The sequence below is a fragment of the Anabrus simplex genome, chromosome 4 (assembly GCF_040414725.1).
Source record: "Anabrus simplex isolate iqAnaSimp1 chromosome 4, ASM4041472v1, whole genome shotgun sequence".
Lineage (NCBI taxonomy): Eukaryota > Metazoa > Arthropoda > Insecta > Orthoptera > Tettigoniidae > Anabrus > Anabrus simplex.
The window spans coordinates 56773730-56917908 of record NC_090268.1 but is presented as its reverse complement, the minus strand read 5'-3'; the positions used below and the strand labels follow the sequence as shown (position 1 = coordinate 56917908).

General features: G+C 37.8%; 1 protein-coding gene across 1 annotated transcript; it reads right to left on the bottom strand.

Moving 5' to 3' along the window:
* Window positions 1–42600: 42600 nt before the first annotated feature.
* Spf45 (splicing factor 45) lies at window positions 42601–142534 on the bottom strand. The gene is made up of 8 exons (XM_067146197.2): window positions 142055–142534; window positions 121813–121932; window positions 100105–100207; window positions 89476–89569; window positions 62854–63124; window positions 58102–58335; window positions 50683–50857; window positions 42601–42774 (listed from the first exon to the last, which is right to left on the bottom strand). Exons 1-8 carry the CDS (start codon window positions 142169–142171, stop codon window positions 42677–42679), a joined length of 1212 nt encoding a protein of 403 aa, XP_067002298.1. The 5' UTR covers window positions 142172–142534; the 3' UTR covers window positions 42601–42676.
* Between the last annotated feature and the right edge of the window lie 1645 nt (window positions 142535–144179).

Genomic DNA, 144179 nt, shown 5'->3' with positions numbered 1-144179 from the left:
GAAAGAAACGTGAGAACATTAACCCTTTGACTAATTTATTTAACATATAGAATTGAATCAAGGTATGAAGTGCACAAGGTTGGATACATTATTAATTAAAAAAATCAAATCGAACCACGAGATTCCTATCAATGTTTCTCTCAGGAAAGTGAATATTTACATAAAGTTACAATGACATTTAAATAAGTGAGCATAATTTCGATGTTGAAATTTACAATGAAAATTTAAAGGGAACAATGACCTAATTACAAACATCATATAAGGTAAGTTGAAAAATGTTACAAGAGAAGGGAACAACAGAAATTAAATTTAGCGCAGAGGCCTATAGAGAAGCAGTCCTCTCCTAATACACATCAGTGAGGGACGCAAAGCTCAACAGGTGTGCACTAAATTGATACGTAATTACTGCAGGCAACTCGAAAAAAACAAATTAAAGTTTACATATTCACAAAAGATTAATAAAATGAATTGCCTCCAAAATAAAGGGTATGCCTAGTTGACGAACTACGGCATTACAAATCAAAAGCGGTGAAAACCAGGGTCGAAGGCAAACTCCGAACGAATGAATTTACATTTTAAGTTAACACTTGAGGACAGAAAATATGCTTACCCCGGGATGGCTGGTGCGTCAGATCGTTACGACGTACGAAAACCGAAGACGCTGAACAGAGCCTTGCTCTTGCTAAGGAGCCAAAAAGCCGGAAATTTCGATCCGAAGTTTGACCAATACCAATTAGTGTTATTTTCACCAATAGAATTATAGCACCAAATATGGTAATGTGGGAAATTCATTCTAGAGATTTCGATTGCGAAACTCAGCGATTTCGTGATCGAAGCCTCCACGTGGCACTACAGGTTGATACAAAAAATGGGTTACAAAAAAAAAAAAAACATTACTGGAGATCTCCAATATCAATATCAATGATTAAGTAAATAATTGTCTCTTCAGTGAGTCCTGAAAATACTTTAAAATACAACTTCATCAAAAATAAAACACACAAATTTTTACATAATTTTTACAACAACAAAAATTTAGTCGAATTCTTCAAAAAATGTTAGTTCCTTTTAGTTTCTTTTGTCAAGTCAAAAATGATTCCGCCAAACTATCAACTTACCACCGGTGACATCCTCCACCGCCGAAACTCGAGCTCAGCTCGATAATAAATTTTTTTTTTAAATGTGACATTAACTGGTGATTTTAATTGGAGGTCTGAATTTTGTGAACACACACTGATACCAACGCGTATCAACCACATCTTGATGCAACTTTTACAAGTATCTTGTAAGCAGAATTTCCTAAGCTAAACCACAGGTATTGCTGTCCATAGGATCGCTGACATCGCGCGCCTGCCAACATGGTTTCCCTTTTCAGTCCAACCAGGGTCTCCAATGACGCTTCATATAGTTCACTCGCATAGCGAACTCACAGTGAACATGTAGTAAGGCATGGCACAGTACTGGATAACTGCCACCACCAGGAATTCTGCGACAATGCACTCCCAGGTTGAATGCAAACAGGTCAGGAGTTTATAATGCCCCTTTCAACAGGCACGACAGGTTCCCTGTCTGGATAAGGTCATAGTGATCACTGGAACAGAGATCAACCACAGCAGAAAAGGAAGAAATACGGGAAAAGGCATAACCTCGGCTATGCAGAAGAGAAATGTAGACTTAAGGGTGGTTTATTTTAATTTTTTATATTAACAACTATTACTATAATAATAGGAACTGAATATTCATGCGAGGAAGATACCCTCGCCCCAAATCTTTGGGAATTCCAAACCCTCCCAGGGCAAGCATGTATTAAAAATTTATCAAACATAAGAGACCAAATAAAATTAGGAAGGTTTATCGGAGTTTACCTTAATACCAGAAATTTTTACAAGGGATCACTAGTTATGACAATGAATGAAGACCTTAACCTAAAGAACACACTAAAATCTACCTAATATGATCTCAAATGACCATACTTATTACAACTAAAATCTTAAATAACCTCTAGACTTGCCAAAGTATCCGGCCGGATATACACCCCAAAATTTGCTTACAACTAACTTTCCTTAAGTTACTGATAGATACTAGAGCATCATCTCATAACTAGGGGATCTTGACTTGCGACAAATGGACTCGACTGATCCTTTCCTTTTCAGGATTGCTGACTAGCAATGACACAGGTGTTAAAAATTTCAATATCGTGCAGGGACCTCCGCAGCACTACTCACAGTATGAGTCTTTACATAAACCTGGTCACCCACAGACAGATTGTGTGGTCTTCGCCCGTGATTATAGTTACGTTGAACTTTAGCGTAATATACTTTCAAATTCTTACGCGCACGGTGCCAAGCAGCACGAATCGTTTCTGGATTTGCGACATCAGGTAGAAGATTGTTAATAGACCACAGATTAGAGAGTGGAGAATTGGGGGTGAACGCTAGCATCAATGAAGCAGGAGTCTGCTTGTGACTTTCATGAACGGCAGTGTTGAAAGCAAATGATAACCAATTAAGTGATGAATCCCACTTAGAATGGTCAGAAGAATGATAGGCAATAAGAGCAGATCTTAGATTTCGATTGACTCTCTCAGCATAATTAGGCCTGGGATAATAAGGGGTGGTAGTCACATGAGAAATAGATAGGTCAAAACAGAAATTACGGAATTGCACAGATGTAAACGCTCTAGCATTGTCACTCATCAGAAATTGACAGGGTCCAAATGAAGCAAAGATCTGTTTCAAGCAAGAAATAGTAGTATTAGCATTAGCCATGCGAGTAGGAAACAGCCACGTAAAACGCGAGAACGCATCAACACACACAAGTATGAAACGATGGCCGGTCCGTGATCGCGGGAACGGTCCAATGTAGTCAGTAAATAGTCTCTCCATTGGGCGAGAAGCTTGCTCAGATGACAACAGACCAAGGCGGGTATTGGGGCGGGTTTACTAATGTTACAGGTTTTACAAGATTTAACCATGGTGCGGATTTCACCATCCATAGATTTCCAAATGAAGTGTTTACGGATTTTCTCTCTAGTCTTGAATACACCGAGGTGTCCACCAACAGGGGATTCATGAAAATATTTGAAAAGAGCAGGAACTAAATTAGCTGGAACAACAATTTTGGGGTCTCTGCGACCACGAGCAGGACAACACAGAACACCATTCTTAATGACATAGGGTTTGACATGCTCACCGGACTTAATTCTGTCAATAATAACTTTCAATTCAGGGTCGTCTTCCTGATGTTTAGAAATATCTTTGAAAAGGAAAGGGGAATTGGTCAACACTGCATTAACAAAGGCCGAAACTTGTTCAGGAGAGGGATCTGCAGGCTCTGATTGAGGATCAGAACTGCCCGGGTAGAACATCCTACTAAGACTGTCAGTACCGAGCTCGATAGCTGCAGTCGCTTAAGTGCGGCCAGTATCCAGTATTCGGGAGATAGTAGGTTCGAACCCCACTGTCGGCAGCCCTGAAAATGGTTTTCCGTGGTTTCCCATTTTCACACCAGGCAAATGCTGGGGCTGTACCTTAATTAAGGCCACGGCCGCTTCCTTCCCACTCCTAGCCCTTTCCTGTCCCATCGTCGCCGTAAGACCTGTCTGTGTCGGTGCGACGTAAAACAACTAGCAAAAAAAAAAAAAAAAAAAAAAAGACTGTCAGCAACAACATTTTGAGTTCCACGAATGTGACGAGCTTCAAATTGAAAAGCTGAGATGCGTGCTGCCCAACGCGCAAGGTGACCAGTCCTCCTTGGCCTGGCCAGTACCCAACTCAGCGCCTGATTATCAGTTTCAAGATCAAATGGGAGGTGTTCGAGGTACATTCTGAACCTTTCCAAGGAGAAGACAACAGCTAAGGCTTCTAATTCATAGATCGAATAATTGCGTTCAGCAGGATTGAGACTACGGGAAGCATAAGAAATTGGACGGCGTCCATCTTCAAATTCCTGAAGGAGCACACCAGAGATACCAGTAGATGAGGCATCAGTCTGGAGAATGAAACGTTTAGAAAAATATCGCCAGCACAGGAGCGTTACATAAAGCAGATTTCAAATCATAGAAAGCTTCAAGTTGAGCATCACCCCATTCAAATTTAGCATCCTTCCTTCTTAAGGCATTCAATGAAGCTGCTCTTTCAGCAAAATTAGGGATGAATTTACGGAAGAAATTGACCATGCCAACAAACCTAGCTACAGCTTTAACATTTTGAATCGCTGCAGTACGAGATTGATCAACCGAGACACCTTTTTCAGACACAATATGTCCTAAGAAGGACATCTGGGGCTGTGCAAAAGTAACCTTGCTAGCCTTAAGGGTCAGTCCTGCTTTACGGAGTCTTTCAAGGACTTCATTGAGATGAACGAGATGTTCTTCAAAAGTTTCGCTAAAAATTACTAAATCATCGAGATAATTATAAACGAATTTGAATTTAATGTCTGACAACACGTTATCCAACAGCCGAGTCAAAACAGCAGCTCCCGTTGCCAGTCCGAACGGTACGTGCTCAAATTCATAGAGGTTCCAGTCAGTGGCAAAAGCCGTGAGATGCTTGGATTCCTCAGCAAGAGGTATCTGATAATACGCCTGATTCAAATCAAAGGTGGTAAAAATTTTGGCATTAGCAAATCAAGAGAAGCAAGAGTGTAAGTCAGGAAGAGGAGCAGATTGAAGCACAACTTGCTTATTCAACATTCTATAATCCACTACAGGCCGAAAACCACCCTGTGGTTTAGGGACAAGAAATATGGGAGAAGAGTACGCAGATTTAGAAGGACGTATTACACCATCAGCAAGCATTTGGTCGATGATAGCCTTAAGGGCTTTCATCTTGGGAGGCGACAATCGATATGGAGGAGAACGAACAGGTACATTATCAGTAACTTCAATTTTATATTCCAAAACATTGGTCACCCCTAACTTGTCGGTGAACACATCATTTATCACAAAGATTCCTAAGTTGGTTGGTCTGGTCATCAGGCAAATGATGAAAGTCAAAAGCTTTTGTTTCACTTGTGTCCTCAGAGACAGCACTAACATGATAAGGAAGGGTAGGAGAACGGTTACACAATTTAAAGATCCTAACGGAAAATTTAAACTGGAATTCATTATATTGAAGATCCTAAACCATACCAGTTTTGGCAATAAAATTTGCACCGAGAATGAAAGGACAAGATAAATCTTTCGCCACTAGCACAGGCATTTTCCATGTGAAATTGGATATTCTAATTTTGACATCCAGACTTCCAATCACATTCAATGAATTAGAGTTAGCCGTATGGCAGGTTAAAGACACCGGTTTTAAAGAAGGGAACTTACAAACAGATTTTACAGAATTATACAAATCTTCGCTCATCAAGGTGAGGCTACTTCCAGAATCAACTAAAGCACAAACAGGTTCATTATTCACTTCTAGGCATATGTAAGGTAATTTACACGGAGGAATAGCAGAAATACCACAAGATTGTGGAAAATTGAGAGTAGGGTCAGACTGATTACAGGATGGGGTACATCGTCATCTAACTGACAGCCATAACAGACGAAACAAGAAGGTACACTATAAGGTTTGGCACAAGAATTGGCGGCTAGTCATCTGGCATTGCCATTACCAGAACGCCCAGAACCGGAAGAATTGCAAGGACATTGTCTAGAAAAGTGTCTATTTGACCCACAGTAACTACAAGAATTAGAGGAGGAAGAAACTCTACTCACATTAGGATTTGCATTGTCTAAGGGCTCAATCTTAGGACAATTCCTTTGGAAATTTTGAAGCTGACCACTCATGGGAGGTTTTGAATTACCTAAGGCCCCAATCTTAGGACAATTCCGCTGAAAATGATCAGTGGAACCGCAACTATAGCAAGCACGTGAATGACGTGGTTTGGAAGAAGTAGAAATGGTACTAGTGACTTGAGAAGACATGCTCATAGGAGGAGGGGCTAACGCCACGCGTAACTGGTCGGCATACCTAATGCCTTCAGCAGAAACGGTGATAGCTTCCAACTGAGCGAACGTAGCGGGTCGTGGTGACAGAGCAAGATACGATCGATAATTTGGTGCAAGACCTTCGACAATGTTAGCAACCATCTGAGACTCAGAATAGTTGAGCATAAAAATCCTGGCATTGAATTTAATGTCCTGAATGTATTCAGACAATGTTTCATTCAAATGCTGTACACAAAAATAGTGCTTTTGCACCAAGGAAGACAATGCACGGGAAGGAATAAAAAACTCAAGCACATGCGCGTGAAATTGGTCAACTGTCCACTTTTCAGAAATAGCTCTTATGATATGGTCAGAAAGAGCTCCAGATACATGACGATATAACACTTGGAAGAAATTATCACTACTTAAAGCATATACAACACACTGATCTTTAAATTCAACCAAGAAACGCAGAAATGTAAGAATCTCTTCGATTGAATTAGCGGTGAACTTAGATAAGCCCTTAAATAGAGCGGTTAACGGATGAGGAAAATTAGCAAACATTTGAGAAACAGCAGGCATAGTAGGTACCTGAACAGGACTGGATTGATTAATAGAAGACATCACAGTTGTATAGAAATCCTGACTTGAACGTCCCTGGGAAAGGGTGGGTGTACTAAGAGTGAGGTTAGGACTACAGCTAGATTGCATCGAAACTGGCACAGATATTCGCATCTGCGAAACATTTTCGCACATTTGTGACACTACCGAAGTATTTGCTACAGGTGACACTTGGACATGAGGATATCTTTGCACAACAGGAAGAGAAACAACTTGGGTCGCAACCGAAGGCTGAGGTAAGGACACAGAATTAACATTTCTCGTAGGAACGGTAGACGTACCAACTTGTGTAAAGGAACCATCACAGGCATTATTCACAGGCAGAGAAGCATTTGTAAATATAACAGAAGATTGCAGGGGAACATTATTACAAGTTACCACATTACTAAACTGTGAAGCAGTAGATACCGAGATATTTTCACTGTTACAAGTTTCAGGTGGAGCAGACACATTAACTACAGAACTGGAGCTAGACAACTCATTGCCTTCTATCAAATCTACAATTTTATCGAAAATGCCAGAAAATTTTAATAACAACAACTCACATTCCTGTCGCTCATTTATAGATAAATTAAGAGTTAACAGGTCGCGAATCCTATCCACGTAATGCTGGACTTGGGCTTTCACAAGTGTTAACTGAGCATCAGACTGTTTAGAGGAACAAAAGGACAAAAGAATAGCTTCGAATTGAGTAAATTTACCTTTAACAAGGGTCAAAGATGCACACACTTCGTCTGTTGATAGGTTGGGTACTGCTATAGTTTCGTTAAGAGATTGCTTTAACAAGCTCGCGTCATCCCTAACCTTTCCTGTCGAATCCAATTTACGAATACGAAGTTCGTAAACTAATTCCTCCTTCCTCAAATGGGACGGAACAGGGACAACACGAGACATGTTAACAAGAAATTACGTTAGGAGATGATACCAGGTTATTTTAGGTTAGACAAGGGTTACTGCTCTCGCATCTCCTTCTTCTACAACCACGCTATGCTACCAGATGTAACCCCTCCTTTTAAACAGAAGGAAGCACATAATACAAGATACATATAAAACACGTAATTATTTGATAATGCAAAATAACAAACCTTACAGAACGACATCAGCCGATGATCAAACAGGAAAACATTTTACCTTTTACAAACACGTGGCTTCACAGGATAACCAACATGCCAACAAGAGAAAGGAAGTATGGGAAGCAGGCCGGGAAACCCTAGAGGACGAGACCTTACGCGACGTTGTAGGGAAAGAAACGTGAGAACATTAACCCTTTGACTAATTTATTTAACATATAGAATTGAATCAAGGTATGAAGTGCATAAGGTTAGATACATTATTAATTTAAAAAATCAAATCGAACCACGAGATTCCTATCAATGTTTCTCTCAGGAAAGTGAATATTTACATAAAGTTACAATGACATTTAAATAAGTGAGCATAATTTCGATGTTGAAATTTACAATGAAAATTTAAAGGGAACAATGACCTAATTACAAACATCATATAAGGCAAGTTGAAAAATGTTACAAGATAAGGGAACAACAGAAATTAAATTTAGCGCAGAGGCCTATAGAGAAGCAGTCCTCTCCTAATACACATCAGTGAGGGACGCAAAGCTCAACAGGTGTGCACTAAATTGATACGTAATTACTGCAGGCAACTCGAAAAAAACAAATTAAAGTTTACATATTCACAAAAGATTAATAAAATGAATTGCCTCCAAAATAAAGGGTATGCCTAGTTGACGAACTACGGCATTACAAATCAAAAGCGGTGAAAACCAGGGTCGAAGGCAAACTCCGAACGAATGAATTTACATTTTAAGTTAACACTTGAGGACAGAAAACATGCTTACCCCGGGATGGCTGGTGCGTCCGATCGTTACGACGTACGAAAACCGAAGACGCTGAACAGAGCCTTGCTCTTGCTAAGGAGCCAAAAAGCCGGAAATTTCGATCCGAAGTTTGACCAATACCAATTAGTGTTATTTTCACCAATAGAATTATAGCACCAAATATGGTAATGTGGGAAATTCATTCTAGAGATTTCGATTGCGAAACTCAGCGATTTCGTGATCGAAGCCTCCACGTGGCACTACAGGTTGATACAAAAAATGGGTTACAAAAAAAAAACACATTACTGGAGATCTCCAATATCAATATCAATGATTAAGTAAATAATTGTCTCTTCAGTGAGTCCTGAAAATACTTTAAAATACAACTTCATCAAAAATAAAACACACAAATTTTTACATAATTTTTACAACAACAAAAATTTAGTCGAATTCTTCAAAAAATGTTAGTTCCTTAGTTTCCTTTGTCAAGTCAAAAATGATTCCGCCAACTATCAACTCACCATCGGTGACATAATGTATTCTGTAAAAAATATAAAAGATCTAAAACTATGTACCTAATAGATCTTATTTGTGACAAGATAATTTAAACTGTTTATAAATCATGATCATTCAACTTTTCAAGACAGTTTATATATTATATAAAAAGGTAAGGTAAGGGTGTATTCTGCCCGAAAGCAGGTTCGAACCTCCGCAGAGGTGTGTCTGAGCCGGAGTTTACATACAGTAGGATGGCCAGTTCTTTTCTGCTATATATTATGTATGTGTACTATTATTTTCTTTTATAATATGTTCTCAGATATGGATAAACAGGCTTTTGTATATTAGACACCTATTACTGTAGGCGTGCGACGAGAAGTCGTATTGATGCGGAGTAAAGGCTGCGAGGGGTAAGAATAGTTGCTGTGCATGTGCCTATCTCAAGTCTCAAGCCATGACAATGAACATGTTCCATCTGTGATGACTCCTGCAAATTGAGGTGCTGTTATGAAACTTGAAAGTGGTAGTGCAATTGTGCATTAGCTGCACATTCACTATAAGTACTGCATAATGAACATTTTAATTATGAGCATGCATCTATTTCAGACAGCTTGCACAGTCTTCACGTTTAATTTTTGTAGCTTACAGTGTAGTTTCTGTTACTCGTGCTCCACCTATAAGCTGCCGCGACTTCTCGTCAGATGCAGATAGTAAATTGTGTTAATGTTTTTAAGCCAGAGGCTGAGAAGTAGTGAAGGTTTTAAGAAATCTTTCAATGCTTTCATAAGAAGGAAGTTAGGCTAGAAGTACTAAGCTATGTATTCTTGGTGTATGAATTATTTTAGTATAAAGTACACCTTACTCCCTTGCAAGATTCGACTATAATATTGTAGGCATTTCCTTAAACCTAAGAGCTCATAATTACTAAACATTCCATTGAAGTAACATGCTTCAGGAAATTCCCAAAATCAGTGGCAAGAAATCAGATGCAAGGTATGTGCTATTCTAGGCTAAGCATCATTAACATTAAAGGAGGAGATTTATTAAAATTTCATTTGTACTTCATAGCAGCAATGTTTTTATTGTTGTACTGTTGATCATATCAAAGTGGTTTCTATTTAAAGCTGAAATATGCTCTTCCTTACTTTTAATATATTTTAAATACACATCAACTTATGTTTTCTTTTTATCTAACAATATCCATAAATATTTTCCTCATGTGATTGGAACATTGTGTTAAGCATTAAAAACTTGTACAATATTAAACCTTTTTTTAGAGTAATTGTAACTTCATGTACTAAAAAATCTGTTAAAGTAACATCACAGTTATTAAATAGCCCAACAAAACATTCTGGCTTGTTTATTTTCTCACAGATCTGTTATTATCAGTTTACTGTAATCATTTATACGGTATCAACAAGATCAGAGATTCTGTCTGAACTGGAACACAGTGATTTTTGAAGATGAGTTCACTTATTTTTGTATATAAGTAATGCTTGAATAAAAGGACTGAGAAACCGCATGGGTTTAAGGTCCATTAATGTGATTTTTACATAACTATCTTAATTTATTTATTTATTATTATTTACATATTTTACGCCCACATTGGAGCACTGAAATCAATACATTTGAGTTAATTTCTTCTTCTTCTTCTCCCAGAACTTTTTCATCCTCTCCGACCTGGAAGCCCTTTGTGTGTCCGATATAGTATATTGTTTCCGTTCAACTGCTTTTAGTTTGAGACTTATGCTTTTGTTCTTCAAAATCCTCTTCTCTTTTCTGTCTTTGATTTGTTGCCGAGTTATACCCAATTCTTCCAAATCGTCCTGAACTTCTTTGAACCAATTATTATTGATTTTATTTTTCAAAAAGTAATCGAATAGTTGTTTCAATATCCTGGTGTCTGCTAATCTTGATATGTGAAACTATCTTAATTATTACAGCTATTATAAACCAATCGTCCGGAAAGGCATGGGTTTGAATCCCCGTCAGGAAGTCGTAAAATTTAAGAAACGAGATTTCCACTTCCGGAGGTGCATATGGCCCTGAGGTTCACTCAGCCTACACCAAAAATGAGTACCAGGTTAATTCCTGAGGGCAAAGGCGGCCGCGCATAGAGCTAACCACTCTACCCCATCACGTGCCGTGGTTAACAGTGGTGGAAGCCTTTAACTTCCACTCCTCCAAGGGCCTTCATGGCCTGTATGGAGGTGTCTTTGTCTTTTTATTATAAACCAATGGAAATTACAGTATTACATCATTGCACTTTCAGTCTGCTTTGCATAGTTTGTGCATCAACTCTTCTCCATACTAGAGTTCAACAGTTTTATTCAGTTCATGAGTGATATGCATAAAGACAGTTGTATTCAGTAATGAGTGATATGCATAAAGACGAGTAAGTACTTTCCACTCATGTATTTGGAGTTTAACTCGTAATCGCATGAGTGAGAAGTCCACTGCTGTGCATGGCACCACTCAGTGGAGCGGGGACAAGCAGACACTTTTCCAGAAATGCTTGCTTCAGATTGGTACGCACAAAGATTGAGTGGCAATAGTTTATACTCAGATATCCGCAAGTTACATCTGCAATTGACTCACAAGGAATTACAAGTTTTACACGCGCAATAATTGAGTATTATATGGATGTTCCAGAAAGAAGGAAGACCTATAAACCTCGCCGAGACTCTGATATTCTTAATTATAAAGAACTTTCTAGGTTTAAAAGGAAAATGTGCGTTGGATGGTGCAGTATTTTCTGAACAAAAATGATGAAACAAGAAGCGGTATTCTTGGCAATGAAGAAAGTATGACGTTTCCTATACCAATTTCTGAAGTTTTGATTGCGATTGAAGCTAAAGTTAATTACTGGATAAAGTTTCGAATGACAATCCAAGCACTACAGAGTGTCAAATTTCAATGGCAGTAAAGGTATAATTTCCCTCATCCTATAGGAGCTGTTGACTGTACACATGATCTTATTTTTTAAAAAAAGGTCACATCAGCGTGGTGATGAATATGTTAATAGAAAAGGGGTACCCATAATAAATGTGCAAGCCACTTGCAACACAAGTGAAGAGTTTACTAGTGTAGACGTCACTTGGCCTGGTTCAGTAGACAATTCTCACATCTGGTGAAACTGATGCTTGCAGAGTAATGAAAGACAATCATGCAAATGCCCTTCTTAGGAATGCAGATTATGGTATTGCACCATCAAAATCCTTAAATCGCATAACAAACACCCTACAAAAGGTATATAACAAAAGAGAGGGTGATAACAGATGTTTTGGGCATGTAAAACAACACTTTCCAATACTTCAAAATAAAGTACGATAGCCACAGAGAAAATACTGTCAGTTATTTTAGACCGTTTCAATCTGCACAATGTAGCAAAATATCTCAGGGACGAAGATCACAAAATTCTTGAAATTGTGAATGCAAATGAAGAGGTCGTACAAGCTGATGAGGGGTGGATACACGAGAGGGAACAACAAAGAAGGGATGAAATAGCAAGGCTACTACAAGGATTATAGTCTTACTTAAGTACTTGCCAAATGTGTTCCTTTTAATAATAATTTTTTAATTACAATACACTGATCAATAATCTCATTTTTAACCCTGTATAAGTCTTGTGCTTTGTGGTGAGGTATTTTGCTCTATATATATAATTATGGTCTTCAGACTGTGCTCTTAACAAGTGACTGAAACTATTCTTTTGTGACACGACTTAAGAATATGTGATTCTATTGGGTCCTGATACTACGAAGCATTCCTTTTTATTTTTTGAAGTGAGCAGAAGAAAACCATTACTGAAAAATCTATTTCCTTAAATATGTTGCCTTTTTCAGTAATTTCAAATTCTTTACAATTAATGCTGTCACATTTAAAACTACGAACCCCTGTCCAGAAAACTAGCTATTTTTTACTTGTACTCTTTTTTAAATCCTGAAATGGAAGAAAATCCCTGGTAATTTCACAGTGTATGCAACAATAGAAATGTAAAAGGTAGTTACACAAGGAGGATAATAGCTCCAATCACAAACCAAGAAAATACACAGCAAAACACTGGAGTACTGAACAGAATTCCACCCGTTTAATCTACTGCTAAAAACAATATCTGACAAGTAGATCTACTTTAAGACCTTCAAACGGAAAGCAAAACATAAAATAAATTAACTTAAAAACTAACATACATACAGATTTGAACGTTGTTTGAACAAATTTAATATTTTGTCACTACATTTCTCCCTGCTCACTTTTCTCCATTTCTGACAATAATTTCTCTTCTTTCAATTCAAAACTCACAACTGTTTTATTAGCACTCATTTACTCTGCAAATGACATTTCTGCACCAGCTTTTTTTTTTCTCTCCTTTCTGTTTAACTTTCTTTCCTGAAGGAGTTGTAAATGCGTTGCTGAACCCCAGCAATGCTACAGATTCCAGGGATGGTTGCGATGGAAAAGTTAAACATGTACCTGAGTCATGAGTTGATGAAGAAGCCACCACTGCTGACTTTCCTCCTATTCAATAATGCAATTATAATTCATGTTGTACAGTAAATATAAATATGTTAATTTTAGTAGAATTATTTATTGTTCATGACATTTTTCTTAACTTGCAGTCTGTTTATTGATGGATTTGAGTCACACTCCATTATATCCAGTAATTCCTTTTCCCAAAATTTCAGGTGGACTTGTTCATCTCCTGTTCTTTTCAAGTCTATTTTTCCTTTAATTCTGTAGTTCATATTTTGAATTCTTTTAGCCACTGCCTTCAGATAATTTGATCCCAAATTAACTTCTTGTTTCCTGGATGATCACCTGCAATGCTGCTGCTTTTTTCTAATCGAACATCTGGTAGCTGAGATTTTGAAAATAAGATGAGTTATACCTTCAGTACATAGGCTATACGAATCACTTTTATGCCTTCTGTGGCGCATCGACAATCAAACAAAAGGACGATGAAACATATGATGGCACAACACCACAAACACACAGTGCTACCACAAAAAAAAACTAGAGGCCATCCCAGCGCGAAATCATGCTAACAACTTAGGTAGGCCTCGACCAAAACACAAGGAACATAATGGAAGCGATGGAATTTGGGCAAACCAAGGTCAAAAGAACCTCAACAGAGTATGTATCTTGGACAAAAGGACAGAACAATTCATGAGGAATACCATAAATCAACATAAATAGTTTAAACCACATAAAAAATTTCATGCAGGAAGAATTTAAATTTTAGATAGTAACACAAATTAATAGAATGGAATAATTTTATTAAATGAAGAAAACAAACCAAAATTAATGTTAAATAAATCAATAAGGTTAAAAAGAAATTAATTCATACACTGAATCAATTAAAATGAAGGGGTTTTTAAAAAAACTTGTATCATAATCTGGATAGTTTTAAAATAATATAAGTTTCCAGATTGAAAACTATTTTACAAATTCATGGTTAATACCTTCAGAAATTTAAAAAAAAGGGTAGCATTACAATTAAATTACTAATATTTAAAATAATTAGTAAAAACGTGCATCTTGAGCATGAATTACAAGAAAATTTAAATTATGGTACTTAATGAACTTAATCACAACTACATTTTACACTGTTAAAAATTGTACACATGAACTGCAGTTCATTTGGACCAACCTTTTTAGACAAACCTTAATATACGACCATACCTGTTGAGAGCTCTAGATAACTACAGTGAAATAGAATGGGGTACCCCTTCTAGTATACCAATTTTTCTAACAGAAGATTGAAAAGCATAATAAATTACAACTCCCATTAAAGTAGGTCACTCCAAATGAAATCAAGAAAATTAAGAACAGAAGAGGAAACATGAAAATTTACAAGTCCGCAACATGGCTAAACACAGCATATTCACTCAAGAAAAATAATAAATGATTGCAAAATCACCACCATCACAAATAAAAGCTGAAGAAATATTGTAGAGGTCACATTTCTTAAATCTCACCGTAAAGGTTATTTAATATGAGTTAGGCTACTAGTAAACACAGTCGCCATCAATCAAAGACTTTATGTATATGTTAACGTGTTTTTGTGGAAGAGAGAGGTGAAAGAAGATGCCGGCATGAATGGAAGGATATAGAAAATAAATAGTAATTTAAAACTTTAAAATTCTGAATATATTTCTTTCCTAGGTTTTCTCTTTTCTTTTCAGTTTTTACACTTTGCTAAGCAATAACAAATAATCAGGTACAAAAGTGAGTTTGAGAAACAAAGTTAGAAACTCCTAGAACAATTAGACAACATGATTCAACAATGTGAGCTTGAAACTCCCCAGTTACAGATTTAACCAGAGCACCAGTGCTTCCTTCAATAACTCCTCAAGGAGACTGAGCTCCAAAATTTACAACAATAGAAGAGCATCTTTGCTCCACACAATACTCTCTAGGAGACTATTCTCCAAATTTTACAAGTTCAGGCCTCTTAAAGGCACAATCTATATTTTACCAAAACCAAACAGTATTCACTGTCTTATCTGCTCAACAGTTACGTTTAAAAGGAAATAAATAATGGAAGTTAACTTTAACAGGGGTAACAAGTACCCATTCTATGTGGCCTGGCTGAAAATCAAAATGTTAGGAGGCGAACACTTGCACTCCTCTGAAAATACACTTGACAAATACCTAAAACCCTATTTGGGCTGATGGCCCTAAGTTACAGAAGCTAAGCGGAGGTGACTAGATAGAGAGAAAGTTTAAATTACAAGGAAAAGATAAATTTGAAGTTTCTTCTTCTTCTTTTATGACCACATAGGATCACTTTAGTCAGTCCGTCGTTCAGGTCTCTTTGAAGGGATTGTTCGGGCTTTGCGGTCCTCCCAGTACTTCTTCAGACGCTCCGATCTTCGTGCCCTTTCCTCAGTTGAAAATGTGCGTGTTGTTGGTTTGTTTTGTGTAAGGGTAAAGCGGAGGTTTGTATTCTTGAGTTTTGTATTCAATTTTATCTTATTTGTGGTGTCTTCTGTTGTAAGGCCTATTTCCTTCAGATCCTCTCTTACTTCTCTGATCCATTTACATCCTGTTGTGGTATTTTTTGAGACGAGATTGTGTTGTACTAGTTGTTTCAGAAGTCTTGAGTCCTGCATCCTCATGATACGTCCAAAGAATCCCAGTCTCCTCTTACGCATAGTATCTGTAATGGGTTCTAGCTCTTTGTACACGACTTTGTTAGGTATTAACCGCCACTGTCCATCTTTCTGGTATTTTTTGTTGATGCAGGTTCTTCTAATCCTCCTTTCAATTTTCTGAAGTCTGTCAGTCTTTGATTGTTTATTCGGGTAAAAGTGTGTTTCTGCTGCATATGTAGCTTCCGGTTTTATAACTGTGTTGTAGTGTTTTATTTTTGTATTTATTGAAAGACATTTCCTTTTGTAGATATCCCATATTAATTTTTGTGCTTTAGCTAATCTATTTGTTCTTACTTGGATTGAGATTTTTTCATTTAAGTTATGTGTTATTACTTCTCCAAGTTTATTAAAACATAGTCATCTCACGGCCAAGTTGAAGGGGAATATAAGAGGGTTCCCACTCTTTATTCCCTAATTTAAATTAAGATATTAAACCAGATGTAGAATTTACATGGCTGGATTACATTAAGAAAGAATTTTGAAACCTTCCCCTTGAGTTAACTTTCTGAGACTATTCATCATCATCATCATTTCCCAACTCCAGTTTCCCGGGTGTGGTGTACAAGCGCTTGCCATCTCCTGTTTTCATACATCTTCTGTTCCAGTACATTCTCCCATTTGTGTCCTCTCTCCTCCACATCTGATCTTACAGTCTCTATCCAACGTTTTCTTGGTCTTCCCTGTGGTCTTCTTCCTACGAGATTAAGGTCAAAATATTTTTTGGTAGGTCTTTTCCTGTTCATTCTCATTACGTGCCCATACCACTGAAGTCTGCTTTTTTTTTTTTATGACATGGTAATAGGAACCTCAGTACCAGCTACTTTCCTATTCACTTCATTTCTGATCTTGTCCTTTCTGAGAGTATTACATGATTAAAATACGCCTGCCATTACCTGAGCTGGTGGACCTTCAGGAAATGGATGTGGTAAGCTCTCCCCTGCCTCCTCTAATAACACACTACTGCTGGGCTGGAGCGATCGAAAGACAATATGGTCCAAAAGGTCCCAGCTTTTATAGCGGAGAGGAAGATTTCAGATTTCTCTGCGCCGAAGCCCTGATACACCCACAATTTCCATTGGAATATCAAATAAATATCAAAAACCCTGATTGTTTACTTAAATACATGTACAAAATTTCCTACTGGCTACAATTTTAAGCTGGCGGGAAGATATAGAAGTGCTGATAACCTTAGAACATCAAAAACAATCTACAAACAACACGGTTTAGGAAACCAATGTTTACATAATTTCTCTTGAAAATTAATTGTCCATCCTCTTGTCAGAGGGAACGCATAAGTTGATAGTAGAGCCATCTGCCGATGAATGTTCAAACTTCTTCTGAAATGAGTTTCAGAGTTCATGCTATAGATGGCCTGCTAAAAGGCGCTTACTTTAAATGCACGGAGCGGGTGCACCTCCGGTACAGTATACATCACTCAAGCGTCTAATCAACAATGCTCTTCGGAAAACAATAACAAACTCATAAGGGTGACACAACACTTAGCTTATCAATACTCATCATCTTGTCCCAACAATGGTATTACCATTATAAAATGATGCAACAACAATAACAAGGATAGAAGTTACGAGAAAAAGAACAAATCCATTATGTTAAAGAGAATGAGGCCCCAAAAGGATAAATAGTACCTTCAATATTCTGTAGAAAATGAATGAGTTTGACTACTAAAGGAACCCAAGAAATTAGGTTAAGTAGTACACAATTATGTCCTACAGTTACCTAACTTCGTAGCATATCACTTGAGCATTTCAAAGGAAACACTTTTAAATTTCTTCAAATATTATTTCAACCAATGAAGCTCAAATTTCAGGTAATTCCATTTAGTACCAAAGGTACTAACGACATGTTATGTTTGCACGGCATAGTTAATAATGCAATCCAACATGTTTGAATTTGTTTGTACACCGTGCACCAAGACGTTATAGTAGATGAGATACCTTCTCCAAACTATAAGTTTTTCAAAACTTACCCATGAAGTGGTCCATAAATAATCCTTATAGGCACCCTTTTTAAATAACACAACTCACAGTAGGTCAAAAACAATAAAATTCAAATTACACAGTGATAGAATAAATTAAAAAATAAAATAACTTTTAACACCAATAAAACTGAGTATTTAAAAGAAAAACATAACAGGCTCCAAAGCCTGTTCAGCCTCATAACTAAGGCGGTAAGAAGTCATTTCGTCTAGCCAAAATGGCTAGACAGAGCATCGCTCCAAACACAGCCATTCTTGATGCTGGCTGGATCGCAACTCTTAGCCCACAGAGTAGTGCACCAGCAAACGCACTTAGACAGTTGACAATCACAAAGCGGAGTCACGGAATAATAAGCAGTAGAAATTACACCTCGTCATCCAGTCAAGATCTTAGAGATACATCACTTAACCAATTACAGCCAATAGCTGTCTTGCAGTTCATGGCACATTGTTAAATGATACATTTGAAATTGCAAAAATAATTCCTCACGTACTAAAATGTCACAGTAGGTATTAATTATAATAATGTCCCTTAAATTATAATGCTACACCTGTCACCCAATGATCTCATTACCTTGATATTTCATGTTCATTTTTAAGTTTGCATTCAGAAGATGATGGGTTCAAACTCCACCGTCTGCAGCACTGAAGATGGTTTTCTGTGGTTTCTCATTTTCATACCAGGTAAATGAGAATTCACAGTATTACATCAATGCACTGTAATGCTCTGTCATTCTACTTTTCACACTTTATGTATCAGCTGTTCTCCACACCAGCTGCTTTCTTCCCAGTCCTATCCTATAATCATCATAATACCTCTCTGAGTCGAGGTGACATAAAGCAGAAAAAATCCATCACACATTAAAAAAAATCTTTTCCTTAAATTTGCAACCAATTCTGCAGAATTTCTGATGAGCAGAAGCAATAATGTGATGAACAAAGTTTTGGCTTTACTGTGGAAAGTTCTATTTCTCTGTTAATGGATCCTCTGTTTGCACTTACTTTTCCCAGTGGGCCAAAATAAGATTTTGATGTTGAAACAAAAATTGTTTCTTTTGGCCTCCTGAATCATTAAACCACACCCTTAACTTCCAAAAATTACTCATGGTAACATACTTTAAAGCGGTAACCAAGCTTTATTATCGAATGTATCTACTAAAAACAAAATTTTGAAGGATATTTATAAAATGATAAACATACGGCTGAAACTTAAATACATTACAATACAACATATCTCTTCACTTATTGGAATTATTGAAAATGATGCTGCAAATGTACTAGGAAAGAAAGACATCAAACTCCCTCAAATCACACACATTAAAGCATATGCATATGCAGAAAACAAATTAGGAAGAACCCCAAAAAAAATCTTTGTTTTCTCTCGATATTGGTCATGACTAAGTTACTGCTTACCAAAAAAAAAGAATTACAGTAACATCTACAGTCCAGGGGTGTATTAAATTTGACCTCAACCCAATTCAGAAATGGAATAGAAACAGACTTTACACCAAAACCTTCATTCTAACCTCAGTTTCAAATAAAGTTGGTCAATTAGATTCAAGTGTCAAAGAACCTTATCCATGGTAGCCAAAAGCAGCACCTGAACATGCACAAGAATAATTACATTGACTAGAAGTTCACCATTTTGTTCATTCACTTGTTTTCTTCAAGAAGCTTTGAAATTACCAAATGCATCAGGACTGCTTATAGGTGGATAAACTGTAGTTGTGTACACAATACTGGTGAATTCAGGTTACCTTTAAATTTGTATATTTTTCACAAATTGAGAAATTCTCTCTGTTGAAGTTAGTAGTCGTCAAAAGGAGAATCTGCAAAAATGATTTCAAATGTACCAGTTGTATGCAAAAGTCTTTTCCGGCTTCACCAAGAGATGGCACCAGCAAACAGTGTGCAGTGTATGAATTGAACACTTACGCCGGTTTGTTCGTCTCACATTAACCTACCAGCACACACAAGTTGAATGCACCAAACACTAGCATCTGTGTTGTATCATTCAGTGATCATGTTGACGTTTGTGTCTAAAAAGGAGATTTGCAACACGCATTGCTTTTTTTATTTAATCAAAAGAAAAAGGCTGTGGAAAGTCATCGTTTGCTGGCAGAAACATATGGTGAACACGCTCCATTGATTAGAACATGTGAGACATGTTTCGACAATTTAAACGTGGTGATTTCAATATGAAAGTCAGTGCGCGCTCTGGTAGACCAGAAAAATGCGAAGACTAGCAATTGCAGGCGTTAATGAATGATGACCCAACTCAAACTCAAAACAGCAATTGGCACAAGCATTAAATGTGTCACAAGAAACAATCAGCAGATGTTTACGAGCAACGGGGAAGAACTCAGAAAATGGGTCCCACATGATTTGAATGAACGGCAAATGGAAAATCGCAAAGTCACTTGTGAAATGCTGCTTCAACACCACGAAAGAAAATCATTTCTGTACCGAATAGTGATGGGTGATGAAAGATGGATTTATTTTGAAAACCTGAAGCAGAGAAAATCGCAGCTGTCACCTGGCGAAGCCGGTCTTTCAACACCGAGGCCAAATCGCTTCGGCAAGAAGACCATGCTTTGTGTCTGGTGGGACCAGAGCGATATTCTGTATTTTGAACTCTTGAAGTCCGGCAAAACCGTTAATGCACAACGCTATTGCCAACAAATGATTAATTTAAATCACGCATTGATCGAAAGAAGAACGGAATGGGCCAGAAGACATGGCAAAGTGACTTTGTTACATGACAATGTGCTGTCTCACACAGCAAAACCAGTGAAAGACACCTTGAAATCGCTTGGATGGGACATCCTTCCGCACCCACCGTACTGCCCCGACCTGGTGCCATCTATCACCTCTTCGCATCAATGAGGCATGCGCTCGCAAAGCAGCACTTCAGCAATTTAGAGGAAGTTGGAAAATAGGTCGATGAATGGTCTGCCGCAAAAGACAAGCAGTTTTTCTGGCATGGTATACAGTCATATATCCTCCTGGAGATAATCCACCTAGTGCTTTTTTTCATCATTCTCTTTGGGGCTGCCATCTGTCAGGGCTAAGCTCAAGGGCCCATTTTTTCTCCATCACCTCTGACTACATGTCCATGTCAGATCAGTCTTTTCTCCCTCATCTTGGTTGGTATAGAAGTGATCTTGAGGGTATTCCTGACATTTTCACTCAGTAGGTGGTCCAGTCGTCTAACACCTAATATCCGTCTTAGCGCCCTCATCTCCAAAACATGAAGGATCAGCTCATGCTTCTGTCACAGGTCAACATTATACCTCATAGAGTGCTACTACTGGGCAAATGACCCATTCCCGTGCAATGACGGAAATTTCCGTCATGGATCTTCAGTCTGCATTTGTACAATTACAGAAATCTCCGTCATGCTGCAGAAGTTCTTCTTCATGGTTGCCGTGGATATGTATAGTCTTTCAATAAAGTTCACAATGTACCTTAGAGATGCCGATAGTTGTGTGCTTCCATTGCTGCTACTTGATACATATTTCATTATCAAATAAGTTACAAAATTTGGTCATGTCACTTGGCATGAGAACGTAAACAAAACATCACGGCTAATTCATGATGAAATACAGGTAGTACGTTTTTTAGAGGACAGTGACTACAGAGACACTTTCTCTGAGCTAAGTGATGGTGAATTACCTTCAGCGAATGTTAGTGAAATTTCTTCAAGTGAATTAGAGAGTGATATTTGAAAATTTACATCAGTTGGTAAAGTGGAACTGGTCAGTGATGGACAATTTAACAAAAAATATATCCTGCACTAAAAATGATGAACTGAATGCTTGCATAAGATGAAGAGTGGGGGAGAATCCAGGGAAGGTTGATGTTATGGGTGAGTTTCTACCCCAAGAATTCTGGGAACTTTTTAAAAACGAAACGAATGTTTATGTTTCTAATAAAACCAAAACTTATGATGAAGAAAAGGTGGTTTCCTGTTACCGGTAGTCTCTGTGTATTTTGATGTCCCAGACTAAAAAAGCCTTCAGTTCAAGAAAACTGGACGAAGAGGTGGGTTCAACAAACGATACTTCTTTCTGAAATGATGCCTCATAAACAGTTCAAGAGCATATTTTCATTTTTACATTTTGCTCCAGATCCCCCAAAGAACACCAGTGATAAACTCAGGAAAGTCAGGCCTGTATTACGGCTATTGTTTGACAAATTTCAAAGGGTGTATGTACCTGAAAAATAAATCAGTATTGATGAAAGTCTACGGAAGTTTCGAGGGCGGTTGCCCTTTGTTCAATTCATCCTTCAAAACAGGCATGTTTTGGCATCAAATTCTATGAAGTTTATTGTTCTGAAACTAGATACTGCTGAAATTTCAAGATATATGTTGGGAAGGAAGGTGAAAATGTTGCTGGGACAAGGCGATACCATGTAGCGAGAAAGTTGTGCTTGAACTTTGTAACAAGCTGCTTGGATCAGGACGTACCATTTGCATGGACAATTGGTACAGTTCTGAATACTTTTCAGTGAACTACTTGTGCACAATACCAATGCTGCTGGAACTATCCGTAAAAACAGAAAATTCATGCCACAACTCTTAGCAACAAGACAGGAGAAATGACTTTCGCTTCAGCAAATGGAATTCTGGCCACAAAATAGGCTCATAAAAGGGATGCCCATTTCCTTTCAATAGTGCATGTAAAACCAGATTTACCGGGCGAGTTGGCCGTGCGCGTAGAGGCGCGCGGCTGTGAGCTTGCATCCGGAAGATAGTAGGTTCGAATCCCACTATCGGCAGCCCTGAAGATGGTTTTCCGTGGTTTCCCATTTTCACACCAGGCAAATGCTGGGGCTGTACCTTAATTAAGGCCACGGCCGCTTTCTTCCAATTCCTAGGCCTTTCCTATCCCATCGTCGCCATAAGACCTATCTGTGTCGGTGCGACGTAAAGCCCCTAGCAAAAAAAAAAAAAATAAAACCAGATTTTGTTGAGACCATAAACAGAAGAGGGAAACTTGTCCTAAAACCAAATGTGGCCGTGGATTACAATTTTGGAATGGGTAGTGTTGATGCTCATGATCAATGCCTTGCTTCATACCCACTCATGAGATGGTATGCCAAAGGGTATAAAAAGATATATTTCTATGTGCTTGATATGGTAATGTTGAATGCTAATATTATTTATCTCATGCTGAATCCCAGCAATAGGAGAAGTTTTTCAAGCTTCAGGACTGACATTGCAGAGCAACTTTTGGAACAGATTGTTCTGCCTGATAACCAAGTGCTGCAAGCACATCTCTAAGATTGTAAGCTAAACATTGGGGCACTTTCCTGTGGAAATAGAACCCACTGCAAACAAGAGACCATCCAAAAGGTGCACGGTTTGCTATGCCAGTCACCAAAAAAATCCTGAGGGAAGGAATAGGGGTGAATCCTGCTATGAAACCGATAAGTGCAAGGTGGCAATACAGAGTGATGACTGCTTTAAGTTCTACCACATTGTACTGAACTATTGTCATCTGTAGTTCTGTACATTGTTGAGATAATTTGTTACAAGTGTAGAGATAGTTTTCAATGTAAATTAAATTGCAATTCATGGCCAGTTTGCTTTCTGAAAATTTGCATCTGAATGAGTTAAGATCAAAATTAATACTCTACAGAAGCTCCTTTGTACCAGCCATCATCATCATCATCATCATCATCGTAGACCAACTCCAGTTTCTCAGGTGTGGTACACGAGCCCCTTCCATTTTGTTCGGTCCATGACCCATTCAATATAAAAATAATATAGAAGCCTCCACCTTATCAATACAATGTTTATTTACAAGATGCAGTAAATTCAGTACCGGTTTTGACCCCTATGGGGTCATCCTCAGCTGTTATACATTAAATTGGTTTCAAAAACATCACATAAGGACTAATGCTTTCATATCACTGACCCAATTTGACAGATCATGAAACAGTGAATATAACAGTAGTATAATGGATCTTTCCTCATTGACTAGAAAGTTGCTTATTATGTAAAGCGTCATCTCATTGTAGCCTGAGTCTAGTAAACATCAAATAAGGTTTACCACGGTATATGTGGAATTATTACATATTTACATATACATTATTGGAACATACATTGTCTATTAAAAACTAATATATACACATAAAATTTGACCCGCTATAACAGGCCGTTTAAAAGTGGATGAAATGATAAAAACAAGATAAAATGGGTCCACATTTAACTCTAGTTTGTACTGGTTTGTTGTTGCTGCATTATTCTTGTAATATGGTAAGTACACAGTGTTTGTATTCTAATGTTTAAACTTGTGATAGTTTTTGTTCATTCCGATGTTTTCTTGATTAATGCTAGTATGATATATTACAGTTGTCTTGATGTACTAAATCATTATGAGAAATTGCATGCACCATTGCTAAGTTAAGATAATGCCTATTGTAAACTGGAGTATTAAGTAATGCCGTGCATCTTGGGATTAAAACTATGTCGATGTCAACCAATATACATAAGTTCAATAATAAACATAGGAACACCAACCAAACCTGAAATATACAGAAAAAGACGAACTGAATTTGGCTTAAAGAAGAAATTAAATTCATGTACAAGAAAAAACACCTTAATACACAACTATATGAAACACACCTGAAAGCCTCACGTGACTTACCAGACACTTATTGGAACAATTTTCAACAAATAACCAATGAAAAAATAGCAAACATAGCCATACATAAACAGAATACATTGAATAACAAACTAAATGTATTAAAACAATCACATAATCAGCACATACGAAACCACACACCCAACAGACAACACTTGGCTAGATCTACTGACAATGATCAGCATGTATTCCATCCCCCAATGAAAAACTTAACTAATACAGTATTCAATGAAACTGAATCCACTATACTGAGCAAGGGACCCAAACACAATTGGGGAAATGACTCAATATTCCATAATATTACTACTATCATTACTGAAACTGAAAATGCCATAAACAAAATACCACATGAACAACAGGATGAAATCAGATATGAAATCAAGAAAAAATTACCACAATATATTAATAGAATCAGTAAAGAAAACAATAAACAAGATATCATGAACCACATTCAACTCAAAAAGCTCAAAAACAAAATTAATCAAAACAACTTACTAATAATCAAAGCAGACAAAGGTAACACAACGGTTATCATGGATAAAGATGAATACATAACTAAAACCAAAATTTGCTTCCAAAACGAAACTTTCCAAATCAAAAATAAGGATCCCACTAACAGTATTCAAAGAAACTTAAAAACTTTACTAAAAAACACTCACTTTGTTTCAAACGAACAGGAAATTACAAAACTCATCACAATGAACCCAGGACTACCCACTGCTAAAGCATACCCAAAAATCCATAAAGACAATATACCTATGAGGCCTATAATAAATTATAAACCAAGTCCCACCTACAAATTATCACAATTCATTCAAAGATATCTCAAAAAACATTATGAATTCCAAGCCAAAAAAGCCATTAAAAACTCAATAGAATTCTGCAACATCATCAAAAATATAAAAATAGAAAAGAACCATAGATTAGCATCATATGATATAATAAATATGTACCCCAACATACCTACACAGAAAACTATAGAAATCATAGAATCCAATCTCAAAAATCATAACAAACTTAGTAAGCTAGAAATAGAGGAATTCATAAAATTATTACACTTTGCCATCAACAATAATTACTTTAAATGTCACAATACCATATATCACCAAAAAGGACTACCCATGGGATCTCCAACATCAGGTATACTGGCAGAAATATATATAGACTACTTGGAACACCAAGAAATCCAAAAACTAGATAATATCCCCCTTTGGTGCAGATTTGTTGACGATGTATTTGTTATAATAGACAATAGGCATACCAATGAAGACAAAATCCTAGAACAATTAAATGGAATAGATCCTCACATAAAATTCACTATGGAAACGGAAAACAACAATACCATAAATTACCTAGACATATCCATAATTAGACATAATGACCACTTAACATACAAAATATACAGAAAACCTACCCATACATCCAATACAATAAAAATAGACTCTACACACCCACCCACCCACCCACACACACACACACACACACACACACACACACACACACACACACACACACACACACACACACACACACACACACACACACAAGAAAGCCGCATATTACAGTATGATTTACCGAGCATACAACATACCACTTACAAAAGATGATCTAAAAAAAGAATTAAATTTAATCCATGATATAGCCAGACAGAATGGATACAAAAGAGAAATGTTTAACAAGATCATTAATAAAATAAAAAAACAACCAAAAACCAAGTTAACCAGAACCGAGAAAGATAAAAAAGACTACGTACTATTCACCTATAACAATAAACATATACATCCCATAACAAACGTTTTTAAAAAACAAGGCCTAAAAATAGCCTACAAAACTACACATAGCAATGCCAACATCTTACACAATTCTAAATCCGTCAACAATAAAAATCAATACAACAACTCAGGTGTCTACCGCTTGAAATGTAATGACTGCGAGGCCAGCTACATAGGGCATACCGGAAGGAACTTTCAGATACGATATAACGTACACATAAATGCAGTTAAGCACAGACATTTTTCAGCTATGGGACAACACATCGATGACCAAAAACATAGATTTACAAATATTAACCATGACATGCAAATTCTGAATACAAACCCCAAAAGCACCTTGCTCAGCATCTTGGAAGAATTTTACATTAATTTAGATCAATACGTCAACCCAAATTTCAACCTAAATGAAATCACAGAAAAAACTAACATTCTTTTCGATACAGTCATTCCCTTTCTAAAAAATTATTATCTGAAAAGAATTAAAAAACAACACCCTATACATACAAATGAACCGCCTAAAGACCCTCCCCACCCTAGTTCCGCTCTCTCCACAGATGCCCCTCCCATCTCTCCAAACTTCCCCTCCGTATCCGTGAACTATAGCCCCAGAATAACACGCAACAGATCTCGACATGCAGCCGTGCAGCATACACAGTGCAAACACTCAACGTAAGTTATCATACATATATTACACTTTTCTTAGCCCATTAGATGCCGTTTCTTACACAATCTATCTCTAATTTCAGATATTACAGTCTACAATATAAAGGAAGCCCTCACGTTGTCACCTAGAACTTATGTATATTGGTTGACATCGACATAGTTTTAATCCCAAGATGCACGGCATTACTTAATACTCCAGTTTACAATAGGCATTATTTTAACTTAGCAATGGTGCATGCAATTTCTCATAATGATTTAGTACATCAAGACAACTGTAATATATCATACTAGCATTAATCAAGAAAACATCGGAATGAACAAAAACTATCACAAGTTTAAACATTAGAATACAAACACTGTGTACTTACCATATTACAAGAATAATGCAGCAACAACAAACCAGTACAAACTAGAGTTAAATGTGGACCCATTTTATCTTGTTTTTATCATTTCATCCACTTTTAAATGGCCTGTTATAGCGGGTCAAATTTTATGTGTATATATTAGTTTTTAATAGACAATGCATGTTCCAATAATATATATGTAAATATGTAATAATTCCACATATACCGTGGTAAACTTTATTGATGTTTACTAGACTCAGGCTACAATGAGATGACGCTTTACATAATAAGCAACTTTCTAGTCAATGAGGAAAGATCCATTATACTACTGTTATATTCACTGTTTCACGATCTTATGTGATGTTTTTGAAACCGATTTAATGTATAACAGCTGAGGATGACCCCATAGGGGTCGAAACCAGTACTGAATTTACTGCATCTTGTAAATAAACATTGTATTGATAAGGTGGAGGCTTCTATATTATTTTTATATTGTAGTAGCAATCAATGCGGAAATGAAGCTCATAGACCATGAACCATTCTTCGTTCACAATCTGCTCCCAATCCTGTCCTCTCTCCTCTACATCCTTCTTCACTAAGTCTGTCCATTTTTCTCTAGGTCTGCCCACTGTCTCTTTCCCCTTATTTCTCTTTCATACTTCTTTCTTGCAGACCTATTGGCACTCATTCTTTTGACATGACCAAACCACTTCAGTCTTGCCTTTTGGATCTTCTGGAGTAAGGAGTCTTCTAGTCTTCTCTGACTTTTTCATTCCTGATTTTATTCTTCCTGGTCTTCTGGATCATTGTGCATAGGAACTTCATTTCTGCTCCTTGGAGTTTCGAGTTGTCCTTTCTCGTTAATGTAGCGGTTTCCAGGCTGTATGCGAGGATAGGGGTGTAGTATGATTTATACAGTGTCATCTTGCTTTTGAGTTGTACCAGTTATTACATACAGTAAAGAAATCTGCATACAAACCAACAAAAACATCAGCAAACTACAAGAAGTGGAGATGAAGTTCTTAAGAATTTTGATTCAGAAAATAAGGAGGAACAAAGTAAGAAACGACAAGATATGGCATCTTGTCCATTGTAAGTTCACCAATCCACAAAGAACAGCTAGAGTGTGGCTTGAGAAGGAACTTGAAGGCAAAAGATCAACAGATCAGCCAAGGAACACATGGATCGAATGGATTAAAAACGATCTAGGTGGGCAAGCTCTGGATTTGCAACAGGTTATGGAAGAAGACACCTACAAGGTCATAAATAAGTGGAGAGTGCTCATTCACCGCACCTGGGAAACTGGAGCAAGTTCCAGATGATGATGATGATTTCAACAAAATGTTCTGAACTAAAGTAAAGTCGTGTTCTTTTTTATTCAACATCCCTGGATCTAATGGATTCATGGAAATATTTTTTCTTTAAAGAAAAATAACTGGAGTGAAACCAGAAACAGGTGTTCTGTCAACTTAATTTAACGCTCAACTTCAAGTGACAGTGAATTGTGATAACATGAATAGAGAAGAATTTTGTAAAATTATCTCACTATGTTAACAAAGTACACTAGTTGACAGTAATAAACTAAATGACCAGCAATTAGTGGTTAATTTTTTCTTTACTGAAAAGTTTGGCAGTGAAAACATAGAATAGTCCTTTTTTGTTTTGAAAGATCTAGTAACCCAAGCTGGTGTTCACCAAATCTGAAATATGGCACGAAATTTTTCTTGCAATGCCGTAACATCATATTTTGACTCTCCATAATACAGCACTAAAGCCGGCCCCACAGTGTAGGAGTAGCCTGCCTGCCTCTTACCTGGAGGCCCCGATTTAGATACCCGGCCAGGTCAGGATTTTTACCTGATTCTGAGGGCTGGTTTGAGGTCCACTAGCCTATGTGATTCCTCCTTGATGAAGGCAAAATACATTTTGCCGGGGGTTTGGAGGCTTGCATGTTCAAATGATCCTTAGAGCTATGCCGGCGGGAGCACATGCTCCTGGTAGGGCCACCCAAGCTGGACAGGTCTAAGGTGATGATCCAGACTAAGAGTGTTATCCTGGTCCAGGTTGGAAGTTGGGCGTAGGGTTAACTCCCCTACCTCATAAAAAGACAAATGTTACGGATACCTTAAGACATACTACAGGAAAAGTGGATAAATTCGTGACAACCCAGTGAGAAAAACAGCATGAATTTATTTACACCCACAACTTTGATGTGAAAATATTATTAGAGGGAGATTAGATATGTAACATCACATTGACAACATATTTTTGATGTATTTGATCATACTGGTGGGCAAAAAGGGAAAAATTCAGGAATGTGCAAAAACGCTACATCGTGCATTGAAGGCTACTAATCTACAAATGTTACCCAGTATAGTATATGAGCAGAATTATTGTTTATTACTTATAATAACATAGAAAACCAATAAAATTATTTTTAAACAATTAAAAGAGATTTATTACATTGAAGGAATTGGAAAATAATAGCTTGCTCAAATGGGTAGGTCATATCTGCAGTTCAACTGATGTGATAGCCTTTGAAACAATCTGCATTCTTTTTCAAATGCAGTGCTGCTCGGTCATGGCCATCCATCAATGGCTGCTAATTTCAGATGACCACCAGCCATAAAACATAGATTGCATGGTTGCTGGGTAACACTGCTTGGCCATCCATCCATACTTCACATCACAGCCTGCACGGTTCCTAGGTAACAATGTCTGGCCATCCATCCATAATTTACATCACAGCCTGCACAGTTCCTAGGTAACAATGTCTGGCCATCCATCCACACCTTACATCACAGCCTGCACGGTTACTAGGTGACATTGTCTGGCCATCCATCCATACCTTACATCACAGCCTGCAGAGTTGCTAGGGTTACACTTTTGTCAAGGTAACTTCCATAACACATATTTTCAGATGATCCCCTGATATAAGACATTTATGTCAAAAGGAATTACGAATATATTTGATAAAGGTAAACAAATCCTGTTGAGAAAACGAAATATAAATTACATTATTATTATTATTATTATTATTATTATTATTAGGACTTAAATCTTGCAGCATTAATGAAATAATCATTAAATAGAACACTATTAATAAGAACTTCAAGTCATTGCTGCCTGCAACCTTCAAACATGCATCTGAAAATAAATGCCTCAGCTGCATGATGTAGCAAAATTGCTACACTCATATTTCACGACTTTTTAGTAACAAATATTGTAAATTAAACATTATTAGACATTTATGCTAAAATATAAGTATATTGTGGATAGTGCAGTATTTTTGTTAAACTTCAATCTTCAGCGAATCACCTAGAATTATATTTCAATGCTACTAATGCATGTACAGCCGCCATGACACATGTCCAACTGCCTCAGGCTAAGATAACATAGCATATAGATGGAAAAAATCATTGCCCTTAGCCCCCTGTAGCATAATTTCTGGAAGTACAGATTTCATGGATATTTGCCATCTTTTAGCATATTACTGGACTACAAGAAGAAGAATATTATGTAGCGAAAATGCTACACTATGCAGTGTAGGGTTAAGAGTAGAAAAAATTATATCATAGTAGCAACGTGGAATATAAGGACATTAAAGAAACCTGGCAAGTTGAAGGAATTAAAGAATGAACTGGATAAGTATGGAGTGAAAATAGCAGCATTGCAGGATCTAAGATGGAAGGGGCAAGGGATGATAATGTCCGGTCAACATATCCTGATGTACAGTGGAGGGGAAGTAGGCAGTAATGGCACTGGATTCCTCATATAAAAGTCTGTAAAGCAAAGTGTGATCAACTTTACTTCAATCAACATTAGGATGTGCTCTTTGAGATTTCGAGCAAAGTTCTTCAATGTTACAATGTTTTGTGTGTATGCCCCTACAGAAGAGGCAGAAGAGGAGGAAAAAGGTACATTTTACACCAAATTGGAGGATGAAATTAACAAAGTTCAAAGACATGGCGTGAAAATGATCCTTGGAGATCTAAACGCAAAGACTGGAAGAGAAGAGGTGTATAAACACATAGTAGGGAAAGAAAGCTTGCACAAAGTCAGTAATGATAATGGTTTGAGACTTATTGACTTTGCGAGTGGGAAGCAGATGATAATCAAAAGTACTTGGCACCCATGGAAAAACATAAAGAAGGAGACATGGATATCACCAGATGGTGTAACAAGAAATCAAATAGACTATGTTATCATAGACAGGCGGCATGGATCACACATCATGGATGTTATAAGTTGTAGAGGTGCTGATGCTGATTCAGACCATTATCTTGTAAGAATAAAATACAGACAAAAAATAGACTTGGCAAGGACGGAAAACGTAAGAAGAAAGACAAAGCATAATGTAGAGGGTCTGAAAAACGAGGAAGTGCAAGAGAAATACAAGAAGAAAATAGCAGATTCTTTGGAAATAAGAAAGGAGTTATGGGAGAAAGAAGTGGAAAGTAAATGGGAGATACTGAGAACAGTTATCAGTGAAGTTGCAAGGAACGTGTAAAGAGAGCAGAATGGTTTGATGAAGAATCCTTAACACTAATTCAAGAGAGGAATGAAGCTAGGAAAAGAATGCTTCAAAGGAGGTCAAGGCAAGCAGTGGAAGAGTACATAGAGAAGCGGAGAAGAGCCGATAAGATACGTAGATCCAAAACGAGAGCTTTTGAGAGAAAGAGAATTGAAGAACTGGATGAAATGAAGGATAGAAATGAGGTACGAAAGTTTTATGACAGAACAAGAGATATTACGAGAGGATTCCAACCAAGAGCTGTTTTCTTTAAAGACGAGGATGGAAACCTCATCGGTGACAAAAGCAAAGTGCTCGAAAGATGGCAGGAGTATTTTTACAAGATACTCAATGGAAATAATGAGGATGATAAAGAAGAGGAAAACATCAGTGATGATGGGGAAGAAGGAGAATTGAATGAAGAGTCAATAGAGCAGCCAGATTTAGAAGAGGTCAGGATAGCAATTAAAGCATTAAAGAATAACAAAGCCTCAGGTGAAGATGAGATGGAGACAGAACTGTTGAGATATGGGGGAGAAGGAGTAAAGAAGGCTGTTCATGAGTTGATAAAGGAGGTTTGGGTGAAAGAGAAAATGCCCAAGGATTGGACATTGGGCAAAATATGTCCAATACATAAGAAAGGAGATAAGGCAGTTTGCGGAAATTACCGAGGGATTACTTTGCTGGATGGAACTTACAAGGTTTTCAAGATATTAGCCTCAAGACTGGAACCATGGATGGAAAGGATACTAGGGGATTACCAAGCAGGTTTTAGAAAAAATCGCTCTACACTGGATCAGATTTTTATATTGTGACAATTACTGGAAAAGTTTTATGAGTATGACAAGCAGCTTCACCAGCTGTATGTTGATTTTAAACAGGCATACAACAGTCTAGAAAGAGGCAACGTTTATAAAATTATGAGAGAGTTTGGAATCCCAAGGAAATTGGTTAGGTTGACAGAAATGACCTTGAAAACAACAGTATGCAAGGTGAGAGTGGAACAGGATCTGTCAGAGGCATTTTTAGTTGAAAAGGGGCTGAGACAGGAGGATGTTCTCTCCACACTCCTATTCAATTTAGCACTAGAAAAAGTAATATGCCAGCTACCCATCAACCCAAGGGGAACCATCCTGAACAGATTAGCACAAGTGATAGCATATGCTGATGATGTGGCAAATACTGCACGAAACCAAAAGAGCTCTTGAAGAGAACTATGCTGTGTTAGACGAGAAAGCACGGGACTCAGGGCTAGAAGCGAATATAAATAAAACAAAATATATAAAGACGGGAGAGACAGAGGGAGCAAGAGAAAGGACCACAGTGAGAATACATGAGAAGGAATATCAGAGAGTTACAACTTTCAAATATCTATGCTCAATAATAACAATAAAACCTCTGTGGAAATACAGGAAAGGATAACAAGTGGCAACCGATGCTTTTACGCTTTGCAAAATATGTTTAAATCTAAGAATGTCAGTAGGAATACCAAAATAAAAATATATACAACAGTACTAAGACCTATAGTGATGTATGGCTCAGAATGCTGGGTGATGACTACTAGAGAAGAACAGTGGCTGTAACGGCGGGAAAGGAAGATATTGAGAAAGGTATTTGGAGCAGTTATAGATCAGGATGGATGGAGAATGAGGACAAATGCAGAGCAGCAAGGATTGTTTGGCCAGCCAGATACTGTTGTTAAAATTAAGCAGGGAAAAATTTGGTGGGCTGGTCAAGTTCAGAGAATGGCAGAAACCAGTACTGTCAAAAATGTCTTTATAGGAAAACTGGAAGGAAGAAGGAGGATAGGAAGGCCCAGGAAAAGATGGATTGATGATGTTGAGGATGACCTTAGAAAGATGAGAGTTAAATGCTGGAGAAGGAAAGCCAAGGAGTGGGACAAATGGAGACAGGTGATTAAGGAGGCCAAGGACCTACATGGACTGTAGAGCTGACCAGTAAGTAAGCAAGCAAGCCTACGTGTTTACAATTGAGGAGCTATCTGATGATGAGATAGCGGTCCCAGTCTAGAAAGCCAAGAATAATGGCTGAGAGGACCTTTCGTGCTGACCACACGACACCTCACAACCTGCAGGGCTTTGGGCTGATCAGTGGTCGCTTGGTAGACCAAGGCCCTTCGGGACTGTTGCGCCACGAGGTTTGGTGTTTTACAAAACAGTCCTTTCTCAGGACATTGTTCTGGAGAGAGACTGCTGTATTCTCCCATTACACAATATAAACAAAAGGGGGAGAGCTAATAATTGCTTCTTTTACAGTAATCTCAATTGGTATTTCCAGGAAACACAGTCATGCACAAAATTTGAACGGTATATGTCTCTACGTAAAAATGCATTTACTTTTTTTTTTTTAACATGTTAACTACTTGGACAATTTCCTGAAGAGGGGTGAACTGTAAGTTCATCTATACTCTGCATTCTTTATTACTTCTAATGTTTTGGCAGAATTTGGCTCCGTCTGGTGGTTATGCGCTGAAACATAGACATCCAACCAATCCCAAGATGCCATTCATATCGATTTATATTGGTACAGCGCAGTCTCAAAACCTAGTAGCCAACTCTAATTTTTTTTTTTTTTGCTAGGGGCTTTACGTTGCACCGACACAGATAGGTCTTATGGCAACGATGGGATAGGAAAGGCCTAGGAGTTGGAAGGAAGCGGCCGTGGCCTTAATTAACGTACAGCCCCAGCATTTGCCTGGTGTGAAAATGGGAAACCATGGAAAACCATTTTCAGGGTTGCTGATAGTGGGATTCGAACCTACTATCTCCCGGATGCAAGCTCACAGACGCGCGCCTCTACGCGCACGGCCAACTCGCCCGGTAATATTTAAATTCACCACGTGGTTAACCTATCCTACTCAGCGTGTATGGTATTCGGTACGGTTCACGATCTTTTGCATTTTTCTTCAGCAATTAGTATGTTTTTCACATTAGTCTTTATCCCTCTAGTATCGTACAGTGTCGTATTGTGCCGTTTTCATGTGTGACATATGCTACAGCGCGAACAAAACCAACTAGCACGAGGTCCAGAAACATGGCGCCGGAGCAGTTTAGGCGAAGACTGGTTTATAGATGTCGAATACACAATGAAGTGATTGTGAAGAAAGGACTTTACTTTCATCTTTAAGCGGAGAAAACGTGTATATATGTGTAAATATTGTTAGAATTAAGTCAAATGTAAAATGTAGAATGTATGAAAACAATACGAAACCAAAGATTGAACACATTGGGTAATGTTACGGAATATAAAATATCGATATTTGTTAATAAGAACGGTAGCGACATCTAGATGTCAGTAGATGTAAGTAAACACCTAAGATAGAGTTCCACATCTAGTATCTAATTTTGTTATTCTATGACTTGTGTAAAACGTTAAAAGTATTCTTGTTCATTGTTAATGTCAATGTGATGGTAGTATGGAAATGATACGTAAAAATTAGAAATTGTATGCAAAGGAAGTTAATAGGGAATATATATGCAGTTAAGCAAATGCACCTGGCCTAAAATTACGGTGATACGCTTATGATTGTATAAAGGCCAAGCCATTACAGAAGAAGCAATATGATATATAATAGAGATTGTCTGTATCGTAAATAACTTCGTATAATTAGAAGAGTATGCGTAATTGATCTACTAGTGGCTCTGTGTGTTGTCAAAGAACTAATATTAACCTTTTTCAGGTGTAATTTGCATGAGTCTAAAAGGAAGTACTAATTCAAAGGAGAATATGGAGTGCTAAATTATGTACAAGTAGGTCCAGCTGAGACGATGGAGTGGTTACCGGGATGGATAACCTAAGCCAGTGATTCATATAACCCTGGCCATTCAAGTCAGTAACTGCTTTCCATTATAATGATGTCTTTTTACTGTGTGCACTTTATATGATGCAACATTCATCTGTATTTTATTTTAGTTACTAGTTTATTTAATGTAGGTAGTAGTGTATATGTAGTACATGTCCTGAAGTAGTTCGCCCAAAACGTAATAGTAATTACACCTCGAGCGGCGTGATATTATGTTATTTGGTATATCGGAATTCTCATATGCATTTGGCGACTCGGCATTCGAAATAATACGATACCATGCGGGAGAATGAATGGTTATGTTAGTAGATAACTCCGACATCGCTTATATTATGTTGTAGTGCCGTAATTACTGGAAAACATGAGCCTATGTATACATATCTAACAACATTAACACAGAATCAGCATATTTATCGCGAAGCTAACCTTGGTATTGCAGGTGACACAAATGTAGTAATGTTGTGAGTAATGACACTACTGTGAATCAACGTGAGATAATAATAATAATAATGATAATGATGATGGTGTGAGTGTCAGATATATTAAGTACCTGCGATGATGGTGGTCATTGTGTTGATGAATAATTCAAGTGTATTAAGTGCATGTGGTGGTAATAGTTATTATGATGATGAATAATAAAATGTGGGGATGATATCGTGATGTGCCACCGATGTGTGGGTTAGCTCACATAAAATTTAGTGGTTGAATAATGAAAAGTGCTGTGCTGTGTGGATTATTTAATAAGATGGGAGGTGACAATGAAGATTTATCTTGATATCGCCACATAGAACGTATTATTTAATTGCGTTATGCCAGTGTGAAGTTAGATATTAATATGTAAGTGTAGGCTAAGATGGTAAGGCGGATAATTATTAATTGCAATCAGATGTCGGTCACAATTGTCCTATCGATTATCGTTACGTTTCGGATGTCATATTCAAAATCTATGTCAATCATTAGGGTTTTTAGTCGGTATGACGGCGACGTGTTCGAGGCATGCATAAAGCTTACCACGCGTACAGCTTCGAGGATATATGACGTGATATTAATAAGTTAGATGTTTACTTCATGGACATGGTAGTTTAGTAGATGTAGTAGAGATGTCGTATGTGGTTTTATTAACATTTAAGTGTATATATTCTTGTCCTTATGTATATTATCTTTGATTATTTATTTTATGCATTAGCATTAAGGTAACATGATCCTCGAAGGTATGCACGAGGGTGGACGTGTAATTATTGTCGCGTTGAGGCGAACCTCATCAGGACGTACGCGTTAGTTAAGGTGGTGATGATTATTTATTTTAATTAGGTTAGGCATCACATATAAAAAGACATTATTATCAGCTGAATTTGACAAGAACGAGATTCTCCTATTGAAAATCTGACATCAAATCAAAACTGAAGGAATAAGAATACCTAAAACTTGTGGAATAAAAGAAAGAACACAGTCATTATGGTAATTTTTCAGGTTTAGGCACGTTAATGAATAAATATAGATTTAGGTTCGGAATTTCAAATAGCTATTATAAATGAGGAATGATCAATTTGAAATCACTGCATTATGTTGAATCGGCTATGAATTAATTCAATTACGACAGCCGTTTTATGTCATTACCAATTTGTTTTTCGGTAATATTTAAAATCAGGGATATACTTTGGTTTCGTCTTAACTAATAGGATCATTTAAATTAATAAATATAATCCGATCCAGAATATCTCCATCTTTCATTATAAAATGGATATTTATGGCCTTACTTATGAAACTAATTCAAATTCCAAGATTATATTTGGTATAATCAATTTTAATTCAAGACAAGGTCTCGACTATGATAAGCACATCATAAATTATGAAAATAGGTGATGCAAACACAACAGCGATTGGCTTAAAAACATTAATATAGAAATTTGATAATAAGCCGCCCGATATGATTCCGAATCCAATTTTCCACCGTTGATGCGATTTTTATTCACCGGAACATATTAGCGAGCTGAGGCACATACAATGTCCTGTGATCCTGTGAAATAGCCCCACAACAATAAAAGAACCCGTCAAGACCCTGGGTGTAGAGTGCTTCCAGTGCTAACCTATGGGGCAATGCCACGTGGAAGGTGCATATTTGTCACCCAACAGTGGGGCTCGATGCGGAATAAGGCCAGGAGGGTGCAGTATCCTCCCAGGGACATGAACTCAGGACAGCTATTCCCTCCGAGGATGGAACCGGAAGGAACTTAGGATTAGCCAGCAATAAAGACTGGAATTCAGTAACTGAGTACAGGTATGGTTAACATATAGTAGTAAGGAAATTGTAATCTACTTTTCACATTCACGTAATTGAGTATTTGTAGCGTAATTCATATAATTAAGAAAGAGTAATATTTCAAAATCTTGAGCAAGAGAAGTCGTCACAATGCCCAGAATCATAAACACGAGGATGTGAGTCATGTTGACTCAGTACATACGTCAGGCCGCGGAAAATGCTAAGGCGCAGGGGATTCAGGCCTCCGATTGGTCAGAACTACGGGAAGTTCTATGATAATGTGGATAGAATATTCTACAAGCTTCGAGAACAATTGGGTGGGGTCTATAAGGCTATATAAACCTCAGCAAACCGCCACTCGAACCCTTCTGTAGAAATCAGGGGAGCAGTGTAGCCAGAACCCTTTTCACTTGACAGGGCAGTTACGCAATTAGTAATAATAATAATAATAATAATAATAATAATAATAATAATAATAAGAGTTAGGCACTTAGTAGTCAAGTGCCATGGTTTGCTGGATAACTTCTAGCTCAAGACTCGGTCACGTAAGAGTCGTGTAACTTCTGTAAATACTGTACATATATCAGTTAAGGAATAAGTAAATTCATCGTGGGACTCTACATCTCTGAAATCCTTCTTTTCTGCACCTTAGCTGAGACTTCCTGACCCTAACGTTCCAACTGCTTGGGAACGATCCAACCAACCTTCCATCCATTCTGAATTTCTCCTTAATCTCTATTCCTGTCTGTCACAACAGTATAGCATAGTTTACAGTTTGGCATAGCATAAGTTAGTACAATATAGGTTTAATTGTTGAGAGTATAAAAATAGCTGTAGTTTTATTTACGTCCATATATTGGTTAGTGTACTTAGTACGTTGTGTTTTCTATGTCTCAATATAGTTCAGGGACAAGTGGCAAGAAATCAAGAGGTATGGGACAAGGCATGCCCTTGAGAAGCCAGGCTCGTGAAATTGTGTCCAACGTGCGCGAATACTTTGAGAAAGAAAAGGTACCACATTGCTTCCTTTAGCACAAGCTGTACAGAGAACTGCCGACGCTACCAAAGTAAGTAAATGCACGGTAGTGGCACTTGGAAAGGAGAAATACCATGTTGAGGAACAATCTCCCGAATCCTCTAAGTTTGAAACGGCTAGTAAGAAAAGGAATTGGGCCAAAACAGTGGCAAACTTGAACTCTTTCCAGAAAGATGCCATTCGTCGGCATATTTATGACTACTACCACAGAAAAGACCACCCTACTCTTGCAAAACTATGTGAGTCTCTGAGGGAAAGCATTTAAGGGAAGCAAGACTTCACTGAATGTTGTAGTAAAGGAACTGGGATTCCAACACAAGAAATCTAAAGGCCGACGAGTATTAATGGAGAGAAGTAATATTGTGATGTGGCGCTGCCGATTTTTAAGGGACGTTATGAACGAATATTTTGATTTGATTGTGTGGCTGGATGAAACTTGGATCAACACAAACCATACCGTAGGAAAAGGCTGGACAGATGATTCTGAGGAAGGTACAGTGGCAGTGCCCATTGAGAAGGGGGGAAGAATTATTGTGTTACATGCCAGTACTGCAAATGGATTTGTACCTAACTGTTTATATGTACTGAGGTCTAAGAAGACTGGCAATTACCATGAGGAGATGAACAGTGTTAATTTTCAGAACTGGTTTGAATACACGTTACTATATAACCTGCCCGAAAATTTTACAATAATAATGGACAATGCCCCCCTACCATTCCGTAATTCAGGACAAGGCTTTAACAGTGGTAGCAAAGAAGTCAATTCTTGCTGAGTGGTTGAGGCGGCACAACATTCCTGTGCGGGACGACATGAAGAAAGGTGAACTGTTGCGGCTTGTGAAAGAAAACAAGCCACAATTTCCAGTGTATGTTGTGGACGAAATTGCAAGGTGTCATGGATATTAAGTTACTCGACTTCTACTTTATCAATGCCATTTCAATGCAATAGAGAAAATTTGAGTTCATATTAAAGGTTATGTTGCAACCTAAAATAAGCAATTTACTGTACCCGAGGTGGAAAACCTGTTAACCAAAGCTGTGGCGAATGACAGTGCCGATGACTGGAAGAAAGTTGTGCTCAGTACACAAAGGGTTCAGCTAAAAAAATTAATGCAAATCCACCACCTCTATATTCAACATTAAATCCCAAAACCAACTCCGACTCCCCTTCTGCAAAATCAAAAGGAGTTCGGTTAGTTTCCGCTAAACATGATGAAAATCATGCTAACATAAGGGGAAAGGTTAGAACTATAAATCATACATAAATTGTACTAATAATTGATCACGATAGAATATTTGTTCAATTTAAATATGTAAGGCTAAGGAAAATGAAGATGTAGTGGAGAGCAGCGTCGAAAGTCTAATTATATCTTTGGGAGCTGGTGATAGTGACAGCAATTCATTGTTGGAGGGTTCCAGTGACTCTGAGATCAGTGGAGTGTTCCCTTTGTACGGCAAAATCGCCTTCCTGTGACAGCCTTTAGCGGTGAGTTGTATGTTTATTTCCTCATTATTCTTTTATTCTTAATTACTGTAGAACCTCGATTATACGTTCCCGGAAACTACGTTTTCCCTATTATTTGTTCAAATTACGTGGTCCCGCGAGCATCCTAATTAAACCACATCGTAAAAATCCCGCATTTCCGTTTCTTGAAGAAACGATTTCCCGGATCAACCGTCCATAAATTTCAGTCCCATCAAAGCTAAATCCTCGATAGCGCGTTTTTCCAAGAAACTGTATCTCACGAAAGGACGGCTACAGCATGCTTACGGATCTTGGTGTTAACGTCCCGTCATTGCGGTAATTTGAGGAAGTACTGTACCGTACTGGAAAAGCGATCGGCGGTGAACTTGCATTAGGGACTATCTTAGCGTCACATTCGGGTGGTATTGTTTAGAGAATCCTCAAAATCATAAAGCAGACAGTGTCCACAACAATTGGAAGGAGACAGAGCGCATTTTGACAGCTCTACTTGAAGACGGAACAAGTTTCGTCAAATGTTCATACTTGCAAAACGTCTACATTATTGTCCAGGGTTACATGTTTACTTTGTTACTTTTTTCGAGTGTATCGCCGAACAGGTTTTCGGCACTTCCCTCAGGGCACTGTATAGTCACTGGGCTTTCAGGCAAGAATCGAAACTGCTCGTTCTTAAGTAACACAAATTTAGTACCGTATGTTAATATTATCGTCCTAATATAAGACTGGGAATTTCACGTTTTTGTACTAAAATGTTATAAAACCGCAGTCGTTTTATTTGCGCATGTTACATTTAAAAACCTTGTATCATTTCACACTCGTACCGACTTGTACAGCGAGCAAGCTTTCCAGCTGAGCTCAAGGTCGCGAATAACCGTAATTTCGGAAGTGTTAATGATATTTTTCTCTTTCCAATTTGATTGTACATTAGTGACGGGCAGAAGTGAATATAATGCATTCGAAAACTTGAGGATCGATACTGCCATTCGAAACGATATTCTCGAGTTCAACATAACCTTTAAAAGTCGACGTAGGCCTAATTTACGTGGTAAAAGATTTCCATAAACTGACTACGAACAGTATACCGGTGACCAAATTACAATGATTTTTAAAAAAATTTTGCCATCGTGTTGGGTGCTTTTATATCTAATGTGCTTTATTATATTAGAAAATTAAAAACTACTTGTGGTCGATTGGTGGCTTGGCGTTACAGGTATTAGATTTTTTGAAGAGTTTGGCTGATCAGAGTTGCTGAACTTAAAATAAGTTTTCAGAGGAAACTGACAAAGTTTCCCCGGTAAGATTTTTAAGTCGCGTACCGGTAATTAATGTTTGAATCCGGGCCAGGTCAGGCATTTTCACCTGGATATGAGGGCTGGTTCCAGTTTCACTCATTCCACGATTACCTTTAATTGAAGAGCTATTAAATGGTGAGATGGCGATCCCAGTCTAGAGAGCCAGGAATAACGGCCGAGAGGATTCATCACACTGACCATGTGTCACCTCGTAATCTGCTGGCTTTCAGACCGAATAGTGGTCGCTCGGTAGGCGGAAGGGCCATTGGGGCTATAGTTTGGTTTGGTTTAGGGGTGTCTGTAAGATTATACATATACATATTTCACTTTTTTGATGTTTAGCCAAACTGTTGATGGTTCATTCATTCCCGGATTTTCCGTTTTCCCCTGTTGTACGTTTTTTATTCAGGGTCCCTCCAAAAACGGAGAATCGAGGTTCCACTGTATATATTCTCTTTTTAGTACCGGATGTTGTTAGTAAGCGTAGTTTTTGTGAATTTGTTTTCAATACATACTCATTAATTTTTCCGAGTATGGTATTACATTTTACAAAGGCTGTTTACCGTGGTCGTAATGCATCAGGTGTTCTGGCAGCAGTAACGCGCTGGCAACAGAGGAAAGATGATGCTCATATGTTTTGCAAAATGTCAATTTTGTTCTAAACTCTGCTGCTCTGGCATAGGATATTTCAGAGGATAAAGTAACATGCTGAGGAATAAAGAGACAAGCAATCTTAAGAAAAGAGAAAGTATTATCTGTTATATGTACATCATCAGTCACACACATTAATGTAAGTAATTACAGGCAATTATTTTCAATCCAATAACTGGAAATTGTTCAACTTCTCCCAGCTATAGAATCCAGCTTTAACCTGACGACCACCAAAGAACCTTCCATTAAGATCCACGACAGCTGAAACATGGAAGAAGAGTATTACTATACTGAATATTTACGCTTTTATGCATCTATATATATATATATATATAAATAAAATTATTTGAATGGTAAAGAATGTTTACAGGCTATGAGAACAATCTTTCTCATAAAAATTACAAAAACTAATTTATGATATATTTACATTATCTTAGGATACAATGCACTATCCATCTGAATTTTTGCAAGTTTCAGTACATAGTTTACAACAGTATTACCATAACAATTGTGCACTTAGCCCTGTTAAATTGTTTTCATTATTTTTTTCAAATTTTCCAATAATTGTATGTACAATTTATGGACGGCAGATGGAGAAAGGGCAAGCCCATCGGTCAAATATATACTGTACATATCAAAATCTGCATATGTCACATCTACAGGGGCGAATGAAATAGTAAGTTACACTAGCGTGCCGCGAGAGCACGCTGTGTGTCATAACCGTGGCCAGTGAGGAGCAAGCTTCAGTAAATGCTGACACATCCGATAGGAAGGTTGTTGTGGTATCCCATCATGTTATGTGTGCAGAGCGGGCTAGCCTTAATGGCACGTCAACTGGATGTTCACTGCAAACTGGAGGTGCGTGCAACAATCAGATTTCAATGAGCTAAACGGCTCAATTGCACGGACAGTCATCGTTAAATCACTGCTGTATATGGTGAGCGTGCAATTACTCGCCCAGGTATTGTATAGTGATATAAACAATTTGACACCGTACACATGGATCTCACAAACTAATATTGCGAAGGCAGGCCCGCAACGTCCAGTACCATTGCAAATGTTGACTGTGTGGATGGGATCATTAGAGAGAAATAGTGCATAACATTGCAGGAAATTGCCAGCATGCTGAACATTTGATGATGATGATGCATGTTGTTTAAAGGTGCTTAACATCTAAGGTCATCGGCCCTGCAGAACATTTAGTATGGCAATGTGTTCTCTATTGTTCACCAGCACCTTGGATTTCGTAAACTGTATCAAAGATAGGTCCCACGTCTGCTAACTGATGTTCACAAGAGACGACGTTTCCAACTGTCACTGGCATTTTTTGCAACGGTATTCTGTGGGGCAGCAAATTTCTGTGGCGAATCATCACAGGGGATGAAAGGTGGGTCCACCACTTTACCCGCAAACACAGAGAACATCGACGGAATTGGTGCACACCATGTCGCCACCACGAAAGAAGGACAAGGTCCAACCTTCAACAGTAAAGGTAATGGCGAGAGTGTTCTTTGACATGGAGGGTGTGGTGCACGTGGAATTTATGCTGAAAGGCACGACAATCAACTCTGCTTCGTATTGTCAAAAGTTGAAACGGTTGCGTAAAGCAATTAAAGAAAAGTGGCGGGGAAAATTGAACGCCGGTGCGATTTTGTTGCATGATAACGCAACACCTCACACAGCCCGTCAAACGTCCAAACTGCTGCAGCGATTCAAGTGGGAGGTATGGCAACATCCCCCATACAGTCCAGACTTAACACCACGTGATTATCACGTGTTCGGTAAACGGAAAAACAATCTTGATGGACGACAATTCCGAAAGGTTGAGGAGGTGAAAGCAGCTGTCTCCAGGTGGTTACATAGTGCTGGATGTGATTTATACGCATATGGAATCGAAAAGTTGGTTGATGTTCCAAGAAATGTTTACAGTCCTTGGGGACTATGTGGAAGAGTGAACTTACATTGTATGTTACCATAGCCTTGTTGCCTATGTGTGGGTGGTTTCAGAAATGGCCATAACTTGGAAGTGTAACTTACTTTTTGATTCGCCCTCGTGTAGATATAAAAGCCAAATACCACTCACTGATTATGAAATCTCCACATCCAAAAGACCTAAGAAACTGAAATTAGGAACATAGGTTCATATTTTGCCCTTGAAGGGCACTACGAAGGGATTTTTCAAAATTAAGCTTCTGTCCTAGAATTAGGCCATTTGTCACAATAGCATAGCAGAAAATCAAATTTGTCATCCAAGGACGAGAAAAGACTCATTTTAAGTCATATGACGCGAGGAACAAATCTTGTTAAGTCCCTTTTCAAATCCGTTTTCAAGATGTTGACACCACACTGCCACCACTCTACAATCAAAGTGCTGGAGAGCAGATTTTGGCAGACTCCAAGAATGAGGCAACTGGAAGAATGACAACTCCCACTTGGGGAAATTGTGTACGACATGCAGTAAAATGACAGAGACAAGATATTATTCTGTGAGAAAATTTCACAGGGCTCACTGTCAGTTGTCTCATTTACAGTATTATGACCAAACACTTCTCCCGTGCCGCTATCTCATTTACAGCAATACAATCAGATGTCCTGCATTCTATCAGACAGCTTTATACTGTTCACTAATAATAATAATAATAATAATAATAATAATAATAATAATAATAATAATAATAATAATAATAATAATAATAATAATAATAATAATAATAATAATAATAATAATAATTTCAGTCGCTGTACATATCTTCTTTTCTTTTTTCTTTTATATCTATTTCTTAAAAATAATTGCATCAACCAAAAAAAATATACACATATAGAGATCACTTTTCTACATAGTGTCCCGCCTTCAATAGCCTACACATTTTCTCCATCGGAATGGTAAGTTTTTGATGCTGTTCTGATAGAAAGAAGAGGGACGTGTGCGGAGCCAACTGTGCACAAACTCTTCTACACTTGCACCATCATCGAACCGCTGTCCTCCTAGGTCTTTTTTGAGTGGTCCCAACAAATGGAAGTCGCAGGGAAATAAATCTGGACTGTACGAAGGGTGTTCCAGAGGTGTCCAGTGAATTTCCTACAGTTTTTCCTGTGTTAAAGCATCAATATGCGGCCTTGCATCATCATAGAGAAGAATGACGTTTCGGATCGGATACTGATGTCGCTTGTTGTGATACGCAGCTTTTGCTTCATCCAAAAGGTGACAGTAATAGGCTGCATTAATTGTCCTTTGTTCGTGAAGAAAATCCACCAGCAAAACGCCCGTGGAGTCCCAGAAAACGGTTGCAAGCACCTTTCCAGCAGATGGGCGTGTTTTGGCCTTGACCGGACTTGCTTCGTCTCTTCAGTGCCACTCCATGCTTGCTCTGACTCTGGGGTGTAATGATGCACCCATGTTTCATCACAAGTCACAATATAACACAAGAAATCCTCTCCTTCCTCCTCATAGCGATGCAGGAGCCTCTGACAAGCTTCCTGACGTAAAGTTTTTTGTTCCTGGTTGAGGAGACGAGGAACCCACCTGGCAGACAATTTTCTGAAATGGAGTTCATCTCGGGTAATGGTCAGAACAATTTGCAAAATTTTTATTCGCCGACCTTCACCAATAATGTCACGAATGGCAACAATGTTGTCAGAAGTGATGCTTATCTGCGGTCTCCATTCATGAGGTTCATTTTCCACAGCTTCTCTTACTGCCACAAATTTTTTAGCCCACTCATACACTCAAGTCTGGAAAAGTGTTTCTTCCCCAAAGTGTGTGCGGAGCCGTCTCAAAATTTTGGAAGGTTTGGTGCCCTCTTTTGCGAGAAATTTTATAATGATGCATTGCAGAACAGACATGAGCACAATCCCTTCTCCAAACAACCCCACCAGCATTCCGGCAAAGCCCCCCTCAGAATTGTTACTATCAGCAGCAGTACATTCAAATTCTCGTTTATACTTTATCCACCTTCGTATATTTTATTCTTCATACTTTTCACCTTTTCATGCTCTTTCTGGTCACAGTATACTGTAGTTCCTGTTCATCATAGCTGACTCCATTGTCCTTTTCTTTTCCACAATAGGATTCATTAGGTACGGAGCTCACTGCTATTGGTGGCGCAATGGTACCTCATCATGTTGTACCTATGAAGGGAGACGGAAACTGCTTTTTCTATTCCGTATATTTTTTTATGTATGGCACTGACTCGCTGGTGCCTCAGGTTGTACAGCATATTTGTAACTACTGGCAATGGTTTCAAGTGTTTACTATGATGCTGTGTGGAAGCATGTACAGAACCATGGTTGAATACCAGACTTACATATCCCTTCCCACCACATATGTCACCAAAAGCAAAATTGTGGATGCTGGTGAAACAAAATGGAGAGGAAGAGGGGAAAGAAAACTGAACAAAGGGTAGAGGCCGTTTTAGAGTGGAGGACAGGATGGAGTAAACAGAGTATGAATGATCATTAGAAAGGATGTCCTGGAATATGTGGAGGAGGTGCAGAGTATCAATGACAGAATGATCATGGCAAGGATACAGTTTGAGACAGGAAAAAGTATATGCTCCACAAACTGGAAATAAAGAGGAGAATACAGAATAATTCCTTCAAGAAGTGGAGAAATACATAATGATGATAATGTTATTGTTTTTATGTCCCACTAACAACTTTGTTGACTGTTTTCGGAGACACCGAAGTGCCAAAATTCTGTCACGCAGGAGTTCTTCTACATGCCAGTAAATCTATCGACACAAAACCACCGGATCGAGCTAGAATTGAACCTGCTAAATTGGGGTCAGAAAGCCAGTGTCTCAGCCGTGTGAGCCACTCAGCCCGGCGAGAAATACATAGAAAACAAGGAAGTAATTATAATGGGAATTTTTTTTTTTTTAGAATTTGCTTTATGTTGCACTGACACAGATAGGTCTTATGGCGATGATGGGATAGTAAAGGGCGAAGAGTGGGAAGGAGGCAGCCGTGGCTTTAAGGAAGGTATAGCCTCAGCATTTGCCTGATGTGAAAATGAGAAACCACGGAAAACCATTTTCAGGGCGCCGATGGTAGAGTTCAAACCAAATGCAACCTCACATCTGTGCCCCCGAACCGCACAGCCACTTGCTCACTAATGGCAGATCTGAACGCACATGTGGGAAGAGAAGAGATTCTGGGGCCATATGTATATGGCAACATGAATCAGGAAGAATCAAATGGATATGTTAATGGATTTCTGCCAGAAGAACCATCTAATAATAGGAAACCAGATGGTTCAGGAAGAAAAATAGCCACAAGATTACCAGATATGGATAGGGAGACAGAAGAATGAAAACATTGATTGATTACATATTAGTGGAAAAAGGAGATTGGGAAGATCTTATGGATGTTACAGCTATGCCTGAGGAACACTTTGGGGGTGACCATAGAGCAGTGATAGCAAAGTTGAAAGTAGGCAAGGTCAAAAAAAAAAAAAAGGGTGGGGGTGGGGGGGAATGAAAGATAAGGGTCTGGGGAATGAAGGAAAAGAAGGTTCAGAAAGTTAATGAAAGAATTACAAAAATTGACAGAGATAAATCATGTTGAACAGGAATGGAATAATTTTAAGAGTGCATTTGTAAGTTGTGCAGAGAAAACATGTGGCAGAACATCGGAAAGGTAAGAGAGAAAAAGGCAACATGGTGGAATGAGAGAGTGAAAGATAAAGTAAATGAAAAGAAGAAAACTTGGAAGGAATGAAAAACACAAAAGAATGAAGCAAAAAGAGTTTGCAAAAATCTAGTAGCCAAAGAAAAGAAGAAAAGTTGGGAAACATTCACCCGGGAAATAAAGGAAGATTTCAACTGTGGGAAAAAATTATTATTTGGAATGATAAGAAACTGTAGGAATGAAATGGAGAACAAAGGATTTGTGAAGATTAAAGGAGGAGGAGTACTGACAAAACCAGAAGAGATAATGAACAGATTGAAAGAATATTTCAGTGAACTGCTGAATGTGAGAAACCAGACATGTTGAGAAGGTATCCAGGTAGCAGGAATAGAAAAAGTAACAGGGAAGGAATCAGGCAGAGGTAGAATAGACAGTTAAAAAGATGAAGATGGGAACAGCTGTGGGAATAAATGAAGTAGCCACAAAATGATCGAGGTTTCCGGACTAGCAGGACTCCAGTGGAATTACGAGAGAAAAGTGCCCGAGGATTGGGAAAATGGGGTTATAATACCGATGTTCAAGAAAGGAGATAAGAAGATGTGCAATAACTACCGACGAATTACCATCCTCTCCCATGCTGCCAAGATAATGGAAAGGAATTTGGAAAGAAGAATTAGAGAAAAGGTGGAAAGTCAGTTACAAGAGGAACAATTTGGTTTCAGAAGTGGAAGGTAAACAGTAGACCCCATTTTCACTGTGGGGGAAAAGTTTGGGAAAACCTGGCACACATGGACGTTGGCAAGGAACTAATAACAATTCTAAAAGCAATATATGATAACTGTAAAAGCTGTATGAAGACAACAGTGGGTAGGACAGAATGGTTTGGGAATGTAATGTAATGATGAATGTAATGATGTTTGCGGATGATGATGTAATCTGAAGAGAAGATGAGGAGGAGGTAAAACAGCTGAATGTACTGAATAGAAGGAATGAACAAGAGGGATTGAGGATCACTGCAGAGAAGAGCATTTCCTAAATTATATTTTGCACTGGTCATTATTATTATTATTATTATTATTATTATTATTATTATTATTATTACTATTTTTTGAAATTTATTTAATTAAATTTAATTCTCTTTCAAATCATTCTCCAAATTTATTTATGTAGTTTGACAGCTCCTTGTTCTTAACTTTACAAAAGACAATGTGTTGTCCCACCTCTTGCACTGTGGTTTAAGCCCAGTGCATTCTTCCATGACCTAGCATTTGGAGAAACATCATTATGGTAAGTTTTCTGTTATTTTGGCTTGTTTTGACGTCATGTTGTGTGATGTACTCTTTTCTTGTTTTGGTTTCTCCGCTAACTAACTCCTGCACCTTACCCCACCAGTGTCCGAGGAAAAGCGTAGACCTGACGCTGATATACGGTTATGTATGGGAGGTGGCAGGATGAGGAATGGTGGAGAGACAGAAGTGGAGAGGAACCATATTTGCTCCCACCCAATGTCAGATGGAAAAGAGAAATGGATAATGATGATGATTCCCAGTATATAACTCTTTCGAATTTTTTTTTACGTCGTACCGACACAGACACGTCTTACAGCGAGGATGGGATAGGAAAGGGCTAGGAATGGGAAGGAAACGGATGTGGAATTAACTAAGGTACAGACCCAGCATTTGCCTGATGTGAAAATGGGGAAACCACGGAAAACCATCTTCAGGGCTGCCGACAGTGTGGTTCGAACCCATTATCTCCCGGATGCAAGCTCACAGCTGCGTGGCCCTAACCGCACGGCCAACTCGCCCGGTAAACTCTTTCCAAAATTCATATGCAATTCCACTAATAGTATCTGATTCTCCCCTCTTTTCTTTCACAAGTACTTCATTCTAAGTTATTGGATCATCTAAGTATACCAATTAACTGTTTGTACCACCAGTTAAATCTTCCTACTTTCACGTGTTGCCTCCAACTTTGGAAAAAAGAACCTGCACCCAGTAGTATATCATCATCATCATCATCATCATCATCATCATCATCATTTTACAGTTCCAGTTTCCCAGGTACTGTTGATGAGCCTCTTCCATTCTGTCTTATTGAGATATGTTCTGTTGTTAATGATGTCCTCCAGTGTCCTTCCCCTATCTGCAATGTCCATCTTTACGATGTCTATCCAGTGGGTTCTTGGTCCTCCCACCATCCAGTTTCCTGCCACATCTCTTTCCAAGTTAACATATGCTGTCCTTGTTGGCTCCGCCCTCACTACATGCCCAAAACCACTTCAATCTGGACATGCTGACCAATCTAACAATGATGTAACAATCCCAGCTTCCTTCCTAACGACATCATTCCGTAACTTGTCCAGTTTGGTTTTTTGAATTGTGGACCTAAGGAACTTCATCTCAGATGCCTGCAACCTTGATAAATCTTTCTTACTGAGGGTTCCGGTTTCAATACCGTAGTTTAAGATTGGTATGAAGTACTGATTGACCATCACCAGCTTTGATTATGTTGGTACTTTGGATACAGTATATTACATACCTTTAATTGCTGATTCAATACGCTTGAATTCCACAAATATTCTAACTGCTTCTTCAGGTGGAACATTGGGTTGTTCAAAGATAATTACACGAACTACATCACCATATTTGGTGTTACATTCATCCTTCACTTCAGGCTCCAAATCTTCATCAACTTCTCCAGGACCAACCATGTTCTGTAATCAAACAAATGAATAAAACCAGAGCCAAATATTCATACTTGTGTTCAAAAGAAGGATAATGAAGGATGTAACAGAGAACTGTTTTCAGTATAGAGAGAGAACCAAGATGAAAGGAAAAAAAAAAAAAAGAAAGAAAGAAAGAATAGCAGAACCTCCTTATGGCCTTAGTACGAGGGTGAGTCAATAAATAAGTTGCAAACGTGTGTGCCTTATACCATTTGAAATTACACGTGCAAGTTTTGCCAGCAGATGTCAGCATATGTATGCTTGTCGTACGACATCTTGCAGGAACTCAGTCCGCCAGAGGCTGTTAATGCACGATGGCACATGTGTTGCATGACTGTACACGAGAAGAACAGCCTTATGGTGAAATTGTGAATGCCACGCCGTACTGCACCACTCTGTGGGAACTCCGACAGGCCATTTGCCGCAAGCGACCTGGACTCCTGTCAAAGAGTGTGATTCTTCTGGATGACAATGCCCGCCCTCACACAGCAAGACTCACGCAGGAGTTGTTACGAACATTTCATTGGGAACGATTGGAACATCCACTGTACAGTCCTGACTTAGCCCCCAGTGATTTTTCATCTTTTTGGGCTCCCTAAAAAATCATTTGGGTGGCCATCATTTTGAAACAGATGATGCCGTAATCTATGAGGTTACACGTTGGCTGTGACAGCAACCAAAGGACTTCTTTGCTGCTGGCTTTCAAGGACTTGTAAAGAGATTGGATAAGTGCCTGAATGTACAGGGTGAATATGTGGAAAAGTGAAATAAATGTCAGAAAGTTACTTTGATTATTTTTGCCTCAATTCAGTTTTGCAACTTATTTATTGACTCACCCTTGTACATGGTATTACCTTAAAGGATGAACCACAAAATTCTATATTACATACCATTTTCTCATGGAAATTTGTTTTTGCAAGTTGCCAAAATGATATGAACATCTTGAACATCGTTAAAAAAAGGCATTACAGAAAAAGTAAACAAAACATGGAACTCACAGTTAGAACAGCCTAAAATGTGATGCCCCCAGTGAACCAGTAAACATAAGCTCAAAATACTTGATTGAGTATGTCAACTGATATAGTGTAGAAGGAGAAATTAAAAGGTAGGCATACTTGTTAATAGTTACTACCTAAGGTGTTGTGTGTCAGTAATAACTTGGGTGAATTATAGTGATTAGCATAATCTTGTGTAAGCTGCACAATGGTGTTTAGCAAGAACTGCACTGAAGAAAAAATACAAGTTAAATATAGTTTACAGTTTGACCAAGGGTGGTATAAATAAGAAATAACTATGATTCCAAGAAAATCTGAATGTATTATGCATGATAAATGCAGATGTTGTAAAAAGGGCTTCAGCACAGAAGATCAAGCAATAAAGTGTCAAGGATCATGTTCGCTCTGGCACCACAAAGAATGTGCCAACCTAAAACAGGGCGAGTTCGATATAATGATCAAGGCTAATTGTAATCTCACATGGTTATGCAAGGAATGCAAGAAGGTGATATATATTTCTCACCAACAAGAAGATTTATCAAACAATTATTAGAAAAAATGGAACTAATGATAAATAACAAACCAAAAGTGGAAGAGCTGACAAAGAAGGTAGATAGGTATAGATAAGAAAAGTGTTTTTCCACCAATCTTTTTTTTTTTTTTTGCTAGGGGCTTTACGTCGCACCGACACAGATAGGTCTTATGGCGACGATGGGATAGGAAAGGCCTAGGAGTTGGAAGGAAGCGGCCGTGGCCTTAATTAAGGTACAGCCCCAGCATTTGCCTGGTGTGAAAATGGGAAACCACGGAAAACCATTTTCAGGGCTGCCGATAGTGGGATTCGAACCTACTATCTCCCGGATGCAAGCTCACAGCCACGCGCCTCTACACGCACGGCCAACTCGCCCGGTTTTCCACCAATCAATACACAATTTATTTAAAATAGATTAAACTAGTACCGGTTTCGGCTCTTTAACGGCCATCATCAGAACACAACAAGCTTTCAAACACATCGGCACAAGACTTCCACAACAACTAAAACTACAACCACAAACATAGACGAGAGAGGTGTTGCCACCAACTACTTCTAATTCAAACTCAAGACCTGCTGTTTACTATATTAAAACTTACCAGAGTACATCACAAATTGGAATAAGGTCCTTATCAATATGACGCATACCAGCTTCAGAAAATTCTCGAAGATTACCATACACAGCTAAAATCAACATAACATAAAAGCAATGGAACTACACAGAAGATAGAAGAATGGAACCTATGTAACATGAACTAAAAAATTTTAACAAGTGTCTACCTATACTTACCAAATTTTAATGTGTTAAAACTTTTTAAGTGTTTTATATTATGACCCATATGTTTTAATATGCCCTACATACTCATGTTCTAACTTATTGTAACTTTTTACCTTGACTACTGATATTTTAATTACATGCTACTGTATACATTTCCATCCCCCATTAGACATCCGGATGTCTAATACAATAACAACTTGTGAATTGTCTAATGGTTGAAACAAATCATGTACTAGCTGATGATGGCCGTTAAAGATCCGAAACCGGTACTAGTTTAATCTATTTAAAATAAATTGTGTATTGATTGGTGGAAAAACACTTTTCTTATCTGTACTTTGAATCTGTCAATACGGAAAATGAAATTTATAAATAATAAAAAAAGAAGGTAGATTACTTGGCAGATATTGCAGCAAACAAACTTGATGCAGTAATAGAGGACAAGATAAATAAAGCATTGTCCCAAAGTAAAACAATGAGACCATCAAGAATAACAGATCCCATCAGTAGAGAAGAAAACAGAATCCAAATGGAAGATTTTCCCCCACTCCCTGGACAGCTTCAACAACAGAATCAATCCAACGAAAAACAGACAACTGCTGTACCCTTCACGTCAGGTGAAGTTGAAGTAAAAGGAAGAACAGTACAACAGCCATAGAGAAATGCAGTCAGTAGTATAAGGTCAGTTGATAAAGCGCTTCTCATTGGAACCAAAGAAAATGAAGGTGAACTGAGAGCTGCAGACAAAACCACTTGGTTATACCTGGAGAAAGTACAAAACAGCACAATAACAGATCAAGTGAAAAAAACACCTAACTAAACAACAAATAACAGGCAGAATAGTCTGCAAAGAGCTTCAGACTCACACAGACAAAAAAGTCTTTAATGTTGGCCTCCCATCTGAATTCCTGGAGGTGACATCAAAACCAGACTTTTGGCTGGTGAGGTGATTTCGTTTTTGATTTTGAAACCAATACGGAAGAAATAAAGGTGGCTGTTTCGAATGGGGAAAAAAGGAGACAATTCCGTGGGATACTCCCAAGAGAACTCTGACACACTAACAAACTTAGTGCTACTTAATTGGAATGTGGAAGGGTTAAAGACAATAACTTCGTTTGTGCCAGACAATTCTTGGGCCTGTTTCGATATAGTGTAGCTACAGAAACTTTCTTGTCTGATCACATGAGCTTCCCACAGATGTATTGTAGAAACGCCATAGCTACTACTATGGACAGAGGAAGGCCCGAGTGGGGGGAGTCTCATGCCTGTTTAAAGATAATGTAGGTAACATTAAAGATACCATATAGAAGACAACATGGTCATAATACAATTTGACAAAATAAGTGTAGTAGGACTTTATACAGTATAAGCCCTCTACGAAGAGTGAATGATACAGCTGAGCACATAATGAAAGTCATAAATGTAGTGAAAAATGAAGAGTCTGTAGTTCTGGGAGGTGACCTAAATTGCAGAGTTGATAAACCGGATCAAAGGACAACAATTATACTAGAATTACTAAATGATGAAGGATACAAACTAACCAACAACTCAATGGAAAAGACTTACGTAGCCCCCAATGGTAAAAGTACCATTGACCTAGTCTTTGAGAAAGGTACCAATGTACGAATTCTAGAGCAACAGATTATATACAGTGATCCAGCAGCTACGAAAACACATTCCGGTAGCTACTCAACTCCAAATTCTGGGCCAGAGGAAGATTGAGCTTATTGTCTCAAGAACATTAGCTAAGTGCATCCTTGAAAGAGGAAAGATCCTTAAAGACATACCACCATTATCAGAAAATGACCTGGTTGAGTCAGCTTTTCATACCATAACAAACTTCATTAAATCAGCTCAAATTCGAAGGCTTCCTAGATGGCCAAATCCTGGTTCGACTGGGAGTGTTACAGACTTTGAACCTAGAATAAAACCCACTACACACTCAATTGGAACTAATCTGAGATTATCTCATGTTAAATAATTTAAATTGCATAGAGAACGTGAAAGCCAGATTTCTCAAACAAACATTAGGCATTTCTGTTCAACAACAATCTATTCTAAGATATATCCTATTACACCATAAATTTGCACATTACGAGTTCTGTCATAAAACATTCTTAGTTACTTGTTTCCCCACGCAGCAGGTGCTTTTGTGTGGGATTTTTCTCGTAGCATTCTCCCCCCCCCCCCCCCCCCTGTGAGGACATTTTCACCTCATGAACAATAAGCGATTCCAGTGTAGATGTGATTATTGTAGGCCTGAAGTCATTCTGTTTTTTCCTATTAACACTGAAAACTCTTTCTGTGGGAGACTTAATGTCAGGTACACTTAAAACTGCAATAATACAAGATTACATTTTTTAGTGAATAGGAGAGTAGAGTTACTTCATTCGCAATGAATTTCACGACGCTCACGTGTAGCGAAAGGAAGTGACGATCGAGTAAGTATTGTTGCCAACTCACAAAATTTGAAACGAAGAGAGTCGAGTACCAATGCTCTAAAAGATTCAATTCTCCTTGTTTCCTTATTTTTTTCCGTAGATATTATACTTTCATTATAATGTCGCTTTTCCGTAATAATTTACCTTCGGACCGTAATGCCGTAATCGTCAGGGCAAATCCGTAATAATTACGGATAATCCGTAACAGTTGGCACCTCTGTATGTGTCTGTCTTTGTGGACTTTAAGAAAGCGTACGACTCCATTGACTGGGAAGTCCTGCTAAACATCTTAAATGAATTTGGAGTTGATTTGAAACTGCTGGCATTAATTAGAGCCACCCTGACCGATACAAAATTCAAGGTGAAGTTCCACGGATGTCTCTCGCATTCCTTTGACATCAAAACAGGAGTCCGACAAGGTGATGGGCTATCCCCGATACTCTTCAACTGTGTTCTTGAAAAGATCATCAGAACCTGGCAGGTGAGATTACAGGAAACCAACTACAGTCCATTGAGAATAGGAACCAAATCCAAGGGGATCACAACAGACTGCTTAGCATTTGCCAATGATATTGCTGTTCTCTCAAACGACATAGAAACCGCTAGAGCTCAAGTTGAAATTTTAAAGGAAATTGCCGAACAAACTGGTTTGCAGATATCGTTTGAGAAAACAGAAGTAATGACTAACATCAAAGAGGCTCCACCAAAACTCCATACAAAATACGGGGACATCACCCGAGTAGACAAATTCAAATACCTGGGTGAGATCATCATGAAAAATGGACTGGACAAAGAAGCACTTCAGGAGCGAGTACGCAAACTGGAAATAGCCTACCAAACATCCCGCACAAAAAATGCCTTTCCCAAAACGCCAAGATACGTCACTATGAAACAGTTCTGAAGCCAGTAGTTCTATATGCAGCCGAAACCCTGTCTCTAAATGCCAACAAAGGACTCCTTGAAGAACTGGAGAAAAGAGAGCGCAAAATTGTGAGAGGAATCTTGGGATCAAAGTACAGAAATGGAATCCATCAAAAGAGATCCAACAAGGAAGTCTACAGCAAAATAGAGAAAATTACCGACACAATCAGAAAAAGACGGGCACGATTTTACGGTCATCTGAAAAGAATGGACGGAAGAAAGTTAACTAAAGAAATCTTTCACTTTTTTGATTCAAACCCCAAAATCACAATTCCCTGGTTTAGAAATACCAAAGAAGACCTGCAGATGCTACATATCTCAGCTGAAGACGCCCTTAACAGAGATCTCTTCCGCAAGAAAATATTGACTGTGAATTTCCTGTTGGTGAGTCTTTCGGAATCCAGACAGGCCAAGTGTCCATAACAGGTCAGGCGCCTTTTCCTTATAGACGTGACGATGTCCTCCTGGTGTTCATACAGTTCATCATTATGGCGGATTCTGTAAGTGCCTCCTTCCTCTCTGATTGGTCCTAATATCCTCCTCAGGATCTTCCTCTCTTTTAACTCCAGCTTTCTGAGTGGGCCCTTCCTAGCCATTACAAGGCACTCAGAAGCATACAGAACAGATGGTTTGACTACCGAGTTGTGTCTGAGCTTGAGGTTCTTGGAGAGGCACTTAGATGAATAGATACTACGACACGAGTGATAAGCCCTTTCAAACTTGGTACATCTGGCATCTATGGCTGGGTTCTCGCTCTGATTTGCAGAGATCCATTCTCCCAAGTACTTAACCGCAGGTACTTTTCGTATGGTAGCGTCTGTGAGAGGAATTGTAGAAGGGGCCTCCTTGATATTGGTCATAAATTCAGTCTTCTGGACGCTGATTTTCAGACCAGTCTTAACTGCTACACAATAAAGACTCTGTAAGTTGTAGGTAGCCTCCTCTATATTGTTTGCCAGTAGAATGAGGTCATCAGCAAAGGCTAGGCACGGGACAGTGAGGTTGTCTCTCTTGTACCCAAGCTTCAGTCCAGCTCCCGGTGGTAGCATAGTTCTCCATTCTCTAATGATCTTTTCCAGGACACAGTTGAAGAGAATGCAGGAGAGACCATCACCCTGTCCAACTCCTGTTCTGATTGGAAAGCTTTCAGATAGTTCACCTCTGAACCTGACCTTGGACGTCGTGTTCCTCAGAGTGGCTTGAATCAATCGTAGGGTCTTCCCATCCAGACCAAGTTCCCATAGTATGGAGAAAAGCGCGTAATAGCATACGACATAAAAGAACAATGAACTTATATCAGCACGAGTGCTGTCTTGCCAACTATTGAAGCACGAATGGCCTCAAAATACCTAAATGAAAATATTTCCTATAAATATGAGGGTCCCAGCAGACCATTTTTACATTAGGACTACTACGAATATTTTTTTCATTCCATTTAAGCATATTTATATTTCAGCCCACAGTTGTCTGCATCTGAGAAGAGCTTAAAACCAAAAAAAAAACAAGGTTCAATGGGATGGTTTTAAAAAATTAGTCTGGCTCTCAAAGTATTAAGAGAAAACACTTACCCTAAGCAAAACTACTTTGGCTGGGGTTTTCATAATCTCTGTGATGGAAGGCTCTGGTTTTGGAGGCTGCATCTGTGAGCTTGCAGCAGGAGAGCTGCTGCCCATGGGAGCACCTACAGGAGGTGGAGGCATTATCTCCTTCTCACTAATAATACGACCACCTCTCTTACTTGTCTTCTCCACTTGCAAAGCCATGGAAATGCCTTGTTCTTGTTTTCCAAGTCCCTGCCCTTCCTGTAACAATCATAACAAACATAATAAAGAAGCATCATCATTCTAATAAAAAGGTTAGTTTGGTTGACAACTGGAAGGACTCAAATGAGGGATAGGGATTACTACTGGTTCATAAACACTGGTAACATATTTCTCCGAATCCAAGACAACCCCCACTTTTTCCTTCAGAAAACTTAAATCAGGCTTAAAAAGTGCTTTGTAAAATCATATGAATGCCTTTCTTGTACAGTATGTTGTTCGACTATCTTTGTCTGCACGCCATCACCGAACATTGGCTTTAGTTATGCCGTAGTTTTTTTCGGCTGCATACTTATTCTTTATTTTTGAAGGTTTAATAACCATTACCTTAAAATTAGCATCATAATATCAAAGAGAATCCGTTGAAAATTTGCCGGCATTACCTGCTCCATGCATCTCTACAATACGATGATCCGTCAGAAAATATTCCTGCTGTCTAAAAAACTATTACTTTCGCTCAGTGTCAGGTACAATCGGCTGCTACTACACATGTCTCGCTTGCTGGGTTTGGCCAACTTCAACAGCTAGCAATGTTTAGACCTAATATACACACTTTAATGATAGGTTGTGGGTGATGTTATGATATTGCTGTCAAGTACTAACGTACTGTATGTCTTCTTCTTACAGAGCAGATGGATCCTAAATTTGTTGTGGCAGCCTTGGTCTCCCGATTCGGAACAAGAAATCAGTCTCTGAAGATTCAGGAATTGGAGATGATAAAACACATAACTACCTTCCTGGAAAAAGATATGGAAACTGTGGAAGAGATCCGGGCATTAGGATTTGCTGGAGGCGATGGAGGGGAATGGGATGAGGAAATGGACTTCGGAGATGATGGTGTCGATATGGAACATCAATGCTTGTCGCAGTAGTCGCTTCCCTCTACTTTGAGTTCATCGGCATCCAAGTATGTGCCTTCGCCCAAAAGGCAAAAGCATGATGGTCCAGGAAATATGACAGAAGGGGGCTGGACTGCTTACAAGCAGCGCACTTTAGTGTACTGGACCACAGAGAGGGTCCATCTTTTCAATAAAATATATCAAGTAAATGATATTACATAAGTCTTGGGACTAGTTTCAACCCTTAGTGGCCATCTTAAGCCAAATAAAATTAAACAGATCGTGATAACTAAAACATATGTATAACAGACAAAGACAATGTTGCAGGAATAATTATAACATTAAATTAAATATAATAACAAAATTTATAGTTATGATCTTCTTGTCATGATATGATGTCTTAAAGTTTGCTTAGGACCTCAGGCAAAGAAGTAAATCTCTAATGTCTGATGGAGAACAGGCACTGACTTGCTGGAGGAAGCAGGCAGGCCATGTAGCAAAGGAGTGGGTAGAGAACAAGCATGCATCAGTAATGAACCAGTTCAAGAAAATTAAGAACATGAACATTCTGTACAATTTGGAGAAAAAAAATACTCCATTGATCCAAAAAATCAATCAGGCTGTCCTGCAGAAATTCAAAGAAAAGGAAACAGAAGGAGCAATTATTCACGACCGAACGTTGCGGCTGTGGGCCATGTAACTTAAGATAGCGGTGGATCCGCAAAACACAATCGATTTTGAAGCTTCTGATTCCTCGGTATATCGCTTCAGGAAGCGGAATAACATTGTTGGCAGAGCAATAACCCACAAAGTTGGCAGGAATTGGCAAGATAAGGAGGCAAACTTGTCACAGGCGAGCGATGATTTTGTTGCGAAGATTCGCAACCTCATCATTACAGAAAACTTTCCACTTGCACATGTCTTCAATGCTGACCAGAGTAGATTTGACAAAGAGTTACATGGCCATCGAACCTTGCAAACCAGTGGAACACCAGTTGTTCACACTGTTGTTGGATCAGTCTCTGCAACACAGCAAAGTTTAATGATTATGCCTGTGATTTCAATGGAAGGCGAAATACTGAGGCCAACGTACGTGCTTGTACCCGAGCCACCTGGAAAATTCCCACAGTCAAAGCCAGCAGATCCTCCGAATATAAGGTTGTAAGCTGGAAAATCAGTGAACATGTAAAAAGCAGACCTTAAACAGTTCTATCGTGACGTATTTTGACCAAGTATACCTGATGACAGGAAGAAAATTCTGCTTTTAGTGGATTCATGGTGTTCTAACAAAGATCGTGCATTGTCTGCTTCCGAAGTACCTGATGGAAAACTCCAACAAAAAGAACTGTTACCTGAAAGATGTATGGGGAAAATCCAGCCTCAGGATATTCATTTTTTTTTAGACAATACAAATCTTTTGTTCGTTACATAATGAACACAATCATTATCAAGACACAGGAGCACATTTGGCATCGCGGCAGTTTTCTGGCTCTGCAGTCCTTTTCCCTACATCAGTTCAGCACTCCTTGTTTCAAGAACTCGATTAAGTATGCTTTTAATAAGGGCAGATAATTGGACGACAAAACAGAAATGTGGATGGTGCCAATGGATTACTGCTTGAATTCATTGACAAATGATGTGTATGCAAAATGTGAGGCTATCGCTTTTGTAAAATGTGCCCATTGTTAATTGTCTTTCTGCCCGTCTCACTGTTCATTTGATGAATTGCACATTGATTGTCTTGTGTAATATATTTTGTTTGAAGTCAATAAAATGTCACATTTTCAACATCCCAACGTATATTGTTTCTTTTCAATGAGTTGTTTCTTCCCTTATATTGAGATCGCCACCTTCTTAGCACATTATTAGTACATATAAATACGTGAAACAAGCATTTTAGCAACATTTGGTGTCATGTTTCCAACACTTTACTGATACATTGTGGGTCCTATAGCCCTTAAACGCTTGTCCCTCTACCCCTAATTTCATAGTTTTTCTACTTGTGACATAAGCTTTCAGAAAATATATGGGTTTCCGGAAAATCAGTATCAAAGGAGAGAAGGTTTACTTGTGAGAAACCTTATAAGTGGGACTGTTTCTAAAATTGATGATAGGTCTGATGGGTGTAAGTAGTTTATGTAGTTTAGGTAGTACTCTGGCTGTTGCTAATTTAGGGTTCATTTTTATTGGTTTAGAAATTTATTGTTCATTGTGAAGAAACTGAGAATTTTTAAGGATTTGTTTTAATTTTCTTTGCAGTGATTTGGTGGGATCTAATTTGACAGTGCTGAAACTATTATCTTTAAAAAATTATTCTGTTTTTAATATGTATTCAGTTTTGTCCATGATTACTGTGGTGTTACCTTTATCTTCTTCGTTTACTATTAAATTACTGTCTAATTTTTTTCAAGGTGTTTAAATGCTTATTGGTTATTGTGTTGTCTTTGAAATTCTGATTACGGTGAAAATTTTGAAGTTTTTTCTTTACTTCTCACCTTATTTTGTCCTGTTGGTTGATGGAAAGGTGATTAATAGCCTGTTCTGCCATTGTTGCCAAAATGTTATTTTTAAGATGGGAATTAAGCCAAATCACCGTAATGAATCTCCTGGCCTGAGCAAAAGGATCACACTCTAACTTTTAGTAGATAGGAGACATTTAGAAGACGTATGTCTGTACAAGGCCAAATTCCACCCAAATCAAAGATTTTCAATGAAAATTCCATAAAGGAAAGGAATCTTCTTACCTTAGCTGCTCTGCCACTCTCTCGGTCTGGATGAACAAACACAATAAGATGAATGCAGAGTGGTGTAAGGTCTATATATACAGAGTGTGATGCAGAAAGTACTTGGACAGATATGCACAACAGACAAAGAAACCTCAAAGCAGATTTTCAATGACAGCAGAGGCTTGCTATTATAAGATGTGACTAAAAGGAGTGACCCTCTGGGGAACAAGGGTTGGCTTATTGCTGCATTTCACATTGCTTCCTCTTGCTAAATATCTTTTCTAGCTGATCTCCCTTCATCATCATCATCATCATCATCATCATCATCATCATTTAACCATCTCCAGTTTCAACTCTTTCTTGTTCCCCTCCATGGTTTGTGAGACCCAGGGAGTCTTACAATTTCATGTGGTTGTTTTCTTTCATCTTGAAAGGACAGATCTCTTCCATTTTTTCCTCCGATCAGGTGGATGGTTCACTATCACTGCCGCTACCATCAGCACCACCACCACCACCACCAAGACAGTGAAGGGTGGTGATAGTTTGCAAATAAGAAATTGGTGGGAAAAAATGAGTTATCTAAGGTTCAGGCTAAGCTCTGTTCTGGAACTAAGAATGATCTAGAATTTAATCAAATGAAAGAAAGAGGCTGAAAGAGTGAAACATTTGTCACTGGTAGTATTTTGGGAGCTGACACTCATAGAATGGAACAATAGTTATGTGTTTGCATGTGCTTTTGTGACTATTCATCTGCGAGAACTGGGGTGTGGAAACCAATCCCACATTTTGCACTTTCTCAGGTTCATAACATTGCCTGTATTTTGTCTCCGATTGGTACTCTAAGGGAAGTTCCAATTTTTGGAATTAACAATACTCATACAAAGAAAAATCAAAGCTTCATCACAACCAACAATAGAATTTATGAACAACTTCACCTTGAAACCATATTTTGCCATAATTTTAGCAGCCACAGATCCGCCGAATGACATTCCATACTTTTCTCCTGATACTTGAGGCATCTTAATAGCTTCAGGGGACATGCTTGATTCCTGGAGTGAAGGAGGAGGAGCAATTGCAACTCCTTGAGAGCGGGGTGTAGCAACAGGCTTCTCTTCTTCTTCTTCATCACTGTCTGCCTTCCGACCAGCAAAACCAGATTTGACAGGAGGTGGCATGGGACGTCGAGATTCCTCCATCCCTTCAAATCTAGAATTAGGCAATATTAATTTAAGAGGGCACATAGAAAATTTAAAAAAAAAAACTATATACCACAACATAACCGATAAAACACATCCATTTAAGGTTAAAAATATTACACAGAGCAGTACACTGATATTTAATGCAAAATAGGTTATCAATACGGTTATGGTAAAAGAAACAGACATGTCCCAACACTTAACCATTTCACTGTTGCAATTGAGTATACTCGGGCTGCCTGAAATGGCCTGCTAGTGCTGCGATCGAGTATACTCGAGCCAGACTTTGCGCAGCAAGTACTTCAGTCAAAAACACTCGATCTGCCTTATAACTGTGTTATATGCTTCTGCCATCTACTAGTCACACTTTAAACTAAGTAGTTTATATTTTTTTTCATGAGTAGTTCTGCAGGAAAACATTTTTGTCACAGTCGTAAACATCGTGTTTGAATTATAGCTACCTCGTATGAACGTAAGATGCATCCGGACGAAATATTACACTTTTAGAGGAGACTGAATCCGATGTGGATTTCAACAGTGACGGTAGTGATATTGAAGATATTAGTGAAGTGATAGGGAGTGGTAATAATGTTGATAGAGGTGATTATTGCCTGCCCACATGGTCGGATGACGAGTTTACGCCAAAGGCACATGCATTTCAAGTGCCAAACCTAGCTATGTGAAATAATAATTTGACCCCTGAATGCCCTGAAATGGATTACTTCAAGGTATTTGTGAATGAAGAAATGTTGGTGAGGGTAGCGGACGAAGCAAATAGTTTTTGTAAATAGACAGTTGATGCTAAGTTCATGGCAAGTTCCGCTCTACTTTGATCAATATTGTGTGTTTAATTTAATCTTTCTGCTGTTAATCGTGCGTATGGTGCAAACATATAGTAGGCATAGTCCATAATGCAAATTAATATTTCTAAGCATCTTCCTAATGGATGAAATTTTTGCCACCTAGTGTGGAATCGAACCCTGGATCCCAAACATGAACTGTTCCAACACTGTAGGAACAAACTGGTGAGTTAAAATATTGTCTCAAATATTATTCTGTAGTTAGTGCTTGTATTTTGTGTTCCAACTGGCAATAATACTTGATGAGGTTGTTGGCTGAAATAATCCAGCACTGGGATTGCACCAGTCTGTCAGAGAATTCAGCAGCGGAAAGGTTAATAAACAAATATTATGACAATGAAGGCCGAGAGTGCAGCCAGCAGCAAGCAAAACAATACCGCCAGCAAACTGTTGAGGCAAACGATAAGGAAACTCCTAAGAATCTGATTAACAATGGAGCAGGCACACAGAATTATCTCAAAGTGTAAATTACGAGAATTATCAGCTGTGGGAACATGGAGTCAGTCGTGAGCCAGAAACAAGAGAGTACAAGATGGTTGCGAGTTTGTGATGTGTCATTCAGGAGTGCGTCAGCAGTGAGTTAAACGGTCTTGATTATGGGAAGTGTGGTAAGCTGTGCAGTGAACTGCTCTGTCAACGAAGCTGTGCTGTGAGAGGCCTGTTTGAGAGCAGGGAGTATAAACTGTGTTGAGTGGAAAACTCAAAACACAAGTGAACTTGAAGAAACTGTAAATAGTAGTTTAATAAATTTAGTTGAGAGTAAAAACAACTTATCTCTCTGAGTAATGTTTTCAGTATTAAGGACCCTGACAACCTGATAGAGGATAGTTGCCTAGTTGTACTTCCTCTTAAAATAGTAATCACCACCACCACCACCACTACCACGTGACAACCTGGCACATTATTTACTTTATCCAGGACACTTCTTATTTTCCCAGTGCTACTAGGGCAATACTTCAACTGCAATTACAATCCCTGAGCAGTTGTTGGTACCAACCAATATATATAAGCATGTTGAAATTCATCTCAATTGTTGTGGTGTCTTCCTGAAAGAAGAAGAGGCAAAACACATTAAACACTGGAGAATCCTTTAGAAGTTCCATTATTACTTCAAAACCTTATGAATCCCTCACTGAAACATTCTGCTTGTTCCACTGACATAGAATGTTGACTTGTCGCTGAAAATTTGCCGGAGACATTTTCCACGGCACTTCCACGCAAAATTCACTACATATTTGATATTGTCTTGATCACTTAGGAGACTCCTAAAAATTACAGCTTGTAAGGAGTGACTCAGTCACATCTGTGAAATGTTATATTGTTGCTTCAGTCATCAGTCTATAGACTGGTTTGATGCAGCCGTCCACGCTACCCTAACCTGTGTTAACCTCTTCTTTCCTGCATAACTACTCTAATTTCTTTGCCATATTCATGCCTTGATCTACCCCTACAGTTCTTATCGCCTACACCGAACGAGTTGGCCGCAGCTGTGAGCTTGCATTAGGAAGATAGTGGGTTCAAACCCCACTGTCAGCAGCCCTGAAGATGGTTTTTGCGTGGTTTCCCATTTTCAACACCTTAACCCGCAGAGTGGAGCTCGCTTCAGGTGACATGGCTGGAGCAAGCCCGATGGTGGGCGTACATTGTGTGAAGCGCAGGAATTTTTACTTCTTACCTCCATTGCAAAACAAGCGATAGGTTTTAAACTTTCTTCGTATGTTCCGACAGGTGCTGCCATCTGAAAGAATTTTTTTCATAGGATATAAACTTCATGGTTCTGATCCGTATTGAATTGTTTTTTTTTTTTTTTTTGCTAGGGGCTTTACGTCGCATCGACACAGATAGGTCTTATGGCAACGATGGGATAGGAAAGGCCTAGGAGTTGGAAGGAAGCGGCCGTGGCCTTAATTAAGGTACAGCCCCAGCATTTGCCTGGTGTGAAAATGGGAAACCACGGAAAACCATCTTCAGGGTTGCCGATAGTGGGATTCGAACCTACTATCTCCCGGACGCAAGCTCACAGCCGCGCGCCTCTACGCTCACGGCCAACTCGCCCGGTATATTGAATTGTAATTACAATAATAATTATTAAATTGATGTCGTAATGGTCCATCTTTCAATACCATAATATGCAATATTTTGAATTACATTAACTAGGGACCAGTTTTGGCCTGGGTTGGCCATCTTCAGCCTTAATGTAAAACATTTAATAACTAAACAAATGTATAAACACACAAATGACATAAAACAAGTGAACAAATATACAAATGACATTAAAAACTAGGATGAAATTATGAGTAAATTTGAAAATAAATTAGGCTCTAAATTCTTAGCATCTTGAGTATGCTCATCATTCAGACTCTTTCATGTACTAATATTCATAGCACTGTTAGTTCCATCACTGCTATCATTACAATTTCAAATGTAAAACAGGAACTGGTAAATGTTGATTCCGTAGTCAATCACCAAATCTACTTGAGTGGAGTTGGCCGTCTGCATGTCACTGGACGCCGCAACGTCGTTAACACTGCCAGACACCATTACAACAGTCAGGAGACTTTCAACACATATTCGGCAAACCTCTCCCTGCACATATACAACTTCTAACATAAATGTTTAAATGTCCCCTTTTGACCAACTCACTTAGGTGGCAACGATTCCAGCCTTATAAACCAAGCAGTGCTAATAAAGCATCTACAACATTACTATAACTACGAATGGAGGACAATACTGGTTACGACAAATAATTATGTTAAAGTTTATTTGGAAGCTAATAAAAATCAGAAATATCTCTCAATGATAGACTGCCTAAAAAATTTTAATGTGAACATCCTGTATTTTTAATGATATGTGTTCTAAACTGATATTTAAGCTCATTTGAACACAAAAATTTTAACCATATTTTTACAACATAAGCCATTAGTTTGTGATACGTTTGCAACAACATTCACTTAATGAGTTTCAAGTTGGAATGACTTTCCTAAAAGTTTAGACATTCTAACTTAAAAGACTTAAAGAGTTTGTTATATTTTACTTTACACCATATTCATTCAATGTGTTTAGATCTAGTCAAACTACAATTCCAGCCAATACATATATATATATATATATATATTTTAAATTACCACAACTGTTTTCAATTCCAATAAAAGAACTTGTAATTAGTTTTTAAGATTATAAATATTGATAAAATCCAATAATACATTTTGAACATCAGGATCCTGATCTACCCTTGAGGTGTTATGGCTGATGATGCCTGTAAAACAGGCGAAACATGTCCCATTCAAACTATTGTAACAAGGATTAAATCCTAACTAGGAGTTTCCCGCTGGCTCCGCCCGCAATGTGCAAAGTATGGTGTTGTTCGTTACCCTCCTCACGGATGTATTTGCAAAGTTCCGAGTTAATGAAATAAAGCACATGATCTGCTGAGGTAATAGAATGTAATATTATGTCAACAAAACACTTGAAAATACATCACACAAAGAAATTGAATTAAACGTTCCTTGGAACAACACTACGCGCCAAACTGTTGAGAAGTCCTTGAAAGATCTTTGTCATGGAGACAAATGTACTCATAACTTTTCTCAGAATCTACCAATTTAAGTAGTTATTACCTCAAAAGAAAGTGCTTGATCCACTGAGTGCTGTTAGACCAAAACGAACTGCGTACCTCAATTAGAATGAAAGATATGATTCCTTCAATGAGAAAAAATGTTGAAGAAATGAGACGTCACATTGAATGTGCACTCATAACTTTCGTCAGAATCAACCAATTTGAATAGTTAAGAGCTGAAACGAAAGAGCTTGATCCACTGAGTGTTCTTAGGCCAAAACGAACTCCATACCTCAATTAGAACCAAAGATATGATTGCTTCAAAGAGACAAAAAATTGCAAAAATGAAATAATTTGAGGAAGGTGGAAGTTAAGTGATTTATAGTACCTTATGACAAATCTGTGCACGAATACCTTTCAGTTAATCAAAAATGAAGGAAATCGACCGGATAGAATGGCTGGACTGACTGACTTTAGTTTTCATAAATTTTTTTAATATATAGATTTTTTAATATATAGATTATGTCAACAAAACACTTGAAAATACATCACACAAAGAAATTGAATTAAACGTTCCTTGGAACAACACTACACGCTGAATTGTTGAAAAGTCCTTGAAAGATCTTCATCATGGAGACAAATGTATTCATAACTTTTCTCAGAATTTACCAATTTAAGTAGTTATTACCTCAAAAGAAAGTGCTTGATCCACTGAGTGTTTTTTTAGACCAAAACAAACTGCGTACCTCAATTAGAATGAAAGATTTAATTGCTTCAATGAGAAAAAAAAATGTTGAAGAAATGGGATGTCAAATTGAATGTGCACTCATAACTTTCCTCAGAACAACACATCTGAATAGTTAAGAGCTGAAATGAAAGATCTTGATCCACTGAGTGTTCTTAGGTCAAAACAAACTCTGTACCTCAATTAGAGCCAAAGATATGATAGCTTCAACGAGACAAAAAATTGAGAAAATCAAATAATTTGAGGAATGCAAAAGTTAAGTGATTTATAGTGCCTGATGACAAATCTGTGCAAGAATACCTTTCAGTTAAAAAAAAAATGAAGGAAATCGACCGGATAGAATGGCCGTACTAACTGACTTTAGTTTTCATCAATTTTTTTTAATATATAGATTATAAAGATTTTTATGTATTGAATAGGTGGTTGATCAAATAAATAATTTGTAATTTTAAGAAGTACTCCCTATTACCGCTGCACGGTGTCATTCCGAATACGTACTCAGCCCTTTGATTTTAGCTAAAGCAAATGCCATCTGTTTCACATTATCAAAATCACAAAAATATTCTCTTTGCAATAGCGCAGCTCTAAGTTTTTTTTGCGTCGCACCGACACAGATAGGTCTTATGGCGACGATGAGATAGGAAAGGCGTAGCACTGGGTAGGAAGCGGCCGTGGCCTTAATTAAGTTACGGCCCAATCATTTGCCTGGTGTCAAAATAGGAAACCATGGAAAACCATCTTCATGGCTGCCAACAGTGGGATTCGAACCCACTATCTCCCAGATGCAAGCTCACAGCTGTGCGACCCTAACCGCACGGCCAACTCGCCCGGTGCTCTAAGTATTTATCCTCCTTGTATGGCTGGACTAGAAACAAAAGAACGACGTCAGCCGCAGTTTGTATACACTACGGCTTCTTCATCGCTCGGTGTTTGTTCTTTGCTAAATGATACTGAAGGAGAATTGTTTTGTGATAGTGATTTATTTAGTGGAAGTGAGAATTCAGGTGAACCTAGTTATTATGAAAATATCAATTGTGATGAAGACGACAGTGGTATTCTCAATACTGTTTTACCAACAGCAGGTGGTGGTGACAGGACTTCACACTACTGCAAATTCTGTTCCTATCCATGATAGACAACAATTTACTAGGCAAGCAGGTTTGAAAATTATATTCCTGACAATTTTACAAAATTTAATTTCTTCAAATTATTTTTTTCGAATGACTTTTATTTGTTTATTTATTTATTTTACTTTCTTAGCCAACATAGGACTACTTAGGTTTATGGAGGTTTTTCTTCTTTTTGTCAGCCCAATACTGTTTCATGCTTTCTGAACATAATTTTCTTTCTGCTTCTGGAATCACTCTTCCTATTCTCTGCTGGTTGATTTTTGTCTGTAGTCTAGTGTGTTTATCTTTCAATATTTTGAGTGTATTGGTTTTGTATTTTAAATCTTCTATTGTAATATGCAACTCACTCATGTCTTCTTTAAGTTCTGTGATCCATCTAATATTTTCTTACTCTTACTCTTCCATAATTTTTCTATTATTTTCCTATGATTCTATTTTCTGGTGCCCGTATTAGATAGACTAAGAATGATATTCATTTCTTTTTCAATGTGCTAGTCATAGGTTCTATTTCTTTATAAACTGTTTCATTGGAAGCTAATCTCCAGACTCCGTTTACTTGATAATTTTTATTTAAACAGGTCCTCACTATTCTCCTTTCTAACTTGAGTACTCTATCTATTGCAAGTGTGTTTATTGTTTTGAATAATGTTCCACTTGCATATGTAATTCGTGGCTGGGTGACTGTTTTGTAGTGTTTCAATTTGGTTCCTATTGAGAGACACTTTTTATTATATGTATTCTTGGTAACATGCTGTACTTTAACCAGTTTATCTATTCTATTTTGCCATGCTGGTTTCTTGTTCAGGTTATATGTGATTATTTCACCTAAATATTTAAATTTTTCTACAATTTTATTTCTTGGTCTCCCACCTTAATTTTGTTTGCAAGCAGAAGTTGAGTTAGCATAATTTCCGTTTATCAAATGAAATTTTCAAACCAATATTTTGAGCTATTTCCTGTAAAGATTTTATTTGTTGTTTTGTTTCTTGAATATCATTGGCCAGAAGAGCTAGATCATCAGCAAATCCTAGATAGTTCAAATGTATGTTATCCTTCTGGGTTCCAATTTTTATATTTATCGAGTTGTTCTTGTACCATTCCCTCATTACGTACTCTAGTCCACAGTTAAAAAGAAGAGGTGACAATCCATCACCCTGTCTGAAACCAGTTGTTACCAAGAATGGTTCGGAAAGTTCTCCTCTGAACTTAATTTTAGAAATTGTATTAGTTAGAGTAAGTTCAATCAATGATTAGCTTTGGGTGAAGTCCGAAATGTCTTAAAATTTTTAATAATGATGGTCTGTGGATGGAGTCGTAAGCTTCCTTGAAATCTATAAATGTTATTGAAAGGAGCTTGTTTCGTTTTCTGTAATATGCCACGACTAGTTTCAAAGTTATTATTTCTTCAGAGCAGCTTCTCCAAGTTCTGAAGCCTCCCTGGTATTCACCAACTCTTGATCAAGTTGTTCTTTAATCCGATTATATAGTATCTTAGAGAAAATCTTATATGTGCAGTCAAGGATGGAAATACCTCTATAGTTGTCTGGATTACTTCTTTCACCTTTCCGAATGACTTTTATGGATATTAAGAAAATTAATTTTCTTTATATGTCTGTTTTCTTGTTTATGTCCATGAATTTTAAGAACACTATGGAGAAACCAAGGCGGTCTGAAAGAGTTAGTTCTTTTCCTATTGCTATGGACTTAGACATCTTGATTTGTTTATATTGGTACTTATGAATTTCGAATTTTTTATTTTCTAGGAACCGAGTGAATGATGTGATAAGCATTTGCCTCTGCCTTTGTGCAAATCAGGACACCCTTTTACGCCTGGAGAAAGAAATTGTTGCTGATGTTGTTATTATAACACATTTTCCTTAAAATGTAAATATACTAACAGTTAATGTTGTAATTTACCTTTATGTTCATTTTAAAAATTCATTTATTTATATTTTATTGCATATTATTATTGCTATGACAATATGCCTTCTTTAAAATGTAAATATTTCATCTAAAATGCAGTTTATTCTTCATATCTGCACCAGTGAGACAAGGGAAGTATCTTTTATTACGGTAGATAATATTCTTATGTATAATTGAAAAAATGAAGATCCATATACAACTAAGGGCTTGCATTTGGAAGAAGTTGGATTTGAATATCACTCTTGGCAGATGTGAAGATGATTTTTCATGGTTTCTCCATTTTGGCTCTAAAAAAATGCTATGGCTGTCGCCATAAGGCCTGCCGTTGTTGGTGTTAAGGAAAGCCAAAATAAAATAAACAAACAAACAAACAAACAAACAAACAAACAAGACATAAATAAATAAATAAATAAATAAATAAATAAATAAATAAATAAATAAATAAATAAATAAATAAATAAATAAATAAATAAATAAATAAATAAATAAATAAATAAATAAATAGCTCGTTGTTGAAAGGCACTATGTCCAATTTTTAAAGTTTTGAGATAAACACAAAAAACCATTTTTCCGCTCTTGTATTGTAATATGAGACATAATTGTTTGTATAATGTAAAGTGCACACACACGCCGTTATAATAAAGTAAAAATTGTATTGTGCCGTATGTTACTAACACTTTTACGGACAAAATACGTAACTGGACTTAGTTCCTTTCAACATGGAACGAAGAGAACCTGTAAACGAGCAATAACATTTCCGTTCATGGTTTATTTCCTTTATTTCTAAATGAATATGTGTATATGCAAGGATGAAAATAAAAGGTAACTTAAATGGAATAACTGTTATTTTCTTCAAACAACACACAGAATTTTTTATTATTTTGTTATGCGGTATGTTTAAATAAACCCATTATAAATAAAACAGCTGCACTGTAGTCACAGATATCGAGGAACAAAAACATATTAGCAAAACAAGTAATACTGTTAGAAAAGACGGGAAAACCTTTTTCGCTGACACGGCCATTCTAGTAATTCATCAAAGAATGCTTTACTTGCCTCAGAACTCGTTACATAATGATGAACCTTCTTGAGATCATCCTTTTTTGTTGATTTGATTGGTACTCGTCCTTTCTCATAGGCCTTCATAAACTGATTCATAAGAGGACCATTTCTTGGCCCAGGCTGAGACAAATGGAAGGGGTGATGGACTATACTCCCAATGAAGGGACAAGCAATCACTCTGCCAGGATGATCTGCAGAATACTCGAACTCGGAAAACGATGCAGGAGCAAACACCACCTTCGCACTTATAGGAACGTCCTTTCCTGTTGAAATGAAATGGCGCATGGCTTTTAGTGCCGGGAGTGTCCGAAGACAAGTTCGGCTCGCCAGGTGCAGGTCTTTCTATTCGACACCCGTAGGTGACCTGCGCATCGTGATGAGGATGAAATTATGATGAAGACAGCACATACACCCAGCCCCCGTGCCATTGGAATTAACCAATTAAGGTTAAAATCCCCGACCCAGCTGGGAATCGAACCCGGGACCCTCTGAACCGAAGGCCAGTACGCTGACCGTTCAGCCAACGAGTCGGACGTCCTTTCCTGTTGATTCATCACTTAAGAGTTGTTTTCCTATAATGCTTAGGCCACCACGCATCCACATCAATGTCAGTTCCTTCGACCATTTTTATTGTAACATTCTTTTTGCGTTAGCAATGATTGTACAGTATTCTTTTGGAGTGTAGATTCTGTCGCAGCACTTAATTTGTTTCTTGAAAATACCAAAATCCCTATCGCAAGGCAGGGAAGCGATGAATAATTTCCTCGAATCGTTTATCTTCAACCAAGCCCATGCAGAAACGAATTAATGAATTATTCCTATTTTGGCCTGGACACGCATCAGAGTACAAGTGAAGTTTCTTCATGCCTGGTTTAATCTTGTTGGTGAGATAGTCCAATATGAATGTGCACACTTCATTGGCCCCTTTCTTGGCCTGCCCCTCATATGACATATGTATACTTTGGAACTATTGTCTTGGAGGTTGTGTATTGTAAATACATGTACCCATAGCTGCCTTAGGTAGAATATTTCCTGAACAGGTATATGAGGTACAGGAAATTTTGCCTGTAGTCAAAGGCAACACAGGTTGTATCATCAGACTGGCAGGATTCTGAGCATGATTTCATAGAATAACATTTGTGACTTTTGCGCTTGTGAATATTTAGCTCACTTGCTGCTGCTAATTTAACATTTTGTGGTAAGTGCGGAGACTTCATTTTGATTTGAAGTTCTTCGCAGAAACTGCACACATCTATTTGGGGTCTACCGAATCTGTAGCCAAAGTTCTTATTGAAATAATCAACATAAAATGTATATTTTACTTCAAGATTAGGATGTTCCTCACAAAATAAATCATGCATTTTTTTAAGGTTCACCCTTGCAACCAAATAGTTTACTTCGTTACCCCCATAATGAGAAGTTTTGACTGGAAACTTGAGAATGTGGTCCCGAATTTCAGTGCAGATTTCACGTGATATAGCATGCGTCTTCTTATTGAATCCCCTCTTGTCCACTGGGCTTTCACCTTTCGCTAACAGCTTAGCAATCCTGAATACACGCTTCTGTGTTACCCCGTGTAAACTAATGAATGCATTCCTACAGACCTGCAGATGCTCCTGATTTCTAAGAACAAAATATGTATGAGCTGATTCACGTTCCACTTTTGATCGTTCTGCGTCCTGATTAACAGCCCTAGGTCTTCGCCATTTAATGGGACCATTCAATCAGTCTCTGTACGTGGATATCCTGTTCATTTTTGGTTTCATAATCGTAAAAAGCACTAAATATCTGCAGCCTCTCTTCTTCTTGCAATATATTGAAGGAGTGACGCTTGCACCTAAAACAAACAAGTTACCTAGGTAAATTCTTTGTCCGACATCCATTAAGTAATCATAACTTCAGTATGAATAATCGTTCGAATCCCTTTTATGGAAGTGAAATGGTTGAACAGATACTATCTAGGTAAAAATGATAATTTCCATCATACCTGCAGGAAGGTCCAATACTTTTCTGAGGAACTGCCTTTCCTACATAGCTTGTATATGCAGTACCCTTTACCCTTGATCACTTGACTTTATTCCTGGCATAATTTTCTTCGTTGCGTTTACGTTTCTTTCCTGCCATAACTTCGTTGTCCATGATGGAAATATCTTTACGAACACAGCAAGAAGAAGAGTAATAATATGCAGAGCACAACAACCACGTAGGATATATTGTCAGTGACAACACTCAACATCTACGTAAACAAAGGAGACAAGAGCGCCAATCTTGACATCCGAGACACAGCAGCGCTCTCTGCATAGGTTGGTTGGTGCTAGTAGACATCCCGTGTTGAAATGCACTAACTGCAGGACTAAGTTCCTTTCAACACGGAATAACTAACCTGACGGCTGTGGTAATGGCACAAGCGCTGCCAGGAAAAGGTTCCTTTCAACACCAAAACATGCATCTTGCTTCTTACAACGTAAAATCGCTGTCAAACAAATTTGTCAAAAATGTGGACTCAGTGCCTTTCAACAACGAACGATTCAAATAAATAAATAAATAAATAAATAAATAAATAAATAAATAAATAAATAAATAAATAAATAAATAAATAAATAAATAAATAAATAAATAAATAAATAAATAAATAAATAAATAAATAAATAAATAAATAAATAAATAAATAAATAAATAAATAAATAAATAAATAAATAAATAAATAAATAAATAAATAAATAAATAAATAAATAAATAAATAAATAAATAAATAAATAAATAAATAAATAAATAAATAAATAAATAAATAAATAAATAAATAAATAAATAAATAAATAAATAAATAAATAAATAAATAAATAAATAAATAAATAAATAAATAAATAAATAAATAAATAAATAAATAAATAAATAAATAAATAAATAAATAAATAAATAAATAAATAAATAAATAAATAAATAAATAAATAAATAAATAAATAAATAAATAAATAAATAAATAAATAAATAAATAAATAAATAAATAAATAAATAAATAAATAAATAAATAAATAAATAAATAAATAAATAAATAAATAAATAAATAAATAAATAAATAAATAAATAAATAAATAAATAAATAAATAAATAAATAAATAAATAAATAAATAAATAAATAAATAAATAAATAAATAAATAAATAAATAAATAAATAAATAAATAAATAAATAAATAAATAAATAAATAAATAAATAAATAAATAAATAAATAAATAAATAAATAAATAAATAAATAAATAAATAAATAAATAAATAAATAAATAAATAAATAAATAAATAAATAAATAAATAAATAAATAAATAAATAAATAAATAAATAAATAAATAAATAAATAAATAAATAAATAAATAAATAAATAAATAAATAAATAAATAAATAAATAAATAAATAAATAAATAAATAAATAAATAAATAAATAAATAAATAAATAAATAAATAAATAAATAAATAAATAAATAAATAAATAAATAAATAAATAAATAAATAAATAAATAAATAAATAAATAAATAAATAAATAAATAAATAAATAAATAAATAAATAAATAAATAAATAAATAAATAAATAAATAAATAAATAAATAAATAAATAAATAAATAAATAAATAAATAAATAAATAAATAAATAAATAAATAAATAAATAAATAAATAAATAAATAAATAAATAAATAAATAAATAAATAAATAAATAAATAAATAAATAAATAAATAAATAAATAAATAAATAAATAAATAAATAAATAAATAAATAAATAAATAAATAAATAAATAAATAAATAAATAAATAAATAAATTGACATTTAAACTACTCATCCCAATTTCTGTTGATGTAGTCTGAATAATTAGTGTCTGTAAGTTTGCCTAATGTGCTAAGTAAAAGATTACAACCAGCCTAAAAGCTGAAAATATGTTTAAAAAAATCTCTGTCCCTTTCTGCTTTTTAAAGAAAGAAAGAAAGAAAGAAAGAAAGAAAGAAAGAAAGAAAGGAAAAGGGACAGCCAGGTGCTACATTGTAAGTAAGTTTTTGAACTTTTCAAAATCACAATAAATCATAAAATACAGATCTTTCTCTCCTTTTAAGAATATGGTAATAGTAATGCATACATCAAAATAAAGGTAGGAAATGTATAAAATTAAATTAGGAGAGTGTGTGTCCTTTTTCTTTCTTTCTTGATTCCTCTTGCCAGGATAAGTAACTCAGGTGGTGCAGCGCTGTTCTTCTGAGCTTAGGTTGGCAGGTTCGATCCCGGCTCGGAACAGCGGTATTTGAAGGTGCTAAAATACGCCAACCTTGTATCAGTAGATTTACCGGTACATAAAAGAACTCCTGCAGGACAAAATTCAGGCACCTTGGAGTCCATGAAACCCATAAAAGTAGTTAGTGGGACGGTAAGCCAGTAACATTATTACTAGGGCCCGGATTTTTAGGTTTTAAACTATTTTATTCCTTGCTAGTTAACTGCAGTATTTTAACTTACTTATCCATTTCATTACCATTGGAGTAAATTACTCGAATGTTATAAAACCTAAAAATAACTAAATAAGACGTTAAAACCTAAAAGAAACTAAATAGGCTATTCAAGGCAATGTTACGTTATTTTGAAATAGAAGTACCAAATATTAATGAAATTGAATGATTTTTTAATAAACATTATGCACGACTTTTTGAAATGACTTCATGGTTTGGAACTGGAAGTGGTTTGAAAGTATAACTAGTGCGAGCGAAACAATGTGATACGATACTATTCCACTAGGATACAGCACAAATCAAGAGGCGACCCCCTGGTGTTCACTGACCTGTATCTAGCAGGTACAAGCCCGCTTAACTTGCCAGTTTCAGTGCACCTCTCATTGTGTACGGTCGACTACCACCAGCTACGGCGCTGTTCACCGTTTAGCTCTATACACATTATTATGCGACAAACTAAAATTAATTTTCCCTATAAATCAATTTATTATTGAAGGCAGTTTAAGAAGCTTATGCATTTCAGAAGTAGCGATGCCTAAAGGCAAGTCATCTCGAAGTTGGTTGATTCGCCAGTAGATTGGTAACGATCCGGACTTTACTACAGATGGCACAATTATATTTTGTCAAGTCTGCCAAAAGCAGGTAAGGAATTATTTGGCATACCTCCAATAAAAAAATCCCCATTACTGTAATGAAAAGTAATTTTTTTTTTTGCTATTTTCTTTACGTCGCACCGACACAGATATGTCTTATGGCGACGATGGGATAGGAAAGGCCTAGGAATTGGAAGGAAGCGGCCATGGCCTTAATTAAGGTACAGCCCCGGCATTTGCCTGGTGTGAAAATAGGAAACCACGGAAAATCATCTTCAGGGCTGCCGACAGTGGGGTTCGAACCCACTATCACCTGATTACTGGATACTGGCCGCACTTAAGTGACTGCAGCTATCAAGCTCGGTAATATCCGTTTATGTGAAGCGCTGGTTTCGGCAAATGTGTCGTGGAATACACTGACCCTAGCTTGCACCGTCCGAGCTGCTCTTCGCATTCTTTGGCCAAGAGAAAAACAGGATGGCATGTTTTTACTTCTTTTGAGTGATAGTGCAGCATATATGATCAAAGCTGGTGAAGTATTGAAGAGTTTCTACCCTAACATGCTGTATGTAACTTGCATAGCCCATGGCTTACACAGATTGGCTGAAGAGGTTAGAAATAATTTTCCATGAGTAAACAGTATTGTTTCTTCTGTGAGAAAGGTGTTTCTTAAAGCTCCTAGCTGCATTCTCACATTCAAGGAAATGTTGCCTCAAACTCCTCTTCCTCCCTAACCCATCATCACTCGTTGGGGGACATGGCTTAATGCAGTCCTATACTATGCAAATCACTTTGAAGACGTTAAAAATGTTATAAATTCTTTTGATGTCGATGATGCACTCTGCATAGTGAAGGCTAAAACAGCTCTCACGAACAAGAACGCTGTTTCGCTTGCCTTCATTAGGGTACACTTTGCTGATCTTCCTGCAGCTATTGAGCGTGTTGAGTCGGCATCGTTGCCATTAAAAGATTCAATAAACGTTGTGGACTCCATTTCGAAGAAGGAAATACCAGGACCAGTGGGTGAAGCCTATTCACTCAAGCTCACCAAAATTCTACAGTGGAACCCTGGATTTTCAACAATGAACAGAGTGTCTGCAATACTTCAGGGAGAAGAAATTACTGACGAGGTACCACTGGGACCGAGAGCTATTGCTTCAATGAAGCTTGCTCCAATGACTTCTTGTTGTGTGGAGCGTACATTTTCCTGCTATAAGAATATTTTGAGAGATAACGGAAAAAGTTTTACTCTGAAAAATCTGGAAATGAATTTAGTTGTACAATGTAACAACAAGTGAAAACTGTGTTCTGTGCTTCTGAAAATGTTTCTTGATGCATTGGAAGTGACAAAAATTTAACCTACATGAACCATTTATTGTATTTGTGCATAAATATTCTTTGTTATTTTTAATTTCAGTTGGAATGATGTGTTTGAAATGCTTTCATTAAGCCATTCTGTCCCATACTTTGAAATGAGTGGTATCGTTTTGTACTAGAGAGGCGTGAAGGTTACAATAAAGTACAAGAAAGTTTGAATGAATAGTATAACTTTAGTAATGATTGAAATGATCATTAAAAACTATTTCAGGAGGATAAAAACTATTTTGAGCTATTAAAAAACTAAAACACGGTTTTTAAGAAACTAAAAATCCGGGCCCTAATTATCACTGTATTCTCAATTTCTTGGTGAGCTTGAAAGCTGAACTAATTTCTGTTGACGTCAGCTTGAAAACTAACTTGATTATGAATATCATGACTTATTTCATATGGTAATATGAAGGAGGGAACAATTTACTAGGGTATGGGAACCTCCATTATTGCTGCTTACATTGAAGTTAGTTTGTTATGGTAATGCTTGGCGATTTTAATGTGTAAATGATCCAGTGTTAAGCACTTCAGTATAAGCAGTTAATGTTGCTTGCTAAGAAATAAAATAATCTAAGATTTGTGTTCTAATTCCTTTTTCTTTAAAAACTTCTCGATCATTTCAAAATCTATTCTCAAAAATAATTTCATGAAATGGCCTCCCCAAAAGATGCGCACCAATACATGAATTTGATGAAGCTGGAAGTTCTGTAGACATACAGACTAAGACAGGACGATCCATACAAACCTTTACAATTTTAATGAGTTATAATTTCCCTATGAAAGCTACTGTAAACTTGAAACTGAATTTAAAGATCTCAGTGTCTATGGGAAAATCTATGTTCATAACCCATATTCACTGCTGATCATTATTACTATTGGTGGGTATTATCAACTAGTTTGCAGTCATAACATGAACATGCAGCACTCTCTTCGGTAGCATGTTTTTGTTGTGAAAACAAATACAGTACTTTGATTGAAACACAACTGGCATTTCAACGAGAATTCAGTGTGCGTTCCAACCAGACCAATCATTTTACTGATGGCGAGAAAGCTGGAGAAAACTGGCTTGTTTCTCAGCTGGAGTGGAAAACACAGATCTGGAATGAGTCAAGATATGTTGAAGATATTTGAGGATTCTTACTGAACCTGAACTCGCCAAAGAAATCACTGCATCAATTGAGCCAAGAGATGGACTGCTCATATGGCACATCAGAGCACAACAAAAGAATCGGGCTTACGTGCATATAGAGTGCATGCAGTGCAGGAATTGAATTGGAATAGGCAGATAAGGAATCTCCCACAATTACTCTGTAATTCAGAAGAGATTGCATACGTTTGTTATTACTGGTTCAAGTCAATAACACTGTAAAGGATCACCCTGTAGATCATCATCATCGTCGTCTCATTTCCCTCGTCCAGTTCTCGCCGGGTTGAGATGTTTATAGCACCTTTCCACCTTCCTCCATCCAACTACAATGGCTCCTCCTTAACTGTGTTCCAATCCAGCCCCTTCTTTCATCATCATCATCATCATCATCATCATCATCATCATAATCATCATCATCATCATCATCATCATCAACACCACCCCCTTCATTTTCCAACTCCAGTTTCCCAAGTGTGGTGTACAAGCACTCTCCATTTCTTCGTCTGCATACAGTTTCCGTTCAAGAACATCTTCCCATCTGACATTCCTCTTCTGCAGAAACGGTGTTTAGACTATGTCTACAGTTAAACAATGCCTAAATATGGCTGCCGCATTGCAGAGACGTTATTTATCACTTAGACATTGTCTAAAACGAATGTTCAACCGGTCATGTTTAAACACTGCTGAGAGCACTGTTTAACCTCAAATGAGAGGAGTGAATCACTATCATAGGTCATGTACCATGAAACATGTAATTTGTATTATCATGTTGAGACGATTCCAGATCAGGTTAGTCCGACGGCCTCTCTGTGGGTCGCCCGCTGCTAAATCGCAGCAATTCATTTGACATGTACGCGAAGATAGTAAAATAAGGTTTCGCTTTTCAAGAGATTTGTTTCTTGAGACTGACGAAGGGACAGTCCGGTAACTGTCAACTTGAGAACAATTCTTGGCAACCGATATATTTTATTTTATACATGGTGTAATTTCCATGGAATTATAGGTTACTTCGAACTACATATATATCAGAATTATGTGTCCCGATCGTCAGACGGCTGTCACATACATCAACCGGGAGGGATTCACTTATATTTACTGCCAAGTAAACAAACATAGGCCTAATGGTGAAACCTAAAAAGTAGGTTGTACGTGGTTTTCCTTACTAATATTATAAAGAGGAAAAATTTGTATATTTGTTTGTAACGGATAGACTCAAAAACTACTGAACCGATTTTAAAAATTACTTTACCTATAGAAAGCTACATTGCCAGTGAGTAACATGGGCTGTATTTTATTTTCAAAACATTTCGATGGGGGGGGAGGGGCAACGGGGAAGATATAAAAATACTAGGCTAATATAGGCAAAATCGAATCTGTCGTACAAAGACAAGAAAAAGCTCATTTTAAGCCCCTTGATACAAAGAACAAAACTCTGTAAGCCCTATGGGCCCTAAAACCAACCGTTATGGAGATATTGGCACCACATTACCCCTGCTCTTGGAATCGGATAAAAGAAATGAACTGCCGTAACCATGGAAACGTCAACTCCAGGATTCTAGACCCACGACATTATGCATGTACGTTTGGGCATAGCTGCCAACCAAAATTGGAAAAAGTATACTGTTGCGTAAGACACTCATAGGACTCCTTTGGGCGGGGATGGAAAGGGGGTGAAGTATAAAAATAATATATATAAATGTCATTGTTTTTTTTTGTTTGTTTGTTTGTTTGTTTGTTTGTTTGTTTGTTTGTTTGTTTGTTTGTTTGTATATATGTATTACATCTCCTCCTAAACCACTGGAGCGATTTCAACCAAATTTGGTACACTTATGACTTAGCATCAGGAGACAAACCATGTGGGGGTAAGACACACCTAGCACCCTTATGGGCAGGGGGCGAGGGGGGTAAGGTATAAAAATAACAGAATAGTATTGAATCCATAGTTTTCGTGTTCGCTGAAATGAATAGTGACACTCCGATTTTTTTAAAGTTCATGTTCAGCCCCCTTAGGGGTGGGGGTGAGTGAGATATAAAAATAATCGAAAATAGTGTCGAATCTACAGTTTTTGGGGTCACTGAAATGAATGGTGACAATCCAGACTTTTTATCACTTAGGGGTGGGGGGCGAGAGGGGACAGTCTCATTGACAGTTGAAATTGTGTACATCGTATCTATAGTGCGACGGCTAAATTCATATAGTTATCTATCACTTATTAACTTTTGACAGGATCAAATACTTCCCAGTCGATTCGAGCTTCCATAAAGACAAAGTCTTACTCGAAAAATTAAATAATCTAAAACTTGAAATCAAACACGTCTAAATAATGCTAAAACTATGTAATAGATCGTAACATATCAATCTGCAAGTCAAAAAGGAATTCTATAAAAATTCACTTCACACATAACTAACTGATAATACAAATCTTAAAGGTAAACATTCTAAAACTAATCCGGGCAACACCGGGTACTACAGCTACTTATATATATAATCGTATAAGTTTTCGGCACATATCAGACAGGAAATGGCAACTGGTGGTGTTTATTGTTTAAAGAGGAGGACTGGGGAGGAAGAGCCGTGGCCATAATAACAGTCCTAGTATTTGCCTGGTGTAAACCTAGGGAAACTACTGAAAACAATCTTCAGGGCTGTCGATGATGCATTTCGAACCTACGATCTTCAGAATGCAAGCTACATCTATACTGCCCATACAACACACTCGGTTACATGTTACTATCGCTTCATCTTCCTTTCGTCGAAGCTACCGTATTTGTTACATACTATCCACTTCATATCCGTATCGACTATATGATCCAATTAATTGAAGGAACAAGAATCCACCTGATCGATACTTTCACTTTTATTTAGCCTTAGGCTATTTCAATAGACATTAAATTAAAAGTTCAGAACATGTTTCGAATGCATTGCATTCATCATCAGCTGCTTACATTTGGCAAAAGTAAAATTAGCTAAGAACAGTCTCACAATTTTCTTAAAACCTTAAAAACAAGTGTTAGTAGTACGTGTGTGAATGGATGTGGGGGGGGGGGGGGTAGAGGGGGGGGGGGGGATGCATTGAAGGCGATTGTTAGTTGAACTATGACTTATTATTAAAAATCTTAATGTTAAAAACACTGATGGACTAAAATATAGTTCACTATAAGTCTTGTGAATTTTCCATAAGTTCCTTGATTACTGAAGAACTTGTATGCACTATGTGAAGTATTTCTGTTGAGCTATTGGTAAAAAGTTTCCTTAAGAAGGCATCCGGTGTTTTCACGTCTCTTATCTCCGGTTGGGTGGAGAGGTGTGGCTTGTTTCGAATATGAAGTTTGCTATTTGTAGTTTGAATTGAAAAAAGTTGGATCATCTGTATCACGACCTGTAACCGGCAGGAAAAATGCGGCTATTAATTGGAGTTTGAAAAACGTAACGGATAATAAGTCTTTGAGTGTTGGAAAGTATGAAAGTACGAACTTACCCTTGTCTTGCGTGTTAGTTTAACTTCCCGTACTACGGGAGTGGGTTTAATCCGGCTGCCTTCAACCTTGTATTGTAACTGTGTGCTGTAGTTCGTGAGTTAGCCTGGTTAGGAGGGAGGGGAAATGCGGACGTGTCGTCATTTGCTATATCGGGCGGGGAGGAGGTTTCTGCTTGTGACGTGTCGGCCTTGTGATTGCTTGAAGTGTGCACTGGGCGTGTTTGCTTCCTTCGTAATAACTCAATATACCTCAATATGCATTCAAATAAGGGGTTTCTCTGTTCGTTTACTCTGCAGTCGCTTAAGTGCGGCCAGTATCCAGTATTCGGGAGATAGTAGGTTCGAACCCCACTGTCGGCAGCCCTGAAAATGGTTTTCCGTGGTTTCCCATTTTCACACCAGGCAAATGCTGGGGCTGTACCTTAATTAAGGCCACGGCCGCTTCCTTCCCACTCCTAGCCCTTTCCTGGCCCATCGTCGCCGTAAGACCTATCTGTGTCGGTGCGACGTAAAACAACTAGCAAAAAAAAAAAAAAAAAAAAAAAAAAAAAAAATGTTCGTTTACTTCATTCAAGTTCTTGTCCTTATTAAATGACTTGTCTAGACTGTTCATTAACCTTCCCTTGTTTAGCCTATTGAGAATTACTAGGTCTTGTTTAATGTCTGTGAATCTATGGCCTGTTTCACTCATGTGTACTCCCATTGCAGAGAATCTTTTATGTTTCTCCGCATTGACGTGTTCTAAGTACCTTATTGTGAAGTTACGTCCAGATTGCCCATGTATGTGGCCTTGCACTGATTGCATGTCAGTTTATAACACCTGAATCCTGGAACCGCTCCTCGCTATTTCGATTGACCATATTGTAGTTGAAAAATTTTTGTCTTGTATTGTTATTCGTTGAGAACGCTATTTTGATGTCATGCTTCTTGAATAAATTGGTAATTGCATAAATGTTGGGATTGTTAAAGGTGAACCTTACGTACTTTTTTGTTTGCTCTGATTGTTTTGTTAAGTTTGTTTGTAGTTTATGCTTGCGTTTGGCAATTAATCCGTTAATGGTTTTTAAATTAAAACCATTAATAATGGCCTGCTGTCGAATGAAGGCTAATTCTTTATTTCTCTCTTTGTTGTTTAACGGGATTTCAAAAGCTCTGTTGATAAAACTGTGATACGCTGATTTTTTGTGTGAATCGGGGTGTAGGGAGTTATATGATTTTTCACGAGAGTTTAATCCTGATGTAAACAAGGCATGTCCACGCCTCAGCCAAAGAAAGAGTTGTGATTCGCTGAGCGTGTAGTATCGACCTCTGCCCCGTCAACGTCTCGTGTTCGGACATACAGTGCTGCGCATATTACCTAAAATAGACGAGGAACAGTTTTTGAGCTGTGCGAAACTAAACAGAGGGGTCTAAAGGGAGATCTACTGCTGAAGATTAGGGCCTACGTTATTTATTTATTTATTTCTGAATATTAAAGAAAGCTATCGTAGGCTAGAGCACCTGTTGCTCCATTTCTCTCACTGTGAATACTGACACTGACAGCTGCTGCAAGATGCAACACCTTATCTCCACACTGTACAGCTTGGGACTTTCCCTCGCTATGAGAAGACTTCCTGCATTACACCACGCCTTCTGCCTTCAAATCTCGTTATTTAATCACTGTTTTATTTTTAAAAAATTATAGATACACACCGGTATATATGACAACCATATTTTAATTTGATTACGTATTCTTTCAGACTATCTAAAATGTAATAAACTAAGATAAAATTAAATTAATGCCACGTACTACTTTTCTTCGAGCTCGCATACAGTCCAGTGAGTGCGATGGCTGCTTCTCCAATCAACTACGTCTATGTCCACGTGCAAAGCCAAGGTGCTCCGCCTATTTGTTTACATCAGGATTAAACTCTCGTGAAAAATCATATACTATGAATGGTTGTTGGGGTGAATGTAGGTTTTCTATAAATACCAAAGTGAAATTGGTTGTCTTTTTTAGTTGTGGTCACGTCTAAAAAATTAATCGAACCATTTTCTTCTTCTTCTTCTTCTTCTTCTTCAACCGTAAACTGTATATTGGGGTCTAAGGTGTTCAACATGTGTACAGTAAAATGCTAGAACTGTCATTATGATTCTTGTCAATTATGGCGTACGTATCATCAACGTAGCGTACCCATAAATCAAGTCCTTTGATATAGTTATTCTGAACAAATCCGATTACATTGAGAAAACCGAAACCTTTTTCAATAACAACAAGTTCAAAATAGTAAGTAAAGATCCCACCCTAAGGATTCAGAGAAATTTGAAAAGTATACTCAAACAAAGTACCTTACTTCTTAGTGAGCAGGAATCACAAAAGCTGATTAATATGAACCCAGGACTCCCTACTGCAAGAGCTTTGCCCAAATTGCATAAAAAAGATATACCTATTAGACCGATAATCAACTTTCGTAAGAGCCCTACATATAAAACATCGCAATACATTCATAGATTCTTAACACAAAATTACGTCTACTACGCCAACACAGCCGTAAAAAATTCTAGCGATTTCTGCAAGAAAATTAAGGACTTCAAACTCAAATCCTCTCACACAATATGTTCCTTCGATATAAAAGATATGTACACCAATATCCCCATAGAGAAGGCTATTAAAATCATAAAAACCAACCTATTAGAATATAAAAAGGTAAGCATACCCGAAATAGAAGAGTTTATGGTTATCCTTGAATTCGTACTTAGTCAGAACTATTTTATGTTTAACGGTAAGATTTATCGGCAGGATGGCCTCCCCATGGGCGCTCCAGCCTCGGCATACTAGCAAACATTTATTTGGATTACTTGGAACATTCCTACATTATAGATCATATCAAAGGACTTGATTTATGGGTACGCTACGTTGATGATACGTACGCCATAATTGACAAGGATCATAATGACAGTTCTAGCATTTTACTGTACACATGTTGAACACCTTAGACCCCAATATACAGTTTACGGTTGAAGAAGAGGAAGAAGAAGAAGAAGAAAATGGTTCGATTAATTTTTTAGACGTGACCACAACTAAAAAAGACAACCAATTTCACTTTGGAATTTATAGAAAACCTACATTCACCCCAACAACCATTCATAGTAACTCCCTACACCCCGATTCACACAAAAAATCAGCGTATCACAGTTTTATCAACAGAGCTTTTGAAATCCCGTTAAACAACAAAGAGAGAAATAAAGAATTAGCCTTCATTCGACAGCAGGCCATTATTAATGGTTTTAATTTAAAAACCATTAACGGATTAATTGCCAAACTAAGCATAAACTACAAACAAACTTAACAAAACAATCAGAGCAAACAAAAAAGTACGTAAGGTTCACCTTTAACAATCCCAACATTTATGCAATTACCAATTTATTCAAGAAGCATGACATCAAAATAGCGTTCTCAACGAATAACAATACAAGACAAAAATTTTTCAACTACAATATGGTCAATCGAAATAGCGAGGAGCGGTTCCAGGATTCAGGTGTTTATAAACTGACATGCAATCAGTGCAAGGCCACATACATGGGCAATCTGGACGTAACTTCACAATAAGGTACTTAGAACACGTCAATGCGGAGAAACATAAAAGATTCTCTGCAATGGGAGTACACATGAGTGAAACAGGCCATAGATTCACAGACATTAAACAAGACCTAGTAATTCTCAATAGGCTAAACAAGGGAAGGTTAATGAACAGTCTAGACAAGTCATTTAATAAGGACAAGAACTTGAATGAAGTAAACGAACAGAGAAACCCCTTATTTGAATGCATATTGAGGTATATTGAGTTATTACGAAGGAAGCAAACACGCCCAGTGCACACTTCAAGCAATCACAAGGCCGACACGTCACAAGCAGAAACCTCCTCCCCGCCCGATATAGCAAATGACGACACGTCCGCATTTCCCCTCCCTCCTAACCAGGCTAACTCACGAACTACAGCACACAGTTACAATACAAGGTTGAAGGCAGCCGGATTAAACCCACTCCCGTAGTACGGGAAGTTAAACTAACACGCAAGACAAGGGTAAGTTCGTACTTTCATACTTTCCAACACTCAAAGACTTATTATCCGTTACGTTTTTCAAACTCCAATTAATAGCCGCATTTTTCCTGCCGGTTACAGGTCGTGATACAGATGATCCAACTTTTTTCAATTCAAACTACAAATAGCAAACTTCATATTCGAAACAAGCCACACCTCTCCACCCAACCGGAGATAAGAGACGTGAAAACACCGGATGCCTTCTTAAGGAAACTTTTTACCAATAGCTCAACAGAAATACTTCACATAGTGCATACAAGTTCTTCAGTAATCAAGGAACTTATGGAAAATTCACAAGACTTATAGTGAACTATATTTTAGTCCATCAGTGTTTTTAACATTAAGATTTTTAATAATAAGTCATAGTTCAACTAACAATCGCCTTCAATGCATCCCCCCCCCCTCTACCCCCCCCCCCCCCCCCCACATCCATTCACACACGTACTACTAACACTTTTTTTTTTTTTTTTTTTAAACCTAGGAATTTCATTTTTGTCCGTATTGAACTGAGAAAGGATGATAGGAAAACTTAAAACGGTCCACCTTTTCAATACAAAAAATATTTTATTATTTTAATATTTTATCTTTCGGGACTGGTGAGGAAAATTTATATATTTATTATTTGGAGCTATAAATGAACATTGCAAGAATTATGTTCACAGAAATTGTGGTATTTAAAATTTGATTTTTGTATTGAAAAGAAAATTGTGAGACTGTTCTTAGCTAATTTTACTTTTGCCAAATGTAAGCAGCTGATGATGAATGCAATGCATTCGAAACATGTTCTGAACTTTTAATTTAATGTCTATTGAAATAGCCTAAGGCTAAATAAAAGTGAAAGTATCGATCAGGTGGATTCTTGTTCCTTCAATTAATTGCTACCGTATTTATGAGTAGATTACACTCGCTGTAACAACGCTATAATCAAAGCTACACTTCCCCGTATTGTGGTGTGTCGCTTTAGTGTCGATAATATTAAGAGATTTAATTTCTACCGAAAGCGATACTCTTATCTGTGGGGAAGTCATGCTAATGCATAGCCATATTTGAGTAATGTGTAGGAAGACAAACAGCTGACTGGCGTTCGGCGCACACACTGACGAATTTCATTGGTTTTGCATGAAAGATACCTATCTCCATTTCCAAACCAATGTTGAAACTTTAAATGATGTCTAGTTAACATTGGCTGAATACCGTTTATGGAATGGAAGATCGTGTTCGATTTAGACGTTGTTTAGGTAGACGTTGTCTAAGGCTTAAAACTAGTCATCGTTTCTGCAATCGGCCCACTGTCTCTATCCAGTGTTTCCTTGGCCTTCCCCCTTGGTCTTTTTCCTTGGGTAGCAAGGTCGAAGTCCCAGTCTAGAAAACCAAGAATAACGGCCGAGAGGATTCGTCATGCTAACCACACGACACCTCGTAATCTGCAGGCCTTCGGGCTGAGCAGCGGTCACTTGGTAGGCCAAGGCCCTTCAAGGGCTGTAGTGCCATGGGGTTTGGTTTTGGTTTAGTAAGGTCAAAGTATTTTCTGACTGGTCTCTCACTCTTCATTCTAATAATGTGCCCATACTACTGAAGTCTACATTTCTTTATGACACTGATAATAGGGATCTCAATGCCTATCACCCTCCTATTTACTTCATTCCTCTTAACATGTCCAAACCATCTAAGTTTATCCCCCTCAATTCTGTTGTAAAGCTTTTCCACTTCAATTTCCTCCCTGACATCCTTATTTCTTGCTCTATCCTTCCTTGCCTTTCCTATCATATGCCTTAATTTAATTTCACTGGCCTTAATTTAATTCTCCTGTCTTTTTGTCAGTGTCTGGTCTCTTCTGCATAATTATGCCAATATTGGGCAGTGGTACATCTTATACATCACCTCTTTACACAGCATTGGTACTTCCCTACTGTCCTAAAATTACTTACCTTTCTCTTGCTCTTTTCTCTCGATCTTCTCTATTTTTCCTTCGTTTTTCTTCTTCTTCTTTTTCTTTCTCTCTTTCTCTTATTTCACGTAAATCTGTAATAATCAATATCCCACACATCAGTTCCAAAGACCACAACAGGAGAAAAAAACACAGATTATCATCACCTGCATTGCTCAGCCTTTCAAACATGTTCAATATTAGAGTTTACCAGGCTGAACATCAAAGTTCAGGAGAATTTCTGACCTTTTGTGTCTGATTAGCAAGAAGTAGACCCATGAGAGAAAATGAAAGATACTATGATTCTAAAATGTAGCAAAGGCAAGGTAAGTACAGAACAGGCACGAGGAAAGACAAAAGAGGTATCCTAACGTAATAAGTAACATCATCTCACTACTACTGGAAACAAGAGGAGTGGGTAATGGAGACCTAATTTTCTAAATTATTTTCCAAACCATTTCTGGCCAGTTTTAAAATAAAAATTGTGACCAGTTATTATTACTATTTAAAATTTGGAACTATAAACAAACATTGCAAGAATTATGTAATACCTGATTAAATTTCAGAAATGTGAAATCTTAATATAATGTTTTTAATATTTTATCTTTCGGGACTGGTGAGGAAAATTTATATATTTATTATTTGGAGCTATAAATGAACATTGCAAGAATTATGTTCACAGAAATTGTGGTATTTAAAATTTCATATAGCTGTGGTTGTACCAATTGTTTGTTGTAACTAGCATTTGTAGACTTTAACGTATTAACTTTTGTATCATCGCCCCAGAGGAGTGCGACAGACCTCAGCAGCTGGCACAATTCCTATCCTCGCTGCAAGTTTGGGGCTTGATTCACCCCATCCCTGACCCGGTCATTGACTGGAAAATAGGTTGTAGGTTTTTATTTTCAATGTATTAACTTTTGTGGCAGGGTGTAGCTACACGTGCCATTGTTAAAAGGACAGTTCTAGTTGTTTCCCGTTTCATCAGATAGAATGATCTCGAAAAGCATTTTCATTGGTAGGAATAAGAGTAATTTTAATTGGTAGGAATAATGATGGTTCTTATTGGTGAATGTGGGTGTCAGACGAAAAATTTCTGCGTGGTGATTGGTCCCTGTGATTGCACAATTTTTGGTTTCTTGTACCTCTGCATGTGCGGAGCTTGTGTGAATGTCTTTAACATCTGACCGACCTAACGAGCGGATGCACTCTGCATCCGTCTCGTCTCGGGACTTTTCCCCAGGGTGAGCACTATTCATTCTAGTGTTTCGGCTTTTAATGTGCTTTATGTAACTTCTGTTAAAAATATGAATTATAATTCGTGCATCGGAGTTTCCCTTTGATATTCCACATTCGCCAATTTAAAGATCAAATTTGTTTTCGGAGGCAATTCTCTTTTCTTGTTCAGAGTACTGTATTGTGTCTAACTGTAAATTTAACTTTCTTTTCTTGTTTAACGATATTGTCAATCTCATGTAAAAATTGAGTTTCCCTTTGAGTTTGCCTCCCATAGTTATGCGTCTGCCTCTGGATGTAGTTTAATCTCCTGCTGTCCTTAAGAGTTTGAATTTTCAGTTAATGTCCTTTTTTCAAATTTGATTTGAAGATTAATATTACGTACCTCGTGTGTATTAGCTTTTCCATTTTCTTAATTTTCATCTACTATGTTTTGTACATTTATCTTCTTTTGTTAATCATTAAACTAAGATTGAAGGGTGATCGTCAGTTTCCTCCTTTTCCCCACAATGGATACGACCCCACGGACCTCAATAGGATTTCCCTGCAACTTTCACATCCTTTCCGTAGTTGTCGTTTGAGCTACCTGTAATATAGGTTTACCTTGTGTATGTGTTTAAATTTCATATATATATATATATATATATTTTTGCTAGTTGCTTTACGTTGCACCGACACAAGTCTTATGGAGACGATGGGAAAAGGAAGTGCTAGGAGTGGGAAGGAAGCGGCCGTGGCCTTAATTAAGGTACAGCCCCAGCATTTGCCTGGTGTGAAAATGGGAAACCATGGAAAACCATTTCCAGGGCTGCCGACAGTGGGGTTCCAACCTACTATCTCCTGAATTCATATATTTTAAGATCCATTTTGTCGCGTGTGTTTTTTATGTTTGTGTGACCTGTTCTGAGGTGACAAAAATGTTGAAGAATGCAGAGTCGATAATCAATCAACAAGTTATTTATTTATTTATTTCATTTATTTATTTAGCCCGCTTGGTGGTCATGATCATTAAAGAATTGAAGTCTAAACGGTCTGACACCCTGGTTAGCCGGTTCGAGTCCCATTGGTTGAAAACATTTTCACCAACCAAATGTTTTTTCTTTTTTTGTTAGTGGCTATACGTTGCACTGACACAGACAGGTCTTATGCTTGCTTGATGATGATGATGCTGCTTGTTGTTTAAAGGGGTCTAACATCGAAGGTCATCGGCCCACAGGTCTTATGGCGACAATGGGATAGGAAAGGGCTAGGAGAGGGAAGGAAGTGGCCATGACCTTAATTAAGGTACAGCCCCAGCATTTGCCTGTTGTGAAAAATGGGAAATCACGGAAAACCATCTTCAGGGCTGCCGACAGTGGGATTCAAACCCACTATCTCCCGGATGCAAGCTCACAGCTGCGCGTCCCTAATCGTACGGCCAACTCGCCCAGTCAACCGAATGTTAGCCGGCAGGGTGGTATACAATTTTTAATCACTAGATTGCGTGCCAAAAGCCTGGATTAAGTTCCAAACCTCTCTGTAGAGCTCATATGGAGTGAGGACATATGATGCTGTTGATGGTGATTCACCCGTTGGGTGGGGACGTTAAGCCTTGAGCAGACCCCTTGGTGCTACTGGACAAGAGCAGGCTATGTGCTAGCACCAGGTTTCACTCTCTCCCTTCCTACTGACACATATAATTTCATTCAGTTCATCTCATTAACTCCTCTGATGAGGTTGATGTCAGGAAGTGCATCCGGTTATAAAAACCTGCCACGACAGATTCATCTCAGCTCATACCCGACCCCGTAGAAAAACGGGACAAGGGCTGGACAAACAACATTATTTTATTTATTTCATTTATTTTGGTCGGCCTGGTGGCCATGATTCTTAAGGCGTTGAAGTCTGAACAGTATGACACCGTGGTTAGCCGGTTGGTTGAACAAAATGTCACCAGAATGTTGGCTGGTAGGGTAGGGGAGATGGTGGTATACAATTTCTGATCACTAGATTGCGTGCCAAAAGCGTGGATTAAATTCCAAACCTCTCAGCAGTGCTCATATGGAGTGAGGGCATATGACGCTGTTGATGGTGATTCGTCCATCGGATGGAGACGTTAAGCCTTGAGCAGAACCCTTGGTGCTATTGCACAGGAGTAGGCTACGTGCGGGCACCGGGTTTTACCCTCTCCCTTCCTACTATCATATAACACGTCATTCATTTCATATCATTAACTCCCCTGATGAGGTTGACGACAGGAAGAGCATCCGGTCATAAAAACCCTCTACAACAGATTCATCTCACCTCATACCCGACCCCGTAGAGAAACGGGACAAGGGTTGGACAAACATTTAATTAATTAATTTATTCATTTATTTATTTATTTATCGTATGGCTTTTAGTGCTGGGAGACGTTTTTCTATTTGACGCCCATGGTCGACCTACGCTCTGGATGTGGGATGATTATGATAATGAGGTAGGGAGAGGGTGAAACCCATTGTCAGCATGTAGCCTACTCCAGTCGAATAACACCACGTGGAAGTACAACTAGGCACCATCCTCTATATAACATTAATCAGAAAGAAAAAGTGGAAGGGATCAGCCAAAGAAAGACAAGGGCCATGGAGGTCGTGAAAATGAAAGACACCCTAGGCCTCAAATGCTCTAATACTGTCGGAGTCATAAGAACAAGAGTTGACCAAGGGGGTGAGATAGGATAGATGAAAATGAGGAGCCTGGCACAAGTAAGTGGAAGCAATGCTAGGACTCAGCTGAGGGCTCTGTGGTCACCAATCCACGCTCCCAAGTTAAGAGCCCCTCTGGGGCCCCTTTTAGTCACCTCTTACGAAAGGCAGGGAATACCGTGGATGTTATTCTACTGCCCACACCCACAGGAGGAGACAGTGTCAGACCATATAGACTTGATGACTTAACGATCATGACTACCAGACCCTTTCCAATTTCTGCTTCCACTCTTTGTTTGCCGGTTCTGGTCCTGGAGCTTTTCTGTGTCTTAATCTCTTGAGAGCCGCATCAAATTCTCCTCTGTGTACTGGTGGTCCTAGCTCATCAACTTCCACTTCGTCCTCACTTTCCAGGACAACTGTATCAAGAATTCCTTAGTAGAAGTCTCCTGTGTACTCCTTCCAACGTAGCGCTACTTCATTTTCTTCAGTCAGGGCTTCGCCATTCTTGTTCCATATGATGTAAAACTCTTGTTATGACTAGAGGGGAGAAAGAAGGGAAAGTTCAGATTAGACTTGCAGACAAGCCCCTGGAAGTAGTGGAAACCTTTAAATACCTGGGGAGTGAATTAATGGAGAATGCTCGACTGGATGCTGAGATTAGTAAAAGGATTCAAGCTGGAAGTTGTTTCTATCATAGTGTAAGAAATATGTTATGGGACAAAGATGTGCCAATGGAAGCAAAGGATACTATGTACAAGATGTATTACGTACCCATAACAACTTACGGAGCAGAAACTTGGACAATGACAAAGAAGGATGAGAGTCGAATACAGGCAGCCGAAATGAAATTCTTGAGGAGTATGATACAGAAGAGTAGAAGAGACAAAATAAGGAATGAGAAAATCCAGGAAGAAATTGGAGTGGAAAAGATGAATGATAGAATAGAGAAGAGCCGACTAAGATGGTTTGCGCACATAAAGCGAATGAGAGACGAAAGAATGCCAAAAAAGGTGGTGGAAATGCAAATCCAAGGAAGGAGAGGCCGTGGACGACCACGATTGAGATGGAAGGATACCATCCAACGCAGCATTATAGAAAGAAACCTGGACTGGGACACAGTGTTGGAGGAGGAGTGGTGGAAAGACCAAAGAAAGTGGAGAGGAACCATATTTGCCCCTACCCGGCTACAGCTGGATAATGGGAAATGATGATGATGATGATGATGATGATGTTCAATACTTTATATTTTGTTCCAAATTGTTTTCATATCTATGGCGTATGCTCGCTCTCTCATTATTACCTTTCATCATATTTTTGCCTATGTCTTTTGCACGTTCTTTATCATTCTTCTCTTATTCTCCTTGCTTCTCTATTTATCTTGTTCTGTAGTCTTGCATATTTTTCCTGGGTTCCTCACAGTTTGCACTTTCTTCCATTAACTCCAGTATATCTCCAGTGATCCAAGGCTTGTACACTGCCTTTACCAGTCTTCCAAAGCATATATCAGCCATTTGAATTATTTCCTTTTTTTTTTTTTTTTTTTTTTTTGTTTCACTTCTCCTCTACATTACTTCCTGACATCATCTTGAGGTCAATTCTTTTCATCATTTTTCTCTGAACTCATTTATAGCTTGTCACTTTTTACCCTGCTGATGTTCCGTCTTTTACATGGTTCTTTTAAAACTTTTTTTCTAAAACGCAGTTGGCTTTTGATTAATATCAGATTGTGGTCGGTGCCCACATCTGCATCTGGATAGCTCTTACATGATATAGCTTGGTTACGATTGTGGTCATTTATCATTATAAAATCTATCTGGTATCTGTCACCATTACCTGACATGGTCCCCGGGCCATGCCCTACAAAGCGACAACTGCTGAGGTCGAAGGCCTGCAGATTACGAGGTGTCATGGGGTCAGCAAACCGAATCATCTCAGCCATTATTGTCGGCTTTCTAGACCAGGGCCGCCATCTCACTATCGGATAGCCTCTCAATTGTAATCATGTAAGCTGAGGGAATGCAGGTAAAAATCCATGACCTGGCCGGGAATCAGAAAAACATGGCTTAATTGCAGGGGTAGATTCCTCACATTTAGAGAAGGAAAAAAAATGTATATACATATACTTTACCTGTCTTATCGGACCATCATATGCCATAATCTGACATGTTGTTTGCTGCACTTTCATGGTGTAACACTAATCTAACACTAATCAACTGTACTTAACGTTGCTAGAAAGACCAATCCTTAACGTAGTCTGTTAACACTTGCAAATGGCTTATGGTGGTTTCCAAACAAATACAATGGAGACAACAAGTCCGTTTGGGTCGGTGGATACAGAGTGGGTCTTGGCCCACAAGTGGCCACGGCTGGTCCGTGGTCCAACATCTCTGCACTCTGACTGGCCAACCGAGTAGAGGAGCGGTTGCCAAGCATATTCTTCACCATTACAAATCTTCTGGCCTGAAAGACGGCGTTACCGTCTAAGAGGACTGCCTCCCCCTTCAGGGGAGGAATGAAAACATTTTAGTATTAGTATGTCCATTTGTACTCCTGAAGACGGGTTAGAGGATTGATCGCTGCTGTTGACATACTATGGGTAAGTGTTCATACCGTAATGGCCATAGCGTCCGCCATGCCAACTGGCAGTGGGCCCTGCCCGGCACCGTATAGGCCCACCCCTTATGCTTCAGCTCCGCCAATCACAAGCAGCGCTAAGTGCTAGGCCAGCCCCACTCGCTTCCGCTCGCGGCCCCGTAGCAGAGGAGTATGGAGATGACTCCACAATTAATCTGGAGTGTTCCATCTCGCGATGTTCCTCCAACATCCGGGCGATTCTAGAAGGGCCAGCGCAGGTATATAAGAGAGGAACGACCTGCCTGCAGTCAGTGAGAGTTAAGAGTGAGTTAGAAGTTGGTGTGGTTCAGTCATGAGCGACTGCCAGTGTAGTGAAGTATGTGAACTGCCGTGATTATAGGACTAGTGTGCTACAGTGCAGACTGTCGGCGAAGGAGAGAACGTGTAGCCATGCGACGCAGGACCTTGTGTGTGAGTGTAAAACTGTGTAGTGTGAGAACAAGTGAGAAACGAAGGGAGAGAGAGCGCGCGAACTGAGTAAGTGTGTGTTATGAGCAAAAGTTGTGTGTAGTCTTGTGTAGTTTAGTGCCTAGCTAATAAATCTTAGTATTGAAGCTACCAGCCTAGTGTTAATTGACCCTACTACCCTGCAAACTCGTTACAATACGGTTCTTAAATTTCTTAGCGGCTGCTGAAATTGATTGTCTCTAAGTGCAGTGATTCATTCAGCTGTGATGTTTCCCAGGCAGTATGCTAAGTATGCAGACTTGCATTTTGTGTACGAGTTGATGGATGGAAACGTGGTGGAGGCACGCCGTTTTTACCAAAAACAAAATCCAAATCATCATTGCCCTGATAGTAAAACATTTGAATGTGTTCATCACTGCCTACATGAAGTCAGCAGTATACCTGCACCTGGCGCCAGTGGACAGCCAAGATCCACTACCCCTACTACTGTTCAAGCCATTCTCGAGGCTTTACACCAGAATCTTCACGTCAGCACAAGGAATTGAGAGGGAGATACACCTTGCTCATGTTGGTATCTGGTGACTTTTGCAAGAACACCAACTGCATCCGTACCACCTACACCGAGTCCAAGCCCTGGCACCGACTGATTTTCCTGCACGACTAACCTTCTGCCAGTCATTCCTTCAACAGTATGTTCCATAGCCGCATTTTCCAGCGTTGGTATTATTGTCTGATGAGGCAACGTTCACATATAGTGGCATTCAAAACTTCCATAACTAGCACGTATGGACAGATTGCATGCCACTGTTGAAGGAGCTCGCCATCAGAGGTTCTCCATCAACATGCGGGCCGGTATCCTGGAGCTGGCGGCCGTAGTCTATACTAAGAACTGTCCCAGTGTTCGCCTTAGTGCAGGAGAATAGAAAGGCACGGAAAAAAGGACAGCCGATGGTTGGAGCCAGCTGTGAGGTCCAGCCCTTTCCCGTGTCCTGAATACAGAGGCGTAGAGCCACGGTAGAGCCGTAAAAGAAGTTGCCACCATCTTCTTTCCGGAGCTCCGACTTCGTTCAACTTTTGTGGGTGTTTCCTCCCCTGGAAAGCACCACACAGAAGACTTTTGATAAGGCCTAAATAATCGTGAACAATGGTCTGCGCTGCTCTTGACCCAATATTTAAGGTCCCTTCAAGGTCACAAAATGTAAGATGTGGATCTGCTTTGATCATTTCCCTCACAGCATCAATGTTTTCTTGAGTCACAGCTGTTGCAGGGCGACCGGGACAAGGTTCATCTTAATTGACTGCCAACCCCTTGAAAACTCGCGAAACCAATTTCCAACTGTGCTTTCTTTCCTCACTGCAGAGGAACTACCGCTAGGAGGGGTTTGCACGAGCATGTTCCGAGGTCGAAAAACATCGCTCTTTCAAATGAAAATAATCCCTTTGTCCTCAGAATTACGGTTTACGTGCCGCTAAAAACTTTCGGCATAACCTTCGTATGTGTTTATGTCACAGGTGTAGAATGTATTGGAAAGTGGAAAGTGTTTATTGAAGAGTTTATTTGTAAACCTTCCGTAGTACTTACTGTATGTTCTGAAGTATGGTGATTTGTGTTATTTGTATACCATGTAACGACCTAACCTGTAAAGTGTAATATTGATAATGTATGGTATTTGTAAATAGTAGAGTTCAGTTCTGTACTTACTGGAAGTATTCAAAAAATTGTTACATGAATGTTTGAACAGGGTGTGTTCCTTTTGTTGGTTATGTATTCTAGAAAGTATGTTCTGACTGTTCTGGAAATGGGAGATTCGTGATCGTGCTTATTCGAGAAAGTTATTTAAAGTTCGCGACTGAAGTAGGCGTTGTGATTGGTGAATCTGGGTGACAATAGGCGGGCTCATGCGTTCTGATTGGCTACTCCAAGGCCAGGGTTCCCCTTATAATGAGAGCGAGGCAGCATTTCATAGTCTGTCTTGGTCTGTTTTGGTCTGTCTGGTTGTCAGAAGTTTTGACGTCGTCAGCGACGCCTCACTACCGGGGTGTGCCACTTTTTCCGTTCCACCATAAATTTTGAGTAATGTTCACTTGCTTTTCATATAGGAGTTTGCCCTAACCTCACCTAGATTCGCCACTTAATTATTTATGATGCCTTAGCTTTTCAGCTGGGCTTGCCGTTTGTTTTCGAGGCATTCCCCGTTTCTTGTTTCACTAAATATGTAATTTGTAGTTTAATATATTTACCTTGGGGTTTTGCCTCTGGTAGTTCAGTGTCACTTGATGTACGGTAGAGTTTTTGAAAGGTATGTTTAACTTCACGGTAGATTGTAATAGCGTATTACGTTCCTTCTTTCCTACTAAATTGCATGGTACAACTGGGTTTGTAACTAGACGTATAGTTTGTTCAAAACTTTGAACTTATAGACAGCTATTGTCAAGGAACTTTTAAGTTGTGTATCTCACAGAACATGGAGGTTGTACTTTTCTATCGTTATGTGTCAGTACCTTCTGCATGACTGAAATTGTTTGGAATTTATTTGTAATGTCCATTGGTAAATAATATTTTTCAAAATTAAGGATCACGGTTGGTTATTTCTGAATCTGCAACCTAAGCCATGTCCATGCCCTCGGTAGGTTCCAGCCCCTTCCCACCTTCCTGGTTTATTGCCAGCTAGTTGGCCCTACTGATATTTATTCAGTTGTTATCGGTGGCGATCCGCGTAGTTTCAGCTGATGTTTCACTGAGTGTGTAGTAGTTTTTGGTACTGTGTAATTGCACTTAATTTCCTTCCTTTGCTGTGTTTAGTTTTTATTTAGTGTAACCGCTGTAGTAAAGGTTACAGTTTATGCAGCAACAAAGTCTGTCTACAGGCACATTTATCATTGAAAATGGAAACCGTCTTTCCCCTCCCAGTCTGGATAAACTTCCCCTTACTTGCTGAACCATTATTTTGCTTTTATTAATCTCTTCTAAAGTGTTCTTGAGGTAAACAGGACTGTAAGTACAACACCTGTGGCCACGTAATGTTTTCCTATATGTTCTTGGCATAGTCGAAGTTACCCTGGAGGAGGACAACTTTTATCACAAAACTATTCCCTGAAAAATCTATTTGAATAAAATGCATCAAATCCTGTTGATCAGTTATCAGACGTACTTCATTCTGACCCCATAAACCACTGGAATGGAGAATCAAATGCTGGGGCTAGGGAACAATTTGTTTTCTGCTGTTACAAGACAATAGTCGGGGCTGCGAAAGAAATCGAATGACTCAATAATGAGCCTGCCAATGTTCTTTGAACTACCGAGTATTGATAGAGCATTCTATTGTGTGTGCATTTCAGTTGTTGCAAGTGGTTCATCTTTTTCAGTATAGGAGGCAGGAGAAAATCAGTGTTGCTATTCATCAGTGGCCTTTACGGTACTCCTAATTACTTTATTTTCAAGTACATTTTGCTAATGAGAAATTCCAAGACAAAATTCTACATGTAACAACAAATTTTTTTTATACTTGCCAACATAACATGTATGATCACTGCAAGCGTAGAGAAGATGCTAATAAACATGACATAACTTTTATCAGCTGCCTAGAAAATCAACATTGAAACTATTTGAATTATAGATTACATAAGAAGGGAGAAACTTCTTATCCACATTACAAAATAAGAATGAACTGACAGGCAATACTAACCTTTCACCACTTTCTCGTAGTCATTGGGCCACATGGGATCGTATTCTCCTTCTACATTCCAATCAGAATCTCTAGGCATCTGTGACTGCAAGGCATGTTTGTCCTAATAAAAAAATAATGAATGGCATGATTGGTGCAATAATATTTGTAACATGTGAAAACAATAAAAGTCCGAACGTTACAATTATTGTTTTACAAAGCAATTCACTTTTTGAGATATATTCTTTACTTAATAAATACATTCTGTTTACAGATCGTTGCAGTCAAATATGATTATTTGCATTATGTAATATGATAGTTGCTACTCATAGAGCCAGTTGTGGCGCAATTGTACTTTCTGTCTCAGTGAAGAAAGCAAGGGCAAATTACCTCACTCCTCATCATACCTCATTGTGGCACTGCAAATTGTTTTTGTGGTTTCCCAATAACCACACAAACATTGGTGGTTCAATTATTTAACTCACTGCGGACCGTCGACGGCGTAAGACGTTTAAGCTTGCTCCTATGCTACGGGCCGTGGACGGCGTAAGACGTTTAATGTTCCGCGCAAAGCAATGCTGTTTATATTCGTCATCTATGCATTCTTACACCTTAGCCAGCGTTACTGGTTGTAGCAGGAAGTTGGTTGACCTTTTTGAGATAACTGTCGCGTTGAGTGGGCTTATGTTTATCTTAGCTGTTTTAGCGGGAATATCTCAGCACTTCCTTGCGCATCAAGACGGTACTTGAGATTTCAATGCAGTGCATGTCGTTCTTACCGAGTGTAGTATAATGGCTTATAAAACAAAGTTTCTTACGGAAGAAAACTATTAAGTATTGTTCACAATGATTATTCTGGTGCTGGACTTATTCCTGAAATAGACTCAGATAGTGAAAGTGAGAGTGACGAGAAAATTCCGATTCCCGAATCCGATAGGCCTATAGAGAAAAGTGAAGTGCCTGATACATATCATCCTAGTTATTGTCCACCCGTTCCACCATTTAGAGAGAATTCAGGTATAAATGTTCAAATAAAATATAAGCAGGATATTTTGAGTTACGTATTTTCATGAATGACGAATTTTATCAGTATGTGTGTGAGCAGACCAATCTATACGCGAGTCAAGTGATAAGTGCGGTGCCGCGGCCTTTCATAAAGATTTCAATCATGCAATCGTGTAAACCGATTAGTCCAAAATCCTGATATAAAAATGTACTGGACCGAAGACCCTGTTTTAGATACTCCGATATTTTCTAATACAATGTTCCGAATACACTTCCTTCATATTCTTTCCTTTATTCACTTCGGTGACAGTAATCATTATGCCGAAAATACAGATAGGCTGTATAAAATTAGACGTATTTTGAAACCTGTGACACCAGATATCACACCCTAAATATTTACTAGTGGTAAGCACAAAGTATCATTTTTCTAACATTTATAGTTTAGGAGTAATCGTAATTTGTATTAAGTGATGCAAGTCAAGAGGGCTGGGCATCAAAATGGCCGGTCCAGGCATTCAAGTGTCCTGCTCAGAAGCTGGTACTGAACGTGTTAATATATGTATTTAATTTATTTAGCATATGACTTTTAGTACCAGCAGTTTCCAAGGACATGTTTATCTTACCTGCTACAGGTCTTTCTGCTTGACACCCATGGGCAACCTTCACATCTGGGTGTGAAATGTTGATGATACTGAGGTAGGGAAAGGGTGAAACCTGGTATCGGCACATAGCCTACTTCTGACGAATAATACCAAGGGATCTGCAATGTTTGACGTCCCCATCCAAAAGACGAGTCACCACTAACAGTGCCATATGCTGTCACTCCATATGACCAGTGCGCAGAGGTTTGGAATTGAATCCACGCTTTTGGCATGAAGTCTAGTGATTAGAAATTGTATACCACCACCTTGCCTACACTGCCACCCAACATTCTGATGGTGAAACTTTTGTCCACCAATAGGACTCAAACCGGCTAACCACAGTGTCAGACCACTGAAACTTGACGCCATAACGATCATGGCCACAATGTGGGCATGCTTTTTGAGGATCCAGCCTCTGGGAAGAAGACTTATCGGACAGATGTGAGATAACACAGGTCAACAGTTTTTTTTAAATAAATCATTTCAGGTGTTTCTTACATATTTCTATCTGCTGATTCCAAAAATGAAGTCAGAATTTTTCCATCACCCACCATTTTTTGTAATATTAAAATAAATGTTTCCTGCTTTTTAGTTTGTGGTATATAACACACTAATTAGAAGGATTATTTAACACCTATATTTCATTCTACTGTGTCAAGGGCCGATGAAATAGATGTTAGGCCCCTTTAAACAACAAGCAACAAACAAAACAGGCAATGTGTCAACAACTTACTTATAACGTTTGGTGATCGTTGCTTGTGATTTCAGGAATGACAATTACATTTTCCTCACAAAACTGTAATTGTAATACCTGTTGCTCATGGTAAAATTTTCCTTCACATGTATTGTACAATAATTTCATTTTATAAAATTTCTGTGGCTCATGGTCAAATTCAAGTTTTGAAAAACCTTTGATAAAACTTTTCATAAATGAAGACATTCTCTATTCCGTAAAATTAATTTTGCAAAATGAATCAATTAGCGACGGTGACATGACGATGGCGTTGGCACTACGACATGAGAAGATTGATTGAAATAATAACATTAAGTTATTTATTACACCACCTAATCAATACAAAATCGTCTTGGATGATTTACATAAATTTGTTAACTAATAGTGGTACATGTTTCGCCTTCCCTGAAGGCATCATCAGCCATAGTCTTAACCTTAAATTAAAAATAAGCGTCTAAATAACATGTAATAATGAAATGAATTTTAAAATCTTGAAGAGATTTGAAGTAAAATAACATTAAAAATAACAATGATGGTTTAAAAATACAATGTGATGAGATATAATAGTGGAAGTATTAACAAAATTAACATTAGAAGGCTGCTAAAATAAGTGCAATGGATAAAACAACAGATTGTTATACAACAAGTAGTAAGACTGCATAAAAGTAAAGTTGATAGTCTGGCGGTTATAATTAATAATTTTTTTAAAAGTTATTTGCTTTACGTCCCACTAACTACTTTTTAAGGTCTTCGGAGACGCCGAGGTGCCGGAATTCAGTCCCGCAGGAGTTCTTTTACGTGCCAGTAAATCTACCGACACGGGGCTGTCATATTTGAGCACCTTCAAATACCACCGGACTGAGCCAGGATCGAACCTGCCAAGTTGGGGTTAGAAGGCCAGCGCCTTAACCGTCTGAGCCACTCAGCCCGGCGGGTTATAATTAGACGATGGCGAAAAATTGTATATAATCAAAGTAAAGAAGAGAGAATAAAAGTCAAAGTTAGTCGAGAGATCCAAAGTTAATCATGATCTTGAAGATAAAGACGAAACTCAGATGCATATGGTGAAGTTGTAGAACACGTTGAGGATATGAAGTTGGTGAATAGAAGTTGAAGAACAGTTTCAAATAGGATCACTATGGACCATCTCAAAATTTGAAGTGATGCTCAAATGTTGTAAATTGTGAGTTTGTAGATATTCTAGTTGAAAAAGCATATAAAAGTGGAATCATTTGACGGTGACAAAGATAGCTTGTAACGTTATGAGTTAGAAGTATTTGCAACAGTAGACTTCTTGCTACGTGCGTTATAACTGAAGGTTTGTCTAATGACAAGCTATCTTTGTCACTGTTAAATGATTCCATTTTTATATGCTTTTTCAACTACTGTAGAATATCTACAAACTCACAATTTACAACATTTGAGCATCACTTCAAATTTTGAGATGGTCCATAGTGATCCTATTTGAAACTGTTCTTCAACTTCTATTCACCAACTTCATATCCTCAACGTGTTCTACAACTTCACCATATGCATCTGACTTTCGTCTTTTATCTTCAAGATCATGATTAACTTCGGATCTCTCGACTAACTTTGACTTTTATTCTCTCTTCTTTACTTTGATTATATATGATTTTTCGCCATCGTCTAATTATAACCGCCAGACTATCAACTTTACTTTTATGCAATCTTACTACTTGTTGTATAACAATCTGTTGTTTTATCCATTGCACTTATTTTAGCAGCCTTCTAATGTTAATTTTGTTAATACTTCCGCTATTATATCTCATCACATTGTATTTTAAACCATCATTGTTATTTTTAATGTTATTTTACTTCAAATCTCTTCAAGATTTTAAAATTCATTTCATTATTACATGTTATTTAGACGCTTATTTTTAATTTAAGGTGAAGACTATGGCTGATGATGCCTTCAGGGAAGGCAAAACATGTACCACTATTAGTTAACAAATTTATGTAAATCATCCAAGACGATTTTGTATTGATTAGGTGGTCTAATAAATAACTTAATGTTATTATTTCAATCAAATATCATCAATACGGACCAAAAATGATATTTATTACATGTAATGAGAAGACTGGGAAGCTCGTTCGTAAACATAAACAAACCCTTCTAAAATGACAGGAACTGAGTGGACTAAAGAAGCTGTTAGTGTTTGTATGAAGTTAAAACACCAAATTATTACAACAGAAATGCAAGAAGGGAGGCAGAAAACTCAATCGCCAAATTTATGTCACAAGTTCGGCCAAACACAATCCAGGAAAGAGAAGATATATGGCCTTTGAACTCAATTCTTGGCAGCACATATACATCTTAGTTCAGAATTTAGTTCATAGATGGCCATCCTGAAGCTTCAACAGATTTTATAAAATAATTTTACCGTGAACAACACAACCTGTTTTCATCATATTTTTATAAAATTCGTTGTACAACAAATTTTACAAAACATTTTACTATGAGCAACGAGCATAAGGTTGTAGTTCCCACCTGAATACAGGTTTTCTTTACAATTATCATTTTGAACACAAACAGAGTTACTTTGTACTAGTTTCCTCACTTTTCCAATGCATGCTGTTTCAATATTATCCTAATCATGTATGATTTTATAATATTATAATATACATCTAAATAAAGTATATTAGTATTTAACATCTGTTTTTGTACTTCTGTAAGGCATTAAGTGAACAGTTAAACAGTAAAAGGCCAAAAGGACGTTCAATAATGAAAATTGTCATTATAAATGTTTACAAATATTTCTGAAACATTTAATCATTCTAGGAAAATATTCTCGAAAAATTCCTGGAATGTTTTGTGCTATTAGGATATAAAAAGACAGTCTGAGATGTTGTTGGTCCCTACACTGTGCAGGTAATGAAGTTAGAGTGTAATTTACCACAGTGTTACTGTTCAATTAACTCATTAACTCTCCTCAAAAGTCACTGACTTGACACGTACAAAGGATGTGATGACGCCTAACAATGCTTTTCATCAATGCATACTATTCCTATGCTGATCCCAAGTAGATTCTAGAAAATCTTTCCAAGTCAATGAGTAGGCATAAATTAAATATTCAAGTTATAATGAATGCTTTTAAAGTACGTAGGCTTATCACTTAATACTGCAAAATTTCTTTTTAAAAATTCTAAGTATCTAACTTTACAAGCAATAAAATGCTAAAAAATGCAAAATTAAAGTAAGCTATTTTCATTAGTCTTCAGGTAAAACAAAATTTATATCATATCCAGCATTCTCAGTGATGTCTCAGAAAAGAAAAAAAAATCTCATCAACTTCCAAGCCCTAGCCATTAGTAACACTCATTTCTTCACTTCCACCTTTAGACACAACTTGAGTTAATGCCGGCCAAGCAGTGATAGGACCCACTTTGTGGAACATCACATCCTTCAACTTACTTGTGTTTAAATGCTATTTTACTGCAGTATGCATGTTTTTCACGAGAGAATTGCAAGGATGTAACATCACCTGAATCTACCCTTTGAAAGGTTTGCTTGGGAGACTGTCACAAAAAATAATAGAAAGAATTTGCAGCTGTGTAGGGAATAAGAATATCTTCATTTCTATACATAAGACGTGTGTTCAAGAGGGATGTTCTATTGCAGATGTTGTTATAGGTACACTGGTAGTGGACATGCCTTCTAAATTCTTTTTTTTTTCCTTACAACAGAAGTGCTTGAGAAGGTGAACCATCAACCCATATGCAAACTGTTTGATGCAAGCATGTTTATTTTATGGCCATAGAGCATAAAACATGACAATGTTTTACTGTTCTTATCATCTGTTACGCTGTATATGGTGAAGGTGGGTGCAGCAAATAAATAAATTTACTCAAAAATGGTTCATGTAATATTCCTGGCCCACGCTCTTCACATTGTGTAAACAAGTGCATACAAAATGTCAACAAGTTGACAAACTCATGTCAAATATGAAAAAAAAAAAAGTGTTTCTGAAATCACCTTCCTATGTTAACATGCAGCACCTATTATTCTGACAATTTTGATACCGAGCTCGATAGCTGCAGTTGCTTAAGTGCGGCCAGTATCCAGTATTCGGGAGATAGTAGGTTCGAACCCCACTATCGGCAGCCCTGAATATGGTTTTCCGTGGTTTCCCATTTTCACACCAGGCAAATGCTGGGGCTGTACTTTAATTAAGGCCACGGCCACTTCCTTCCCACTCCTAGCCCTTTCCTGTCCCAGCGTCGCCATAAGACCTATCTGTGTCGGTGCAACGTAAAGCAACTAGCACAAAAAAAAAATTTGATACAGAGAAATCAGTGATTGACATTTTGGACAGGGAAAGTGCTGCACCAATAGTAATTTGTCAGGACTTGCTAGTAGATTCTAACTTGAGGGGAAGTTTGACATACCTACATACATACATAGTAAATTTTCTATTCTGATAACAGCACAAATGTGGCTAGAAAAAGGAGATGGGAGGATGCAGCAGTTCTCGAGAAGATACAAATTGTCCAACAGCATTTTGGGACACTGTGCAGGAAAAAGGTCAAGATATTCGCAAGAAAATGAATAATGTGCTACAGAAGAATGATGGTTACCACACAATGTGTAAAGTCAATACAACTCTGCGAGGTGAAAATTTCGACTTTGGTGTATCTGTGGAAGACTTCTCCCCAGGAGACATTGCCTATTTCAACTACACACCCATGACATCAGCTGAAGTGGAAATAAGTTTTTCAATGCATAAAAATGTTCTTCAGGACAACCGGTGATCCTTCAAGATAGGGACACTTCGGATGGCTATGGTTCTTTACTGAAATGCTGAATGCGGTATGTCTATAGTTTTCATTTAAGTAATTTTCTTTTATATTTTTTGTGTCATATTATCATAAATTTAAGGTGGGTTTTATAGAGGAGGTGGGGGTTGGTATATTTAGGACATACACTTAAGAAAATGGAAATTGCAACACCATGAAGGCATTGGTCGTTTGTGTTGAATTTCAAGATATAGAACGATGCCATGTAGATATGTAAATGATCAAAGTTTCAGACCCATTGGATTGTTGCTACAGGTCTCCCCATATGACTGGTCACGGAAGAATCAACTCCAGTATACGGACTATGGTGTAGCGTAGTTGACTTGCAGTCTGTGCAGTGAAGTGTTCCCCATCAAACATGCCTCGGTGACAGAGAAGAGCACGATATCAACAACTGTCGCCGTTTGAGAGGGCTCGGATTATTGGGCTGTATGAGGCTGGATTATCGCTAAGGACTGTTGCTGCACGTGTTGGCCGACAGGCATCTACGGTACATTGTGTATGGCAGCAGTGGTCAAATGAAGGTACCCACACTCGTAGACCTGGCACAGGCCAAGCGCGACGGACAACTGTGAGAGACAATCGCCGCATCATTCGGATGGCCCGGATGGAACCCCATGCAACAGCAGCGCAAATTCAAGCAAATGTGGCACCCCACGTTACACAACAAACAGTTGGTAATCGCCTGCGTGCAGCTGGCTTACTAGCCCGTGTCCCTGCAGAAGGTGTTCCATTGACCCCACAACAGCGACGTGTAAGGCTGGCCTGGTGTCAAGAAAGATCGACGTGGGTCGATGAATGGCATAGGGTTGTCTTTAGTGATGAATCGCGCTTCTGTCTTGCCCGCAGTCATCGCCGGAACCACGTGTCACACAGGGCCAACACCAAGCATTATGGTCTGGGGAGCTATTGGCTTTAATGTGAAATAACAACTAGTGCTTGTTGAGGGCACCATGACTGTTGGACAGTACGTTGATAGGGTACTCAATCCAGTGGTTGTCCCTATGATGGCGAACATTGCTAATGGGATGTTTCAGCAGGACAATGCCCGGGTTCACACTGCACGCATCTCCAGAGAAGCTCTCCACGACATCACAACCTCTTGAAAGGCCCGCCAGATCCCTGGACTTCAGTCCTATTGAGCATGTGGGTGACATGATGGGTCGACAACTGGCCAACCGTCCTCAGCCACCCACATCTCTGGAACAACTGACCCGTGCAGTGCAGCAAGCCTGGGCCACAATTCCTCACGAAGCGATCCAGGGCCTTATTGACTCCATGCCTCGGTGAATTCATCAATTAAAAGAAATAAGTTTCATAATGATAGATCCGTATTGAACTGTGATTACAATAGAAAATAATATATTATTATTGGTCCACCTTTTCAATACAAAATGAAAATTACATAGGGACTAGTTTCGACCTAGTAATAGGTCATCATCAGCCTGAAGTAAGTCAAAGATCGAAGAAAACATAAACAATGTAAACACAAGTACAGTCTCTTTAAAGGTACATACCAAGTGGGAAGTTGAGTAGAGATATACTAAAAATAATAACTCATCCAAATTGACGAAGCACTGAGCGGAATTTATGTAAAGTTCGGTGTGCCGTATATTATAAAAGACCACTGTGCACTAAATGATGCAATAAAGAAGAATAGTAGGTTGAATGCTGGCTTCTTCTTAGCTGTTGTATAATCAAAGAAGATTACGTCGTGTTTTATAAGGTATTGATAGACGTCAAAATACATGGATGTTGGAAGGCTCTTCAGTTTTTTTGAACATGGCAATAGTTGCGTGTGGAGGCTTAGGAAACCAGAGAAGCGTTATATTATGTTAAAAAATAGAGATCCTTAAAAAAGTCCCGTGCGTTGTATAAATTGTGGAAATGGAAATCGAAAAAACTTGGTTCTTAAGCGATAATGTTGTTCATTCAGAGATCGATTGAAAATAAAGAATCGTAACATAGTCTTCTCAAGATGTTCATAAACCAGAATTAATAGACGATGCGAAGTATGATGCTAGGAGAAAGCTCTTCTGCTTCTGGAATCTTGAAGGACGATGGATGTTTCACGAGGTGGAGCAACATATATGGAGTTAAATAAAGGTGGAAATAAATTCGCAGTTCAATGCGGACCATAAATTTGATTCTGAATAAAAGACAGTAAGATTTTTTTTTTTTTTTTTAATATGTCAAAAGGAAAACTCAAGCGTGATGTGATGAGCTGAAGAGAGAAACGGAGGTAGGAAAGGATCAAAGGAAATTTTGAGGAGGTGAGGGAAGAAAAATGAAGGCAGGAGAAGAATATATAATTTTTTATTTTTTATTATTTTTTATATTTTATTTTTTAGCTGAAGAGAGAAACGGAGGTAGGTAAGGATCAAAGGAATTTTTTTTTTTTTTTTGAGGAGGTGAAGGAAGGAAAATAAAGGTCTGAGTTTTTTTTTTTTAGCTGAAGAGTGAAACGGCGGTAGGTAAGGATCAACGGAATTTTTTTATATCTGAAGAGAGAAACGAAGGTAGGTAAGGATCAAAGGATTTTTTTATTTAGCTGAAGAGAGAAACGAAGGTAAGTAAGGATCAAAGGTTTTTTTTTTTTTTTTTTTTGGAGGCGAAGGAAGGAAACTAGTCCCTATGTAATTTTCATTTTGTATTGAAAAGGTGGACCAATAATAATATATTATTTTCTATTGTAATCACAGTTCAATACGGATCTATCATTATGAAACTTATTTCTCTTAATTACTTAGCCAACCAGGCAAAACGTAAAGCCTATTTATACTTAGGTTTAAAAGTTAAAATAGCCAAATTAGGCAAGGATATCGAGTTTCTTAAACAATGTATTACGTATAATTTGACACCTAATTTTCTCAAAGGCAACTTAAAAAGATTTCGACCTTCGCCTCACATTGCTAAGACCCAAATTAAAACGAACAAAATTTGGCTAAAAGAAGAAATTAAATTCCTATACAAGAAAAAATCTTTCTTAAATCATAGATTATATGAAACTCACCTCGTAGCTGCAAATTCACTTTCAAGTGTTCAATGGAATTTATTTCAATCTAATTGATAATAGACTTTTCAACATATTAGCTAAGAAACAGAAAACCTTAGATAAGAAACTTAGTATACTAAAAGGTTCTAAATCTAATAACACCCTTGCTACTAATAATAGAAATTCCTCTAGCACAACGATTCAATTTCATCAACCAATTATTAATTTATCCAATGTTCCTCTGAATGATGACGATAATTCAATTTTAGCCAAAGGTCCTAATCATAATTGGCCTAATCTTAATAAACTTGACAGCTCTACTACTATGATCTTAGAATCTGAACTAGCCATCAGTAAATTACCTCTTGAAAAACAGGATGAAGTTAGGTTCGAAGTTAAACGTAAAATTAACGACATTCTTAACTCAAGTACGAACTCCAACATCCCTAGCGACATTAAAGAATCATTCATTGATCAAAAGCGATTACGCGCTCTCAAAAAGAAGATTTCTGATAATAATCTTATTGTCACTAAGGCCGATAAAGGCAATACCACTGTTATAATGGAAAGAAACAATTATATTAATAAGACTAAAGAATTCTTTTCTGATAGTTCGTTCACTGTTGTTAAAAAAGACCCTACTCAAAAAATCCAACGCCTTCTTAAACAAACTCTTAAAAATACTTCATTCCTTTTAACTGAACAAGAAAAAACTAAATTTATTAGCATGAATCCAAGTCTTCCAACCGCTAAAGCCCTTCCTAAGATACACAAACCCGGCATCCCTATCCGCCCGATCATCAATTACAGACCAAGTCCTCTTTATAATGCTTCTCAATTCATTCAAAAGTTTCTAAGAAGATATTATCATTTTTTGTCTAAAAAATCTATTAAAAATACTACAGAATTGATCGAAAATCTTAATAACTTTCATATCCAACCTAACCATTCCCTTCACTCTTTTGACGTTGTTAATATGTATCCTAGTATTCAAACCTCTAAATTATACCCTATAATTGAAAACAATTTAGGCAAATACAGTCACCTAAGTGCTTTAGAAATACAAGACTTTATGTCTATCCTGAAATTGGTTTTAAACAATAACTATTTTACTTTCGACGGTATTATCTACCAGCAGGAAGGTTTGGCCATGGGATCGCCGGCTTCGGGCATCCTAGCTGAAATCTACTTAGATTTTTTAGAACATACTAAAATTGATAATAATAATAACTTCATTAATATTCTTTTTTGGGCTAGATATGTTGATGATACTTTGGTATTTCTAGATGAAAGCACAACAGACGCAGCTTCTACTCTTATCAGCCTTAATAATATCGACCCACACATAAAATTTACGCTCGAATCTGAATCTGAACAAAGAATAAATTTTTTAGACTTAACCATCATTAGGCATCTATATTCCTTAAAATTCAACATCTTCAGAAAGCCTACCCAAACATCTTCCACTATTCATCAAGTTTCCTATCATCCACAAATCCATAAAAGAGCTGCTTATAATAGTATGGTTCATCGAGCCTATACGGTCCCAATGTCAGAATGTGATCTTAAAAAAGAATTGAACAATATCCGTATGATCGCAAAACTCAATGGTTACAATAGTTCTTTCATTGAAAGTATTATCAATAAATACAAACATCATCCTTTAACCACTCTGAAAAAAGAAAAACCAAAAATTTCTTCATTTTCTACCTTCACGTTCAATAAAGATATTTACAAGGTCACTAACGTTTCTAAAAAACATGATGTTAAAATCTCCTTCAAAACCAACAATAATAACGCTAATGTCTTACACAACTCATCATCTATTAATAGAACTGACCCTTTTTCAAAATCTGGTGTATATAGGTTCAAATGCAACAGCTGCAATTCTTCTTATATCGGACAAACAGGAAGAAACTTTAAAATACGATACCTTGAACATGTCAATGCCCAAAAACACAATAAATTTTCTGCAGTTGGTCAGCACATGAATGATTGTAATCATAAATTTACTGACATTAAACAAGATATGACAATTCTCAAAATTATGAATAAAGGACCCCTCCTTAACATAACAGAGAATTGCTTTATAAATTTAGACCAATATTTCAATCCCAATTTCAATCTCAATGACATTTCCGAAAAATCAAACATTCTTTTTGACCTGCTAATTCAACTTTTCAGACAATCAAAATCTAATATTAAAGGTCCGATTGTTCATTCTGTTTTTAGCACTTTTCTTAATCATTCTTCCATATTCCCACATACCTCAGCCCCACCTTAAAAAAAAAAAAAAATCCTTTGATCCTTACCTACCTTCGTTTCTCTCTTCAGCTAAATAAAAAAATCCTTTGATCCTTACCTACCTCCGTTTCACTCTTCAGCTAAAAAAAAAAAAAATTCTCAGACCTTTATTTTCCTTCCTTCGCCTCCAAAAAAAAAAAAAAAACCTTTGATCCTTACCTACCTTCGTTTCTCTCTTCAGCTAAATAAAAAAATCCTTTGATCCTTACCTACCTTCGTTTCTCTCTTCAGATATAAAAAAATTCCGTTGATCCTTACCTACCTCCGTTTCACTCTTCAGCTAAAAAAAAAAAAAAAAAAAAAAACTCAGACCTTTATTTTCCTTCCTTCACCTCCTCAAAAAAAAAAAAAATTTCCTTTGATCCTTACCTACCTCCGTTTCTCTCTTCAGCTAAAAAATAAAATATAAAAAATAATAAAAAATAAAAAATTATATATTCTTCTCCTGCCTTCATTTTTCTTCCCTCACCTCCTCAAAATTTCCTTTGATCCTTTCCTACCTCCGTTTCTCTCTTCAGCTCATCACATCACGCTTGAGTTTTCCTTTTGACATATTAAAAAAAAAAAAATCTTACTGTCTTTTATTCAGAATCAAATTTATGGTCCGCATTGAACTGCGAATTTATTTCCACCTTTATTTAACTCCATATATGTTGCTCCACCTCGTGAAACATCCATCGTCCTTCAAGATTCCAGAAGCAGAAGAGCTTTCTCCTAGCATCATACTTCGCATCGTCTATTAATTCTGGTTTATGAACATCTTGAGAAGACTATGTTACGATTCTTTATTTTCAATCGATCTCTGAATGAACAACATTATCGCTTAAGAACCAAGTTTTTTCGATTTCCATTTCCACAATTTATACAACGCACGGGACTTTTTTAAGGATCTCTATTTTTTAACATAATATAACGCTTCTCTGGTTTCCTAAGCCTCCACACGCAACTATTGCCATGTTCAAAAAAACTGAAGAGCCTTCCAACATCCATGTATTTTGACGTCTAGCAATACCTTATAAAACACGACGTAATCTTCTTCGATTATACAACAGCTAAGAAGAAGCCAGCATTCAACCTACTATTCTTCTTTATTGCATCATTGGTCTTTAATAATATACTCAACTTCCCACTTGGTATGTACCTTTAAAGAGACTGTACTTGTGTTTACATTGTTTATGTTTTCTTCGATCTTTGACTTACTTCAGGCCGATGATGACCTATTACTAGGTCGAAACTAGTCCCTATGTAATTTTCATTTTGTATTGAAAAGGTGGACCAATAATAATATATTATTTTCTATTGTAATCACAGTTCAATACGGATCTATCATTATGAAACTTATTTCTTTTAATTACTTAGCCAACCAGGCAAAACGTAAAGCCTATTTATACTTAGGTTTAAAAGTTAAAATAGCCAAATTAGGCAAGGATATCGAGTTTCTTAAACAATGTATTACGTATAATTTGACACCTAATTTTCTCAAAGGCAACTTAAAAAGATTTCGACCTTCGCCTCACATTGCTAAGACCCAAATTAAAACGAACAAAATTTGGCTAAAAGAAGAAATTAAATTCCTATACAAGAAAAAATCTTTCTTAAATCATAGATTATATGAAACTCACCTCGTAGCTGCAAATTCACTTTCAAGTGTTCAATGGAATTTATTTCAATCTCTAATTGATAATAGACTTTTCAACATATTAGCTAAGAAACAGAAAACCTTAGATAAGAAACTTAGTATACTAAAAGGTTCTAAATCTAATAACACCCTTGCTACTAATAATAGAAATTCCTCTAGCACAACGATTCAATTTCATCAACCAATTATTAATTTATCCAATGTTCCTCTGAATGATGACGATAATTCAATTTTAGCCAAAGGTCCTAATCATAATTGGCCTAATCTTAATAAACTTGACAGCTCTACTACTATGATCTTAGAATCTGAACTAGCCATCAGTAAATTACCTCTTGAAAAACAGGATGAAGTTAGGTTCGAAGTTAAACGTAAAATTAACGACATTCTTAACTCAAGTACGAACTCCAACATCCCTAGCGACATTAAAGAATCATTCATTGATCAAAAGCGATTACGCGCTCTCAAAAAGAAGATTTCTGATAATAATCTTATTGTCACTAAGGCCGATAAAGGCAATACCACTGTTATAATGGAAAGAAACAATTATATTAATAAGACTAAAGAATTCTTTTCTGATAGTTCGTTCACTGTTGTTAAAAAAGACCCTACTCAAAAAATCCAACGCCTTCTTAAACAAACTCTTAAAAATACTTCATTCCTTTTAACTGAACAAGAAAAAACTAAATTTATTAGCATGAATCCAAGTCTTCCAACCGCTAAAGCCCTTCCTAAGATACACAAACCCGGCATCCCTATCCGCCCGATCATCAATTACAGACCAAGTCCTCTTTATAATGCTTCTCAATTCATTCAAAAGTTTCTTAGAAGATATTATCATTTTTTGTCTAAAAAATCTATTAAAAATACTACAGAATTGATCGAAAATCTTAATAACTTTCATATCCAACCTAACCATTCCCTTCACTCTTTTGACGTTGTTAATATGTATCCTAGTATTCAAACCTCTAAATTATACCCTATAATTGAAAACAATTTAGGCAAATACAGTCACCTAAGTGCTTTAGAAATACAAGACTTTATGTCTATCCTGAAATTGGTTTTAAACAATAACTATTTCACTTTCGACGGTATTATCTACCAGCAGGAAGGTTTGGCCATGGGATCGCCGGCTTCGGGCATCCTAGCTGAAATCTACTTAGATTTTTTAGAACATACTAAAATTGATAATAATAATAACTTCATTAATATTCTTTTTTGGGCTAGATATGTTGATGATACTTTGGTAATTCTAGATGAAAGCACAACAGACGCAGCTTCTACTCTTATCAGCCTTAATAATATCGACCCACACATAAAATTTACGCTCGAATCTGAATCTGAACAAAGAATAAATTTTTTAGACTTAACCATCATTAGGCATCTATATTCCTTAAAATTCAACATCTTCAGAAAGCCTACCCAAACATCTTCCACTATTCATCAAGTTTCCTATCATCCACAAATCCATAAAAGAGCTGCTTATAATAGTATGGTTCATCGAGCCTGTTGTTGTTGTTTGAGTCATCAGTCCATAGACTGGTTTGATGCAGCTCTCCATGCCACCCTATCCTGTGCTAACCTTTTCATTTCTACGTAACTATTGCATCCTACATCTGCTCTAATCTGTTTGTCATATTCGTACCTTGGTCTACCCCTACCGTTCTTGCCACCTACACTTCCTTCAAAAACCAACTGAACAAGTCCTGGGTGTCTTAAGGTGTGTCCTATCATTCTATCCCTTCTTCTCGTCAAATTTAGCCAAATCGATCTCCTCTCACCAATTCGATTCAGTATCTCTTCATTCGTGATTCGATCTATCCATCTCACCTTCAGCATTCTTCTATAACACCACATTTCGAAAGCTTCTATTCTCTTTCTTTCTGAGCTAGTTATCGTCCATGTTTCACTTCCATACAATGCCACGCTCCACACAAAAGTCTTCAAAAACATCTTTCTAATTCCGATATCAATGTTTGAAGTGAGCAAATTTCTTTTCTTAAGAAAGCTCTTCCTTGCTTGTGCTAGTCTGCATTTTATGTCCTCCTTACTTCTGCCATCGTTGGTTATTTTACTACCCAAGTAACAATATTCATCTACTTCCTTTAAGACTTCGTTTCCTAATCTAATATTTCCTATATCACCTGCCTTCGTTCGACTGCACTCCATTACTTTTGTTTTGGACTTATTTATTTTCATCTTGTACTCCTTACCTAAGACTTCATCCATACCATTCAGCAACTTCTCGAGATCTTCTGCAGTCTCAGATAAAATAACAATATCATCGGCAAATCTCAAGGTTTTGATTTCCTCTCCTTGGACTGTGATTCCCTTTCCAAATTTCTCTTTGATTTCCTTTACTGCCTGTTCTATGTAAACATTGAAAAGGAGAGGGGACAAACTGCAGCCTTGCCTCACTCCTTTCTGGATTGCTGCTTCTTTTTCAAAGCCCTCGATTCTTATCACTGCAGACTGATTTTTATACAGGTTGTAGATAATTCTTCGTTCTCGGTATCTGATCCCTATCATCTTCAGAGTCATAAATAGCCTGGTCCAATCAACATTATCGAATGCCTTTTCTAGATCTACGAATGCCATATACGTGGGCTTGTCCTTCTTGATTCGATCCTCTAAGATCAGACGTAAAGTCAGGATTGCTTCACGTGTTCCTACATTTCTTCTGAAGCCAAATTGATCTTCCCCCAACTCAGCTTCAACTTGTTTTTCCATTCTTCTGTAAATAATACGTGTTAAAATTTTGCAGGCATGAGATACTAAACTAATAGTGCGGTAGTTTTCACACCTGTCAGCACCGGCTTTCTTGGGAATAGGTATAACAACATTCTGCCGAAAATCGGATGGGACTTCTCCTGTCTCATACATCTTGCACACTAAATGAAATAACCTTACCATGCTGGTTTCTCCTAAGGCAGTCAGTAATTCAGAGGGAATATCATCAATTCCAGGTGCCTTGTTCCTATTTAGGTCACTCACAGCTCTGTCAAACTCTGACCTCAAAATTGGGTCTCCCATTTCATCAGCATCAACAGCCTCTTCATGTTCCAGAACGAAATTATCTACATCGTTACCTTGATACAACTGTTGGATATGCTCCTGCCATCTTTCTGCTTTGTCTTCTTTCCCTAGAAGTGGCTTTCCATCTGAGCTCTTAATATTCATGCACCTAGATTTCCTTTCTCCAAAGGTTTCCTTGATTTTCCTGTATGCAGCATCTACCTTTCCCAGGACCATACAGCCTTCGACATCCTTGCACTTCTCCTTCAGCCATTCTTCCTTAGCTACCTTGCACTTTCTATCCACTTGATTCTTTAATCGCCTGTATTCTTTTCTGCCCTCTTCATTTCTAGCATTCTTGTATTTTCGTCGTTCATCAATCAGGTCTAGTATCTCCTGAGTTATCCACTGATTCTTAGTTGATCTTTTCTTCCTTCCTAACATTTCTTCAGCAGCCCTACTGACTTCATTTTTCATGACTCTCCACTCTTCCTCTACTGTGTTTCTTTCGGCCTTTTCATTTAGTCCTTGTGCAACATGTTCCTTGAAACGATCCAACACACTCTTTTCTTTCAACTTGTCTAGATCCCATCCTTTTGCATTCTTTCCTTTCTTCAATTTCTTCAACTTCAGATGGCATTTCATGACCAACAAGTTGTGGTCAGAGTCCACGTCTGCTCCTGGGAAAGTTTTGCAATCCAACACCTGGTTTCTGAATCTCTGCCTAATCATAATGAAGTCTATTTGATACCTTCCAGTGTCTCCAGGTCTCGTCCACGTATACAGCCGTCGTTTGTGGTGTTTGAACCAAGTATTGGCGAGGACTAAATTATGGTCAGTGCAGAATTCAACCAGCCGACTTCCTCTTTCGTTCCTTTGTCCCAATCCAAATTCTCCTACTGTGCTACCTTCTCTTCCTTGGCCTACCACTGCGTTCCAGTCTCCCATCACAATTAGATTCTCGTCACCTTTGACATATTGTATTAAATCTTCTATCTCCTCATATATTCTTTCAATTTCTTCATCATCCGCTGAACTAGTAGGCATATAGACCTGCACTATTGTGGTGGGCATTGGTTTGGTGTCTATCTTGACGACAATAATTCTTTCACTATGCTGGTCGTAGTAGCTTATCCGCTGCCCTATTTTCTTATTCATTATTAAACCAACTCCTGCATTACCCCTGTTTGATTTCGTGTTGATAATTCGGTAGTCGCCTGACCAAAAATCCTGTTCTTCCTGCCAACGTACTTCACTTATACCAACTACATCTAACTTTAGCCTATCCATCTCCCTTTTCAGATTCTCTAACCTACCACAACGATTCAAACTCCTAACATTCCACGCTCCGACTCGCAGAATGTCAGTATCCATCTTCCTGATGATCGCCCCCTCTCGTGTAGTCCCCACCCGGAGATCCGAATGGGGGACTAGTTTACCTCCGGAATATTTTACCCGGGAGGAAGCCATCATCAGTACATCTTTCATACAGAGAGAGCTGCATGTCCTCGGGAGGTGGTTACGGCTGTAGTTTCCCGTTGCTTTCAGCCGTGTAGCAGTATCAACACAGCTAAGCCATGTTGAGTATTATTACAAGGCCGTATCAGTCAATCATCTAGACTGCCGCCCTTGCAACAACCGAAAGGCTGCTACCCCCCTTTCGATGAACCATTCGTTAGTCTGGTCTCTCAACAGATACCCATCCGATATGGTTGCACCTGCGGCTCGGCTATCTGCATCATTGGGACACGCAAGCCTCCCCACCGCGGCAAGGTCACATGGTTCGCCTATACGGTCCCAATGTCAGAATGTGATCTTAAAAAAGAATTGAACAATATCCGTATGATCGCAAAACTCAATGGTTACAATAGTTCTTTCATTGAAAGTATTATCAATAAATACAAACATCGTCCTTTAACCACTCTGAAAAAAGAAAAACCAAAAATTTCTTCATTTTCTACCTTCACGTTCAATAAAGATATTTACAAGGTCACTAACGTTTCTAAAAAACATGATGTTAAAATCTCCTTCAAAACCAACAATAATAACGCTAATGTCTTACACAACTCATCATCTATTAATAGAACTGACCCTTTTTCAAAATCTGGTGTATATAGGTTCAAATGCAACAGCTGCAATTCTTCTTATATCGGACAAACAGGAAGAAACTTTAAAATACGATACCTTGAACATGTCAATGCCCAAAAACACAATAAATTTTCTGCAGTTGGTCAGCACATGAATGATTGTAATCATAAATTTACTGACATTAAACAAGATATGACAATTCTCAAAATTATGAATAAAGGACCCCTCCTTAACATAACAGAGAATTGCTTTATAAATTTAGACCAATATTTCAATCCCAATTTCAATCTCAATGACATTTCCGAAAAATCAAACATTCTTTTTGACCTGCTAATTCAACTTTTCAGACAATCAAAATCTAATATTAAAGGTCCGATTGTTCATTCTGTTTTTAGCACTTTTCTTAATCATTCTTCCATATTCCCACATCCCTCAGCCCCACCTTAAAAAAAAAAAAAAATCCTTTGATCCTTACCTACCTTCGTTTCTCTCTTCAGCTAAATAAAAAAATCCTTTGATCCTTACCTACCTCCGTTTCACTCTTCAGCTAAAAAAAAAAAAAAAATTCTCAGACCTTTATTTTCCTTCCTTCGCCTCCAAAAAAAAAAAAAAAAAAAACCTTTGATCCTTACCTACCTTCGTTTCTCTCTTCAGCTAAATAAAAAAATCCTTTGATCCTTACCTACCTTCGTTTCTCTCTTCAGCTAAAAAATAAAATATAAAAAATAATAAAAAATAAAAAATTATATATTCTTCTCCTGCCTTCATTTTTCTTCCCTCACCTCCTCAAAATTTCCTTTGATCCTTTCCTACCTCCGTTTCTCTCTTCAGCTCATCACATCACGCTTGAGTTTTCCTTTTGACATATTAAAAAAAAAAAAAATCTTACTGTCTTTTATTCAGAATCAAATTTATGGTCCGCATTGAACTGCGAATTTATTTCCACCTTTATTTAACTCCATATATGTTGCTCCACCTCGTGAAACATCCATCGTCCTTCAAGATTCCAGAAGCAGAAGAGCTTTCTCCTAGCATCATACTTCGCATCGTCTATTAATTCTGGTTTATGAACATCTTGAGAAGACTATGTTACGATTCTTTATTTTCAATCAATCTCTGAATGAACAACATTATCGCTTAAGAACCAAGTTTTTTCGATTTCCATTTCCACAATTTATACAACGCACGGGACTTTTTTAAGGATCTCTATTTTTTAACATAATATAACGCTTCTCTGGTTTCCTAAGCCTCCACACGCAACTATTGCCATGTTCAAAAAAACTGAAGAGCCTTCCAACATCCATGTATTTTGATGTCTATCAATACCTTATAAAACACGACGTAATCTTCTTCGATTATACAACAGCTAAGAAGAAGCCAGCATTCAACCTACTATTCTTCTTTATTGCATCATTTAGTGCACAGTGGTCTTTTATAATATACGGCGCACCGAACTTTACATAAATTCCGCTCAGTGCTTCGTCAATTTGGATGAGTTATTATTTTTAATATATCTCTACTCAACTTCCCACTTGGTATGTACCTTTAAAGAGACTGTACTTGTGTTTACATTGTTTATGTTTTCTTCGATCTTTGACTTACTTCAGGCTGATGATGACCTATTACTAGGTCGAAACTAGTCCCTATGTAATTTTCATTTTGTATTGATAAGGTGGACCAATAATAATATATTATTTTCTATTGAATTCATCAATGTATTGCAGCTTGTGGTGGGCACATCCTGTATTGATTCTTGTCCAAACTTGCGGTCAGAGGGACCTGAAAGTGTAATCATCGAATCACAACGGAACACTCGTCCTGCATGTTCAATTGCAGCAATGTAGCTCCACTCCTTCTGGGTGTTTCAATTTCCATTTTCTTCAGTGTATTTTCAAAAATTTAAGGTCATCTTATATGAAAGAAGAACTTTGACTTCACTGAAAATCAGTACAGAAATAAACTTGGTGCCACATCTGACATGAGGATTCAATTTGACATCCGTCACCTTCATCTTGAACAAAATATGTGACAGTATAAAAATATTATGTTGAATTTCCATGTCAGTATTTTTACATCTTTTGATATCTTTGGTTCAATTAATATTGCTTTTTTTTTTTTTTTTTTCACTTAAGCTAAATGATCACACTTGCATAACATACATAACTGTTCCGCACACAAACCAAAATGTGTTGCATGTAAAAACAATAATGTACATGACTGTTCCAAAGATAAACCAACATGTGCTGCACATAAAATCTGTATTAGAGAGTAGAAAGGACAAATTGCACAACACAAAATCTCTATATCAATTAGACTTAAAAATCTAACATTATTACTATCAGACATATTTTTCTGTGTTAAATATAAGTTGAAATTTTCAACGTATCTTTAATATCACTTCATAAACTTGTAGCTCACCATATGTAGGCCTACAGCTGGGAGATTTTAAGAAATATATTTGTCTACGTAATTTTGTATGTATACATCCATCCATTACCTTTCCTGTGTAGCTGCCAAAACTTGAATTGGAATTGGAATCATCATCATCTTTCTTGGATTTCAAATCAATCACAGGTGCAAGTATAACACCTGACTTCCGATGTGATTCTCGTTTCGGCTGAAAAAGAGCAATCAACATTAGGAAACAACATTCTTTACTGACCACAATGTTATTATGCAAGATTCAAACCTGAGATATCGAAATAAACTAAGGAAAATACCATGTTGTACAATCATATTTTACCGTATCCACAAAGACGCACACGAAATGCTGTCAGTTAGTACAGTTATTTATTCACATCTATTTACAAATTAAACACACACATAATCTTAATCACTGCTGTCACTAGCAAAATACACACATCAACAAAGCTGCCATTTTTAACAAATGCCTATCACTTCAACATGGAGACTGCACCCACTGCATGTCAACCACAAACACGTGTTCACCAGTGAAACTCCGACTACACAATAACTCATCGTTACCATCAAGATCACCTCCTTATATATGTGTCTGGCCAGGCTTCTAGAAAGCTACATTACAAAAAATACCTTCTTGAAAATTCTCAAGTACCTAACAACATGATTATAATGTACATAATATTCTAGCATGATCTAGTGCCATTCTAGAAGTTACAGTGTGTTTCGAAATACCATAGTGGATTACAATTTGTGTATATACAGGTAAGAATAAATTATATAATATTAATTTACAGGTATTTACATTAACTGAACTCATTTAATATTTATGTACAGCACATGTTTCATGACATAACCTCACACACAATACGATCATTTGACTACGTAGATAATAATAATAATAATAATAATAGTAATAATAATAATTCCATGGGTACTAGAAGTGAAGAAGGATCTGGAAAAAGCCCAGATAAACCCAAATGACACCGCGGACAGAAACCTTTATAGGAAAAAAATTAATGGATGGAAAGTGCAACCAGAGAACGAAGTGAAAAAGAAGACTGGAGCAAAGTGGACAGAAGAACGAAAAAGGATCCACGGAGAAAGGATGAGAGCTGTTTGGCAACTCAGAAAACAGAATCGTTAGAGCTTTGCGTGATCCATTGGGTCCATACGCACATAATAATAATAATAATAATAATAATAATAATAATAATAATAATAATAATAATAATAATAATAATAATAATAATAATAATAATAATAACAATAATAAATGGATGTACATCACAAGTCATAATAATAATAATAAAATAATAACAATAAATAATTCAAGCTCGATACTTGCATTATTTACCCAAGGGTGAGAGAATACTGTTTTCAAGTTATATCTGTTAATCACACTTGTGTCAATTTGATACCAGCAATGCAGATTTTTAAAATTTCTCAATCACATTTCCTTCATCTTATTGTTAATCCTGTGCCTCAGTGTCCAGGTGTTTAAGCTTAATTTCCATATCTTTACAACTATGAGCAAGTAAGCATAGGTCATCGGCAAAGTCCAAATCTTCCAGTCACTGAGTAAGATTTCACTGGATTCCCCGTTGTTGATTCATTGCGCTTCACATGACAACATCAAGAGTCATAAGGAACAGTATGGGTGAAAGTAGACAGCCTTGTTTCACACTAGTCTTAACTTCAATTGGTTCCGTCAAATGCCCTTTATGTTCCACCTGGCATGTATACTTATCATAAATGCACTTAATCAGACTGATGATCTTCTTCGGAATGCCAAAGACCTTCATTGCTCTCCAGATCTTAGCCCTAAAAATGAGGTCGAAGGTCTTCTCAAAGTCAATAAAGAGCAAATAAAAAGATGACTGGTATTCTGCTGATTGCTCTGCAATTATCCATAAGGTATTGATCTGATCAGCACAGGAGTGGTCTACTGTTTTCTTAGCTTACTGTCCACGTGTACAGTTTGATCCTGTCGAGAATGGCTCGGGAAAGAACCTTGCTGGGCACAGAGAGCAGTGTGATACCATGCCAGCTGTCGCCAACCAACAGGTCTCCTCTCTTCAGAAGTTTGATAAGCAGCCCTTTGTTTCATTCTTCTGGGAAAGTCTCCTTTTCCCAAATAGCAGAAATCAGTAGAAGCAGTAAATCTGCAGATACCTCTGGATTTGTTTTGAGAGCTTCAGGTATGGCATTATCCAGTCCTGGAGATTTGACATTCTTTAGGTGTTTGATGGCTTTTACTATTTCCTGTTTTGTTTGTGGCTCACTGCTGATCCTTCGGTCTTCTGGTATCGCTTCATCCTCCTGTTCTGGTTCGGTAATCCGGTTCAGAAATTCCGTAAAATACTCTCTTCATCTGCTCTTCCTCGGAGGAAAGAAAATTCTTGAGTACCTAACAACATTCTAGAAGTCCATTTACTACCATCAAATTTCTTGTTGGCCAATTGTCTTGTGATGGTATAGACAGTTCTTACATCTCCTACTTCCGCTGCATGCTCTGCTTCTGTGGCTAGCTTATTAATAAACATCCTTTTATCCCTGCGAAAGCAACACCTAACTGATTGACTGATAACAGCGTATTCCTTGTGGGTCCTCTCTTTAGCATTTGTTGTTTTAGCAGCATTTTTCTTGGTTTTAGCGATTCTTCTCTCTTCAATTAAGTTCCAAGTGTCTTGTGAAACCCAGTCAGATCTTCCTTTCTTTTTTACTCCAAGTACAGCCTCACAGGTTGAGTTGAACGCTTCTTTGGCCTTAGTCCAAAGTTGGTCGATATCCTTGATCTCTTCCTGCTCCAGTTTGGCCAGCTCTTCGTACTAATTTCGAAGATCTATTGAAAACTCTTCTTTGACGGTAGTCTCCTTCAGCCTGCTGATGTTATATTTCACTCTACCGTATTGACCTGATCATCTTGCTGAAGTTATCTTAATGCATACAGTTGCTGTGACTAAACGGTGGTCACTACCAACGTCTACTCTTCTTCTATTTCTCACATCGAGTAGAGAGGTGCACCAATTCCTCTTTATGGCAAAACGGTCAAATTGGTTTTCAGTCCTATGATCAGGAGAGACCCATGTGGGGCATGTCATAGAGAGAGTGAATAGCTTTTGCTACCTAGGAAGCATCGAAATGGTGAACAGAGGGGCAGACGAAGATGTGACCAGCCGTTTGAACAAAGCTAATGGTGCGTTCGCAACACTCCATCTCACATGGAGATCTAAAGGACACAGTATGAGAACAAAACTGTGAATCGTCAATAGCAATGTCAAGTCTGTGCTGCTTTATGCATGTGAAACCTGGAAAATGACCAGTTCTTTGACACGGAAGATTCAGATATTTGTAAGCAAATGTCTTAGAAACATCTTAGGGATATACTGGCCAGAAGTGGTGTTAAATGAGGAACTGTGGAAGAGAATGTGCCAATTACTGATTGAACAGCAGATTAAGAAAAGAAAGTGGCAGTGGATTGGCCATACACTGCATAGACCTGATGACAGCATAGCAAAACAAGCTCTCGAGTGGAATCCCCATGCGCAGAGGAGAAGAGGAAGACCTACGATGACATGAGGAGATCAGTAGTGATAGAGAGTGAGCAGCTTGGGTATACATGGGGAAAGCTGAAAAACATGGCACATCACAGAACCAGATGGCAAAACCTTGTCTCGGCCTTATGCTCCTCAACAGGCGTTTAAGGAATTAAGTAAGTAAAGTAATGTATGCCACTGTTGTTTTGCTCTACTGTAACAAATCCAAAACCTGAAAATTTACCCAAGTGTTATTACATGAAAATTATATTTCATTCATTGTCAGCCAATTGAATAATTATATGATGTGGCCTCCAAACATCTGTAAGCAAGATAATTATAGAATAGTTCTTTTCTTATAAAAACTTCTTACGGTCTAGGGCGATTCTCTGCCAATAAACTCCAGTAGTTCTCCGTGTGTCCTTGTCCCATCGGTCCAGTGGTCTTCCTCTTGGCCTTTGATGTTCTCTAGGATTCCATTCAAGAACACGTTTTATAGACCGACAGTCCTTTCATATATCATAGAAAAAAATAGAGATCCACCTGATCAATACTTATTTATTAAATTTTTTTTTAAAAACAGAACCGGTTTCGACTCCTCACAAAGTCTAATTTTCTTTACGGAACAGCAGTCGACGGCTATTACTAATCAACTTCTCTGACATCGCATTCGAATGTCGACGAGAAAGCTCACAAGTGCGCATAGCTAGAAAACGATACCGAAGGACGTATTTTGTGGGAAATGCTTCAGTTTTCTTATTCAGTATCACATACTCTAATTTAACCGCGTATGTACCATGAAAAAATATATCAAGCGCCAGTCTAAAAATGATATAACCTTCTCGCTTTAAATTTACATAGGAATAGCATTACCGAAATTTAACCAGACACGAGAAAATATAATCTAATCTCTGAAATTAGTGATGTGCTCTGCTATATCTTGAGGTGTATCGCATTCTTACTCAAATTCAGTGCAGAGTATTAAAATTAAGCGATCTTTTACTTAGCCTTTGTTTCTAATGAGTTAACAACTATCAACCACGTAATTTACATTTTTGTTACGAAAACATGTTCTCTTTCATTTCTGATTTTCTTTACGGAACGGCAGTTGACAGGTATTACCAATCGACTCCTCTGACATCGCCTTCGAATGTCGAGAGAGCATGCAAGTGCACATAGCGAGAAAACGATACCGTTCCGAAGATGACTGACTACATTTTGAGTCAAATGTTTCAGTTTTCTTATTCAAACAGCGTCACCTAGCCTAAGTTAACCGTACTATTTATGTATCATAAAAACATTTTTCAAGCACCAGTAGAGAAATTATAACATTCTTGCAATAAATTCACATGATAATAGCCTTTCTGAAATTTAACCAGACATGAGAAAATATAAACTTTTTGATTACAATTTGTTTTACGTCGCACCAACACAGATAGGTCTTTTGGCGACGATGGGGTAGGAAAGGCCTAGGAGTGAGAAGGAAGCGACCGTGGCCTTAATAAAAATATAAACTAACCTCCAAAATAAATTATGCACTCTGCCATATCTTGAGGTGTATCCCATTATAACTTAATTGCAGTATTTAGCATTAAAATTAAGCGATCATTTACTCCAGCCTTTATTTTTTATGAGTTTACAACTGCTATCGGATAAGTTATTTGTGCATTTATTAGGAAATCATCTTCTCTTTAATTATAATTTTTTCTTTATGGAACAGCAATCGGCGGGTTTTACTAATCGACTCCAACATCGCCTTTGAATGTCAACGAGAAAGCTTGCTAGTTGATATAGCGAGGAAACGATATCAAAGATGATCGATCGCATGCAATATAATGGCTAGGTGTATAAATATCGGTGACGGAAAAAAATCGTGCACACTTAATCGCTCGTAATAACGGATGTGTCAGTGATAGGGCTCTCGCTGTAACCGAAGGATAATACACAGTTTAATATAGGAATTTTGAAGGGGCAGAATAGAACTGGCGTTATAACGGGATTCTCGTTATATCCCGTTCTCGCTATAGCGGACTTGTACTGTACTTTATTACTTTGTGACTCCTGATTTGTTTCTTGGTCGTTCATTACTACTTCCTCTTGTTGTTGTTTGTCTCCGTCTTCATCCTGCTAATCACCGCTTACTGACTGATCAAGATGTTCAACAATTGGCAAGTCTATCATGGTTACTTCAGAAGGCAAGAAATCATCTTCAGTGATCACACGAGGATTATATGGATGAATTCCTGTGTCTCAAAAATAAGCTACAGCTTTTCCAACTGTTGCCATTCTCTCAAAGGCCATGCGAAATAGACCAGACACTTCCATCTGTGTCACAACTCTCCCTGGATTACTGTTAAACCATTTTTCTACTTCTTGACAACAGAATTCCTTCAAAGGGGCAAAAATCTAATGGCTGCAGCATATGACTAGCATGGAGTGACAAAGTCAGTAGTACAATGTTGTTTTGTCTGCAGAATTCTACAGCAGAAAGTGAAGAGTGTGATACAGGATTGTCCAGGATTAACAAAACTGGATCATACACAGTTGGCTTGACATGTTTGGCAAAGTGTTGCAGCCAGACTATGAAAAACTTGGAATTCATGTAACCAGATTCACTCACGAGTCCAAGAGTTCCTGTGGGAGCATTACTGTGGAGCTCTGGCTTATTATGTTTACGGGAGAAAATCAAAACTGGTGGTATGAAACGTCCTGTTGGATTCACACAACAAACAGCAGTCATTATTTGACCTCTCTCCGCAGATTGTATTTCCTTCACTGATCTCTTCCCCTTTGTAGCAACAACTTTGGCAGTCTTGTCAGGAACAGTCAACATGGCAGTCTCACCCACGTTGAAAATGAGAAGAAAATTTGTACTCCTGTAAACATTCCATAAGGTTCTGAAAATATTTGTTAACTTGCACCTTTTTGAAAACTATTGCGCGTCCTAAGCTACAATGTTCATGCATTCTTAAAGAAAGACCCGAATCTGCAGGAAATCAATACACCCATTCTTTGCCGGCAACTTTTAGCTCATTATTAAACCGATGCTGCAATCCATTCTTCACAACAAACTCATAAGGCACTTTCATTAACGTCTTGTGAGTCATTCCATAAAAGCTAGCTTCCAGATCTTGAACATGCTTCTTCAGCTGTGCTTCCATCCCTTCACTGAACACCTTGAATTAGCTATGGTGCCCTAAAATTTTAAAAAAAGTATAATCAGTTTTAATGCAATGTTTTATAATTTAATTGACATTAAAATCTCTATTTATAAAAAAAAGTTAACTGTTTCTGCTCACAATTTAAGTCTTTCTAACAGTTGGCAGCAACCCTCTGACTAGTCCCCTCATTAATCAGTCTTCGCTTCATCAAACTGTGCTTGTGTGAGACATGATTTGTCAGTTTTCCTTCTGTATTTTCCCATATTTACTGGGCGAGTTGGCCATGCGGTTAGGGATGCGCAGCTGTGAGCTTGCATCCGGGAGGTATTGGGTTCGAACGCCACTGTCGGCAGCCCTGAAGATGGTTTTCCGTGGTTTCCCATTTTCACACCAGGCAAATGCTGGGGCTGTACCTTAATTAAGGCCACGGCTGCTTCCTTCCCATTCCTAAGCCTTTCCTCTCCCATAGTCGCCATAAGACATATCTGTGTCGGTGCGACATAAAGCAAACAGGAAAAAAAAACCTCATATTTTATTTAAACTGCAAGAAATAAATACAAATAATACCATATATAAAATGATCCCATAAGGTCAAAATAGATAATTATAAGATAAGGCACCGTAAACTGAGTATCTCATATCAGCAGCTGTGTGGCAGCCAAGTGTACGCAAAATTGCCTGGCAGTTTGATTCACAGTAGATGGCACTAGTGTTACTATCTGTAAGTGCAAATAACAAAATTCCAACCAACATTAATAGCATTCTACACAGTATTTAAGACAAAACGGTACCATTATTCTGGACAACTCAGGGGCTTATCTTACTACATTTGGTAAAAAGTAATGTCTTACCTTTTCTGAATTATGATCGCACAGATAACACATCCAAGCTGCTGAAACCATCTTTAATGTAACAAATCACCACAACAGACTCTCAGCTGTCGACCAGTGATGCCAACAGCTGAAAAAATTGACAGCATACACTTACACTCCACCACCTTACATCTGTTGCTGGGACTCATCTATTACCAATCATTTTTGTTTTTGTAAGGTTTATGGCCAGGTCCCCTTCTCAACATGTCCATGCAAGGTTGCTGACTAAGAGCTGGAGCACTTCAGCATCATTAGCCAGTAGTACGATGCCATCCGCAAATCTCAGGTTGTTCAACTTTCTTTCCATTGATTCAGATTCCCCTTTTGTGCCAATTCACTTTTGACACAGCCATTTCTAACTAGCTGTGAATGGCATGGATATATAGGATCCCTTTGCGTCACACCTCTTTCAATGGGGAACTCCTCTGTTGCTCTGTAGACATCTACAAAGACTGAAGAGGTTTCACAGATGTTACCGAGGACTTTGATGTTGCCTGTTTCTATGCAGTGCTCAGTTAATGCTTGTATCATGACTACACGACTGACAGTCATATGCCTTTTCAAGATCAACAATGGCTAAGCAGAGAGGCAGCTGATATTCAGTTGCTCCGCCAATAACTTCCTTAAGGGTGAGGATGTGGTCGATTGTACCAAATCCTCAGCAGAAACGAGCTAGCTCGATTGGCTGAGCTGATGGAACTGATCTAGTTTGCCAAAATCTTGATAAATACCTTGTAGAGAGCAAAAAGCGGCAGATAGGATGGTAGTTCTTAATGGTGTATATGCAGCAGAATAATTTTTGCTTTTTTCCAGGATGGTGTGTTTGATGCTTTGTGTAAACAGTAAGTGAAGATTTAAGCTAAATAAATTATAGTGTCCTCACCAGTAAGCTTCCACATATCAATCAAGAGTCCATCATGCCCAGTAGCAGTTTGCTTTTTCATGCAGTCAATTGCATGTTGGACTTCAGAAGGAAGTACTTCGGGAACTTTAGTCACCTCATCTAGATTAGGCACTCTCCTGTTTTCCGTGACTGGCACATAATTTAACATAGCAATTTCTAATGAAGTATAATATTTCATCCTTGTCAGAAATTTGGTCGTTGTCTCAATCAATTACTATTATTTGCTTCTTACTGATTGTGAGCATTCATTTAGCTGTTTTCAAGCTTGTCTTCTCTTCCAGAGTCGCTCTTAAAATGTCATTAAATTTCTTACAATCTGCTTTCATTCTCTTCTGTAAATCCCTGCAAAACTGGGAATATTCTATTCTGTCAAAGCTAGTTTAAATTTTCATTTCTCATCTCTTTTTCAAATAGGTTCCTGGTTTCATCAATGAACTTCTTCTGCTGCCTGTTGCTATTGCACAGCCTACCAACTTCTTCGGCAGTTGTTAATGGTAATTCTGCCAATTCCTCTTCCCCTGTTTCACCTACTTTTCTGTGTAGGACTCACTGAATTTTTCTTTGTTATCATCCAGATTTTTGAGAACTACTGTATTTTTCTTTGTTCTTATGAATTTGTGCCTTTCTCTCATATCTGAATCCTTGCCCCTACTATTATATTTAGCTTAAGAAAAATTAATTCAGGATGTAAAATAACCAATTGGATACCTAGACTTATTTGGGGGTTCTTTATGGTTGTTTAAAATATTCTTTGTGAATCCAGAACTGCAACCTGCTTCAATTCCTGTCCCTGTTGATCCTGCTGGGATATGACCTTATCTGAAGTCTCTCCTCCTTTGTGAATGGGTTGCCAATAGAAATAAGCCTGTTTTCAGTAAGCGGTTAATGCTGACTACAATTTCTGTATAATGCAAATGTCATTACTTCCTGAAATGTGCCATAATTTACTGAACATTTTTTTCAACTAAATCACTGTTAAATGCCCTTGAAAAGACAAAATGAAATCCAGAAGATAACAAATACTTAATATACTGAACTGCTGAAGTAGTAGTCAACAGGATGGCTTTATGTGTCTTTACTAAAAAAAATCCATCTGCAGCTTATTCAGGATTCTATGATCTGTACTACGTATGCCGGACTCTTTTTGCAACCATAATAGCCTCTCGTCATTCTTTATTTTGATGTATGTTATAAATACTCATATCATGAATATGAAACCACTTTTTATTCATTTCAGGAAGTTTTAGCCACATTACAATCCTGAAAGGCTTGTGTTTTAAAATGCATAGAATTGTCCTTCATCAAAAATTCCACAGCAGTTATGAGCTCAGTAGAAAATACCTCTTATGCCCTTTTCACATTCATGTTTTTAATTTGGATGGTGTGACAGGTTTCTTAGTTAAAATGGAATAGGCTTAATAATTTCTTTGGACTGCATTTCATACAACTTGTTGACATATTCTCCACGTATTTGTTCTGATTCATCTGTCATTTTCTATTCTAGCAGCGTGATTCTGACGTTCTTCAGGATATGGCATTGGTTGACAGTCAGAAACAAAGGTCTGCCTTGGTCTTCTGGTTGACATAATCTGGGTTTTATTTCCTGTCTGTTCAATAATCTTCTTACCATATTTGCGTTTATTCCATCTGTTTTATTTTGACAGGTTTAAAACTCTACTACCCCAGAAAGTCTTTTATAGAGAAAAATACATCACAGAAATTCTGTAACGAGTAGACAAGCTGTATATCACAAAGCACAATAAATTATTTGCAAGAACTGCCCTGTTCTCTTTTTTTTTATCTTGCAGAGGGCACCTCTGGGGAGGCAATATCATTAGGGCTCTGACATAGGCCTACTGAGAAGTGTCTTTGCGACCAAAAAAAATTCTTATCATGCTGTAACTGTTGCTTGATTGACATTTCAACAACAACAACAACAAAAAAAAAAAAAAGAGCACAACATTATTTCAATGTAATTCATTGTTCATATTCTAATGAAAGTTTCTCTTAACAAGATGTGCCATGGCTGTCTCACACGATGTATCTCCAATGTAGCATACTCCTCAATGGCAATTTAAACAAATTATTCCTAGCATTAAACGTACCCTTTCAGGAAAACCTCACAGTGCTTTACTGCATTTACAGATCATCTATGTGATTTCTTGCCATAATTTACAACTTGCTCTAAATTAAATGAACATTTTTTTGTTTGTATGGTCATGCTCGTTTTTATTAAGAATACTTTTCAGAGGTGCATAATACTCATTATCATACTGTTGCATTTGTCTCTTCTGGTAATCCAATTACATTTCTAGTTTCTTTATTTTCATGTTGGTGAGTTACAGCTTTAATTGAAGAGAAGACATGTGCTTTCTGGCTCAAATAAGTGTATTTTCATCATTATTTTCTGTCTGAACTTCAACAGACTTGCTAATATTACTCTCAGCCCAATCATTTGAGCTTCACTTGATGTTTCAGAAGATTTTTAATTCTACGGTTTCAGCAGTAAAAACATCACTTTTAGCTGCAATATCCACTGTTTCATCATCTCTCTCTTTTTCTTTTTCTTCACGGCTCTTGTCACATTCAGTTATATTTCTTCATTCCGGATTTTGTTCAGGAACTTTATGAGCAGGATAATCTTCAAATGTTCTGCAAAAAGAATTGTTGTTCAATTTAATTATCAGTCCAGGATGAAAGTTGGATTGAAGAAAATGCCTTCAGCATACATGAGAGTTCTTGATTCTAAATTAATAATAATGTTATTTGCTTTACAACACACTAACTACTTTTACGGTTTTCAGAGACATCGAGGTGCCGGAATTTAGTCCCGCAGGAGTTCTTTTACATGCCCGTAAATCTACCAACATGAGGCTGACGTATTTGAGCACCTTCAAATACCACCGGACTGAGTCAGGATCAAAACTGCCAAGTTGGGGTCAGAAGGCCAGTACCTCAACCGTCTGAGCAATTCAAGATCATCTGCATATGGAAACAATATAACTGCTGGATCAGCAGCAGTGACTATACCACTGATGGCATTCGCAAATAGAGTGACAATCAATACCAAACACTGTAAAACTCCATTTCTTTAAAATATTATTGTGAATATGTCCTATCAGATAAGCAGGAGATGGAGGGACAAAGAATTTGACATCAATACTAAGAAGTTACCTCAAAATTTCCATAGATTTAAGCCTAACGCCATGTGTTGCCACAGGCTTTCATAACACCCAAGAAAACAGCAACTAAGTACTGCTTTATGAGAAATGTGTCTTGAATGGAATTCTCAAACTGTGCCGGATGCTTGAAAGCCATGGAGATACTCGGATAAGTGAGCTCTCTTCTCTACTTGACACCATACCAAGCATCGATTCACCAGTCTCTACAGGAACGTGAAAAGGAACACATAACTGGATGAGCGCAATGACAGGTCAGTACAGGAAGAAGGAGCAATAGAAAGAGAAAACAAAGACAAACATGAAAAAGCACAAGGACAACCTCCACATTTTCTTACACTGCCATCTTCAGATACAGGTGGGCAGGAAGTAACTGGGTATTGAAATTGACGTACAACATTTATGTTTGTAGAGTTATTAATTTGAAATGAATACAGTATGTATACTGTTATATGGCAATATGATTGCATACCTTACAATTCCATTACATTTAGATGTAGGCACCTGTGGTGTCAACCAATCTCCTCAAATGACCTGGAATGGAATCCATAGCTTTCTGAAGGAAGTTGTGTGGGGCGTTGATAAGAACTTCCCGAATCCATGCTTCCAATTCGTCCAATGTGCGAGGGTTTATCCGGTACACCTCTTCTTTTGCCCAGTCCCACAAAAAAAAAAAAGGTCAAGCGGTGTAGGGTCTGGACTTCTTGCAGGCTATTCATGTGGTCCACGTCTCCCCAGCCTACATCCTGGAAACTTCTCATCCAACCAATTCCGCATGAGATGTGCAAAGTGAGGCACTGAGCCATCTTGCATGAAGATAATGTAGACGGTATTTTCCCATCCAGATAATATGGGCCAAACGTAATCCTGAAGCATTTGAAGGTAGTATTCCCCGTTCATTGTGTCACGCAGGAAATGTGGGCCGATGACATTTGTAGCTCTTATTCCACACCACACGGTCACTTTTGGACAAGACTGCATCTTCTCCACCATAATTCCAGGATCCTGTACTGCCCAGTAATGGCAATTGTACTGACTGATGTAACCTCCCACATGGAATACAGCCTCGTCTCTGCAGAGGATGTTGTAAAACAACTGAGGAGAATCTTCGTGCCAACCCAACATCAACTCCCAATACTCCATTATACGATCACAGTCTTCTGGTGATAGCTGCTGCACATAATGGGGTTTCTATGTTCAAAATTTGAATTCTTCACGCAACACCTGACGCACAGTGTGCCTTGTGAGTCCGGTCTCACAAGCTGCCTGGAGTACTGATTTCCTCGGGCTACGATTGAACACATTCTGCACAATCGCCACATTCTGGGGACAACCTGTTTTTGCTGCCTCCTTTACCAAACCTGTGGTCATTAGCTTCGTGTGACAATTCTTTATAGCCTCCGGACAAATTGTCGCATTCCTTCCCTTCTGGATTCCCATGGAGGGAATTAGATATTTTTCACCAATAGACCATGTCAAAAATATATCAGATGTAAAGCTTTTCAGGCGTTTGCTCTATTAACCAGTGTTTTGTCTTAGGTCTGACACTGACTCATCAGAGTGGGATGTGTCAGACCCTACCCACTGACGCTGGGGTGTATGCAGGTGAACTTATCAGAAGCCCTTATAAGAGGCACAGTCTGATAATTGCATACGGGAGATAAATCTCCACAATGGAATTATTGCCCGCCTAGCAATTCCGAATGGAAAATTCTAAATTCCGATGGAAGGAATTAGATATTTTTCACCAATAGAGCATGTCAAAAATGTCAAAAACATATCAGATGTAAAGCTTTTCATGCGTTTGCTCTATTAACCAGCGTTTCGTCTTAGGTCTGACACCAGACTCATCAGAGTGGGATGTGTCAGACCCTACCCACTGATGCTGGGGTGTATGCAGATGAGAGCAAACGCCTGAAAAGCCTTACATCTGATATGTTTTTGACATTTTTTCCTTCCCTTCACCGTACACCACCATCTCTGCACAAGAACAATCGAATTCTACACCTCATAGCATGAAGCAGTCTGTGCTCGTTCTCTTACTGTAAGGTGATCGCAGAGGTGCCAACCTAAGAAGTGGGTTTGAAGTGGGTTTCTAACTCGCACACCGCCCCCCTCAAAACATTTACGAGTCAAATCCAAAGCACCCCGTTTGCCTTTTCCTACAGCAATCTATTTTAAAGTACTGTATATCATATTACACAATAACATTTCCTCATTACCTGTTAGTTCTGTGATAAAACATTTTTTGTAGCTTGTTTCACACCCAATAACTGCTTTTCAGTGTAAGTTTTCTTGAAACATACTTCCCCTCTGAGATGACATTTTCACCTTCAGAACCATAAGCGATTCCAGTGTAGGTGTACTTAGTATAGGCCTGAATTCTGTCTGATTTTTCATAACAACACTGAAAACTCTTTCTGTGGGGCATAAACTGTGAGGTACACTTAGTACTGCAAATGCAACATTACTTAACGTTTTATAGTTAATTTGTCCACTTTCATTTTTAAGCTCTGCAATGTTGACCCAGTTCTCATCAATGTTACGTTCACGTACAATATATTCAGGGAAGTGTCACACTGGTAAACTGCAAATTCCTCTTCAAGTTTGTCAAGTTTACTTTCCTTGACCAAACTTGGGAATCTTCGAACAAAATATTCAAGAGATGAATAGGAAACCTTTGGTCTGAGAGAGATGTCTACAACTTTGGCATGATGAAGAAATTCATCACCAAGGGGAAATTTCCTGATAATGTAACTGCAAGCTGCCCTATAAAACTCTCTTACAGAATTATAAACATCTCTTCATCACAGTCATTATCTGCTGTTGCTCCAATTTCTAAGTCCTCATTGGCTTTCTGGTATTTCCTCCTCTTGAATTCAACAATCAAAAGGGAGGTAGACTCTGAGTGAATAGAACATGGATGAACAAATCTGACCAATAGGTCAGTTAAAAGATGAGTAAGTTTCCTCCTAAGAAAATGTATGGCTGGAGCATCTTGTTGCAGAAATAAATTCACTGAGTTAAAGACAGGAAGTGTACTCTGAAGAAAGTAGCAAATCAGTTTTGTGTGTGAAAGATTTTACAGTTTCAAACTGCTTGGTGCTTTCATTTTTATGAGGGGGCTCACTACAAAACATGAGTGTCAAAGCTTCCCACTGCTCAAGAACTCGATTAATAGACAGAAGAAGCGAGAGCCAACGGGTACTGACATATTTCAAAATTTTGTGACCCGCTGTGTCACAAACAGCCTGATATACTTTCAACATGTTTTGCGTTTTAGAACTCTTATCAAGATCGTAATATAACTGAACCAGAAAGTTCTCTACATTGACTGGTAATTGGGCTGCTGCTTTCTACGCACAGATGTGTATGAGATGACACGAACAACCCGGGGCATAAACAGAAGAATACCTGTCCTTCACAAGTTTGGCAACACCTTTATTTGCCCCTATCATTGTGTATGCATTGTCAGATGAAAAAGAAATGCAATTTTCCCATGGAATGGCTAAAGAAGATAATTCACTACTAAAGGGTATGCATTGTCAGATGTAAAAGAAATGCAATTTTTCCCATGGAATGGCTAAAGAAGATAATTCACTACTAAAATAGCAAACATTCCCTCACCTGTATTGCCGGTACTCTCTAACAATGACAATAGAAGAGTTGATATTTGGCCTCTCTGAGCATTAAAGAAAGAGACAACTATAGGATAAAGTTTAACTGCATTTGAATCCGTACTACCATCAGTAGCCAAAGAAAAAGGCGTTATTTGTAAAAATTCACTTATTTCCTTTTTTGCCTTAGATGCCATGTATTGAACTAAAGCAGAAGTTTTAGTTCTTGCACAACCATATTTCTGAGATATTTTAGAGTCAGGGAACATTGATCTAAATAAATTTCCAGCGTGGTCTGAAACTGATAACAGAATATTATGTCCAAAAAAAATTATGTCAACAGCAATTCGGCATTTGTCACCGTAGCTTCATTACTTTTTATGAAGAACGATGAAACAGACTGGTTTCGTAATTTTGATTCACCGTATGTGTGATGTTTCTTGGATTCTATGTGTCTTCTGCAATCATCTTGTCCACCATGAGCCACAGAGAAACACACACTGCAGAACACGTGGTTTTCACTAACACATAAAGCAAGTAGGCATGGCCATTCCATTGTGTAACCGTCTCGATATTTCTGTAACACTGCTGTCTTCTTAGAAGAAGATGCAATTTAACAATTGCTGCACTTCATTTTACAAAACCAATCACTTCTTTTCGAATCAACGACTAGAATAATTGGAATAGAAACATGCTAAATATACCACTCGCATCTATGCACACAACAGAGAGAATCCTCAGATTTGGGCAGCAATCGCTATAACACTAGGTCGTGTACACGAAAACAGTCGCAAGGCAACGGAGTATAAACACTATTCCAGAAAGATCGTGAGGCAAACTTCCCGAATCTGAGGACCGCCATTTCACGGAACTTAACAGAGAAGTCACCATAGGACCATTGTAAATTAACAGTTCAACACAACCTGTTACTAAAAATAAAAAAGCAACTTTCAAGGAAGATAATCAACACAACAGACAATTAATAAGAAACTTGAAGACTGTTATACACATCGATTTTAACATAAACAAGATCAAGCCACCTAGTGTTTTCACAAAAAGTGCCTAATTATAGACGTTTTAAGATTTTTTAAAATATGTTCAATTAGAAAATAAGTTTTTTAATATTAACGTAGACACAAATTGTAATTTAAGTACCCTTTTACACACCACATCACTAAAATCCCCCCCTTAGACTCCTTCCCACCAAAAAATTTCAAGCGCTTTAAGCAAAAGGCCTAGTTATAAGTTCTCGTGGGAAAGTAATTTAAGATTTTAATGTACTTACTAATCAAATTGTTTCATCTAAGCTATTTAAAGACACCTGAAGATCACCACTAAGTGGTCGAAACAGATCCTGTATATCATAATGTTTATACAGGGTGAAACGTAATTCGCGCACTCGGGCGTCACAGCGCGACTCTTCACATGCCAGCAATAAAAAAATGTCTCTTACAAAATTTCGTCTTGCGAGTATATCCGGCAGAAAAACGACGTTCAAGAGTAGCAATCTGGCAACACCGTAACCACATGTAGAGTAACTGCCTCTGTCAGCAGAAGTTAGTCGTACTGTACAGTTGGTGCAGTGGATAGAGTTTTGGGTTAGCATGCAGGAGGTCGAGTGGTCGATCCTGGGTTGAGGCGTTTGTTTTTTATTTCGTAAATGTGGTCCAGGTGGTATGGTATCTGGCATCTTAATCGTCAACAGCGATTGCAGTGGTTCCTCTAGAAACCATTTGCACTTACATACTACGATCCTAGAAATGGACGAACAGTCGTTTTCATTGGTCAGCTTTGAAAGGCGCCCTTTCCAAGTCATGGGCGTGAATTTATTCGCACCACTTCATCTACTAGATGCGAAACCTGTTTGTTTCAGCTGTCTATTTCTTATTAGTCTAACCAGGTATTTGTTGTTTCAGCGTTACAAAATGTTGTCAATGTAGGATGCATGTGACCTCAGAAACGGTGTCTTACTGTATTACAGTAGGTAATGTCAGATGGAAATTAGCAAATAAAAAATGTGCCTCAACCCAGGATCGAACCGTCGACCTCCTGCATGCCAACCAAAAACGCTACCCACTGCACCAACTGTACAGCACGACGCGAACGTGCCAACAGCGGTAGTTACCCTACATATGGTTACAGTGTTGCCAGATTGCTATACTTCAACGTCCGTTTTCTACCGGATACACTTGCATGACGAAAATTTGTAACAGACATTTTTTTATTGCTGGCATGTGAGGAATCGCGCTGCGACGCCCGAGTGCGCGAATTACGCTTCACCCTGTATAATCCTGCCAAAAGGGAAGAAATAATTTTAAATTAACTTGTTTCATAATGTGCTGATCGTAATGCCATAATCGCGAAGTGAAATCTGTAATCATTACGGACAATCCATAATACTTGGGCACCTCTGCGATCGCCCATCTTTGTTATTGTTCGGTGAACTGCCTCTCGCGACCACCATCAGTACTATGCAGCATGAAATATGACTATCCTGTCTAATGTTCTGTATGTTTGCGCTATTTCCCAATATTAATCCATCGATATTAAAAACTAAATGCCTAGTTACTTTCTGCTCACCCTGGACACTCATCTCTTCTCAGCCCCCAACAAGTTTGTTTATGCTTTTCAGCTTCACCAGGAGAGTGGCATACGCAGTCACTGAAGGGCCATCTTGGCAGATCTGCAGTCTTGACCCGGAAGGGTAGGCCTGAAGACTGAAGATGGTAAAGCGATGGCTTTCCTAGCCCAACATGAAAGATAGGATGATATTTGAAAGTACTGAACTATACCAGGCTTCTGATGATAGATTTACAGATACCTGAAAGAGCTCCTGCGAGACAAAATTTTCGGCACCTTGTCTTCTCTGAAAAGCATAAAGTTACATGGCTGGCGTATCTGATCTCGAATATAACCAGACTGAACCGGGGTCAAACCTGCCAACTTGGGCTCAGAAAGCCAGTGCTCGACCTTCTGAAACCCTAAGCCCAGCTTGCGTAGGAGTTTAGTCCACATCTGTAATGATGGAGGACATGCAGCATGGATGATATATGCCATTTGCTTTAAACTCTTATACACTGTCGAACTTAGTACAGTGTTTGTGTTTTCTACATACCTTACCAAATCACACAGGCCAACACTGATATCGATCTCTGAAGAAACAACAGAGACTGTAATTGAAAGTGTCACATCACTGTGCGGGGAAGTTTTAAAAGACGGAACTTATATCATAACAGTCTTTACCAGAAAGAAGAAGGTATATAGACATGCATATGTTCTGAACAAAGTGATTACTACCCAAGAATTCAAGGTTGCAGGCCTCAAATCAATATCAGCAGCAAAGGACACTTTTGTTAGAAATGACACAGACAAATGTGAAATTTTGGTTGAGGATGTTTTGTATATTATATTTGCCCCCACCAAAGTTGGTACGAAAGACACACCTCGTTTTAGATTTTATAAATCCCACTTGACAGATGGCTAAAAATCAGAATTTTTGTAAGACAAGGGACAAATGTTTGTTTTATTAACATGCACAAGTAGTCTAGGCATAAATGTCAATTGTGAGCTCATATAGAGCTAGGAAAATATATGTGAAAATATAGTTATTACTTGATGTAGGTTAGTTGTTTTTGACTTATCAAGTACAACTATGGTCAGCAGTGTAAAATAAAGGCACATCCAAAGTTACCCCACTTAAGGGTCTAACTTTGGACACTCTTACTTTTAAACTTTACAGGCATAAAATGAAGGCATAAACTTAAACATTACATATATTTAATGCAGTCTCTCATTAAGAGTTTGGTACCAATAACTTTATTTTATCTTTCAAATTATAAGGTTAGTAGGCAGTTTAATTTCAGAAGTGTCCAAAGTTACCCCGCTTAACGGTACATGCTGCTTCTGTCTCCAACCAAGAATGGAGTCAATCCCTCAGCCACCATACCTTCGGAGACTGATGAGATCTCAAAGGTTAAGATCTCTATGTAAAAATGGTCCAAGAAGATACATATATATATATATATATATTTTTTTTTTTTTTTTTTTTGCTATTATTTGCTTTACGTCGCACCGACACAGATAGGTCTTATGGCGACGATAGGACAGGAAAGGCCTAAGAATGGGAAGGAAGCAGCCGTGCCCTTAATTAAGGTACAGCACCAGCATTTGCCTGGTGCGAAAATGGGAAACTACGGAAAACCATCTTCAGGGCTGCTGACAGTGGGGTTCGAACCCACTATCTCCCAGATGCAAGCTCACAGCTGCGCGCCCCTAACCGCATGGCCAACTCGCCCGGTAAGAAGATATGTTCAAGTCACTGAAAGCCCTATCACAGCAGATTTTAATCTGATTGCTATTAGGCCCATATCCTCATGCCATCTTTCATTGAAGTAGTGAAAACATCTGTTATTGGAGGCCTACCTTTGAAGGAATCTGTGTTAAAAGCAAGAATTGCTTCAAAGAGCAATTGTGCTAAGAGTCTGAGCCTGCCTTTGAGACAGCCTGACTTTTGACCAAAAGGAAGCCTCAACTGGCTAAAACTGTTCAACCGGTGCAGCAGTGGGGGAAGGCTAAGTGCTCCCTTCTTTGAAAGGTTGAAAGAGTCGCTCCAAATCCATTAAGGTCTGCTTCATTGAATGGGATTTGAAGTGCCCTTCTCAGCCCATCTAAAGAAGAAAATAAGGTGGGGACAAAAAGTATATCTCCCAGAATGCTCTCTTACACATTCTGCGAAAGGGAAATTTTCAGCCTTCTCTGAAGGAAGACTAAGCTTTTGCACCTGCTGCAAGACCAGTGCATTAAGGCCACGGCCGCTTCCTTCCAACTCCTAAGCCTCTCCTACCCCACCGTCGCCATAAGACCTATCTGTGTCGGTGCGACGTAAAGCCCCTAGCAAAAAAAAAAACTATGTTTCTGATATCTTCTGGTTACGGTACACAAGCCGGCTATCTCCAGTTCACTCTTAGGCACCGTCATATGCTATTAAATATGTTCATTAGGGTACAAGGAAAGCGTAGAGGTGCGAAAAAAATACAGACCACAACTTACCTGAGTCTGGACTGCTTTCCGTAACTGCAACTGTGACTGCAGTAATTTTATACCAGATGACCACCCTGCAACTTGCTCGCTTTTTTGCTTAGCGTCCATATCATCATAAAGAGACATTATTTTACGACCTGGTGGCTGGGTATTCTCAAAGATAAATTACAAATTCACAAACACACACGCTTTGAGGTTAGGTGCACAGCAACGACATCCTCTCAAAACTGAGACTTAATGTAGGGTTATGTAAGAGCCATCCCATGCATGCAATCACTAAATTATTCTGTGAATCAGAATCACGCACATAAAGATAGGATAAACTAAGAAATCAAAAACGAATCACTCCAGTCTTTTATTCATAAAAGTAAATAAAACTCGATCGTCTCAATTCAACGCTTGCTTGTGGGAGTTCGATGTTCATTTGTTTTTGTTTTTAACTTTTCTGAATCACACACACGAGAGCGCACGAGAGTGCATGCCTGGTGCGTGCACGCAAATTCCTATGAAGTGAACGTAAACATCAAAGAGGATAACATAAATTAAGCATTAAACATCTCTGCGAAGCAGTCATAAGCAGGGCAGCCTCAGTTGCATTTTTTCACCCAATTAAGGTTTGGAGGCGGGGAGAGCGGCCATGGTTTTATGTTTGTTAAATAAGTCTTCAAGAAAATCTAGGGTTTTATTTTAAGAAATGACAGTATGAGAATAAATTATAATTCGTATTTCATCTGCGGGCTCTTATCTTATGGCTAGTGTGGGGATGATCCTCCTTGCATCTTTCCTTGTCCATATGCCGGTCGAGTGACAGGTGTTAATACTTTTTTAAGTAGTTTCTTTGAAAAATAATGTATGTGTGTCTACCGCTTAGTCGCGGGGTCGGTGATGAAACGGCCGGATGTCCTTCCTGATGCCAACCTCAGTTTATGAGCTAATGAAGATGAAATGAATGATGGTGAATGAAATTGGGTAAGGAGATGGAAGGAATCGGCTGTGGCCTATGAATAGGAACTGTTCCGGCATTTGCCTAGAAATGGGAAACTACATAAAAACATTCTCAGGACAGCCGACGGTAGGGTTCGAACCCACGCGTCTCCCGAATGCAGAGCTTGACTCCACTGCCGTATTACGTTAACACGCGCGGTCAGTCCTCTCGGTTAGAAGAATGTCTACCTAAGGGAAAATGATCGCAGTTATGCAAAATTTCACAAGCCTTTTGAGGAAGTATAAATCAATCGCGATTGAACTGCATTTACGGCAGTCACCTTTAAATAATTTCAAAGAATTTTTACATTTATCAGACATCTCCCTTGGTTAATTATTCCCTAACTCCTCTTCCTATAACATAATATTTGCCCCGATTTGTCCTCTTCAATCCCTTTCCTACTTTTTAAAAACACTAGGCTATAGGTAGAGCCCTGCGCAGATATACAAAATAATATCCGCATCTGCTCTTCCTTCATCCACACCCGCATCCGCGAATGGTCATCCGCATCCGCAAAATGGTTATCCACTGATAATTTAAATATTATTTAACTACAGTATATTACACCCAAGGTATTGAAACAGATGGATCTGTTAACATAATACCATAGGCCTGACACCTGGCACCAGAACCCCTACAGTCGCAGGTTTATGAGGGATGTTCTCTTGCGACAACTATCGACGTAGTGACCTTTGTTCCTTTCTTCCATTAATTGCGGAAATGAGCCAGTCAGGCTAAGGTCAGATTTACGGCTTTATGGTTTCAAGGCTCTTTATATATAATTGCTCTTCCATACCAATGTCAAGGGACGCCTAACCACAAGCAAAAACAAGAGTATACCTGAGTGAAAATCAATAAACGTAATTATTTAGAAATTATCAGCAAATTTATCCGCACTGCCATACAGTTCGTATCCGCCAAGACACTAATTTCGCGGATATCCGCATCCGTGCAGGGCTCTAGCTAGCCTACCTACTCAAACTTATTCGTCCACTAGTGTAATTCCACGCCATCTCTCCACTGACAACTCGGAACATACTACGAAATACTACTTCAGCTGATTATTTTCAGTACCGGTTTATTTTGATTGATTGATTGATTGATTGATTGATTGATTGATTGATTGATTGATTGATTGATTGATTGATT

Coding starts and splice junctions, on each gene's coding strand:
- Spf45 (XM_067146197.2), bottom strand. CDS start 142,171: ATGTCTCTTTATGATGATATGGACGCTAAGCAAAAAAGCGAGCAAGTT. Junction 100,208..121,812: donor TTGGCAGCTACACAGGAAAG/GTAATGGATGGA, acceptor TTTTTTTATTAG/GACAAACATGCCTTGCAGTC. Junction 50,858..58,101: donor CCAAAGTAGTTTTGCTTAGG/GTAAGTGTTTTC, acceptor GTTTGATTACAG/AACATGGTTGGTCCTGGAGA.